The sequence below is a fragment of the Dama dama genome, chromosome 3 (assembly GCF_033118175.1).
Source record: "Dama dama isolate Ldn47 chromosome 3, ASM3311817v1, whole genome shotgun sequence".
NCBI classification, from domain to species: domain Eukaryota; kingdom Metazoa; phylum Chordata; class Mammalia; order Artiodactyla; family Cervidae; genus Dama; species Dama dama.
This window is the reverse complement of record NC_083683.1, coordinates 49446527-49590705: the sequence shown is the minus strand read 5'-3', so window position 1 is coordinate 49590705 and position 144179 is coordinate 49446527. Positions and strand designations below refer to the sequence as shown.

General features: G+C 38.3%; 1 protein-coding gene across 1 annotated transcript; it reads right to left on the bottom strand.

The window, feature by feature from the left end:
• Positions 1-40949: 40949 nt before the first annotated feature.
• Positions 40950-117794, bottom strand: SLC38A4 (solute carrier family 38 member 4). Its single transcript, XM_061122889.1, has 16 exons — positions 117692-117794; positions 74482-74711; positions 68215-68305; positions 67594-67709; positions 64684-64757; positions 63936-64028; positions 57358-57439; positions 57189-57271; positions 57034-57092; positions 55883-56158; positions 55672-55751; positions 54496-54596; positions 52171-52295; positions 46117-46261; positions 44899-44996; positions 40950-43183 (listed from the first exon to the last, which is right to left on the bottom strand). The coding sequence occupies exons 2-16, from the start codon at positions 74598-74600 to the stop codon at positions 43082-43084; spliced, it is 1644 nt and encodes a 547-aa protein (XP_060978872.1). The 5' UTR covers positions 74601-74711; positions 117692-117794; the 3' UTR covers positions 40950-43081.
• Between the last annotated feature and the right edge of the window lie 26385 nt (positions 117795-144179).

Genomic DNA, 144179 nt, shown 5'->3' with positions numbered 1-144179 from the left:
TTCTGACAGCAGAAGTTCTGTCTGTGTTCCTTTTCCTCTCTGAGATGCCCAGCCTAGTTCTTTGAACCCAAATCAATTAACAAATACTTGTGTAATTGAGTGAAACTAAATCAAGGATCAGGGAGGCAGCCTTGGTGGGGAAGACAGGCTCATGCTTGCCAACCCCATCACTTCTTCCAAGTTCTGAAATAATGAGCTGTCAGTTTCCTTGAGTTGCTAAACCTTTTGGGAAGGAAGAAGTGAACTGAAACAAGCAAGTACGTGCCTCAGTCCATCAGAAGAGGAAGCTCCTGCTTTCAGACATGACAAGTTCCCAAAATATGTGGTGTTAACTCCAACAGCATGCATTTAGCACAACTTGTGACCGCACAAACATGTGGAAACCAGCTCAGGAACAAAGAGACATCCTTACCCAAAGGTGCCAGAATACATTAAAACACCACAAAAGCAATTTCACTTGAATAGTACATGGCTCCTGCAAAGGAAAATAATTTGTTTGGAAACTTTCTTTTATCATATTCCATGTTTTCACTTAAATATGTCTAATGAACCTGTGTATGTTGGGTGCCAGCTATGTAAGTAATTAGGTAAGGAGCCCAAGGCACTTGGCTGTTCCACCATTGCTAGATCCTAAGTTCCAGAAAACAGAGAAGCAGAACAGTGAAAAAATACCTTCCTCTTCAATTCCTGCTGCCTTTTCCTATCTCATTCTGAAGCAGAGGGCTGAGAGCCATAAAGATAATCCAGCCAATCAGGGGATGCAAAAAAGTTTCAAGTTTTCAAGCTTCTTTACCTTGTCCTGATACCAAAGAGCTGAAAAACACAAGTGGCTTTAAAATACATAAACCTAGGGGCTTCCCTGGTAGCTCAAACGGTGAAGCGTCTGTCTACAATGCAGGAGACCCGGGTTCGAGCCCTGGGTCAGGAAGATTCCCTGGAGAAGGAAATAAAATATGTAAACCTGAAGAAACCATCACCCACAAAGCACTAGAGGATAACAAAAAGGGAGCTTAGCTTACTTTTTACCCTACACATCAGAACACAGGTAACTCAAGGAAGCAAGGAGTGATGCAAACTGGATTTGAAATTGATCAAAACAGCTGTATATGTGAGTGATACATTTTGAAGGGGGGAAAAATGCAAGGAAACCAAAAGAAAATGATGGCAATTACTTTCTAAAAGATTATAAGAACCTCCTAGGTCAGTGTTAGAAGGCATGATGAGGCAATAATAAGTCTGGAAAGGATTTGGGAGGTAGTGGGAAAGGACTAGTGTTTGACTGAGAATTGGAGAGGGATAAAAGATGACTCCCTTTCTGAAGGCTTGAGTGACTGGGTGGGTAGTGCAGTCACCCCCTGAAATATGGAATATGGGATCAGCAGAAAGGGCAAGGATAAGATGAAGTGGAAGCTGAAGCAGCTTAGCTGCTTGCTCCAGCAGGAAGCAATGCCATGTGATAATAATTGAGAAGAGGAGTGTGTTAGGGCCTTGAGGATGGTCAAGGTTGACAGTGGTAACTGAATACGGAGAAGATGCTAACCAAAGGGAGCACAAAGCATGAAAGAGAGAATTGAGGACTCAGCAAAACCCCGAGGACACAGATTGGCAAAGTAGTATGATTTTCTCTAGCTGTGTCAACCTCGGAGGGAGAGCAGAGGGTGGGGCCAATAAACTTCAAAAAGGAGAAATCCTGGAAGGCACAATGATGACTCGGTTTTGTGTATTCAGATTACCGAAGTCTTGACTGAGATATTTAGGAAGTCTCTAACCAGGCCAGATACTTAACCCACATCATATGTGTTTTAAATTAATCACTGTATAAATGAAAGTGAAAGTCGCTCAATCATGTCCGACTCTTTATGACCCCTTGGAATATACAGTCCATGGAATTCTCCAGGCCAGAAAACTGGAGTGGGTAACCTTTCTCTTCTCCAGGGATCTTCCCAATCCAGTGATCAAACCGAGGTCTCCCTCATTGCAGGCACGTTCTTTAAACCAATGCACTTTGAGAAAGATTTGAGGGAGCCAGGCCTAGATGAAGAGAGACTAGGCTGGAAGTCAGTCTGTGTGAAAGATAAAGTTCTGGACCAAGACAGAGTTAGTTGAGTTATAATTCAGGACCTTATGAAGTCAAGAGAAAAGTAGATTTTTTTTGTTGTCGTTCTTTTTTTTCCCCCCATTTATCTGATTATCTGTCTGCATTAATATATGACTGAATCCTTAAAAGAGAAACAGACCTAGATGTATTATTTTTAAGAGACAGTATGATTTGGCAGGTAAGAACACATGCTAAGGTAAATCAACTCCCTGAGTTCAAATCCCAACTCTACCATGTAAGAGTTGTGTGATCTCCAACAAGTTAGCTCACTCCCATCTATAAAGTGGGAAGAATGATTTTACTTAGTTGTATGGTTGTTGTAAGACTGAAACATGCTAATACATTTAAAGAGCTTAGACAAGCTGGTACGTATGAAGATCTCAATAAATGCCGGTACTATTCTCTTATATATTTAATACAAATGTCATCATCTCAAACAGTCGTTTTGTTCTTGATGTTAGAATTAGAACGGCTAAAGGGTTTTCTACAGTGCCCTCCTCCAAATCTGTGCTTTCCTGAAGGTTGAAGGAGCACTTTCTCATGAAACCGCTGCTTACTTCTCATGTCCTGCAGTTGTTCTTTGTTCTACTGAGAGATATTGTCTTTTGTCCTAGAGTCCCCGAAGTATCTCCATCACAAGGCCAATTAGAAAATTTTTATGCAAGGCTTTAAGAGGGTAACAGTGGAGTTGATATCACATCTCTGCAGTTTACCGTGAACTCTTAGACACCCCTGATTTGGAAAGTCCATTGGACAGTCCCATTGCCAGGAAGATGTCCCTGGCCACTGTTTTGTTCACAGGATAAGTTTCTAAGCCTCTTCTCTCTTTCAGCCTCAACTTCTCACCTCTCTTCCTTTTTAGTCCAGTCTCCTCAGGTCCTATTTCCTGGGCAACTGGAGGAACTCCATTTTTTTTCTTTTATTAGTCATATCAGTTAGCAATCTTTTTGTTTCACATTCCCATCTTCCAGAACCATAGCCTATGAGTGTTTTTGTCAGATTAAAAATGAAGTTATGTTTTTAAAAATAATATATTATTTTTATATTATTATTTATATATTATATTTTATATTATTTATATTATATTATATTCATATTATAATATATTTATATTATATTATAATAATTATATATTATAATTATATAATATTTTATATTATATTTTCATTCATCAAAATGGTCCTGGTTAATCATTTCTAGATGATGACTGATAGCCAGATGCTATTATTAACTGAAATGGTTAAAATTAGAATTATTTAAGTATTTTTCACCACTGAGGACAGCACCATCAGCCTTTGTTCACATCACTGCAAAACTGAGTTAAAATTTATAACTATAAGGGCAAATATAACTACATTGAAAGAATATGAACTGTTTAAGAATTATTAGCCTCGATTTCAAAGCTTTACACAAATAGTGCTTTTCTTTACAATTTAATATCACTATGACACTTTCTCCATATACATAATGACAATAAATACTGCTCTCTCTTTTCAGTGTTGTAATGTCCAAATACTTTTAGTAAAAGATCTTCATTTTGATATTATATAAGAAAAAGGAAATATATATCCATTTAAGAACAATATTTTTAAAAACCATACACTAATAAAATATTTTAATATTGCATATCCTACACCAATTAAAGATAAAGAGCCATTTTTTTTCTTCTTAAACAAAATGGGAAAAAAATAATGAAAGGATGGATAAATCAAGAAAAGAGAGATTCTCTCCCTGGGAAAATGCTGCCATTGACTTTTAAAATAAATGTTTCACCATTAAATGTAGTTATGTAAACAATGAGTAGGTGCTACATAGTGCTGTTCTAATGTAAATGTCTAATTCTTCAGTATATACTCTAGTGAAAGTTTCCTTTTATTCAACTTTTGGAGCATTTTTGCATCTTTATTTCTAAGAGAGATTGATTTGCCATTTTCCTTTATTGCAATGTTCTTCACAGTTGTTGGTGTTGAGGCTAAACTGGCCTTAGAAATTGAGCTGGGAATACTTATACTTTTTCCTTCCCTGGGAGAATGTGTATAAAAACATTATTATTTCTCCTATAATGTTTGGAAGTGTTCACAGGTAGGAACACTGGATCTGGATTGCGTGTGTATGTGTGAAGTTCTATTGATGGAACTCAAATTGTTTTTATTTTAATTTTTCTTATCCAAGTAGAAAAAGAAAAACTAGCTATAAACTCCATATGGCCCATCATTCCTATACAAATGCAAAAACAAAATCAATTTATATGCTAAAAAATCACAAATCTGTAAAACCTGTAATATTTAAAATAAATATTTAAAATTAATTGAGGAGAACAAGATGGCAGGTGGAGGGATAGGAGGACGTGGAGTACATCTCCATACATACATCAGGAATACACCTTCAGACACAGAAGCACTAGCAGAACAGCCACTGAGAGAGGCAGGAGCATCTGAGCACTGGAAAAGAATATATAGAGCCATGCAAAACTTGGTAGGACAAAGGAAGTAGGGGGGAAAAGATGAGAGTTAGTAGGACTCATCCTGCCCTTGGTGGGTGGGGGATCTGAAGCAGGGGTCCGATCCCCACTTTGGGGCAATTTTTGGGGACAGAGAAACATTTGAGGCTGAGAGTGAAGTAGCTGATCTGAGACAGTCTAAATGGAATGAGAATCACATAGACAATCCTTGCCACAGCCACACGTACCCCAGGGAGGGACGTGGGTCCCGTAGAAGGCACAGCAGCTGGGCACTGGAGCAGAGGGATTGTGGCGCAATCCCAGGGTGAAGGCTGCTGTTGACTTCTGACCTTCTGACCTTCTATAGCCCAAGGTCATGTGAAGGAGGAGATTGTGGTGGGAAATGCCTGGGGAGGAAAACCAGGCAGCCCTGGAGGCAAGGCAGTACTGCTGTGTAAGGGTGGAGCCATCACTGTAGTCGCTCTATCCCCAAAAGCCAGCACTGACAACTGAACAACAGAGAGCCTGGCTCTTTAAGTGCCTGACACGTGGAAGGACCCAACAGAGTAGGACCCAAGCCACGGGGCCCTTTAAGGGCCTGAATGGGGGGGAGCAACAGAGAAGGACCAGCCAAAGAGGCCTTCTGATCACCAGCTACCAGAGGCTAGAAAAGACTCTGATAGGACCATAGTTCCTGTGGCTGAGACCATCCGTGTCACCGCACACTTAGCACTTGGAGGGTCCCTGTGACCCAAGCAGTCCACCACCTTCATGCTCAGTCCTCACTGGAGCAGAGCTGCCACAGGCTAGAAAAAGCCTTAATAGCACCATTTCTTTTGTGACAATAGATGCCGGTGCTCCTGCGTAGCCAGCATTGATAGGGTCCCCATGATCCAAGCAACTGCACCACCTCCATGCATGATCCCCACTGGGACAGAGTTGTCAGAGGGTATAAAAAGTCCTGCATCCATGCATGAGAGGTCACTTCAGTCGTGTCCAGCTCTTTGTGACCCTGTGGACTGTGGCCTGCCAGGCTTCTCTGTATGTGGGATTCTCCAGGCAAGAATACTAGAGTGGGTTGCTATGCCCTTCTAGAACTCCATATTTTCTGCTGCCCTAACTGTTGGCTTCCATGAGTACTTGGTGCTGCTGGGGCCCCTGCAACCCAAGAAGCTGCATCACCTCCACATCTGGCCTTCACAGGGGCAAACCCAAGTCCTTCAGGGCAGCCTCAGGAGCAAACCCCTGTGGACAACTCACATGCAGAGGTGGAGATAAAGCCACAAATGAAACCCAGGGGCAGTGTGGCTAAGGAAGAGGACCCAAAACCTTCCCACCAGCTGTACAAGCTGCAGATTAAATCCACATGATTAATTCGGCAGACTCTGTGTCTGTGGAATATATAAAAGGAAAAGGAGAATTCCCACAAAAGAAAACAAACTAGTTCTGACAGCTGTAGACACTAGAGGCAAGAACACACAGGAGTAGGACCAAATTAGAGTCTGAGCTGCCCTCGAAGCAGAGACCAGCGCAGTGTTGGAGGGCATCCTAGAGAAGCAAGGAGGACTAGTACTCCCAGCGAGGGAAAGGACTCTGACAGCAGAGACTCAAGAAAAGCATATATTAGTCTTACATTTTGACTTGTTCTGTAGTTGCTTCTGGAGTTTTTTTCTTTTCTTCTCCTCTGTTGTAGTTGTTGATTTTATTTGTACTATTAAGTCTATTTAAGCCTTTGAGATTTTTTTAAAATCACACTTTCTTATTCTTTTATATACTTCTGCCTCTGCTTTGGGCCTCTTATGGTTCTGTGTTTTCCTTTTTTTCTCTTTTTTTTTTAATTTTAATTTTAAAAATTTATCATTTTTTTTACATGTATTCTTTTGTATGCTTTCCCTGCTATTCTTTTCCTGTTGTAGTTACTCTTTAATAATAAATCTTCTTTATCTACCTCTAACTTTGCATTTCTATCCTTTCTTTATTTTCTTCCTTTTGTTTGTTTTTCTCCCATGTTTGTTAGTTTGTTTTGTTTTTGTTGCTGTATTTTTGAGTTTTGTTTTCCAGTTTGTGCTTTAGTCAGTTTTGTTTTTTACTGGTGGATATCATTTTTGGTTACCTTTGCTTGCCGGGTCAGTCTATTGTACTTTATTTATATATTTTTTGACTGTTTTGGTTTTGTTCATGGGTGTATATTCCATTATTTTAGTTGTTCAGTTCAGTTCAGTTCAGTTCAGTGGCTCAGTCGTGTCTGACTCTTTGCAACCCCATGAATTGCAGCACGCCAGACCTCCCTGTCCATCACCAACTCCCAGAGTCTACTCAAACCCATGTCCATCGAGTTGGTGATGCCATCCAACCATCTCATCCTCTGTCGTCCCCTTCTCCTCCTGCCCCCAATCCCTCCCAGCATCAGGGTCTTTTCCAATGAGTCAACTCTTCGCATGAGGTGGCCAAAGTGTTGGAGTTTCAGCTTCAGCATCAGTCCTTCCAATGAACACCCAGGACTGATCTCCTTTAGGATGAACTGGTTGGATCTCCTTGCAGTGCAGGGGACTCTCAAGAGTCTTCTCCAACACCACAGTTCAAAAGCATCAATTCTTCGGCACTCAGCTTTCTTCACAGTCCAACTCTCACATCTATACATGACCACTGGAAAAACCATAGCCTAGGGAGTATTAATTAATGAGAACTTCCACAAAGCCATTCACCTGTATACAAGACCCAGCGTCACCCAGCTGCCTGCAGCACCCTGTGCAGGACACCTCATCCAAACATCAAAGAAGACAAAAGTGAAAATCCAGTCCTCAGCAGACAGGATTACCACCTCACACAGTCTTGTCCATAAGAAGAAAAAAGGAAAAACAAACAACAACAAAAAAAACTCACCTCGTCCCACCAACACAAGCACGAATCACATCCTACATGAAGCTTATACAAATCACTGGACCAGCCTTACAAGGGCAGAAACCAAAAGGAAGAAAGAATTCAATCTCAAAGTCTGGGAAAAGGAGACTCAAACATAATACGTTTAAAAACAATGAAAAGGCAGAGAAATATGGTGCAAATGAAGGAACAACCTAGAAACTCTCAAGTCCAAAAAATAAAAAGGAAATAGGCCAACTACCTGAAAAATAATTCAGAATAATGATAGTAAAGATGGTTCAAAACCTCAAAAATAGAATGGAGAAACTGCAAGAATCAATTAACAAAAACCTAGGAGAAATAAAGAATAAACAAACAGACTAACAACAATTACTAAAATTGAAAATACTCTAGAAGGAATCAATAGCAGAGTATCTGAGGCAGATGAACGGATAAGTAAGCCAGAAGATAAAATGATGGAAATAACTGCTGAAGAGCAGGATAAAGTAAAAAGAATGGAAAAAAAAAAAAAACTGAAGATAGTCTGAGACCCCTGGGGCAATATTAAATGCACCAACATTCAAATTATAGGGGTCCTAGAAGAAGAGTTAAAGAAAGGGTATGAGAAAATTTTTGAAGATTGTAGTTGAAAATTTCCCCAACTTGGAAAAGGAAATAATCAAGTCCAAGAAGTGCAAAGAGGCCCATACAGGATAAACCGAAGGAGAAACATGCCAAGACATATATTAATCAAACTAACAAAGATTAAACATAAAAAAGGAATGTTAAAGACAGCAAGGGAGAAGCAACAAGTAACATATAAGGGAAAGTCCATACGCTTAACAGCTGATCTTTCAGCAGAAACTCTCCAGGGAAGAAGGGAATGGGAGGATGTATTTAAAGTACTGAAAGGGAATAATCTACAACCAAGGTTACTCTACCCAGCAAGGATCTCATTCAAAATTGATGGAGAAATCAAAAGCTTTACAGACAAGCAAAAGTTAAGAAAATTTAGTACCCCTAAACCAGCTTTGCAACAAATGTTAAAGGGACTTATATAGTCAGGAAATACAAGAGAAAAAAGACCTACAAAAACAAACTCCCTACAATTAAGAAAATGGCAATTGGAACATAAATATCAATAATTACTTTAAATGTAAATAGATTAAATCTTCCAACAGAAAGACACAGACTGGCTGAATGGATACAAAAACAAGACCCATATATATTATATATATATATATATATATATATGCTGTCTATAAGAAACCCACTTCAGACCTAAAGACACATATAAATTGAAAGTGAGAGGATGGAAAAATATATTCCATTCAAATGGAAATCAAAAGAAGGCTGGAATAGCAATCCTCATATCAGATAAAATGGACCTTAAAATAATGTTACAAGAGATAAGGAAGGACACTACATAATGATCAAGGGATCAATCCAAAAGGAAGACATAACAAATGTAAATATTTATTCACCCAACATAGGAGCACCTCAGTACATAAAAGAAACACTAACAGATACACAAGGAGAAAATGACAGTAATACAATAATAGTAGGGGATTTTATCACCCCACTTACACCAATGGAAGATCATCAAAACAGAAAATTAATAAGGAAACACAAGCCTTGAATGGCACATTAGACCAGATAGATCTCATTGATATCTTTGGGACATTTCATCCAAATGCAGAAGAATACACTTCTTCTCAAGTGCACATGGAACATTCTCCAAGAAAGACCACATCTTGGGTCACAAATCAAACCTCAGTAAATTTAATAAAACTGAAATCATACAAAACATCTTTTCTGACCACAATGCTGTGAGACTAGATATCCATTACAAGAAAAAAAAAAAAAACCTGTGAAAACACAACCACATGGAGATTAAACAATATGTTACTAAATAATGAACATGTTACTGAATAAATCAAAAGGGAAATCAAAAAATTCCTAGAAACAAATGAAAATGAAAACCAAACAACTCAAAACCTATGGGATGCAGCAAAAGCAGTGCTAAGAGGGAAGTTTATAGCTCAAAAAAACAAGAAAAACATCTAATAGGAAACCTAAATTTACACCTAAAACAACTGGAAAAAGAAGAACAAAAAATCCCCAAAGTTAGCTGAAGGAAAGAAATCATAAAGTTCAGAGAAGAAATAAATGAAATAAACAATAGTAAAAGTTAATAAAATTAAAGTTGGTTCATTGAGAAGATAAACAAAATTGACAAACCTTTAACTAGACTCATCCAGGAAAAAAGAGAGAAGAATCAAGTCAATGAAACTAGAAATGAGAAAGGAGGGTTTACAACAGACAATGCAGAAATACAAAGGATTATAAGAGACTATTATGAGCAACTATATGGCAGTAATATGAACAACCTGGAAATAATGGACAGATTCTTTAAAAAATTCAATCTTTCAAGACTGAACTGGGAAGAAATAGAAGCTATGAACAATCCAATTACAAGCATTGAAATTGAAACTTTGATCAAAAATCTCCCCCAAAACTAAAGTCCAGGGCCAGATGCCTTAACAGGTGAATTCTATCAAACATTTAGAGAAGAGCTAATGCCTATCCTTTCTAAAACTCTTTCCAAAAATTGCAGAGGAAGGAACACTTCCAAACTCATTCTGTGAGATCACTGTCACCCTGATAACAAAACCAGGCCAGGACAACAACAAAAAAAGGGAAGTTACAGGTCAGTGTCACTGATAAACACAGATGCAGAAATCCTCCTCAAAATTCTAGCAAACAAAATTCAACAACACATCAAAAAGCTCATACACCATGATCAAGTAGGGTTTATTCCAGGAATGCAAGAATTCTTCAATATATGCAAATTAATCAATGTGATATACCATATTAACAATATTAACAAAATTGAAAGATAAAGACCATATGAAAATCTCAATAGAAAAAGAAAAAGCCTTTGAGAAAATTCAGCACCCATTTATGATAAAAAAAAAAAAAAACTCTTCAAAAGATGGGTCTTTACATAGTAAAGACCATAGGCAGTGCTAAGGCACAGTGCTAAGGCATATGATAAAACCACAGCAAACATTATTCTCAATGGTGAAAAACTGAAAGCATTCCTTCTAAGATCAGAAATAAGAGACAGGTGCCTACTCTCACCACTCTTATTCAACATAGTTTTGGAAATCCTAGCAATGGCAATCAGAGAAGAAAAAGAAATAAAATGAATCCAGATTGGAAATGAAGAAGTAAAACTCTCAGTGTTTACAGATGACATGATATTATACATAGAAAACCCTAAAGATACTATTAGAAAATTGCTAGAGCTAATCAGTGAATTTATCAAAGTCACAGGATACAAAATCAATACAGAAAAATCACTTGCATTCCTGTATACTAACAATGAAAAATCAGAAAGAGAAATTAAAGAATCAATCCCATTCACCATTGCAACAAAAAGAATAAAATATCTAGGAATAAAGCTATGTAAGGAGACAAAAGAACTGTATACAGAAGATTGTAAGACACTGATGAAAGTAATCAAAGACAACATAAACAGATGGAGAGATACTCTATGTTCCTGGGTTGGATGAATATTTCATTATTTTTGAAATAATGAAATTGTGAAAATAACTGTACTACCAAATGCAATCTACAGATTCAGTGTGATCTGTATCAAGTTACCAATGGCATTTTTCACAGAACTAGAACAAAAAGTTTCACAATTCATATAGAAACACAAAAGACCTTGAATAACCAAAGCAATCTTGAGAAAGAAGAATGGAGATGGAAGAATCAACCTTCTTGGCTTCAGATTATACTACAAAGCTACAGTCATCAAGACAGTATGGTACTGGCACAAAAACAAATATAGACCAATGGAACAAGATAGAGAGCCCAGAAATAGACCCACACACCTATGGGTACTTTATTTTTGACAAAAGAGGCAAGAAGATACAATGGGATAAAGATAGCCTCTTCAATAAGTGGTGCTGTGAGAACTGGACAGCCTCATGCAAAAGAATGAAATTAGAACACTTCCTAACATCATACATAAAAATAACCTCAAAATGGATCAAATACCTAAATGTAAGACCAGAAGCTATAACACTCTTAGAGGGAAACATAGGCAGAACACTCAATTACATAAATCAAAGCAAGATCCTCTATAATCCACCTCCTAGAGTAATGGAAATAAAAAAAAAAAAATAAACAAGTGGGACCTAGTTAGACTTAAAAGTTTTTGCACAGCAAAGGAAACTGTAAGCAAGGTGAAAAGGCAACTCTCAGAATGGGAGAAAATAATAGCAAATGACATAACTGACAAAGGATTAATTTCCAAAATATACAAGCAACTCATACAACTCAATACCAGAAAAAAAAAAATCCAGTCAAAAAGTGGGAAAAAGACCTAAACAGACATTTCTCCAAAGAAGACATACAGATGGTTAACAAACTCATGAAAAGATGTGCAACATAGCTCATTATTAGAGGAAATGCAAATCAAAACTACAGTGAGATATCAACTTACACCAGTCAGAATGGCCATCATCAAAAAGTCTATAAGCAATAAATGCTGGAGAGGGTGTTGAGGAAAGAGAACCCTCTTGCACTCTTGGTGGGAATGCAAATTGATACAGTCACTATGGAAGATGGTATGAAGATTCCTTAAAAAACCAGGAATGAAACTACCATATGACCCAGCAATCCCATTACTAGGCACATACCCTGAGGAAATCAAAATTGAAAAAGATACATGTACCCCCAAAGTTCATTTCAGCACTATTTACAATCACTAGAACATGGAAGCAATCTAGATGTCCATTGACAGATCAATGGATAAGGAAGCTGTGGTACATATATATGATGGAATATTACTCAGCCATAAGAAGGAACACATCTGAGTCAGTTCTAACGAGGTGAATAAACCTAGAGCCTATTATATAGAGTGAAGTTAGTCAGAAAGAGAAAGATAAATATCATATACTAATGCATATATATGGAATCCAGAAAGAGGGTACCAAGGAAATTATTTGCAAGGTAGCAATAGAGACACAGACATAGAGAATAGACTTTTGGACACAGTGGTGGGGGGGCAGGGAGGGAAGGAAAGAGAGGATGAGATGTGTGGAAAGTGTAACATGGAAATTTATATAACCATATGTAAAATAGATAATGGGAATTTGCTCTATGACTCAGGGAACACAGTGTCTCTCTAACAAACTGGAGCGGTGGGATGAGGAGGGAGATGGGAGGGAGGTTCTAGAGGGAGGAGAGACATGTATACCTATGGCTGATTCATGGTTTCCTGTTGATGTTTGGCGGAAACCAACAAAATTCTGTAAAGCAGTTATCCTCCAATTAAAAAATGAATAAATAAAAATTAATTCAGTATGGTGGGTAATTGTGTTTCTTGGCTATGTTGTGATTTGAAATATACACGCGTGTTGTTTGGGCTTCCAAGTTTGCCATCCAGAAGCTGTCTTGTGCCAAGGGATGACTCAAGTCTCCCATCCCTTTTCTTCATTTAAATGTGAGAAACTTCTCTCATAAGGTACACAGTGACATCACCTGGTCTTCATTTAGCTGAAATGCCTCACCTCTACATTAAATCCTCAACTGTTCTTTATTTTCACACTAGCCTGTAATCATGAGATTAGTTCATTATGTTCCTTGCTGGCAGGGGTTTGTTTCATATTGTCAAATCAATCTAATTTATTAGCTAATATAAGAAACAAATTGCATGCTATGGAAAAATTTTTAATTGAAAACAATCATTCCAAAGAAAACTGGCATGTTCCTAAGTGGCAAAATAATTCAATTTGAGTGTAACTGACAATAAGAGACAAGCATTTCTGTTTTGTTATTAGAACACTTAAGGTCTGGCTACTGACTTTAATTTATTTTATTTTCTATATTTCTGGCTGTGCGAGGTCTTTGAAGTTGCTCGAGCTTTTCTCTAGTTGTGGTGAGCAGAGGTTGCTCTCCAGTTGTGGTGCATGGACTTCTCATTGCAATGGCTTCTCTTGTTGTGCAGCACAGGCTCTAGGGCATGTCGGCTTCAGTAGGTGTGGTTCCCGAGCTCTCCAGCACAGGCTCAGCATTTGTGGCCACTGGGCTTATTTGCTCCGCTGCATCTGGGATCTTCCCAGATCAGTAATTGAACTTGTGTCTCCTGCACAGGCAGGTGGATTCTTTACCACAGACCACCGGGTGAGCCCCTGGCTGCTGATCTAACATCAGGCAAACATGCTTCCAATGCATTAAAACTTAAATGTAGTCCCTTAAAATGACTCCTTATGGCTACTGTAAAGACAAATGGAGAAGTAGGAATTAAAACCACATGATGCTGTTTGAGGATAGAGTGGTTGGCTAGATGATTACTAATATGTTTATAGTAATTTTTAAGATCATCATCTAAAAGAAAATATAGACAAAGAATTTGTAGGGAACGCGTGAAATTGAAAATGCACTAAAATATAAACAGGAGATCACAGTAACAAATGCTAATATGTAAAACTCAGTTCTATTTTTCTATAACAGCCAATATCGGGAGTTTTGTTTCTCTAACCAGAAACTGTGGGAGAAAGCATATGTACTGTACAAAAGCTGTATTTTTGACAATAAATTTTGACAATAAATGAAGAAAGAGAACTTAAAGACCCCCGTTAGTCTAAGCTCCCTAGTCGAGAAACATTATTTCATATGAAAGAATCAGAGTTCACAAATTCTGATACTGTCTGGTGACTTGTTCATTCATCATCCAATTCCACTGTCCTTTCCTCTGGGTCCTCTGCTGTCTTGTCCCAGGACCAAAGTGTACTTTTAACAGGATCCTTGCTATTGATCACAGAGATTTTAGGCTTTGCAGCTACACATACAAAGTCTACTCCAAGTGTTGAGCTAAGAAGATTTGGCTGTACTGTAACAAGTGCTATAAAGGAATGGATACCAGCTATAGGGCAGGAATACATTCATCCACGTTGTTTTCTGTTAATTATGTTAGTTGTTTACCCTGTGACCTTCTCCTCTTGGAGCTAGAGGATTTTTTTGTGTGTGTGTGTGTGTGCTCAGTCGTGTCTGACTCTTTGTGACCCCATGGACTGTAGCACACCAGGCTCCTCTGTCCATGGCATTTTCCAGGTAAGAGCACTGGCGTGGATTGCCATTTCCTCCTCCAGGGGATCTTCCCAACCCAGGGATGAGGGACAAGCATCTCTTGAGGCTCCAACATTGGTAGGTGGATTCTGTACCACCTGGGAAGCAATAAGAGATTTTATTCTCCCCCAAATAAAAAACACAAAAGAACCAAAGAAGTACATTAAGTCCTCGCCTTTTAAATGTCGTAAAAGCCTCAACTGAAACACTGAGCAAGTTCATCAGCCCTTTTGCTCCCTGCAAGGGAGGGTCTTGGACACAGTTGGAGTAAAGTTAGAGGACAAGCAGAGAGCAAGATGCTGGTGAGGTGCTCTGAACAGGTTTGCTGTGCCCTACTCCCCTGCCTTGTGGTTAGCTCCAACACTGGGGAGTGGATAGCTAATAGAACAATTCTCCCAACTGTGAGAAGCCCAGAGCAGAGGGGCCAGGGCCTCTGTTTTCTCTCCAGAACCCTGGGAAGTGCTCATTCAGCAGCAGCATCCCATGACAATCTGAGTTGGCCAACAGAGCTGTGATTGCCAAGGGGCTGGGGTGTGGGGAAGGACGGATTGGGAGTTGGGGTTAGCAAATGCAAACTCTTATGTAGAATAGATAAACAACGAGTTCCTACTGTATAATGCAGGAACTACAGTCAACGTCCTGTGATAAGATATAATGGAAAAAAATATGAAGAAGACCGTATATATGTATGTATGTATCAGTTCAATCAGTTCAGTCATTTAGTCATGTCCTACTCTTTGCGATCCCATAGACTGCAGCACGCCAGGCTTCACTGTCCATCACCAACTCCCAGAGCTTACTCAAACTCATATCCATCGAGTTGGTTACGCCATCCAACCATCTCATCCTCTGTCATTTCCTTCTGTACCCACCTTCAATCTTTCCCAGCATCAGAGTCTTCTCCAATGAGTCAGTTCTTTGCATCAGGTGGCCAAAGTATTAGAGCTTCAGCTTCAGCATCAGTGCTTCCAATGAATATTTGGGACTGATTTTCTTTAGGATTAACTGGTTGGATCTCCTTGCAGTCCAAGGGACTCTCAAGTGCCTTCTCCAACACCACACTTCAAAAGTATCAATTCTTCAATGCTCAGCTTTCTTTATAGTCCAACTGTCACATCCATATATGACTACTGGAAAAATCATAGCTTTGACTAGATGGACCTTTGTTGACAAAGCAATGTCTCTGCTTATTAATATGCTGTCTAGGTTGGTCATAACCTTTCCATTTTCCTTTTCCATAACACTTTCCAAGGAGCAAGTGTCTTTTAATTTCATGGCTATAGTCACCATCTGCAGTGATTTTGGAGCCCCAAAAATAAAGTCTGTCACTGTTTCCACTGATTCCCATCAATTTGCCATGAAGTTATGGGACAGATGCCATGATCTTAGTTTTCTGAATGTTGAGCATTTAGCCAGCTTTTTCACTCTCCTCTTTCACTTTCATCAAGAGGCTCTTTATTTCTTCTACACTTTCTGCCATAAAGGTGGTGTCATCTGCATATCTGAGGTTATTGGTATTTCTCCTGGCAATCTTGATTCTAGCTTGTGATTCGTCCAGCCTGGCATTTCACATGATGTACTCTGTGTATCAGTTAAATAAGCAGTGTGACAATATACAGCCTTGACATACTCATTTTCCTATTTGGAACAGTCTGTTGCTCCATGTCCAGTTCTGACTGTTGCTTCTTGACCTGCCTACAGATTTCTCAGGAGGCAGGTCAGGTGGTCTGGTATTCTCGTCTCTAGAAGAATTTTCCTCAGTTTGTTGTGATCCACACAGTCAAAGTGCTTTGACGTAGTCAATAAACCAGAAGTAGATGTTTTCTGGAAGATCCAACGGATGTTCCAAACAGGAAAAGGAGTATGTCAAGGCTGTATAATATCACCCTGCTTATTTAACTTATATGCAGAGTACATCATGAGAAACTCTGAGCTGGAAGAAGCACAAGCTAGAATCAAGATTGCTGAGAGAAATATCAATAACCTCAGATATGCAGATGACACCACCCTTATGGCAGAAAGTGAAGAGGAACTAAAAAGCCTCTTGATGAAAGTGAAAGAGGAGAGTGAAAAAGTTGACTTAAGGCTCAACATTCAGAAAACTAAGATCATGGCATCAGGTCCCATCACTTCATGGGAAATAGATGGGGAGACAGTGGAAACAGTGTCAGACTTTATTTTTTTGGGCTCCAAAATCACTGCAGATGGTGACTGCAGCCATGAAATTAAAAGACACTCCTTGGAAGGAAAGTTATGACCAACCTAGATAGCATATTGAAAAGCAGAGACATTACTTTGCCAACAAAGTTCTGTCTAGTCAAGGTTATAGTTTTTCCAGTGGTCATGTATGGATGTGAGAGTTGGACTGTGAAGAAAGCTGAGCACTGAAGAATTGATGCTTTTGAACTGTGGTGTTGGAGAAGACGCTTGAGAGTCCCTTGGACTGCAAGGAGATCCAGCCAGTCCATCCTAAAGGAGATCAGTCCTGGGTGTTCATTGGAAGGACTGATGCTGAAGCTGAAACTCCAATACTTTGGCCACCTCATGCGAAGAGTTGACTCATTGGAAAAGACCCTGATGCTGGGAGGGATTAGGGGCAGGAGGAGAAGGGGGTGATAGAGGATGAGATGGCTGGATGGCATCACCGACTCGATGGGCATGAGTTTGAATAAACTCCGGGAGTTGGTGATGGACAGGGAGGCCCGGCATGATGCGAGTCATTGGGTCGCAAAGAGTCAGACATGACAGAGAGACTGAACTGAACTGAATGGATGTTGACAATTTGATCTCCGGTTCCTCCGCCTTTTCTAAATCCGGTTTGAACATCTGGAAGTTTACCGTTCACATACTGTTGAAGCCTGGCTTGGAGAATTTTGAGCATTACTTTGCTAGTGTGTGAGATGAATGCAATTGTGCAGTAATTTGAACATTCTTTGGCATTGCCTTTCTTTGGGACTGGAATGAAAACTGACCTTTTTTAGTCCTGTGGCCACTGCTCAGTTTTCCAAATTTCCTGGCATGTTGAGTGCAGCACTTTGACAGCATTATCTTTTATGATTCAATTCCAGTTGAAATAGCTCACCTGGAATTCCATCACCCCCACTAACTTTGTTTGTAGTGATGCTTCATAAGGCCCACTTGACTTTGCATTCCAGGATGTCAGGCTCTAAGTGAGTTATCACACCATCGGGGCTATCTGGGTCATTAAGATCTTTTTATATAGTTCTTCTGTGTATTCTTGCCACCTCTTCTTAATATCTTCTGCTTCTGTCCTTGATTGTGCCCATCTTTGCATGTAATGTTCCCTTGGTATCTCTAATTTTCTTGAAGAGATCTCTAGTCTTTCCCATTCTATTGTTTTCCTCTATTTCTTTGCATTGATCACTGAGGAAGGCTTTCTTATCTCACCTTGCTGTTCTTTGGAACTCTACATTCAAATGGGTATATCTTTCCTTTTCTCCTTTTCCTTTTGCTTCTCTTCTTTTCTCAGCTGTTTGTAAGGCCTCCCCAGACAACCATTTTGCATTTTTGCATTTCTTTTTGGGGGGGATGGTCTTGATCAGTGCCTCCTGTACAATGTCACGAACCTCTGTCCATAGTTCTTCAGGCACTCTGTCTATCAGATCAAATCCCTTGAATCTATTTGTGTATGTGCATATAGGATATATATATATATATATATATATATATATATAAAACTGAATCACTTTGCTGCACTGTAGAAATTAGCACAGCATTGTAAGTCAACTATACTTCAAGAAAATAAATTAAAAATAAATTGAGATGGCTGCATGGGGAGCAGGGCTGGAGAGTCTCTGGTAGTCACAGCAGTTTTCCCCCAACCCATTTAGGAATGTGAAGGATTCAGAAGAAGTTGAGAGGAAAGCAGAATTTTTCCATACCCCAAGAAAAGCACAAAAACCAGCTAAATGCAAACTGGCAAACCAGAAGTTGTTGTCAGTTCCAAGGGGATGTCATCAAAAGATCTCAGAGGATAGTAGGTCTAAAAATCATGGAGAATGTGACCTCTTAGAAGATGATGGCATAAAGTGTTGATGCCATAACCAGGTGAGACAATGGCTATGGTAATAAATGTCACTGTGGACAGGTGTCTAACAAGTAGACGCCTCCCCTGATGCTGTGATGGTACCTGAGCCCCAACATAGATGCCACCTCAGGAAAAGGAGGGCAGAGGACAATCCCCAGTGACTGACACTAGGATGACTACATGTATCTAGAACTGAGTAATCATATTTTTATTATTTTTCATCATCTAAATATGGCAGAAATTCAAAAGAATCAAATTATAAATTGAATTAATGAGTTCTCTTCTATAAAAATATTTATCAAAGAAATGTATCCTAAATGAAGGCAAAAAGGTACTATCTCTCTCTGGGCAAGATGGTGGGGTGAGGGGGGTCAGGGAGGTAAGGCTGGTGTGAATTTGGGGCAGCCGCACGTTAATTAACATAGGTACAGTTGATCATGTAGTTCATGAGAAATCTATGGTTGTAAAATGAACTGGAAAGAAATATTACAATAAAACTTGACTGTGCTAATGCTAAGATTTACAAACTTGATGACCTCTATTGTCTTCTGCAATGTTTCCTTTGTTAGGGCTTCCCAGGTGGCACAGAGGTAAAGAATCCGTCTACCAATGCAGGAGAGTAGGAGATGAGAGTTTGATCCCTGGGTCGGGAAGATTCCCTGGAGTAGGAAATGGCAACCCACTCCAGTATTCTTGCCTGGGAAATCCCATGGACCTGGGATTTCCTGGTGGGCTACAGTCTATGAGGTTGCAAAGTGTCTGACATGACTGAGGATGCACCCATGCCTGTTGCCTTTTTGACCGCCCTGGAATATTACCATATTGTGATGGCTCTATGCTGAACAATGCCACAGTGATGGATGCCGCTTCTCTGTTGATACCTGGTAATGAGTCTTGCCTTTTCATACTGTTCATGGGGTTCTCAAAGCAAGAATCCTGAAGTGGTTTGCCATTCCCTTCTCCAGTGGACCACATTTTGACAGAACTCTCCACCGTGACCTGTCTGTCTTGGGTGGCCCTACATGGCATGACTCACAGTTTCATTGAGTTAGACAAGGTTCTGACCCATGTCATCAGTTCACTCCACCACTTTGGCCACCTGATGTGAAGAATTGATTCATTGGAAAAGACCCTGATGCTGGGAAAGATTGAAGGCAGGAGAAGGTGATGACAGAAGATGAGATGAATGGATAGCATCACCAACTCGACGAACATGAGTTTGAGCAAGCTCTGGGAGTTGGTAATGGACAGGGCATGCTGCAGTCCATGGGGTCACAAAGAGTTGGACACAACTGAGTGACTGAACTGAACTGAATAAGTCTTGTCCTCAGCCTCAGACTTCTGAACACTTGACTGCTATGGAAATTATGAAACTGAAGCATATTTTGATTCTAAAAAGAAAAACTGATTTGATTTTTTTTAAAAAAAGCCAGAGTAAAGAATGGTATGAACAGATCCTTGCATTTGTACAAGGTACAATAGCATAGAAGGAGCTTCTATTATTCAATTTCTGCTCAGCTAAAATACAATATTGAAGTTGTCTGTGAATACATAGTAAAGAAATCTCCAGTGCCCCCAAGAGACTTTACTTCAGAACCCTGACTTACTGTTATCAGATACTTTGATGTCAACAAGGCTGGATGTGAAGTTGATGACCTTAAGGAGAATGTAGCTGGTGGTAGTGTTCAAAAAGGAGTACTAAATGTGGGTCAGGAGATAGAAGTCAAACCCCATGTTGTTTCCAAAGATAGTGAAGGAAAATTCATGTTTTTATCGCTTTTTGCAGAGCATAACGATCTTCAGTATGCTGCTCTGCATGGGGGCTAAGTCACTTCAGTTGTGCCCAACTCTCTGCAACCCTATGACTGTAGCCCACCAGGCTCCTCTCTCCATGGGATTTTCCAAGAAAGAATACTGGAGTGGGTTGCCATGCCCTCTGCCAGGGGATCTTCTCGACCCAGGGATCGAACCCATATCTCTTATGTTTCCTGTATTGGCAGTGGGTTCTTTACCATTTACAGGAGGAAGAATTAGTGCATTCAAGGCTGATTTGGGCAAAATTGTTTTGACTAATTCTGTGTGCATGGAAGTAGAAGAAAAAAAATCGCCCTTAATCAAAGAGTTGAGAAACACTGGCATTTAGTTGGTTGGGCTCAAATAAGAAGAGGAGTGACAATCAAGCCAACAATAGATAATGACTGAAGAATTAAATAACAGATATGGATGAAGTCAGAATTTCTCTTAACAACCTAGGGGTATATTTTCAAAGCAATAGTGGGGAATTAATTTCACAGTTCATTACCTTAGTAGTAGCTGTAAGGTTATTCTCAGTTTTGAGTGATGAAAATTTAACCTCTAATACTGAGACAGGGTCTACAATAAATGTAAAAGTTGGCATAATGTTGGGTTGAATTTACATTTTACCAGAAATTAATCATCTCTAAATAAAGTCTAATTTATACAGTGCAGGTTTGAAAGTAAACTGCTTGCTACAACCAGACTTTGCTGTAGCACACATTCCACCGAACCTATTCAAAATAAAATCTTTCTTCTTAAAAAAAAAAAAAAGATGCTATCTGAGAAAATATCTGGGCTTCTAAATTTTGCACATTTCAATATAAAACTATTGAATTAAGATTTGAACTAAGAATGGTTTCAATTTAGCGTTTGCTCTGAGCTTCCTGTATACATTAGTGCCTGTAGAAAGATTTTCTCAGGTAGATAAAGTTTACAGAACAGGATTATTTGAAAGTATTAATGGTTTCAAGCCTATTAACCACAAAATGCAAATCTGAGAAATATTTTAGGCATAACATTTCATAAACACCCTATTCAAAAAGATAAATTTGTCAAATGATAACAAGGCGTGATAACTAAAGATAATAATGCTAAGAAAGGAATAAAAGCTCATGAATAAGTCAAAAACGAATAATTTTTACATGTCTTTGGAAGGAACAGATTTAATTTCAAATTTTACTTTGAGTAACATAAATATAGACACGCGCAAAATTGTAAGTGTAGAGTTACATTTAGAGTTACATAAGCTGAAACCATCAGTCAGCTGGAAAAACAGGTACTTCGGAGGACCCCAGAAGCCTCCCTGAAGTTCCCATCTACCCCTCTCAGAGTACCCATTCTCCTAGCTTCTATCCCCATAGATTAGTTTTACCTGTTCTATTCTTTTGTTTTCTGTCTTCTTATGCTTAATATTGTATTTGTGAGATTAATCAGTGATTTTGTGTGTAGTTATATTTTGTGTATTCTTGTTGCTTTGTTCCTCTATTATAAAAATACACTATGATTTTTTTATCCACTCTACTGTTGATGGAAGTTGTGATGTTTTCAGTAGGGGGACATTTATACTGCTGCTGCTGCTAAGTCGCTTCAGTCGTGTCCGACCCTATGCAGCCCCATAGATGGCAGCCCACCAGGCTCCCCCATCCCTGGGATTCTCCAGGCAACAACACTGGAGTGGGTGGACTTTTATGAGGAGTGCTGTAAATGGGTACATTCTTGAGTGTCTTTTGATAAATATATGTACACTTCTATGTTGGGTCTATTCCTATGAGTGGAATTACTGGATCATGTAGTATACACATGGGCTTCCCAGGTGGCACTGTGATAAAGAATCTGCCTGCCAGTGCAGGACACCTAAGAGATGTGGGTCCAATCCCTGGATTGGAAAGATCCCCTGGAGGAGGGCACGGCAACCCACTCCAATACTCTTGCCTGGAGAATCCCACGGACAGAGGAGCCTGACAGGCTGCAGTCCATCGGGTCACACAGAGTTCAAAGGACTGAAGCAACTTAGCATGCACGCACAGTATGCATATATTCAGCTGTAGAAGATGCTGTCAAACGCTTTGCAAAGCGTTGGTACTTCTATGTCCAGGTGCTGCATCAATAGAGCCCCAGATGCTGAGTGTATCCTTATTAACTTTTGCCTTTCTTCTCTTACTTCTTCCTTTTCTCTGTCAGAAGAAGACAGTCTTCTCTGTCTTCTCCCCCTCCTTCTCCTACTTCTATCCTCTTCTCTTCCTTTCCCCCTTCCCCTCTCTTCTCTTTCTCTTCCTCCTTCTCCTTCTGTTTCTCTTCTCCCTCTCCTATTATCCATCCTAGCACTCCTCATCTTCTTCCTTCTTTTTTACCCTTTCTGGTGGATGTCTACTGGTAACATATCGTGGATTTAATTTGCATTTCTTGGTATCTGAACTTGAGCGTGTTTCACATTTGGAGATTCCCTTTTGTGAAACACCATTTAGAAAAATTGTGTTGCCTACCTTTTTCTTATAGATATGTAGTTCTTTGTAGATTTTGGATATGAGCCCTGTGTTATATACATGTATTTCAAATATACTCTCCCACTTGAAAATTCTTACTATTCTATACTATTCTTACAGATTTCTGTGATATACATTTTAATTTTTAATACTCTATGAGAAAAAAATTTTTCTTTTTCAGTCCTAATGTGCTAAAAGTTTATCATAAAAGAGCATTGCATTTTATTAAGTGCCTTGCGTCTTTCAAGTTGAACATATACTTTTTGTACTTTATTCTGTTAATATGGGTGAGATATTATATACTGATTGCATTTGAAATGGTAAACCAATTTCAAGCTCTGGAAACAAACTCAACTTGTCCTTTTCTTTACACTTCAGAATTTCATTTGCTAATATTTTCCTTAAAGTTTTTGCATCTACTGAGAAAGACTGGTCCATAATTTTCTTTTCTTTCATGTCTTTGCCCAGGATTAATGTCCTCATACAACATGCCAGTAAATATTCTCTTCTTTTCTCTTGTCTGGAAAAAAATTGTAAGATTAATTATTTTTGTTTCCTAAAATGTTTGGAAGAATTCATGCATGAATCCAGCTGGATCCAGAATTCTCTTTGTGGGATGTTATTAAATTGCAGATTTAATATCTTCAATAAATATAAATATTTTTTACTTTCAGTGTCATTTGGGGGAAACTGTATATTGACATAAATTATATATAATGTCTTTTTATGATTTTAATTATCAGTATTATTATTTTAGTTACCATAAAGTGGTCTCTTTTCCATTCCTGATATTGTCATTTGTGTTTTTTTCTCCTTTTTCTTGGCCAGTCTTCTTAGGACTTTACTCTTTTCATTAGCCTTCAAAGAACCTCCTTTGGATTTATTGAATATTTCTATAGTATACCAGTTGTAGAGCATTGTTACTTTATTAATTTTTTTCTCTTTATTCTTTCTTTTTTCTATTTCTTATAATTTGCTATATTTTTAACTTCTCTTTATGGATACTATTCATTTAAACCTTTTGCCTATTTGAATATGTGCATTTAATACAATGAATTTCCTTAAAGAACAGCGGTAGCAGCAGCCTATGTGTCTTGGTATGCAATATCTTCACTAAACCCTAACCTTTAGTTTAAAATGTTTTCCAGTTTCTACTATGATACATTCTTGATCCATATTTAATTTCTAAGCATTTGGAGATTTTTAACTTATCTTTTGTGGTTAATTTTGAGCTTAATTCCACTGTGTTATGAACATACTTTGTATGATTTTTATATTGGAAAAGTTTTTGAGGCCTATTTATGAATCCCTGATGGCTCAGCTGGTAAAGAATCTACCTGCAATGCGGGAGACCTGGATTCAATCCCTGGGTCAGGAAGATCCCCTGGAGAAGGGAATGGCAACCCACTCCAGTATTCTTGCCTGGAGAATCCCATGGACAGGAGCCTGGTGGTTCCTCTGTCCATGGGGTTACAAAGAGTTGAACACGACTTATCAACTAACACACACACATGTGTAATTTGAGTAGCCATCCCGTAAACAATTATAAAGAAAATATTCTGCAGTTGTTGGTTTTGAGCTCTGCATATATATATATATACACATGTATGTATATATACATAAGGAAAAGTTTGTTACTCTGTTTATTCAAATTCTCTATGTCCTTTCTGATTTTTAATCAATTACATAGAGATTCCAGCTAATATTTTCCATTATGTTTATAGATTTATCTATTTATCCTTTAATTAAAAGGAATTATTTTAAGTTTTATTTCTACCACCACATGAACAAACCCAGGGTATCCTACTGGAGAATGAGCATTTCGCTGTCATCCCAGTCATTCCAGCTAAAGTCTGAGACATGTAAGTGAACCCAGGCATAAATAGATGATTCTGGTCCATACTAGAATGACCACCCAGTTGTTCTCAGTCTAAATTGATAACTACAGACTCATGAGCTAGGTAAATATTTTGTTGCTTTAAGCCACTAAGTTTTTGGTTGCTATGTTATGAAACAATGAAAGTGAAAGTCTCTCAGTCGTGTCGGACTCTTTGTGACCCCGTGGACTATACAGTTCATGGAATTCTCCGGGCCAGAATACTGGAGTGGGTAACCTTTCCCTTCTCCAGGGTATGAAGCAATAGGTAAAATTAATTAGCAAAGTTTTGTAATTTGGGGGCCATGTCAGCATTTCCTTCCTGGGTTTGTCTTTCTAATTGGTCTCCTGGGGCATGTTGGAATGTAGTTAAACATCTGAAAGCAATGAGAGGTGGTATAGATGGAATATGAGGAGACTCTGAGCAAGAACTATTTCAGACAGAGAATGAGAAGATGATTTTACTGTCAAAGAATGATCAGTAGAGTTGGGGGGACTCAGATCATCTCATTCACCATTCTAATGTTCATGGTTCCACTCTTTCTCAGTCTGTGCTTTGCTTTCACATGAAGTTGTAGACAGTTTTCCAAATAACACAATGACACTGTGCATTTGAGTTTTGGTAAATTTTTCTTGAGACAAAGAAATTCTCTTATGATAATATGAGAAACTTCCTGGTTCTCTGATTACGCCTTGATGTAAAAATTTACAACATTGAGCATTGAATTTCCTTTCTTTAAGCTTCAAAGTACATTAAAGGCATCCAACCCTCAGTACTTCTCTGTATTTCTTGTGCCTTTCACACTGTGCTATGGAAGTAGCCCCTATCTGCCAAAAGTGCTAACAGACACTTACTGCATACACTTTAAAGATGGTTTAAGTAGCTTTTTGACATTGTATGTTGTGAATGATAAATATTCTATTCCTTAATGGCAGTTGAATCTTCACTACCTTCCATCCACCAAATCAGAGAACCAATCCCTATCAATTGAGGTACCCCCAGTGAAAATTCAGTAGAGTCAACTGAATCCATTCAAGCCAATTTAAGCAGGAAGACATTCAGTGTAGGAAATCAGATGCTTTTTAAAACTTTAAAGGCTTAGGCTGAGCTTCTAGGAATGACTCCTTAAATGGTCTTGAAGAACTGATCTCTAAGTGAGCTTCTGCATTGACTACAAGCAGGAAGCTCAGAAAAGAGAAAGCTGCCATCACAACTACTGGTTCTAGAATGACTCCCACCCCTGCCCTCTGCCATGACACGGGCAGATAAATCGATCCCCTTGCTCTCAGTACTCATAAAGCTAGAGATGGTCTTAAAAGACCAGCATCTTCTCTATCCAACACAGAAATACTTCCATGATACTGTTTTCCAGAAGAACTAACAGAGCAGAGCTTTTCCCTTTCTAGATACCCTAGAATTTGAATCTTCCAAATCTCATGCAAATATATTTGTTGGCCTAAGCTCTATGACTAGTTGAACTCCAAGGAATCAGGGACATTCAGCCCCTATTTTCTGACTGCACAAAGTGTATCTGTAGCCCGATGGCATCAGCAACATCTGTGAGAGAACAGAGATAATCAAGCCCATTGCAGAACCTGACTCAGGCCCAGGATGCTTAGTCTCAATGTCAGGGATATGGATGATGCTCAATTCATGCTAACTGTTCCTGTTATTGGCCTGGCATTGCTCGTCATGGGGATAAACAGGCTACAGGGTAAGGAAGCCTGATGCTTCTTCAGGCCAGAGTAGCAACAAACCTTTATTTTGTTTCTCTATTTGTAAATTTTTAAATTTAGTTCTTATTCCCTTTTAATTTTATTTTTACTTTTTGGCTTTGCTGCATGACTTGTGAGATTTTAGTTCTCTGACCAGGGATTGAGCCTACAGCCTTTGTATTGAAAGTACAGAATTTTAATCCCCGTACCCCAGGGTATTCTTTTTGTTATGAGTGTCATGCTCTGATAAAAGGCATTCCCGAAATAGTAATGCTGAAAGGGGGCAGTTTTTTTTCCCCCCCATTTATTTTTATTAGTTGGAGGCTAGTTACTTTACAATATTAGTGGTTTTTGCCATACATTGACATGAATCAGCCATGGATTTGCATGTGTTCCCCATCCTGAACCCCGATCCCATCCCTCTGGGTCATCCCAGTGCACAAGTTTTTGAAGAGTAAATTTTCATACTGTTTCTCTCTCATCATGAACTTTCTTCATAAATTAACTTTCCTACTGAAAAAAAATTTCACTTTTTGTCTCTCCTTTCCTTGTTTTCCCATTTCTGTTTCTTGGTTTCCAGCTCTCCCTCCAACTCTTTCTTGCCCTTTCCCTCCCTCTTTCTCTCTCTTTCATGACTTAAAAATAAAATTTTTATGTTATTAGAAACATTTTATTGTTTTTCTTCAGTAAAGCCTTTTGAAATTCACTAAAATGAATTAATATTTATAAAGCATTTAAAATAGTTCCAGACACATAGCAAGCATTGTCTGAATGTTCACTTTTATTTATTTACTGGCTTAAAAGAAGACCTACTTCAGGCATACTCTGGGGTCCATCTTTCACTGTAGGGTTTTTTCCTTTTAAACCTTCAGAAATTAGACCACTTTGGATAGGATCACACTTTTTTACAGCTGTAAATAATAACTGTAGATATAATCAAACCTAGCATTGTATTAGTTTGTGTACAACATAATGATTTGATATATATATGCATTACAAAATGATTACCTTAATTAATTTATCCATCACCTCACATAGTTACAATTTCTTTTCTTATGATGAGAACATTTAAGATTCATTCTCTTTGCAACTTCCTGATACATAATGCAGTATTTTTAACTGTAGTCACCATGCTGTGCATCGTATCTCCAGGACTTATCTTATAGCTGGAAGTTTGTACCCTTTGACCACCTTTACTCATTTTCCCCGTCTCCCACCCCCAGGATCAGCAATTGCCAGTCTCTTCTCCATATCTTCGAGTTCAGCTTTTTCAGATCCCACATGTAAGTGACATTATACTATATTTGTCTTTCTCTAACTAACTTATTTCGTTTAGTGTAATGTCCTCAAGCTCCACCTATGCCGTTGCAATTATTTTATACTAAATCTTGCTCTCAAGTGAAAAACATAAGACGGTGACTTCAGGGTTGCCAGGACAAAGTTTCTAACCCCTAGTTAATACATTGTAGGGAGAATACAATGATGCTGAACATTTAGTCTAATTTAATGTGATTAAGCCACATTTTATGAATAAAGATAACTCAGTTGCTTTAGGTGCTCAATTCTGCATTTCTTTAACACCTTGTTTCACACTCACTTGCGTGACTGCTTAACAAGATTGGATACTGACTTTCCTGAAAAACCCAAGATAAAATGAAAGGAAACTACATATCTACTCATCACAGACATATTCATATATTGGACAATTTTAATTATAACCTAATGTTTTTTTTTTTAAAGGACTCTGAAAACTGCAAAGACATAGAAGCACAGTGACAGTGCATAAACACTTTCGAGCCTGAGAGGATGCAGCAGAAACTGAAGGGCCCACATCCTGGGAGGCTCATATCAGGGCAAACTTTGCCTGTAAAGATGTCCTTCAGATTTGCAGGAGACAGAGAGAGCGATTGTGAGTGGGAAACCCTGAGTCTGGCTTAGGCAGTCTTTGAGCTGTAAACCTTGATCCCTTACAGCAATTAGCTGATTTGTTTTCCTGCATTTCAGGCACAGTTGAGGTTAATGTAGTTGTTGAATGGTCTTTTCATCTGCAAATCCTTCCTTATGTTTTCCTCAGCTGTGACCAGCCCAAATGGACACGGGGTGCCCAGCTTTCAGCCTCTGAGATAGCACTTTTATCTTTTAAGTCACTTCAAAGGAGCATTTTACAACCCCTGCCTCAGTTTCTTTAAGGTGGGGAAATGATCATTTTAAACAGGGTTGCAATAGACCTCATGTTTGGCACCTTCTTTGTTAGATTTAACCACTTTGGGAATAAAAAGAATGGCAGAGGAGGGGGTTCTCAACAAGAACCGTCATTAGCAGAGCCCAATTCAAGAACTAACAGATCTTGATGTTTGCAAATCACCTCTTACACGAAATTACATAAATTCATCAGAATGTAAGTTCTTCAGCAATGATGATGAAAATCCATCGATGACTTGTGGCCAAGTAAGGATCCAGCTGTTTTCTCCAACGTGACAGGGCTCTCTCCAGCATGGTCAGTGTGACTGACAGATGGCTACCTTATGATCATTAGGTATGATCATTTAGCCCCATTTTCCAGGAGAATCCTGGTTTAGGCATATTGTCCCTGCATTCATCCAGTTAATAGCCCCATTCACTCTCTTGTATGTATAGATTTGGATGATAAACTGTATGGACTTCTTTAACAAACAAGCAAGTGGTCAGGAACAAGTCATGCATGGGTGTGCGTTATCTGATCTTGTCCTACAGGGTTCCTGGAATTCTGATAAATTGTGGTTTCCACTAACTGAATCGGGAACTTAATGGAATCGTCAGTGACAGGTGTGGGGAAAGTGCTCCCCACTCACCGGTACTCTCCCTCCAGGCTTCCATTAAAACTGTACAAGACCACTGGCATCATTTTGCTCATTTCCCATCTCCCCTCTCCTGTCCTTTATTCCCGTTCTGCTGCTATTCCTTTTCTCCTTCTCTCCCTCCCCGGCCCCTCCTCTTACCTCCCCTCCACTCCCTCTCACCTTCCTCCTCATCTTTCTCCTTCTTTTTCTTCTTCTCCTCCTCCTTCTTCTTTTTCTTCTGTTGTTCCAGATTATTTTAAAATTGCATTTTCTATTTTATGAATATTTGCTCAGCTATTGTAATACATATTACAGCTGCAATATAAGAAATTATTTGTCTTGATTACATGCTCTCCTGGTTACTTTTTCTATTTCTCCTATTCTTGCATTTCTTGTATATCTGTCATTCTTCTTCTTGGATTACATGTTTATTTTGGGTAATATTTTTCAGAGGGGTCTGTGGGTGACAGAATTTCTAAGTTGCCTGCGTGTTCAAAAGTATCTTCCTTTTGCTTTCATACTTGAATGGCAATTCAGCTGGGAAAAATTTGCAAATCCTTTTCCCTCAGAATATTTTGGTTATTTCTCCATGATTTTCTGACTTCTTCACTTGCCAATCAGAAGTCTGTTGCCAGATTCATTGCAGCTCCTTTGTGATACTCCTTCCCTTCTACTTTTTCTTTTTTAAAGGTTCCTCCCACCTTCTTTTTTAAAAGTTTGTAGAATTTTCTTTTTATCCTTGGAATTCATGAAAATCATCAGAATGTGTGTTTTCTTAACATTTGTGTAAAACATGCTAAATAAAACCTTTTGATCTGAACATATGTCTTTCTTTAGCATATGGAAATTTCTTCCACTGTATCTTTGGTTTTATTTTTCCCTCAATGCTCTCGGTTCTCTCATTTTATTGGGTAAATATTTGAATGTATATTTATCTGGATGCAGCTCCAAGTTTATTAATTTCTCATAGTTTTCATTTTTATTTTTTTGAATTCTTAAAAAAGTCCTTAGCCTAAGCTTCCAGGTTGCTAAGTGTACCTGTAGTCCTCTCTTTCTGTATTCAGTTTTTCTACTGAGTTTTTAGCAACCAGATTTTTAACTCCCAAGAATTACTTTGTGTTTTCTTGCATTAATTTTGCTTCCCATGATGATCTTTTTTACTTCTCCCATTTATTGCCTTTCTTTCTGTTTCCTCAAATGGTGTCTGATTCTATAGTAAGTGGGTTGATGTGATGAGTGGGCTTTTTCTGAAGTCCAGAGAGGCTTATCTTTAAGTGTGAGGCTCTATGTCCTCGGAGAAGCCAGAAATGACTTGAGACATTACACCACTTCTCTCTCTAGCCCCATGGCTCACGGTGGGCACTTCCTACAAGTAAATCTATTGTCTAAAGAGGTATTTTCAGGACTTTAGACTGGGGTGAATGCTACAGGCAGTGACCTCAAAAGCAGATTCCCATACCCTGTTAGGTTTTGCAAACATTCAAGTCTACTCCATCTGCTTTGTACCATACAGAAATTAATTAATATTCTGGTCTGCTAACATCAGCTTTTTGGTTTACTAGTGCCTCTAAGGATTTGGTTTTTATCCCTTCTATGGTATAGAGGGGAGAGCAAGTAAGTAAGTAGTCCACCCATTTTGAGCTTTAAGGCACACCAATTCTCCAACTATTCTCATCCCAAAGATTTGCCCAATCTAAGCCATATGGATTGCATGGTTGATAAAGTTGAGCATAAAACAACTCTTATTTTGTGCTTTTATTTACTGCTTTCTAATTATGTTTCCAATTTTGCATTTGTTCCAATTTCTAACTCATTCATGTTGAAAAAAATCCTACTATATGCTTCAATTATATTATAAGGACATTATTGCTAAGTTGAACCAGTCACAAAAAGACAAACACCGCATGATTCCACTTATATAAGATGTCTAAAGTAGACAAACTTAGAGAGTAGTTGCCAGGGACTGTGAGGAAGGAGAAAAAGTTGTGCAATAGATAGTGAGTTTTAATTTTGCAAGATGAAAAATTGCTAAGATGGTAAATTTTACATGTTTGTTAACCACACACAAAAAATCAGAGCTTTAAATCTCAGTTTGAGAGAAGGTTTAAATGTAAATAATCCAGTGAGAGGGAAACAATTGGCTTAAATTTAACCATAGGTGGAAGAGACCAGTGTCAGGCCCTGTTCTAATAGCAGGTTTGCCTCTTCATGGCAGAAAGAGAGAGAGAGACATCACGCACTCAGGTCTCTTCTTCTTTGTACAAGGGCACCAGTCCCATCATGAGAGTCTCACCCTCAGGACCTCATCTAAACTCAATTGCCTCCCAACAGTTTTACCTTCAAATAAGCATCAGATTTGAAGCTAGAGCATCAATGGATGACTTTGGCAGGGGTAAAAACATTCATTCCATCACTGTGTGTGTGTGTGTTACTGATGAGAGAGAGCTACATGGGGCTGGGATGTGAAGAGTTGTATATACCAGGAAGCTGTGTCCTGGTCCTCTACTTTAATGTGAGATTCTGCTGAAACTTTTGGGCAATCTGTCTTTCAGGGAGATTTTGAAAGTTTCACGGGAATTCAGCAATTTTGAGACTTTTACTTGGTAAGTTTTCCTCTAGCTGAAGTCTCCTTCATAGACTCAGTGGGTCTCTGGTTCAGATCATTTGGTTTAATCAGTCCACCAGATGAAGGTCTTTGTTGCAGGGGGTCTTCCCCAGGATCCCCTGGCAAGGGCTGGTAGCTACCACTCAAACCCCTGAAGCCTCCCTTCTCAATTTTTCTGCTCTCCCATCAGCAGAGTTGGAGTTGGAAATAATACAATATAATTTAGTTAACTCTTATTCTAAACAAGTAGTGAAAATAATTGCATAAAGCTCTACTAAATAATACTTCATTTCATAACATTATTAAATAGAAAATGATCTATGTGATGAGAATCTTTCATGAGTAAATAATTATTTGATGAAATAGTCTATCTTCTTTTCATTTTCTTGCACAGCAAGATGTAGACTACTGTCATTTAAACAGCAGCTATATCCATTTAGCGATCCATCCTGGCCAAGATTTATACCTTTAGGAAAAGAGATAGATTCAAAATGGCAACTATTTTTAATCCTTTTAAAATTGCTGAGTTAGTATAGGCTGAAAGAAATTCTGATTATTCGTCTGAGGACAGAGGTTTGGTCTGTAGACCAGGTTTAGACAATCTTTTACTCACCAAGTGAAACTTGGTGATTTTCCAAAATTTTAGGTAAAAAACTGGCAGTGATGGAAAAAATATGCCCATCACTTTATGGAGAGCAATCAAGTTTTCCTTTGAGATGACAGTGCCAGGAACCTGATCATAGAAGAATCAGTCTCATGTAGCTTGTTCACAAATAACCCTGATTAAATTCTCCACAATTCTGTGCCAGGGAAGCTGAGCTATGAACAGCAAAGAGTTGGGGTTCTGGCTTTCTCCCTGCACCCCCAGGGCTGGTGGAAATAACTCCAGCTTAGTGACAGTTTCACTTAATATCAAACTAAGAGTAAAGATTGTTGTCTAGGAGTCTTGTTGTTGGAGCTATATACTGTGTGAGCCAGGATTGAGAATTTCAAAGACCAGGAAGGCCAAGTGCAGTGTGAAGATCTTTTCACTATTACCCCTTCATTCCTGGGCCCTCAATTTCCCTTTTATAATATTTTCTTCTTATGGGTCTACTAACTAACAAGTTAGATCAAAATAAGTCTGATCTGGAAAAAATTCATATTGCAGTGAGTTCACGTTTCATTTGGTTACCTTCTGTAACCTTTCTTTGGCTGGTCTGGCCCCCTCCATCCTACTTCCAAGGCACACACAGACACACACACACAAACATCACCACCACCACCACCATCATAGAATTAGAGTGGTACACGGTGGCAGTAATCACTCCATTTTGTACTACCATGCATAGGAACTCTAAAAAAAATGGAGCCCATGTCCTTTTTATCAAAAAATGTTAACAATGTATTTTACAAAAGGTATATTTTATTAAAATTAAGATGTTTTAAAATTTTAAGATACACCATTATTTTATGAACCACTAGAAAAGAAAATTTTCTGTCAAATTAAATCACAATGCTTTATAAATTTTCTCTTTTTATTTTGTCAGTCTTGGTAGAGGTTTATCAATTTTCAATTTTCCAAAGAATCAGCTTTTGTTTTATCGGCTTTCTCTGTTGTTTTCTTATTTTCTGTTTCAATGATACATGCTCTTACCTTTGTTATTTTTCTTCCTTCTGATTTCTTTTGGTTTATTTTGTTCTTTTTTTCTCATGTTTCTTAACTTGGAACTTTAACTTACTGACTTGAGACCTTTCTTCATTTCTAATGTAAACAATTTAGTGCTGCAAATTTTCCTCTCAGCACTGCATTAGATGCACCCCATGTTTTTTGATATGTTGTTTTTAAAAATTTTAGCCAGTTCTATGCATTTAAATTTTTCTTTGATTCTTTTTCTTTGATCCAAGGAGTATATAGAAGTGTGTTGTTTAATTTCCATATTGTTCTGTTACTGACTTTTAATTGATTCCATTATGGTCAGAAAATACACTTTGTATGACTTTAATTCTCTTAAATTTGTTGAGGTTTGTTTTATGGTCCATGATATGGTTTATCTTGGTTAGGGTTCTGTGAGTGCTTGAATAAATTCTATGTATTCTGCTGCTGGTGATGGAGTGTTTCATAGGTACAAATTAGAACCTTTTGGTTGACTATGTTGTTCAGGTCTCTATCTTAACTGATTCTCTGTCTGGTAGTTCTATCAGTCTCTGAGAGATGAATGTGGTGGTCTGCTACTGTAATTGTGGATTCATATTTCTCCTTCAGCTCCATCAGTTTCTACTTCATGTATTTTGAGGCTCTACGGTGTTGGAGAAGACTCTTGAGAGTCCCTTGGACTGCAAGGAGATCAAGCCAGTCAATCCTAAAGGAAATCAGTCCTGAATATTCATTGGAAGGACTGATGCTGAAGCTGAAAGTCCAATACTTGGCCACCTGATGTCAACTGACTCATTGGAAAAGACCTTGATGCTGGGAAAGATTGAAGGCAGAAGAAGGGGTCCACAGAGGATGAGATGGTTGGAAGGCATCACTGACTCAATGGACATGAGTTTGAGTAAGCTCCAGGAGTTGGTGATGGATAGGGAAGCCTGGTGTGCTACAATCTATGGGGTCGCAAAGAGTTGGACGCGACTGACTGACTGAACTGAATTGAATTGATTTTGAGGCTCTGCTGTTTGTTTTGTGCACACTTAGAATTGTTGTATTTTCAGCTGCATTGATTCTTTCATTGTTATTTACATGATAGGGACAAAGGGACATTGCTTTGTCTCTATTATTTTTCCTTCCTCTGAAATCTATCAGATATTAATATAGTCACATTTCTATTATTATTAATTTTTTGCATGTTTATATTGTTTCATCCTTTTGCTTTCAACCTACCTATGTCACTGAATGTGAAGCAAGTTTCTTGTAATCAGCATGTAATTGAGTCATAATTTTTATTCAGTCTTCTAATCTTTTTTTCATTGGTGTACTTAGATCATTTACATTTAAAGTAATTACTGGTATGTTATTGCTTCAGTCTGCCACTTTATTATTTCTTTTCTTGCTGTTCTTTCTGGTTCTCATTCTTCTATTTCTCTTTTATTGACTTCCAGTGGGCTAAACATTTTTGAGGAATCCATCTTGGTTTAGTTATAGTGTTTTTTAATGTGTTTGTTTGGATAGTTTTTGTAGTGGTTACTCTGGATATTGTAGCATATGTATATGATTTATTACATTCAACTGATACCAACATTTAATCACCTTGAGCAAATTGTGAAGACCCCACTTCTATTTAGGTCTCTGTTACTGTCACCTTTAAAAAAAAAGTATTACCTTGAGTATCAGATGGTATTGTAATTTTTGTTTCAATAACAAAATGTATTGACAAAACTCATGAAGAAAAGAATAGTCTATTGTATGTATACATATTTCTAGTCTTTCATTTGTTTCTTCTTTACTGATGCTCTAACATTTGTTCTTTTATCATTTGCTTTCTGTTTGAAGGATGTTCTTTAATCAATTTTTTTTTTTAATTTTTTTTTTTTTAATCAATTTTTAAGACTAGGTCTGGAACAATTCGTTCAGTTTTCCTCTTTAGGGAGAGTGTTGTTATCTCCCTTCATTTCTGAAAAATATAGAATTTGCAGTTGACAGTTCTTTTTCTCTCAACACTTGAAAATTGTTGTGCTGCTTCTTTCTGATCTCCATAGGCTTGGTAGGAAATCCTGTAATATTTGAACTGGTATTCCTCTGTAGATAACATTTTGTTCCTCTTGAGATGTTTTCAAGACTTTTTCCTCATCTTAACTTTTTAGAAATTTGACTATTATTTCTTGTGGGTTTTTTTTTTTTTTTTTTTTTTTTGAGTTATCCTTTAGAGTGTAGCTTTGTATCTTTCACCAAATTTGGGAAATATTTAGCCATTATTTCTCTAAGTTGACTTTTAAATTCCAATTTCTTTTCGTTTTCTTCTAGGATTCTGATAATACAAATGTTGACTTCTTGTTTTTTGTCACATATGTTCACAGCCCAGTTCTCTTATTTCCTTCTCTCTTTCTTTCTCACTCCTGTCTCTTCCCTTCCCTCCTCTCTTTCTTTCTTTCTTTCTCTAGTGCCTCTTTGCTTCCTTTCTTTTGTTCAGATTAGGTGAAAGTGAAATGAAAGTGAAAGTGTTAATCACTCAGTTCTGTCTGACTATTTGCAGCCCCATGGACTGTAACCCTCCAGACTCCTCTGTCCATGGAATTCTCCAGGCAAGAACACTGGAGTGGGTAGCCATTCCTTTCTTCAGGGGATCTTCCAAACCCAGAGATCGAATCTGGGTCTCCTGCATTTGCAAGCAGATTCTTTATTGCGTGAGCCACCAGGAAAACCCTCAGATTAGGTGAATTCCATTGCTATTTGCTCAAGTTCACTGATTATATCCTTCATCATCTCCACTCTGTTACTGAGAATGTCAGTGAATTTTTCTTTAAATTTCTGTTATTGTATTTTTTCAGTTTATAATTTGCAGTTGATTCTTCTTTGAACTTCAGTTTCTTTGTTAAGATGTTCCATTGTTTTCTTCTGGTTTCAAGAGAGTTTATAATTGACCATTGAAGCATTTTTATGATGGATGCTTTCAAATCCTTGTCAGATAGTTCCGACATCTGATTCATCTCAGTGTCAGCATCAGTTAATTATCTTTTTCGATCAAATTGTACTTTTCTTGGTTCTTGATATGACTAATGATCTTCAGCTGTGTGTCAGACATTCTGTCTATTGAAATCTTTTACTGTAGCGGGCCGTCACTCTCTTTCGATTTGACACATCAGTCCTGGTCTACTTTGTGGTTGTAGTACTAGGCACAGTTTAATTTTAAGAATCTTTGTTGTTTTATTTGCTCTGCTTGATTTGTATGATTCTGCTGGGGCTTCTACTGATTCCTGCTGTTGCTGTGGTAAGATAATAAAAGATATTTTTAAAGTCACTAAGTGTGTGGCAATTTGTTATAGCAGTAAAAGGAATCTAATACATGGTTTGTGGAAGGCATGTGCATACATGTTTATGTGGGGAATGGGGAGGTCAGTTCTTGTGCATAACACTTGCTCTTCTACTCAATCGCTTTACCTGATAACTCCAATTTGTTCTTCAGGATTCAACTTATGTGGTATCTGTTGCCAGAAATCCATGACTACTCCTGTTTCCCAAGGCTGACTTGAGCACTCCCTTTTAGTGGTTCCAGGGAATCCTGGGTATATACTAAAGCATTTTCCATTTTGTATTGTAACTATTTGTATACATGTTTTCCCTCCTCTAGAGTCCTTAAAAGTCCTTGAAGATGAGGACTATTCTGTATTCTTGTACCTAGTGTGGAATCTAGCATGTTCTTCACTGAGTAAATGTTTATCCATTAAATTACTCAACCTGAGCAGCAAGGCAGAGTTTTCCTCAGAAGCATTTGACCTATCTGCTCACTTCCAGGACAAACTGGTGAAATCATTGTTGCAATGTATGCTTTGTAACTTTCCCATTGGAGAGAGTTCTTCCAGCCCTCATTTGTGACTACTGCCAAAACTTTGCATTAAAGATATGATTATGTTATAAGACAGAATCTTCTGACATTTCCAGTGATTACAAGCTAAATGATCTTGGGAATTACATTATACAGAAATTATTCCAACAAATATGAGGAAACTAAAGCTCAATAAAATTAAATGACTTGCCCAGAACATGGATATAGGACTCAAAACTTGGTCTCCTTGCTATGCGACACTGTTTTCTTCAAGTCATCCTTATCTCATCCCAGTCCCACCTCTGATCAGGGTCTGTCCCATCCTTTGAGAGTCTGCTTCAGTCATTAATGACTATTCCCTAATTGTGAATTGCACATTCATTTAATTATGTCTTTAGACTCAGCTGAAAATATAAAAATGTATAGAAATTGGCAGCATGGTTTAATTCTTTTCCAGAATAGAACTTGGCAGAAAGCCTTTCTATTTCTGAAAAGTTTTTTCCTAATGATAAAAGGAATATATAATCTTCATAGAAAATTTAGAAAATAACAAATATATGAAGATAAAAACCAATGTTGCTAATCATTTTTCTACTTACAAATATCTACTTTAAACATTAGGTTGCTTTCATTTTTTTTTTCTATTTCATGCTTTTTTAATATATAAAATGGGGATAAGAAAACTTTTATTCTTTTTTCACTTAATATTATACCATAGCTTTTCATTTTATTAATGAAAATATTTTTGATTAAAAAACTTTTGATGACTGCATCATAGTCCAGCCTATGAAGATACTAGAATTTATTAAATGATTCCACAATTTTGTGCATTTGGAATATTTCAGAACTGTAAGATATTATATGTTGAAATAAGACAGAGTATGTAAAAGTCAATTCATTTTTCTGATTATTTCCTGAGAACAGAAATTAATCAACAGACATGAATATTGTATTTCATAGTTTCATATTACTGTCATAGCCAACTATCATAAATTTAGCAGCTTAAAAAGGCACTCATTTATTATCTCGCAGATCTTTCGGTCACAAGTCTGGCTGGCTCAACAGAGTATTCTGCTTGTGCTCTCTAGGCTCAAATGAAGGTATTGGTGCCCTAGGCTCCTACTTGGAAGGTAAGGAGAAGAATCATCTTACTGTCTTATTTGAGTTGTTAGAAGAATTCATTTCTTTCACACATTTTCCACGTGGTCTCCTCCATTTTCAACTCAGCAATGGCAAGTTGAGCCCTTCTTCTGCTTTAACTACTTTTGACTTTAGCTGAAGAAAGTTCTCTGATTTTAAGGGCTTATGTGACTAGATTATTCAGCATAATCTTCCTATTTTAAGATCTGTACTTCAATTCTATCTGCTAAATTCAATTTCCTGACATATTTTCGTGTGCCAGGGATTAGAGTGTGAACATCTCTGGGGAGACTACTACAAGCATTTATGAGGATCTGTATAAGCATGGCCAGAATGAACTCCACATAAGGCTAGCAAAAGAAAGATTTCTGTCACCAGAATGAGTGATTAACGCCTTATAGTCATTAAAACAGAACATTGTCTTTATTTCAGTACTCTGACAAAGCAATTTTTTTCGTTATGTTTTAACTTGCCTGTAGTTGATTCATAGTGAGATCTAATTATTTGTAAATACGCATTCACCATTCATTTCTGTATGTGATTTCATGTTTGTTGTCTATTCTTCTATTAGATTCTTGATAGATCTGTATTATCTCTTCAAACATTGAGGACATATTGGTCTGCATTTTGTAGCAGCTATTATCTTTAATTGTTTATTCTTTAATGGACAGAATTATATTTTCCTGCCACACAGTTATGTCTAATCATCATTGACTCCCTTTGTGCTTTTTGCCAGTGTGTTTTACTTTCCCTGAGGGCTCAGATGGTAAAGAATCCACCTGCAGTGCAGGAGACCAGGGTTCGATCCCTGGGTCTGAAAGATCTAGAGAAGGGCATGGCTATTCACTCTATTATTCTTACCCGCCTTGCCTAAAGAATTCCAAGGACAGAGGAGCCTGGTGGGCTACAGTCCACAGTTGTGTCACAAAGAGTTGGACATAACTGAGTGACTAATACTTACTTTCATATGCAGCTATCAAACAGTTTTCCCTTAAATGTCCCCTCATCATGTTTTGACTTTCATAATGATTTTTTTTCATTTTGGTGTTTGGTGTGAAGAAAAGCTCTAAACTGATTTTATTAAACTAATAATTTGTGCAAAATTTTTTATTGAGAAAAGACAGTCATGAAGATACATGCTAGAGAAGCAAAAACTATGCAAACTGCTTCTGTACATGAAGGAAAATACAGAGTCAAGAGAAAATGGCAGGACTTCCAAGCTAGTAAATGAGAATCAAATAAACTAATTTCTCTTGTTTTCTCCATGTGTGCCTATAGCAAGGGCTGAGGGATCTAATAAAGCTGACTACAAGTAGCTGAAAAGGATTTTTGATGTCCTGGGCCTATATAGGCAGTACTAGGTCTCCACACTAAGATTTAAAGTGACTTAGAAAAAGTTATTTTTAATCAAAGATCTGTATAAAACAAGAACTAGATTAGCATACATTAAATGAAGCTAACTACAAAACAAAAAGACACAATAACAAAAAAGAGAAAGAATTCTCATTCTCTCCACATTTGAAAATCTAAACAATTATGACAATTAATTGACCATTCCAATTAATCTCATCCTCATTAAGACAGGAATTGCAAAACACATTTAGGAAAATGAGTAAGCATGCCATAGACTGGGAAAATACATTTGCAATCTGACAAAGCACATGTATCCAGAATATATAAAGAATTCTGACAAAAAAACAATAAAAAGACAACCTAATTTTAAAAATGAGCAAGGGATTTGAACAGACACTTTACAAAAGAAAACATGAATGGTCATTATATGCATGAAAAGTTTCCCACACTAGTCATCAGGGAAATGGATATGAAAATCATGGTGAGATAACTTTCCACAGCTACCTGAAGGGCAACAAAGTACAAAAAACAATGTCAACTGTTGACAGGGATGTGGAGCAACTAGAACTTGTGTATATTACTGGTGAAAATGAAAATGGTAGAACCACTTTGGAGAATGACTTGGAAGTTGCTTAGAAAGTCAAGCATACATATAATATATGACCTGTCAGTCCCACTACAAGTTCATTTCTACCCAGTCCTCAGCACTCCCATGTTGCTTTCCCTTCTCCCAAATATTTCATATCTTTCTTTAACTATTTTCATCTTTCTTCTATTCCCTCTTTTTCCATCCCAGATGAATTCTTCATTAATTCACCATTAAGAGAGTCATTTCATCCATTCATTCTAGGATGATACAAAACAAGCATGATTTCAAATTAGCTGTGTATTTTGCCAGAATAAGATGGCAACTATTTTCTGAAAGCTATAAATACCAGTATTATGCCAGAGCAACAATAAAAATGGAACATATACCAATATAAAAGAGACAATATTAAGATTTAAAATATGTTTTCATTTATAAATAATATTTTTCATGCCTTTGACAACAGAAAGAAAATTACATCATAGTCATTTGAAAAGTTTATTTATTATATACCAATATACACTTTCTATAATAAAAAAAAGCCTCCCTGTATATTGAACCACCTTATAAATGAAATAAGAAAATAAAATTTTCATCTGTTTATAGATGGGGCTAAATTAACCAGTACAATATACCATATGTATGCCTGTCCTGCAGTCTATGTGAATTCTAATCCTGAAAATGATCATGAGAAAAAACGATGCTTTATTATTTGGCACTGTAGTATTGCTCTTGAATATTTATATAATTTTGCATGTTGATACTTTCAAGTGAGTCATTTCAAATGTAAAGCATTCAAAATATATACAGATTTTACAGCTTTTCAGTTTTTTGGATCAATCCATTGTATTTACATTTAAATACATTCAGATCAAACATTTTTAACACTCAGAAGGCACCTTTTTTCCATTTTCTATTTTGATACTCTCTTTAGATGAATTGAAAATAGAAATATATCTTAAAAATGCTATTTGGTAAATAATAGTCAGAAGTCATGATAGTTTCTAGTAATGCTCAATTTCCCTAACAAAGTGCACCATTTTACAATATTATGCCTCTAGAGAATAATACATAAAACAAATATATATTTACGTAAGGCACATTCCAGCAAAAACTATTGAAATAAGATTTAATATTATCATACTTACATAACATCTGTATTTCATACTCGGCTATACTAAAATATACAACAAATGTGCTTGCTACTGATTGAGGAAAAAAGGAGCAAACTCTAGAAATTCTAGGCAGTGAGTACTAATTTTTAAATCCATTTCATGTAACTATGTTGTAAAAGTGAGCAAGAATAATAATTTGCATCTCTTTGTAGTGTTAGCACTTTTATTTTCATAGAGAATAGCTCAACACTGTATTAAATGGCAAATCTATGTTAGCAAACACCTGTTCAAGCTAAAATGAACTAAATCCTATTTTAGACCTTCTAAATTAAAAGAACTACCTTAGTATTGATAATTATTTGCAAATAGGGAAATTATTTTCTTGTAGATGATTATGGTAATATTGTAAACACTGAAGAAGAGCATTACCAAACTATTCAATATATCACTCAGGTTTCAAATTTAAAATATGCCCAATAGACAGATACATACATGTGGATTTTTGAGCCTATCAACTCAATTCCCTACCCCCACCCCCAATAACATAAATGTTTGACTGTGAAGAGAGAAAACTACACATGTAAAAAATAAAAATCAAATGTACCATACATTAAAATTCTGATAACTACAGAATAAGATTATATACATAAACATAAAGCAATCACAGTTTCCTGCACTGAATGTTTATCAAATAAAAATGTATTAAACAATACTGGGTAGAGTAGGTCCACATGAATAGTGGTATTCTAAAAATTCTGAACGAAAATGGAAGACGAGAGGGAGGGCATTGTTCAGTGACAAAAGCATGACAAGAGGACTGAGAATAACATTAATAAACAAATGCTTCCAGAACATTCAGTATAGCCATAAGCATTGTTTTGCTGGTGCTCTATAATTTCAATAAAGCCCCTCTCTGTGTTTCATTAGATGTTTTAATATTTACAGAAGAACGGTTGAATGAAGAAGTCACTAATTCAATGTCACAAGTAGGACGGGCAAAATTTTCCTTTAGTATTGAGCATAAGATGCTCCAGCCTGGTGTCTGATCACTCATGTAACTTGCAGAGACAGTTCATAATACATGTCTTTTGCCTCTGTCATTAAATAGACCCGGAGTATTTGGTGTAAGATTGAGGGAAGGCATTAAGTGGCATTAGCTTTGCCATCAGGGCATTTTTGCTTGATATTCTGAGAATACAGAAATTTGGTACTTTTGGGGGGAGAGGGAAAAGGGTATTATTTGATGATCGTTACATGCAGCTACCCTTATTCTGCACACGCAGAAGCAAAAATACATCATCGCACACTGCTCTAGTAATACCTGGGTGGAAGTGTGCACAACAGATTTTAAACATATAAACAGCCATTTGTGACAAAAATGATGATCTTCTCTTCTGTAGGTGCTTGGTAATATTGCTGGTAAACATCGTTGGAATCTCCCTGTTATTTCCTATGACTAACATTCCAAACAAGATAACTAAAATGTCTTTGGGAGCATAATTGGTAACCATCTCTAACAGGAAAAGATAGTATTTTTCCTTGGGTTAATGATGCTTGGAATTTGGGGGATTGTAAATCCAGTCAATTATAATGAGTGCCATGCTTCCCATCATGAAGATGATGCCAACCACGAGGAAAACTAAAGCCTGTAAGTCAGAAAGAACTTGTTAGGGAACACAGAAATTATATTTCTTTAGTACAGTTTGCTTTTATAAGTCATTTACTTAAGACAGCCATTCAATTTGCATATTGAATTGTATTATTCTTACAGCTGCCCATGCCTAGCAGTTAATCGATTTAGAACCCTACCTGGGGAAAGAGGGAAGGAATATGATAGTAGACAGATTTAACCCAAATGTTCAATATAGAAAAATGGTTAACTGATTTGGTACATAAAATAATGGAATACCCTATAATCCTTACAAACCAAGGAATAGAAAAAGATTAAATGACTTACAGAGTACTCACAATCTTTCAGGTGAAAGGGGGCAGGTTATAAAAGAGTAGCATGTACGATGTGATTAAATTTTTTTTTAAGCAAACAAAAACAAAACCTAGTGGCACCAGTGGTAAAGAACCCCTGCCAATGCGGGAGACATAATATGAAATGCAGGTCTGATCTCTGGGTCAAGATCCCCTGGAGGAGGGCATGGCAATCCACTGCAGTGTTCTTGCCTGGAGAATCCCCAGAGGACAGAGGAGCGTGGCAGGCTACAGTCCATGGGGTCACAAAGAGTTGGACATGACTGAAGAGGCTAAGCACGCACACAATATAATGTATATTACATATTTCTTGAAAAAAAAAACCTCAAAGTATATGCGTGTGTATTAACATGTAATTACATATACATATATGCCTATACTTGTAATATACCTATAATTACATAAACATATAAATATTTCACAATTTTAACACTAAAAGGGGCCTTACAGACTACCACATAGATTGACTTCCTAATTCTACATAAGAAGAAACAGCGACTGAAGTCTTTTTTTCACTAAGAAGAATCTAGGATATAATTTTACTCACTTTTACATCCAGTCAAACAGAAAAAGTGATTTACCAAGGTCACAGTGCTATAAAAGTTGAAGCAGAATGGACTACATAGAGTGGGAATCTGGGGGCAAGATGATGGGAGGAGCTTTTGATACCAAACTTTCCTAAAGTCCCCAAACCATCCAGAGAGGAGAATGACTCACAGGCAAAATTCAGGTTCAGTCAGTCAGAGGCACTTTTCAAGCCTTAATACAAGACTTTATTAAGCAGTCATAGATAATATTTAATATTGAAGAACAACTATTTCTAGTATACATTTTTGTAGTACTATTATGGAAAAGAAATATTTACTCCCCAGGTTAATAGGACTATAAATTATATGGAAAGAGACTAACTGAACAACAGATGGTTCTGTTCTTAGTCCACAGGGGATAACAAGGTACTGAGGAGGGGAAAACAAAAGCAACACTTTTTGGCCTCACAAACCTAATGACTGTGACCAAAATGTAAATATTTTTTCATAACGCTGCTAAGGAGCCTAATTCCTTCCTGCATTGTTTCCTGTGGATAGTGCAACAATAGCTTGGTGGTAGAAACTGTTATAAACGGATGCCTGTGGGCAAACTCCATTAGCATTTGACAGGTAGGAAGGACTTAGCACAAGCTATTTAATATGTGAAGAAAAGAAATCCCAGAATCATCTCGGTGCTAGAAATTTACACCTCCTTTTTTCCCACCAGAGCTCTAGCCATCTTTGATTTTCGGTTCTTGTGCATCAATTCAGTTTTTGGAATGTGTGCATGCATTTCCTGGTTTACTTTAAGTAGTGGAAACTTAAAGGGAGAGATGGTAAACCTTACTTACCCCAACCTTTTGGGGTGACCTAAGAGGTTCTTTCTTGACAAGTTTAAGATAGAAAACTGCTGGAAGGATGAAGATCAGCATAGTGGCAGAAGAAGCCCCTGAGAAGAGACACGGGACAAGTCAGTCTTACTCAGCAGGCAGAGACACAAGGGCATACACTCGGAAGAAACCAAGTCTAAAACTACCCTTAGCAAAGCACAAAAAGCCCTATAAGTTCATGGTTTGTTGCTCAGTCACTTAGCCGTGTCCAGCTCTTTGTGACCCCAGGGACTGCAGCATGCCAGGCTTCCCTGTCCCTCACTATCTCCCAGAGTTTACTCAAACTCCTGTCCATTGAATTAATGATGCCATCCAACCATCTCATCCTCTGTCACCCTCTTCTCCTGCCCTCAATATTTCCCAGCTTGAAGGTCTTTTCCAATGAGTTGGCTCTTCGCATCAAGTGGCTGAAGTATTAGCCCGTGGATGTTTATTCAAAACAAAATATATTTATAAATAAAATTAAAATGCACCTAACATCATAGCTGCCTAGTAAATATACATCACACATGATAAACAACAAAAAGGCTGAGTGTTATAGATTTATAGAAAATTAGTAATATAAACACATACTGAGGAAGCGGAACTCCTCACACACCCTTCCAATCCACTTCTAACTTTTCAAGTTGTTTTCACCTATGTTTTTAAAGTTTTATATTGTACTTAAAATGTGAGCAAACCCTCAAATCAGCAGAATGGAAAATTAAATATATTAATGGGTCACCCAGTTAAGAGAAATAATATGTTTTACAAAGTCAATCTCTTCTTTCTCCAAAGACATCCCTTAATGCTCAGCTGATACTCACAGACCATTTAAGTAGAATCTACCTTCTTTCCTCTTTTTTTTCTTGATGCAGAGTTAAGACCTCAGTCCAAAATCCCGGGTTCACTCTAACATATGGTTTGACTTCTACAGGGCTAAATTGCATTGTTTGTCAGAAAAGGCAGCTAGATTAGATGCCTATAAATTAGGTTTTAGCACCAACATTTTCTGGTCCTGTCCATAAAGTCCAGTGTCACCTGGAAGGAAGGGATGGTGACCAACTGGAGCCCAGTTGGACTACTAGGAATTCTGGGAGCCTGAGACGGACTGGGATCCTTGACCTCCCATCACTGGCTCCCTGCTCTCCATTTATGGACAGCTCGAGTTGACTAAATAAAAGCCTTTTGGAAACTTACCTATGAATCCAAAGATGTATTTTATAGTTGGCACAAGGATGACCAAAACATTATTAAGAGCAATAATTATGGCTGCAATCAGGAAATGCCTTATCCAGCTGAATGGTCTTTTGGGAAATAACAGTGTGGTCACTGACGTGCGAATCTGCAACAGGAGAGTTCAAAGGCAAGGTCAGTTCTTTGTGTTGTTTTTTTACTGAAAGTTCATTTACAGTGTTATGTTAGTTTCAAGTACCCAGCAAATTGATTAAATTATACAGATATATTTTAAGTATTTATGCATGTACATGTATATTACATATATTTATACATATACATATCAATTATACATATAATTATACATATTTATGTATGACTATATATATTCTCTTTCAGATTCTTTTCCATTATAGATTTATTACAAGATATTGACTGTAGCTTCCTCTACCACACAGTAGGTCCTTGTTAGTGATCTATTTTACATACAGCAGTGTGTATATGTTAATCCCAAACACCTAATGCATTTCCCCTCCCACTCCCACTATCCCCTTTGGGTCACTGCTTTGTTTTCATCTACTTTTCAAATATTCTCATCCCTCTAAAGCATTTTCTTTGTTTTTCTTTTCCCCCAGAAAAGATCTTGATGCTGATTATTTTTCCAAAAACGTAAAAAATTGTGGTAAAGTACAAATAACCTAAAATATATCATCTTAACCATTTTTAAGTCTCCAGTTCAGTGGTATTGGGTGCATTCATATTGTGTAAGTTTGATGCTGATTTTTGATGTTTGGGAGGGAGTCACTTTTCCTTGGCGATCTATCTTGTGCTCACTTTCTCAGTTTTCAGAACTTTTTTTTTGAAAACAATCTCAGTCAGAAAGAGATAAAAGAACAGATAAGATATATAATTCAGAGACACAAAAAAACCCCTGTTGATTTCTAATTATGTCTCATCAGCCCGGATTAAGTATAAAGGGCAAGCACTGAATTTATTTGCATATGATTGTGAGCAAAACTTTTACCAACCTGGCATCTCCTAAATTCACACTTTATTTAACATTTTTACCACCTGGTATTTTAAGAAACATGATACTTTTTGTGTTTACTTCTTTCTTTTCACCCCATCACCTCCCCCACTCCCAGTAGAGATTATTAAATGCACAAAGGACAAAGAACAAGACCTAACAATCTTAACACTCCTGAGTTTCTATCTTAGTGTCTCACATGCAGAAGGCACCAGTAAATGTTGATGAATTGAACAGAACAAATCTTTCCCCTCCCTTCAGGATTCTTATGAGATCTCAGTCCTATTGCCGCATGCTGAAATAAGTAGGTGAAGGGTCAGGGAGGCTCCAAATGTAGCAGGGGCTCCAGTTACCCTGATGTAACCGGATGAAAAGATCCTTGTGGGTAGAGGGAGGGACAGCCTTTTATGTTTGTACAGCTTAACAAAGTTGAAAATATTCTTATCTTTGGAATCTTTTAGAAGACACTTTGGGACTTAGTGGAATTAGTTTATTCGCTTTTCAATAAATGAGCACTTCAGTTAAGCTAGGACTTCTTATTTTTAGAAATGTGAAATTGATTTTCACTTTAAACTTTGGCTTCTGAAGTCTCTTAATAGCGTGAAGATTGGAATTCACTGAAAACAGAGAAAAGTAAAATATATTTTGAAACACACATACAAATAAAAACTTTCAGTTGAACTGCCTCAGTGTCAAATGTAACATTCTTTTCATGCCAGTCCACCAAAAATTAAAGCCATCTGTTTAGGTTTAAAAGGCAGTTTCATTTCCAGAATGGCAAATCTGTATAGTCTCTGCAAACAGTTTAAGAGTGAGTTTGTAATGGATTTTAAAAATTGGATGAGTGAAAATTACACAACTCTGAAAAGTAAACTGAGGAAAACAAAAGGTTTGACTTTGTTTTTCCCAATAGTTTATTAATTCTACATTATGTCTGACAATTAGTGCTTATTCGATGCTGTCCAAACATAACATGCTTAAAATAAGCTTTCTGTGGTTTTAAGGATTTATTTGTCTGAAAGTGATAAAGTTATAGCATAAACAAGTAGAATACAGGTTATTTTCAGGCAGGGGGTCACATGTTTGTGCTTTTTAGTCCTTTGTTATAATAACGCCCTTAATTTTTTAAGCTGAGTTAGAGGTAAGCCTATATGTACTGGGTGTCTGAATGTAAATAAATAGAGTTTCCTAAGATTTCATGGCTCTCAGAAACATTACAATTTGGCTTAATGATGTAAGAGTACAGAAATTTTATAGGAATAATGGTTGAAGTAAATGGTGAAAGCTTGTGTTTCAGAATGAACAAGGAATAACAAAATCCCAAAAAGAACTGAAGGTGTAGAGAGTTGCCCATGGATTCCTAAAATGGGCAACAGGGCAAAGAGAAAGATGGGAGATTGCTGGTGGTGGTAGATGGTGGAAAAAAATAGAATGAAACTTGCTAGTCATTCCACATAAAAACACTGCCTCAAGAGCCTAGGATCTTGAGGTCCCCAGCAGCTCTATTTACCTATGTCAGGACAGAGGTGACTGGCTTATTACTGACTTATCTCAGTGCTCTTTTCTCTACTGACACAACTAATAAGAACCTGGAAATGTGGACCTGATACTGTGGGGATGAAAGTCCCCCAGAGTGATTCCAGACAATTTCCATGCAGCTCTAGAGAAAACATGTTATTTCCAGATTTAATGTTCCAAACAGGAGCCTATTAGGAGGTACTGTGTTCTAATATGGGGGCCCAATGGGAAAGTCAGAAATGTGGAGGCCAACTGGAAGGTGGGAGCCTTCGTTCTCAACTCTAAAAAAAAAAAGAAAATCCATTCGATTGCTTACAAGTGAACCACACTTCATTTGCAGGATTGTGTAGGACAAAGAGTGTAGGAAATACCAATGGTCAATGTGCTATTCCACACATAGAAACATCTGCCATATTTCTATGCCTACACCCATATTCACTTCAAAACAGGAAATCTGAAGGCAACGTAAGTGAAAAGAATGGTTTTACTAAAATAAAATGAAATAGAAGTAGCTAGCCAGTGTTCATGCCTGGAGAATCCCAGGGATGGGGGAGCCTGGTGGGCTGCCGTCTATGGGGTCACACAGAGTTGGACACGACTGAAGCGACTTAGCAGCAGCAGCAAAGGATCCGAGACATAATCTCTTTTTTCTTAAAGAGAAAAAGGTGCAGTGAGTAGAATTTGAGTCTTTGTGTTTTTTCTGTTTTCCATGAAAATCTGTGCATTTTCTGCATAAAGAAAAGCACAAGCTGAAAATGTTAGTTCCATAATAGACACCCCAGCCCCATATCACCTTCTCCAGCTAAGAAAAAAAATGTTGAGCAGCTTGTAGAAAAACTAGCCTTAATTTTCTTTATTTGTTCAATAAATACTTTGTGCCTTTTCTAAGAAGGAAATGCTGTCTGGAAAAAAGAAAGATAATAAATGGAGAGATAAAAGGAAAACCCAACCACCACTGACAACAAAACCCTTTTTATCTCTCCTTGGGCTCCTAAGAAAAGTGACCAACATATTTGTTGAAAAATGGAGAATACCAAAAATACCTAAAACTGACAGATTTTAATCCAGATTAAACCTAATCCATTTTAGGTTTTGCTTGTTTTATTATTTATGTGTGGGGATATCAAAACAAAGTAAATAAACTTATTGGCCAAGAGTTTCTTAATTCAAAGAAACTCATCAGGAGAAGCATGCTATTTGACTCAGCATGCGACACATGGAAAATTTTGGTTTGAAACTGGAAGAAACAAAGAAATGCAGCATAACCAATTTCTATCATTTTGGGAGAGAAGTGACTAAAATGCAGCCTGCATGTATTTGACTGGGGCAAGGAGGCCAAACCCACTTTTATGTCATCCATCAAAACATGGAGGCTTGGTTCAGGTAGCCAAGATCCTCATTCAAACTGAAGTTCATGGCAGATGTTGGCAAGGGGAAGAGTCTATGTCTTTTTTGCTAGAAAAAGCAATTCATACAACTTAAGAAAAGGCAAGCTTCATCTGGAGATCGTCTTCCTTAGCAAACATGGTTGAGATCATCATATGCAGATCACTGTGCACACCCCTAACCTCTAGGGGAAAATGTGGACAATTATATAGACCATCTCAATGTAATACTGTAAGGGTGAGGCAGATTTACAAACAAAATGTTTTGCAACTGCTAATGGTGAATGAAAATACATATTGAAGGACAGCAGTTAGTTATGCTTTCTGAAATTTGGTTCTAATGGTCAATTTTGGTTTTAATGGGCATTGGATGGGAAATGCTTCCAGACCACAATGGGAGATATATCTAATGGGAAATGTGTTGCCACTCTTGATGGTCAGATTTATGCCAATGCCTTATCTGTTACACAGGCGAAGAATTTCTATGGTCTATCTGGATTGTGAATGTCAAGGTGAAATGATCATCACCAAGTGAAAGGCTAACTTCTACTTCCCATGATTATGACTGCAGCCATCAGTGTCATCTGTGAGCCATGCATTAGCTCAACTGTTACCAGCTAGCTGGGTAACCCAACAAAGTCCATTAATCTCCCGAGACCTCGGCTTGAAAGCACCACATTTAGGGCTTATGAATAAAAAGTAAAAAACAATGCAGAAGCACATAACAGATTTTTTATGAAATGCTTTGATTCAACAATGATATGAGCACCCACTGTGTGCCAAAATTTAATCAGTAATATCTTTACACACAAAAAGAAGGGTTCCAGATATTCTTTTCTTGGCGATGCTGTTTGCTTGGAAATTTTACCCTATGGTACAGTTTCTGTCTACAGCTGTCTTCTGCCTTATAACTACAATGGAGCTGATTTTAGGCTAAAGCTGTGTGCATGACATTTGAAATACTTTCAGATAAATGAGAGACAAGACATTATTTAAAAGTAAACTCTTAGCTGCCATTGTAATAAAGATCTGATTTCATGCACTCATGAAAAAGGAATGTGCCAACAAATATTTCAGCACACAAACTGCATTTAAAGTGACCACAGTGTCATTATATGACTAGTCCTCATCTGTTTGGCCCTGTATGGAACATTCTGTATGGGACAGTACTGACTACTGTGCTGCTAATTTCCCCCCTAAAATGAATGGTAAATTCAGTGTTTATGAAAGGAAGGAGAGTTGGCAGGAAAGTGCAGACTTGTGTTTCTCCATAGGTAGTGGTTTTAACTTGTAACTCAAGTCTCCACAACCTGCCCTGCTCTATGATCCCATAATAACTGACCCCAACGGTAAATGCCATGAAGGGACTGTCCCAATACCAGTCCGGCAAGAGGGTATGCGTCAGTCTTAGAAGCAGCAGAAGGGATATATGATGGATGATACAACTATTTTTTTTTAAGGAAATTTGGTTGTAGTGTGTCATTTACTTAACATGAATCTCCTTCTCATTCACCTTCAAGAATCAGATTAAATAGGGTGACTTTTGAATGTTAAGGTAGCATAATAGCACTAGGAGGAAAAAAATGAAATATCTTCAGAACTGTGGTGAAAATACAATATAATCTGAAAGTGAATGTGTTTATGAATTACTACTCATTTCTACTAATCTATAAGAGAGAAGCTCAAGGTCTCTTTTTTTAAATTTTAGTTTAAAAATAAATTTCAATCTCAATAAAACGACAAAGCAAATAAATACATAGAAATAAATTTGGTGATTTTTTTCCCCTACATTTGAAAAGTACTTAGCATTTAAAAATACTTGCTGTATGGAATTCCCTGGCAGTCCAATGATTAGGTCTCTGTGCTTTCACTGCCGGAGATATGGGCTTGATTCCCAGTCAATGAACTAAAATCTGGCAAGCTGGGTGGCTTGGCCTAACTTTTTTTTTAAACTTTTAATAAGTAAATAAATAATAAAAAATAAAAATACTTGCTGTATCTACATATTACATAGTCAGTAGGTTCAAAGTGCTATATAAAATATAGTATTCTCAAGAATTGCATTTTAATTAAACCAACATCAAGTCAGAGCATATGTACTAATCTGTGTGGTCAAGCAGGATTCTTTGAGCAAAGCCAAGTACTTACAGGGAATAGCACTATGGGCACGGTTAGTGTCACTGCCACAAGGACAGCCAGGCGTACCATGAGGAGAGGGGTGTCAAACGTGTACACTTTGCTGTAAGCATGAAGCAGTTCATCTTCAACTTCTCCTGCAAAGAGGAAGAGGAGAATGAGTCCACTGGTGGAGTCACATCGGCACTGCTCACCTGTGACAACGTTTTATAGGAAGAACACAGTATAGTAGGAAGAACCCAGATCTGAGAATCCAGACACCTCTGCTTTTATCCTGTCTCAACATATTGGTTGTGTATGTGTGCTAAGTCACTTCAGTCGTGTCCAACTCTGTGATCCTATGGACTGTAGCCCACCAGGCTCCTCTGTCCTTGGGATTCTCCAGGCAAGAACACTGGAGTGGGTTGCCATGCCCTTCTGCAGGGGATCTTCCCAACCCAGGGATCGAACTGCCTCTGCTGCGTCTCCAACACAGCAGGTGGATTCTTTACTGCTGAGCTACCTCGTGTGATCTTTGTTCAAATGAACAAAGGGTCCTGAAGCTTGTAAAGTTGCAGGATTTAATATAAAATTGTTAAGGCTCTTCTCTGGGTCACTGACATTGTGATAAATCTCTCTGCTTTACAGAAGCATCACAGAACAGGACAGGCTGAGGTCTTCTGGTTGAAAGGGATGAAAGGACTAAGCCTTATCAGACTGTCCCTCACATCTTGCCATCTCCTTCCACTCCCACCTACCTAGAAAGCCCTGATGCAGCTTCTCCAAACCCAGTAGGAAACCCTAGGACAAATGATCTCTAACACTTTTTCAAGCTCAACAGTTATGACCCCATCATGATTTCGATAGACATATCCTTGGACTTTGTCAAGTTTTTGTTTGTCTCACTGAGTTGAGACTCATTAGACTAAGTAACTGCAAGGAAATCAAACCAGTCCATCCTACAGGGATTCAGTCCTGAATAGTCATTGGAAGGACTGATGCTGAAGTTGAAACTCCAATACTTTGGCCACCTGATGTGAAGAACTGACTCATTGAAAAAGACCCTGATGCTGGGAATGATTGAAGGCAGGAGGAGAAGGGGATGACAGAGGATGAGATGGCTGGATAGCATCACTGGCTTGATGGACATGAGTTTGAGCAAGCTCTGGTAGTTGGTGATAGGGAAGCCTGGTGTGCTGCAGTCCACGGGGTGACAAAGAGTTGGACACCACTGAGCAACTGAACTGAACTGAGACTGTGTAACAATGCAAAGGTGAAGTAGTATGATTGCTATAGAATCTTTCAACGAATACTGCTCTAAGATTAAGATGCTGCCCTCCTGGAAAACACATTTTGTTCAGAATTCCAGGCACACATGATAAGGAAATACTCATAGAATCGGATGTACTCTGATTTTCCCGCTCCTTCCCTCAAAATCAAAGGAGGATAAAAATACTATCAATGACATTGTCCTGACTTTCATTAATATACAACCAGCAGAGTTAATGCCCAATCTAAACCAGAGCTTGATTAAAAACCAAATATTAGTCAAAAAGAAAAAACCCAAGCAAATGGTGCCCTCTCCAGCCTCTTCCTCCCCAACTTGTCTTGCAATCAATTTAATTTACTGAGTCAGTGAGAAAAAAACACAAAATGTTAGAGAGTTTTATTTTTAAAATATATGCAATTTGATAACATTGATTAATATTAATGTTTGATTCCCTGAAATTCATCTCTAGGGCCATGCTTCAGGGAAGAGAAGAACAATCCTGCTCCTTTTGTGTCCACAGAGGAAATATTTTCAGCATAATCTAATGTGACCAGAGTCACTTTGTTTTTTGATAGTGTGTCCCCAGATTGAAAGGAATTCTGTCATGTCCTCTTCACTTAGAAACCAGTCACTATAATAGAATAGAATGAAATTAGCCAGAAAATTTGTCTAATGCTCCAGGCCTCCAGATTTGACTTGACTGGTACACAAGAAGCAGGTTCCAACTCAAGGAATTTGTACTTTTTCTGCCATTTGTTTGTTAATTAGTTATTCTCCCAAAAGAGCTTTACAACATAGAGCTGAAATATCCTTTATCCCTTAAGAAAAGGAATTACTATTGAGAGGTTTTTTAAATAAAATATGAGGGAATTCACAAATTACTGTAAACTGTTAGGCAGCCTAATTCAATTTTTCTTAAGTCATTTTCTTAGGTCAAATGAGGAGGCTAAAATAGCATGCTAATTGAGTATGTGTATCTATAGATCATGCTGTTTATTGAGAGTAATTAAAAGAATTATACCTACCAGGTTAATGATCTGTCCAACTAGGATTTGCACAAAGAGAATGAGTTTGACAGAGTGACCTACCATAAAAGGTTAGGTAACCAAAGAGGGCAGCAAGCAGATACATGACGAGCATCCCCGTGATGGAGACATTCGACACTGTTTGCATCTTCTTCCGGGACCGACTAAAAAAGATAAAGGACATTGAGCTTTGATTTTCTGAACTGATGAAAATACTACCTTTTGCAATTTAAAAGCTAAGAAAATAATATATGTCTGTGTTGCTCATTATAAAACCACATTTTGCGTGCAGAAACATCACTTATTTAAAATTTGCCTTTGAGAATTATGGAGCATTTGCTTCCATTTTTCTTAAATGCTACTTCTTCAGTCTTAGAAATAACTTATTTTCCTAGAAAAGGATCAGTTTATTTTATGTTGATAAGTATGCTTGTCTATTGCATGTATGAACATGTAATTGACACAAAGGTTAAACTGGCTTCTAATGCAGAAAGCCTTCATACTTCAGATAGATTTGAAGACAAGAATTCACTAGAATCAACAAAACACTCCTTCTTGGAGCTCAGACTACCTGAAAGCTTGGTATTTTTACCTGGACAGCTTCTGGAAACCATTCTGGAGGCACCTGGCTGCTTAGACCATCATCAGGCCTCTAGGGTAATTGCTATCACTTCCCCATCTTTCAGCTAAGATCAAGTGTAGATGAACTGCTACATAGGACTTTTCAAGTAAATCAAATGGAAGTGCTCTAAAAGTTTTTCAAGAAGTAAATCTGAATATATGGGGCAAGTTATTGTTGTTTAGTGAGAACTGAGGATTGAAGTCTGGGTAAAAAAAGATGAGAATTATTATATGACACCCTCCTCTCAGGATTAGCCAGGCCCTCCTAACCATAATTTTTGGTCTGCATGGGTGTGGATCATTTCGAGCTCAGGTGACATCTTCTTCCCACCAATTTCAAATTCAAATTCCCCATGCCTGCCAAAATCCTTGCAGACATGGGCTCCTCCTCCCCCTGGACCCCTCACCTGGATCATTAGGATGAAGAAGTAGGAGAAAAGAAAGTAGTGAAGGGGCTGTTTCACACCTTTGTGGTTAAAGCACATTACTGATGAGTGGGTTACAGCATAAACTCTCTGTAAAGACAAAGCTATAAACTATGCTTCTATATAAAGCACCTTTGAACATATGAGCACATTTTCAAAGCAGGTTTAAATGTTAAAATAATGGCTGCCTTACTCTTTAAGTTCACTGTAGATAGGAAGGACCTCAGGGTGGCATACAAAAGCAAATGCTAGGATGGGAATTGCATAGGCCGTCTGAAAAACAAAGATAACACCTCATATTTAGCATTCCAACAGAGAGGGCTACCTCAGGCCATCTCAGCTTCTGAAATAAAAACTCCGAGACTCCATCGCTAGGCTCTTAGAGGCCTCTGGCTCTCACATACCCTGGAGTTGAAGACAAAGTATTTGGGCTGACACTTGTCATCACTGTGTGCTTCAAACTCTACTCCACTACCATGGAGAGAGCCCTTGGCCTGGTTCTCGTCAAGTCCTGCAGCATTCTGGTGGGTGTAATCCATCATGAAGTTCACACCACTACTCTCAGAGTTGTTGAGTAACATCACCATGTGCATTGGAACTGTATTGTTGAATGTCAGATTCCCAACACTGTGATCCAGAATAGGCAGAGGACAGGGTATTTGGAATTTCTTGTAAATCACCTAGACCAGATCATTAACAACAACAACAACGAACAGTCAGCCCTTTGAGGCAAACAATGAAACAAAAATCCATATGGTTGGTTTATGGGGTAAACATGAGGGAACTCTGCTGAAGATTCCTCTTAGACTAATGGATGATGGAGACTCCCTATAGCCTCTGTTCAAAGGAAGGAGCTGGAGCTATGGCTGGAGTTGGAGCTATGGTTGGCAACAAGACAGTATTTTGTGTGAATCCACCCTAAGCTTCATGCATACTCTATGAGAAAGATGATCATTTTCTTGCTGCATTTCATCTCTTTCATTTCATCAAACTAATGAAAATAGTCATCAGAAACTCTTCCTTCCTCCTTTGCCTCTTTGGAGAAATGCTATATAAATGTTGGCATTCATGATATTAGCCGAAATTCCTCCTTTTAGAGGGGAGTGGAATAGGGTGGGAAAGGATTTCTTTAATTCCCCTGTGGTCACCTTCTCTTCATGGGTAGAATGAGTAAGAGAAAATGGCTGATTCATGCAAATACAGATAATTCTAGAGTCTATTCATTTATTTTCTGGGTCTCTTCACTTCTTCTTCCTCCACCTTTTTAAAACCTGAGTTATTGTCACGTTCCTGCTGAAGTGTTCCTTTTGTCCAACTATAACATCTAGTGTGCCTAGAACAAACTGTTCGCAATGGCCTTGACATTCTAACTCAACTATATTTGAACTCATGACTATTCTTCTCTCATTCCAAGTGAGAATACAAGAAAATTGCTTGTGATGCAAGAACTATTTCATGCTAATGATGTGCTTGAACAAAAATTAGGACACCATTTCAGGCACTGAAAGCATCACATGCCTACCAAGTTACAAGGATCATGTCAAAAATCACTTACCACACTGACAAAAAACACCATGCAAGTAAGAGAAAATCCGCTGGTATAACCAAGGTAACCTAGGAGTTAGGAAATTCCAGAAGGTGAATATGGCATCCACAATCAGCTTACCTCTTAGAATATGGAATGAAAATCAAAATGGAAAATGACTTTACCTAAATTTTTAAGGAGAGAAAGTGGAAGAATTATTCCAACAGACACAAATATGACGAGGTAGTTGCCGTTGAGATACCATTCTCTAGAAAAGAAAGACCAGAATATTAGGATCAGAAAAGACCAAGTAGAATGAGTCTATTGATGTTACAGAGAAAACAGAAGACATACCCAGTATTTTCTTCAAGTCCCATGAATGCTCTGATTACTTCAGGTAGCTCATATTTAATGATAAAGAGGTAGCTTGACATAGCTAAAATGGAAAACGCGACAGCTTAGTGGTGTTCATGGCACCAATGTCACAGGCAAGTTGTGAGAAGTCCAGGCATTGGGGACATCCCAACTTCTTGGTAATTCCCAAACCGAAAGAAAAGCCACCCACTGCGTATTCTGTATGCCTTCCAAGTTCTTCTCATAAATGGATATTGGGCCCTTTGGCTCTTCCCGATGGATGTTTGCCGACAGTATCAATGCTGATTCTGTGTTAAATCCAGCTCTGAGGTTTTCAGTGAAGCTGCAGTTTTGAAGCTTTCCTGTTAGTAGTCATCATGGCCTTACTTGTGTGCCTGTTTGTATTTAAAACTCAGGCAGACGTTCGACAACGAAAGGTGTGAACCACAACAGAGGGGGTAGAATTGCAAGATGGAGTTGGGTAGAGTACACATCACTCTGCCCTCAGTAGGTGGACACCAGTTTAGTCCTTTGTGATCTCCATGAGGGGCACACAAAATCTCAGACTGCTGATTCTCCAAATTGGAGTCATACTGGATTGATAAAGAAGAAAAGTACAAGAAAGGATAGCTTCTCTAACCTTTATCAATGAAGTGTTTTTCTATATCCTTTATCCAAATAAGAAATCATAACAAAGTGGCAAAATTTCTTGAGCATCTCTATAAGTGATGCACGTGTGATCATGTACTCTTTTGAAAATTTGACCTATAAAAATGTGCAAACCCTTTCTCTGGAAAAACGTTTCTATAGACACGCACAATAACATACAATTTGGGGGATTTATGCAACATCCCTTTCCAAAGTCCATCCACTCAGTGAAGAATAAAACTAATTTGCTATTTCACACAGGGTCAAAAGGCTCAACTGAAAATAACACTGACAATTTTCACAGTGCAAGGTTTAAGTGTGTACTACATCCTTCTAGTGAATTTTTGCTAACAGACATTTCAAGCAGCGATCCAAGTTGCAAATTGAACTATTAATAGTTTAAAATATTTCATTAACCTCAAATAAAATTAATAATAGTGATAACAGTTCCCCACATGGTTTAGCTTTGCACGTGGTCAGCTGAAAGAGCAAGATGCATCTTACCATCTTCATTCCACAGCTGAGGATATAATGATTATGAGAGCTTAAATGACATGTCCAATATCACACAGCTTGAAAAATGACATACCACATCCAAAATATAAGCTCCCAAATTTCAGGCCAGTTTTTTTCTCTATTGTGAAATGAAATGATTTTTACAATATCTGATGTGTATTCTGTAAACATGACTTGGTTAATCTTTACAAAGACCTTGGCTAAAGCTAAATCTTACAGAGGGTAAACAGAGGAGATATTTCTGATTAACTAGTTCAGTGAGGTACCATTCAATTTTAGAGCTGTTAATTGCTGACTTTCAGTGATGTCACCACTGTTAATGTGTTTGGTCTTCAAAAATTCAGAATGATCCAGACCTGTCTGGATAAAGTCAACATTATTCTGCTAATGTTGAAATATCCATGGTCAGTGTTAACTTTTCAGGGTATTGAAAGAATTAAACGTTCCAAATGTGGAATTGCAAAATACAGAAATACAAGTGATTTCTTTTAGGCCACAACAACCACTAATCACATAGAGTAACCAAAGTGAGAGATTTTCAGGAATGGTGTATGAAATTTCACCTTACTCCTTTAAAGCCACACTGTGTGTGTGTGTGGTGGGGCTTGATTGAGAGACCATGTTATAGTTTATTCCATTGCTTAAAAGCATAATAGTAGCTACACTTGGAACAATGGACAATGCTGTTGCCACTCAGCCTATTGGGATCAGGGCTAAGTATGTATATGTCCAGTTAGTTCTATGGGCCAAATAAGTATATTAGATCACCTGCAAAGGACTCCTATGAAATCCTTAAATTTAAATCTCCTACTATGAAATGCTTGATATTTAAATCTTTGTTGTACCTGTTCAGTCGCTAAGCCATGTCCAACTCTTTGCGACCCAATGGACTGCAGCACACCAAGCTTCCCTGTCCTTCACTATTTACCAGAGTTTGCTCACACTCATGTCCACTGAGTCAGTAATGCCATCCAATCGTCTCATCCTCTGTTGCCCCCTTTTTCTCTTGCCTTCAATCTTTCCTAGCATCAGGATGTTTACCAATGAGTCACATCAGGTGGCCAAAGTATTGGAGCTTCAGCTTTAGCATCAGTCCTTCCAATGAATATTCAGGGTTGATTTCCTTTAGGATTGACTTATTAAATGTTAATAAGGCTGAAAATTTGAGCCCAATGTAAAGCAATTTATTTGGTGGAGGCCAGGGGACTTATATGCTTGGGGCTCAATGCCAGTAAAAAAAAATGAAACAATTACTGCCAAATTCTACCTGGTATTATACTCTTACTATATAAAAATATGACAGACATAAATACAAATCATTATGAAATGACTGGATTTTATTTATCTTCTTACTAACTATCCATTAGTAGGAGCAGTTATAGTTAGATAAAGGTTTTTAAAGAAATTGCTGCATTTTAGAAATCCCCGATAATTCCAGTGATTTTATTAATCAGAAAGAATGGCCTCCTTGCAAGATCTCTATACAAGCTCATCTATTGCAGCATTTTTTGCAATAGTAAAAAACTGGAAACATTCCAAAACTGTTCATGAAGTGATTCAGTAAATCAATTACTGTGCATTTGTACACTGGAAAATTCAAAAACCATTATGAAGAGTAATATGCAAAAACACTCAAGGCACATTATTAAATAAAAAGCAAGCTGTAAATCAGTATTATAAGATGATCCTCTTTTAACAGTAACACTATATTTGTTAAATTTGACAGAGAGGAAAACCTGAAGTGTTTTTTTCTAAGGATGATTTACATAAACATTTCTTTGTAATCTGTATATTCATGTAATGTTTTAGTTTTTCACAATTAGCATGCATTTGTCTTAGAATTATAAAAATCCCATTTAAGAACAACCAGAAAACTGGGGAGGAATTATGCACTGAACCCGTATTATTATGACCTTGTGAGAATGAACTACCACTCTCATTTACATAGATGGAAAAAATGGATGCAGATGTGTAAAGTGACTTTCCCAAGGTCATAGACAGTGACAGAAACAAACTCAAATTCAGGGGCATCAGGCTCCAAAAGTCTATTCTCTACTCTGGAGATGGTTAGATAGCATCATCGACTCAATGGACATGAGTTTTAGCAAACTCTGGGAGATAATGAAGGACAGGGAAGCCTGGCATGCTGCAGTCTATGGGATCAAGAAGAGCTGGACACAACTGAGTGACTGAACAGCAAATATATACCAGTTCTATACAAACAAGGTTAAAGGAACCCCGAGGTGCTAGTACCTAATAGCTTAGAGAACGATGGAGCATGGGAACAACCAAAGGGGAGAACCAGAGAAAGTGTGTGTGGTAGGACTGGAGGATGGAAAAATTAGGGGAGCTGAATGTAGTTAGTTATGACACAGAACACATAAGGAACAGATGATAGATGGGTAGGGAAGGGACAGAGACAGATCGATAGGGGGTTTTTCAGGAGAGGTAGGCAAAGGAAAGATGGTTAAGACCTTTATATGCCAGACTAAAGAGTTTATATCTTATCTTGAAAATAATGAGGGCATGCTGAAGAATTTTATGCATGTGAGAAGCTGGGGTGGATCTGGATTTGAGAAAGTTAATTTGGAGGATGAATTACAAATGGAAGAGGGGAAGCTCAAGACTGAAAGATCAGTTAGATGGCTATTGCAACAGTCTGAAGTGTGGTGATGAGACTAGAAGGAGAAAGATTCAAAAGATAAACAAGAGAAAGAATGGTTCAGTTCAGTTCAGTTCAGTTGCTCAGTCGTGTCCGACTCTTTGTGACCCCATGGAGAGCAGCATGCCAGGCTTCCCTGTCCATCACTAACTCCCAGAGCTTACTCAAATTCATGTCCATCGAGTTGGTGATGCCATCCAACCATCTCATCCTCTGTCATCACCTTCTCCTCCTGCCTTCGATCTTTCCCAACATAAGGGTCTTTTCAAATGAGTCAGCCTCTTCGCATCAGGTGGCCAAATTACTGAAGTTTCAGCTTCAGCATCAGTCCTTCCAGTGAATATTCAGGACTGATTTCCTTCAGGACCGACTGGTTTGATTCCCTTGCAGTACAAGGGACTCTCAAGAGTCTTCAACACCACACTTCAAAAGCATCAATCTTCGGTGCTCAGATTTCTTTATAGTCCAACACTCACATTCATACATATCATGGCTTTGACTAGATGGACCTTTGTTGGCAAAGTAATGTCTCTGCTTTTTAATATGCTGTCTAGGTTGGTCATAGCTTTTCTTCCAAGAAGCAAGCATCTATTAATTTCATGGCTGCAGTCACCATCTGTAATGATTTTGGAGCCCCCCAAAAAATGCTTCTCACTGTTCCTATCGTTTTCCCATCTATTTGCCATGAAGTGATGGGACCAGATGCCATGATCTTAGTTTTCTGAATGTTGAGTTTTAAGCCAACTTTTTCATTCTCCTCTTTCTTTCATCAAGAGGCTCTTTAGTTCTTCTTCACTTTATGCCATAAGAGTGGTGTTATCTGCATATCTGAGGTTATTAATATTCCTCCCAGCAATCTTGATTCCAGCTTGTGCTTCATCCAGCCCAGCATTTCACATGATGTACTCTGCGTATAAGCTAAATAATCAGGGTGACAATATACAGTCTTGATGTACTCCTTTCTTGATTTGGAACCAGTCTGATGTTCCATGTCCAGTTCTAACTGTTGCTTCTTGACCTGTGTACAGATTTCTCAGGAGGCAGGTCAGGTGGTCTGGTATTCCCATCTCTTTCAGAATTCTCCACAGTTTATTATGATCAACACAGTCAAAGGCTTTGGCATAGTCAATACAGTAGAAGTAGATGTTTTTCTGGAACTCCCCTGCTTTTTTAATGATCCAATGGATGTTGGCAATTTGATCTTTGGTTCCTCTGCCTTTTCTAAATCCAATTTGAACATCTGGAAGTTCACGATTCACATACTTTTGAAGCCTGGCTTGGAGAATTTTGAGCATTACTTTGCTAGCATGTGAGATGAGTGCAATTGTGTGGTAGTTTGAACATTCTTTGGCATTGCCTTTCTTTGGCATTGGAATGAAAACTGACCTTCTCTAGTCTTGTGGCCACTGCCGAGTTTTCCAAATTCGCTGGCATATTGAGCGCAGCACTTTTACAGCATCTTCTTTTAGGGTCTGAAATAGCTCAACTGGAATTCCATCACCTCCACTAACTTTGTTTGTAGTGATGCTTCCTAAGTTCCACTTGACTTTGCATTCCAGAATGTTTGGCTCTAGGTGAATGATCACACCATCGTGATTATCTGGGTCGTGAAGATCTTTTTTGTACAGTTCTTCTGTGTATTCTGGACACCTCTTCTTAATATCTTCTGCTTCTGTTAGGTCCATACCATTTGTGACCTTTATTGAGCCCATCTTTGCATGAAATGCTCCCTTGATATTGCTAATTTTCTTGAAGAGAACCCTAGTCTTTCCCATTTTATTGTTTTCCTCTATTTCTTTGCACTGATCACTGAGAAAGGCTTTCTTATCTCTCCTTGCTATTCTTTGGAACTCTGCATTCAAATGGGTATATCTTTCCTTTTCTTCTTTGCCTTTCCCTTCTCTTCTTTTCTTAAGAGCTAGTATTTAATTGAATGGTCAGGGTTAGGGAGAGAGGGAAATGTTTAGGCTGATCCCCAGATTTCTGTTTTAAGAAACTGGATGCTACTGGTATTGTTTGTTCACTAAGAAGAAAGAACAGAAGGATGGAATAACTGGTTTGGGACTGGGTAGGAGGTGGGGAAGTAAGTGCCACTATGTGATGATATAGTCTGGATTATGCAAGAGGACATAGCCACAGGACATCAGAAATATGGATTAAAATGTCTTTAGAAGGTCAAAGACGTGAGAGGACCAGTGAAGTTGGTGGGCAAATATAACCTGGAACATGATTAAAAATATATGCTTCTAAGCTCTCTCTGGGAATGATCATTCAGTAGGAATTATAAGAATCTGTTTTACAATGCTTTCGATGCCTCACCAGATTTTTACCTTGGCACAACTTCTATGAACACTGCCCACTGGGCTGACTGCACAAGATGTGTCTCAATGACCCCAAAATTTACCACGTGCCTCAGATACTGAATTTTTCCTTTTTGAAAGGTGCTCAACTTTATATATATATATATATATATATATATATATATATATATATAAACAAAAAGGTTTTATTCTTTATTTTTGTTATAGAATTTATTTCATAGAGTTTATATAGTATTTCATTTCAATATAGATATTGCTGTTTTGGGTTAGAGAGAGAGAGCAAATCTGTTTGGAAAACTTTACTCATTAAATTTAAAAATGATAAAGCAGGTATTTCTATTTAAATTCTTGTTCATTGCCATTAAATTTTCTTATCTCTTGAACCTCATTTAGAAAGCTTAAATCATTTGTTGAAAGCTAGAACCTCTTACCTCCAATGTTTTGCATTGTAATGGAAATAAAAGCTCCGATTTTCCCAGGCCATCCAAATGCCTTTTCACCTAGATTTTCATAAATTAAAGACCCTATAATCAGAAATGAAAAGAACCTTGTTAAGAAACTGCTTTAGTGATGAAGATATTTCTATAATATAATTCTGCACTGGTGTCACAAACATGTAAATAAGCAGCATATAGAAATCACAGATCTCAGGTTCAGTCCCTGGGTTAGGAAGATCCCTGGAGAAGGAAATAGTGACCTGCTCCAGTATTTTTGCCTGGAAAATTCCATGGACAGAGAAGCCTAGGGGGCTATAATATAGTTCATGGGGTCACAAAGAGTCAGACATGACTGACTGTGCATACCTAAATGACCTAAGTGACCACCTATAGCAATCATAAACCCCAAATATGCAATCTCAAAAGCCATTAAAAAATATGGTAAATGTTCTCCAAACAAGGAGTGATGGCTTCATTCATCTTGGCTCCATGCAGCAAGTCAGAAATGTTATTTCTATCATCCACCAAAAGTCTTTTTCTCTATTTGGCTTGAACCTGAGCAGGCTAACTTTCACTTTCACTTGATTTTTCACTTGCCTAGATAACTAAAAACATGGAGAGGCCATGTGATTGGGATTAGAAGAAAATTAAATGTAAAATTGATTACAGGTATGGAGCTAGAGACTAAAATGCCTTTAATCAGAATCAAAATGGCATATCTGGTGTCTAAGGAGTAGCATACCTCCTTCTTTGGCAGTCTTTAATAAAAGATGAACTGAATAAAGAGATAGGACTGCCACGGCAAGCAGCATGATTCTGTGAAGGGAATAGAAAGGAAACAATAAGATTTCTGTAAAAAATAAGACATAATAATACATGGTGTTAGAATACATTATTACACTGGTCTTTTCAATCATTAACTTTCCAAGAGCATGTGGATTTGGGGATGCTGAAAAATTCTTTTCCAGAATGTCACAAATACTCTTTAATGCTTCAGAACTGGAATTGGCTTTGTTTTATGGGCCAAAACGTACTACTGGAAGTCCCTAACACACCTTTTTCAGTGTGTTACTACTAACAGTAGTAGAATCTAGCTTAAAATTTAGATGCTAAAGGTACAGCAAAATTAACAAATACTATATCTACTTACTCCGTATAAAGGGCATATGTATATGTATATCATATTTGCCTGATATTCTCATAAATATTTATAATTGAAGGGCTATTCAATGACCTGACTAAACATCCATCTAAAATCTAGAAACACAGAAGTCAAAGCAAACTCTGAGCTCTGTCTGCGCATTATATGAGAGTGATCAGAGGTGTGAACCAGAGGGTCTGGCAAATGCCTGTATAATAGAAAAAAAAACAGAAAAAGGTAAGTCTAGGCTGCAGGATAACCTTTGTTGTACTCAGAAAAGAATCATTTCTGGTTCAGGGCCCTCCGCATGTTCACAGGCATATATGGTTTCTTTATGTATTCAGTGACCAGTGCTTTCCAAAAACAAGAACCGAACATCAAAAATAGAGTGTAGATAGAAGCAATTATATAACAAATTAAGGACCAATAGTAACCTTTACCTGAAACTGAAAAAAAAAAAAATCTTATCCTTTGCCTGTTTCCTATGATGAGAGCACACTAGACATTCTCCCCACAACTGATCTAATTCTTTGGTAATTCCTGGGGAAGTTAAGTTTGCAAACATAGATTTAGACAATGAGGTACAAATGTTCTAACAATTCTAGCTCTACTGTGCTCTTATTTATCACTAAATATGTTCACCAGAACTGTCTAATCAATGTCATATTCATCTGTTGTTCCATACAGCTTATGAATTGACCTGTTTTTAAGAATTATGCAATTCAGATTATATAATTTTATTCCCTGGAAAAATAATGAGAATACTCTATATTCTAAACATATACTTGCTTTGGCAGAAAATACTAAAAGTAACACCAATGAAATCCTGTGTCACTTGTTGGGAATTAAGGGAGATTGCTGAATCCATTTTGGGCTACTTGGATACACAAAACACATCTCATGATCTCTAATGATTTAATTGCTTCGGCAAATTAATCTGATAAATGTTTATAGGCCTAAAATGAGGCTCTCAGTTTTAAAAGTGGAATATTCTCTTCCCATGAAGATGATCTGTGGCTCTAGAATTGGAGAAAGTATCTCTTACTTCTTTTCATCAGTGATGCATGAAAATTTCCTAATTAATTTTAATAGTATGTGTAATTAGTATAGAGAAGGCAGTCTGTTTGTTTCAAAGACAGAGTATATTACAAAAGTATACAACTACATATATGACTATACATCTAGCCATTAAGAATCTGAGAAGTTTTAAAAACTACTTTATTTCAAACATGGCTTAGAAAGGTAAAGTTGACATGAAAACCCATTCGGCTAAAAACTATAATCTAACAGTTCAATCAAAGCACTGACACAATATCAATATTTATAGTCCAGCCTGATCCTTCGCCCTCAAATAGCTATGTGGTTACCTAATCATATGTGATGTTTGGAACATAAATAGCATATATTTATAATATAAATGTTACATTCTTAGACAGTTATTTAAGACTCCAGCATTGCATTAGGGATTGTGGTCTACATTCACACTGATGCCTGCCTAACTTTATTCTTGCGAAGTATTTCACCGCTGCCAACTGTGCCTTTGAAAATGTCAGGCTGTACATAATGCACAAATGTCTGTGGCTGTCTGTCACAACACGGCCTTCATCCTCCAGGTCGGCTCTGTGATGCTGCTGCCACTAGCCAGCATGTGACCAAGCTTGGAAAATGTGCATTGGTTTAGGAATAAACTTTGGCCACTCTGCAAAAATTCCTCATGCCAAGCATTGTTACTAGGTCTTGGGGATACAGACAGGAGGTGAATAAAAACAGGGTTGAGCCATCTCCAGAGGCTTGATGCTTTGGAGATGATAGTCTAGCCAGGGAGAGAGCCATTAAACAAATGAATCCAATAACTGCGCTAAAATACTAACACTGTGATGGGACCATAAAGTGGTTTGTCCCAGTCATGGAGACTGGGGGAAGGCATAACCGAGGTGAGGCTGAACTGAGTTATGGGGAGTTAACTAGATGTAGAGGAAAGGGAAGAAGGTTCCAGATCATGTGCAAAGGCCCTGTGGTAAGAGGGAGTGGCACCTTCAAGGGATGGAGAGCAGGCCACTGTGCCCATTGTATCTGGCATAGAGAGCAACAGATGATGGGACCTGAGATGGGATCGAGGCACACAGGACTCTGCAGGTCCTGTTTGGGAGGGGATACTTTTCCTAAGAGTGTGATAAAGTCAGATTTGCTACTGGGAAAGATCTTTTGAACTATGAAACACAAAATTATTTTACAGTGAATAACTTTGGACTGGTAGGGCTGTTCTAGCACTTTGGGGGAGCGGGGCTCAAACACATAAACTTTCTGCCATTTGAATAGAGATGGCTGGTTGAACAAGTACCGGGATTAGACTGCTCTGATTATTTCTCATTGCTGTTTTGTTTAAAAAAGAGAGAATATGCTAATACTTTTTCTGATGATTCTTATTCACAAAGATCAAATTTTGTTAATGGAAAGAGCACCAGGTATGCACAGGCTTTTAACTGAGTGTAGATATGTCCAGGCACTTACATGAAAAGTATGATCCCTGTGTTGGCCATGGCATAGGACAGGCCCAGGATTCCACTGCCCATGATGGCGTTACTCAGGTTGAATGAAGACATTCCAAAGGAGGTGGTCCCAGGATGCTTGAAGAAAAAAGGATGCATGATAAGAAAATACCCACCAAAGGATGAACCTTTTTTGGATTATTCTTATCCTACATTATCTTTTCTGAAAGAGACTACCACCAAAAATTGAAGATTAAAGTAAAATCACAGCAAATAAAACCATGACTCAACTTCAGTAAAAGCATGTAATTTTCAGGGGAATGTGGTACTTGATTTCAGCAGAGGTCTCAGTAAAAATAAAAAATACAGGTTGACTAATAGAAAGAAGGGAAAGCATGTACGACTGCAGATCACATCTGAGTTAGAATGATTTCTCCAAAAAACAAATAAATTTCATAAATGATTTATGCAGCCATATGGCGAACAGGAAAAACAAGCCCTTATTCCAGTAAGGGCCTGAACAAACAGAGAATATGCTGATCAAGGCTTGGAAAATTTCAGTCACATTGCTTTCCTGCAGAGACCCAGGTAGATCAGACATCCTCAAGTCGTGTTGACTGCCAGAAAGCAGAGAATCACTTACATGTTCATCGTCATAATCTGCCAACTTCTTTTTCCCCAGAAATCCATTTGTCAGGAATTTCTGACTTTCAGCATCTTCATTAGTAAACTGACTGAACATACACACAAAGGAAAAGAAGACAGTAAAAAACATCTAGTAAATGCTCTGATTTATGTTTATGTTTCAGGTGATCTAAGTCACTGAATCAGGGGAAGAAAAACAAGACACTTAAAGGTTTTTTTTTTTTTTCTCTTCTCCTCCTCATACTAGTGTTCCTTCCAGACAAAAGGACTGAGCCCTTTTTATGAGTATACTTTGGGAGGGAAGGAGAAAGCTCTGAAGGAAGAAAATATTTTTTAGTTGCAATCCCTTTAAAGCCACATTTTTCCTCCCACATTGACTAAGCAAAAAATAGAATAATTAGAGCTGAGTTTTGCCATTTCAAGCTCTCCCAAAGACAGGGAAAAGAGCAGTGACTGCGTTTTCTCAACTGTTAATACATCATGACCACAGGATCTTATTAATTCAATAAGTATTTATTAAGTGCTTTGGCACTCTGATCTCATCTCTCTTGGTGCTCAAATGTCCTCATAAGGGAAACTTCCATGTCTGATATGAAGCAACTATGGCTCAGAAGAGTAAGATAGCATGTCCAGCCTCACCAGATCCCAAGTCTATGGTCTCCTACCACAACATGCAGCCCTAGACAGAGCCCTTAGCTGGCATTTTCCTCTTTTTTGATGCCACATTTTGTATGCATATCTCTTGCTGGAAAGGAGTTCAATGGTAGCTCTGTGCTATGTTTGGTTGTGTGCAAGAATGTATATTTTATTTTATTTTTTTTTTTAAGAATGTATATTTTAATTACTCTGAAAATGTACTTGGTTGTGTTAGACAACTAATGAATGAAACAAAGAAAACCTTTTAAAGAAACGCAGTGAATTAGTGGAAGAGTTGAGAGGGCTGTAAGATGCATGATTAAAGAGCAGGGTTTTACGGTCTGAGCCACCAACTAATAAAAATAAATGAAAAAAAAAAAAAAAAGAGCAGGACTTTAAGACATCACAGAGCAGGGCTTCCCTGGTGGCTCAGTCAGTAAAGAATCTGCCTGCGGAAACTTAAAAGCTTTTGCACTACAAAGGAAACTATAAGTAAGGTGAAAAGACAGCCCTCACATTGGGAGAAAATAATAACAAATGAAGCAACAGACAAAGAATTAATCTCAAAAATATACAAGCAACTCCTGAAGCTCAATTCCAGAAAAATAAATGACCCAATCAAAAAATGGGCCAAGGAACTAAACAGACATTTCTCCAAAGAAGACATACAGATGGCTAACAAACACATGAGAAGATGCTCAACATCACTCATTACTAGAGAAATGCAAATCAAAACCACAATGAGGTACCATTACACGCCAGTCAGGATGGCTGCTATCCAAAAGTCTACAAGCAATAAATGCTGGAGAGGGTGTGGAGAAAAGGGAACCCTCTTACACTGTTGGTGGGAATGCAAACTAGTACAGCCGCTATGGAAAACAGTGTGGAGATTTCTTAAAAAACTGGAAATAGAACTGCCATATGACCCAGCAATCCCACTTCTGGGCATACACACTGAGGAAACCAGATCTGAAAGAGACACGTGCACCCCAATGTTCATCGCAGCACTGTTTATAATAGCCAGGACATGGAAGCAACCTAGATGCCCATCAGCAGATGAATGGATAAGGAAGCTGTGGTATATATACACCATGGAATATTACTCAGCCATTAAAAAGAATTCATTTGAATCAGTCCTAATGAGATGGATGAAACTGGAGCCCCTTATACAGAGTGAAGTAAGCCAGAAAGATAAAGAACATTACAGCATACTGACACATATATATGGAATTTAGAAAGATGGTAACGATAACCCTATATGCAAAACAGAAAAAGAGACACAGAAATACAGAACAGACTTTTGAACTCTGTGGGAGAAGGTGAGGGTGGGATGTTTTGAAAGAACAGCATGTATACTATCTATGGTGAAACAGATCACCAGCCCAGGTGGGATGCATGAGACAAGTGCTCCGGCCTGGTGCACTGGGAAGACCCAGAGGAATCGGGTGGAGAGGGAGGTGGGAGGGGGGATCGGGATGGGGAATACGTGTAAATCTATGGCTGATTCATATCAATGTATGACAAAACCCACTGAAATGTTGTGAAGTAATTAGCCTCCAACTAATAAAAAAAAAAAAAAAAGAATCTGCCTGCAATGCAGGAGACGTGGGTTCAATCCCTGGGTTGGGAAGATCCCCTGGAAAAGGGCATGGCAACTTCAGTATTCTTGTCGGGAGAATCCCAAGGACTGAGGAGCCTGGCAGGCTACAGTCCATAGCGTTGCAAAGAGTCAGACACGACTGAAGAAGACTGAGCAAGCACAAATCCACAAAACACTGCGACAATGGTCTACTTGGTACAGGCTGGAAGCTGCACATCCCATGACACCACTGGTTGGCAGCTGAAGCTGTGTGCCAGAGACTTTGAGGATATGAAGCTAGTGCCAGTCATGTTTCTGAATGTTTGACTAATGAGTTCAGCTGCCACCACTGCATTTTGATACTGGAAAATGTCACATAGGCTTTCGATTATAGGAAATACTCAAATATGCATGCTTTTTAAAAGTGCTTCATTATTAGATAAATTGCAACTTTTAAGGCATTTATTGCATGAGAGAGTAAGATAAAATGATTGGAGTTTTTTTTTTTAAGTAACCCTTAGAAATAAAAAAGGTAAAATAATTATTATAAATCTGTGCAAACTATCTCTTAGAAGTTAAGCCTGAAAATATCTTATGAGAAAGACAATAAGGCTACTTTTTGAGAACAGAGAATGATATAAAGTGCAAATAGAACTAGATAGATCACGAAGACAAAATCACAAAGTTTCATGCGCTTTTCTGAAACCTAGGAAGTGGCTTTTCTTGAACCATGTGGTGTACAAGTTAGGAATATTTCCTGTCATTTTTCTCCTATCTCTTGAAGGAAGAATAATGCACTCAGAGGCTACCTTCCTCCATCTCTGCACTCCTTCCTCCCTTTTGTGATTTATTTTAATAGTCTGTAGTTAATATACTTGCTACGTGGAGATTGGCACATAATGTTCCTAGCTGGAAACGGAAAAGATAAGATGAAACAGAGCCCCAAATGGGCCTAATGATAATAAAAACAAAGGTGTCATCTAGATTTAAACTCTGGAATATCCAACATTCTATTTTTAACCTTAATCAATAAGCTAGAATCCTTTAGCCCATGAGTAATTTTTAAGTTTTTCTCTTTTGAGGCATTTGCATGTTCTTATTTTGGCATGAGATGAATTGTAGTCATAAAACATGCCAAGATTGTATAAAATACATGAGAAATGTCCCCACCGTCTTCAGTGATTTAATATCAAACCCAGCATATATTGAAAACATAAGTATAATGATTTCAAATAAATGTATTATGTTGAACTACCCCCAAATTTACATTTAAGAGATCAAACCAAACATAAACAAACCCATCTTTTAAAAATGATCATAAAATTGCAAAATAATGACCCAGTAGAGTCAGGACTTACAAGCTAAGTCCTTGTAAGTGTTCCAGAAAACACTGTCTGAAGCTGATAAAAGCATTCTTGCTCTTTTCGTGCTGGCTTTCAGAGGACCAAATCTAATGACTCTGTAAGACTCTTCTTAGGACCCTGTCCCCTTCAGCTCTGCCACTTCCACAGAGCTCATATCTGTATGCACCCTTCTCAGAAACAAAAGAGCCCTTGGGTTTGATCAACTTCCTGAGAGATGAAGTGGAGGGGAAAAAAACAAAAGTCCACTGAGAATCATCTATCTCAAAGGCACTCGTTTAATCCTCAGCAAAGTAGGTGTTGGCTTGCCATTTTGCATTTTCCACTGAAACTCATAAATATCTTCTCCAAAGTCAGATGACTCCTCTGCTGATTCCAAAGCCCATGGTTCTACCATGTTGTGCCTCCTCAAGAGTAAGTCAGAAAGAGAAAGACAAATATTGTATAAGAACATACATATACATATATATGGGATCTGGGCTTCCCATGTGATACTAGTGATAAAGAACCCGCCTGCCAATGCAGGAGACACAGGAGACCTGGGTTTGATCTTTGGGTAGTGAAGATCCCCTGGAGGAGGGCACAGCAACCCACTCCAGTATTCTTGCCTGGAGAATCCCATAAACAGAGGAACCTGGTGGGCTATAGTCCATAGGGTCACAAAGAGCCAGACACGACTGAAGTGACTTAGTATGCACACACATACGGAATTTAGAAAGAGAAAACTGATGAGCCTATTTATAAGACAACAAGGGAGACAAAGACATAAAGAACAGAGTTTTGGACACAGTGTGGGAAGGAGAGTGTGAGATGAATGGAGCGAGTATCACTGAAACCTACATATTACCATATATAAAATAGATGGCCAGTGGGAATTTGCTGTGTGATAACCCAGAGGGACGGGATGGGGAGGGAGGTGGGAAGGGTTTCAAGAGGGAGGGGACATATGTATACCCAGGGCTGATTCATACTGATGTATGGCAGAAACAACCATGATATTGTAAAGTACCCTCTAATTAAAAAATTTTAAATATATTATGCTGAAAGAAAAAAAGAGTCACCCAACGTACAAAGAGTCATGTTGACATCTCCATGGCCTCTCTTATCCAACAACACTAATGTTTACGGGGCTGGCTTCCTGGAGGAAGAAGAGTGCTTCCTCCTGACACCCTTCCTGGGTGTTGTGAATGCAATAAGACATCCTGATTTGGGGATAATATTCTCTACTTCAGACCTAGATTTAATCAAAAATTCACTTCTGAATATCTTAAATCAAGAATAATTTGTGTTATATAATATTTTGTAAGAAGTCAATAAACTTATCAAATAACAGTTGTGCAGCTACTCTGTTCCAGGCAGTGCCATTAACCTGTTGTAGGGGCATCATGAGCATCTGGGTAGGGAGAAGGTGCACAATGCAAGTGATCACTTCTAACTGGGGGATGGCTTCATAGGAGACCCAATATGGAGCTGAGTCTTGAAGGAAGAGTGCGGCCAGTAGAGAAAAAGGGGTAAGGTGAGTGGGTAATACTTAAATCAGGGCATTCCAAGCAGACAGAGCAGAGTGAATGAAGGAACAGGAGTTTTGAGTGGCTCAACAAGGCTAGAAAACAGCACAAAAACAGGGAACGGGGCAAGGGATGGACAGGAGAGCTAGGGGAGGGCTAGATCATGAAAGGCCTCATACGCCAAGCAACGTGTAGTATAATCTTTCTCTCATAGCTACTGAGGAAGCACTGAAAGGATTTACCTTAGGATAGGACATGAGTCAATTTGAAATTGCAAAAGATTACTTTTGCAGGAAATCTGAAGGGCTAGATAGAAGAGAGTAAATTGTAAGATGGGGATTAATCAGGGCTGTTCTAGTGGATGAGTGACAGATGATGAGGGACTAAAGCAAGATGGCAATAGAACGGATATAGACATGTGGGTGGATTTGAAACATTAATGAGGTAGAAGCAACTGGATATAGTCAAACATGGCACATGCAGTTTGGGAGAAGGGATGAGTCAAAGTTGACACCAAAGGCCCTTTGATTGAGTTGCTGAATGATGCTGATGACTTTCACCAAGATGAAATTGCTAGAAGAGGGGAAAATTTTGAAGAGGATGACAAGAGTTCAATATTAGACATCACAAGTGTAACTTAATCAAGGAGGCAAACCAGACACATGAGTCATCCAGTAGAGATGTATAGTAAACAGTTGGATATGATGATCTGAAATTCAGTTGAGAAATTTAACAGGCTGAAGATATGGCATATGTTCAGTGGGTGAAGTCATGATGGTTGTGAATAAGCTTGCTCAAAGGACAATTTTAGCCAGAGAAGAATCTCAGCAGAACTCTGGAGATGTAGAAATACTTAACAGAGCAGTCAGAAGAAGAGAAACCTGAGAAAATAACCCAAAAGGTAAGAGAAATGGTATGTTAATTATAATTTAAATTACTCTATAGTATTAATAGGAACAAGAACACTGTAACTATAATTTTAAAGTAATCATACAAAGGACTGACATACAATAATGATATAACAATGTGTACTTCAGGATCAGAGAGTTGATGTGTTAACATCAACATCATTGCTATCTCTCAAATAGGTAATAAATCCAGTTCTTCCCAACAAAAATTTTGTTTTCCATGTCCATACACCTCTCATTTTTCCATGGAGCCTGGTCATTTTAACCCCATACCTGCTCATTGCTGCCTTTTCTAAATTTCCCATCCCGGTGTAGCTATCTTGAATACTTTCTCCGCTGATGCTCTCATCATCAGGCTCGATGTTGACATTGCTCAGTTCCATGGGATCCATTTGAGCTGTCAGCGCTTTCTTGTCCACACACAAGCTCCTTCAGTGTAAACAAGATACTGTACCTTCAGCTTGAGGCTCTTCTACTTGGTGTTATGTTCAGAACACTCTGTTCTGCAAACAGAACACAAAATAAATCATTATAAATTTCTTTAAATTAGATAAATAAATCCAAATCACCTACTTGTGTATGTTCTCTGTAAAAACATGAAAAGTAAGAAAATTCCTGGAAAATTCACAAAGTATGTCTCCAAAGTTTCCCTTATCCAATACCAAAAAGAAAGAAAGAAAATGAAAAAGAAAATGGAAAATTTGTAATAAATTGCCAAATTAGCTGGCATTTATAGAATGTTTTTTCAATGGCAGGGGCTTTGATAGTCACTGTAGGAAGAAAAAAATAAATCTTAAGACATGGTAGCAGTCTTCAAAAAACTTTAGGTATTTGTTAGAAAATTGTATTACTTATATGGGTGACAATGGTAAGCTGTTGAGAAAGAAAGATCTGCCAAGGTAGAATCTACCAGTGGCTCCACCAGCAGTAACACAGAAAATTACTGTGTTAATTTTGCTTTAGTTTGTTAATGAAAGAATTAACACCATCAAAATACTTGATAACATGCAACAAAAGATAGAGTCAGGCTCAGGGAGCCACTTTTCAGGCACTTGGATCTTGAAACCAAAGTTAAGAACACTAACAAAAGTAAGTACAAGTTTATCTTTGAATCAGCCTCAGTCACCGCCTATGCAAAGTTGAAATGCATTTTTTTTTTTTTTTGAAATGCATTTTAACAAGAAAGGGATTGAGCTTTTAGGCTTTGCTCTGCCTTTAACTCACTGGATCTCAGCACATTTAACTTTTCTGACCTCATTTTCCTCAATTAAGTGAAAAGGGGTGGACTAGTACTGTGCAAAAAAATTGCTATGAATCCATTAATGTTAATTTCTGAAATTTTTACTATTAGGGTCATTCAATTCTTATTGAATCAATACATTAGGGAAAATACTATCACTCTTGGAAGGTGTGGTTCTGAAACACACACTACATTTGGTAAGGAAATTCTGAGCAGAGAAACTAACATAAAAATTGCTCCAGTATGCATGGAATCCATAAATTCCCTGGCAAATAAGAAACAGGTACATGAGAATGACTCCATAAATCCAGTACCGCAGCAGCCCATCTGTGGAGGACAACCCTTGATCAAGATGATTTCACACTCCACATCACAAAAGTTGCAACTCACAGATGGAAACTGAAACTCACAAGGAGAGTCAGTAGGCACAAGAAGTAACAATTCACACCTGAGTGACTACAGACTGCAAAGTAATTTAAAATGGACTTTATGATAAAAGAAAAAATAAGATGGATTATAAATTTAATATAATAAAAAGTAATAAAAGATTTGAAATAAGAAATAACATCTACAGATTATGAAAACAATAGAAGAAGATCAGACTGGTTTGAGAAAAAGACAAAAAGAGGGATGTGGGAGTGGGGATCAGGATGGGGAACACATGTAAATCCATGGCTGATTCATGTCAATGTATGGCAAAAACCACTACAATATTGTAAAGTAATTAGCCTCCAACTAATAAAAATAAATTTAAAAAAAAGAATTCTAAAAATAAAATATATAATCATATTTTAAAAACTCAGCTGGAGGGAGAGTAATGAAACTGGAAGATAGATTGGTGGAAATCACTCAAATTATATCACAAAGAAAGAAAGAAAAATATGAAGTTAAAAAACATGGGGAAGAAAAACAGAAGTAAAAAGTTGAACATGTCTGAATAGTTATTCTAATATGAAAGAATTGGGAGATGAGAGACAAAAAGGACAAAGAATTGTTGAGAACTAAAGGAAGAGAGTAGTTCTCAGGATTCATAAAACCCACACAGTACTTCCAACAGGAAGAAGAAAAATGAACATTTTCATTAATAAAAGGCAGTGTAAGTGTATAACATCAAAGATAAAGAAAGAAATCTTAGAAGCACCAGAGAGAAGCATACAATTAAAAGAAAAAATAGAAACTTGTACTGAGTACAAACTTGTCTCAACATCCCACAGTATCAGTTTCACTTGCCACTAGCAATCACTAATGACAGTTACTGTTTTTACTTCTTCATTTAAAGTTAGTCATTCTAAATCTAAACTATTCACTAAAACCTCTCTGACTTGGTTTATCAACTCTAAACTGACACTTAGGAAAGATAACGAAATTAACATACTTCTTTCTATGCTCCTAATTGCTTCTTCCACACTCCTAATTGTTTCAGCTCATGAAATATTTCTACAATGTTGAGATTCATGATAATGTCATCTATTGTGTAAAACAAATCTCTCATAATTTACCTAAATAATCAACAACACTGCTGTGCTGTGATTTACATTACAATTGTGTAAATAGTATGCCCAAAGAACCAAGTGGTATATTTGACTACATAATAAAGGCAATATAATCCTATACTACTAAAATTTTTGCTTCCCAGGTGGTGCTAGTGGTGAAGAAGCTGCCTGCCAGTGCAGGAGACATAAGAGACATAGGTTCAGTCCCTAGATTGGGAAGATGCCCTGGAGGAGGGCATGGCAACCCACTTCAGTATTCTTGCCTGGAGAATCCCAAGGACAGAGGAGCCTGGTGGCCTGTCGCAAAGAGTCACGACTGAAATGATTTAGCAGGCTTGCACTAAAATGTTGGAAGCAAATTATCCACACTCTTTTACTTTCTGAAGGGCTTCCTCCTCCCTTTTCTGGGTCTTATTCAGCTGCTCATGTGTCTTGAATGCTATCCCCTTTCTTCAATTCATTTTGCATCGTGCTGAAATACTCCCTTGAATAAATTTTTCACACAATAGGTCCAGAAATAGAATTTCTGAGTTGTTTCACGTTGGAAAGTGTCTTTACTTTATTCTCAAACTTTTTTGATTGCTTGAATTCTAGATTCAAAGTCATTTTCCTTTATAAGGTTGAAAACCTTTGTCTCTTGACTTCCAGCTTCCTCTGATGAATCATTCTCATCTCTTTGATTTTTTTTTTCTTCTGGAAGGTTTTAGAATTTTCCTCCTTAACAAAATCTGAAATTTCTCCAGGATGTAACTAGATAGGAGTAGTTTTAAAAATTTATCTTAATCCACATGTGGAGAGCCCATTCATTCAAGAGATTTGTATCCTTCTTCTGATAAAAAATATTCTACCATTTTAAAATGTTTCCCTTCCTTTGAAACTTGTATTAGTCATGTACTGGCCCTTTTTATCTCTATTGCCAAGATTTTCTCTTTATTTCCCGTGTCTTTGTTACTCAGTGTTCAGGGATAGTTCCTTAATTTCCAGAATAACAAATTTGATTTGCAGCTGTGTAACATTGTGATATAATAATACATATACGTTTGGTCTTCCATCCCGTTTCTGGCACAAAGCTACAAATGTAATTACATAACTAATATTTGGGTTTTGTACCCAATTCCTGAAATAGTTCTGAAATGACAAAGATGTTTTTGTTATTTTGCTGTTGTTGTTTTTCTTTTTTCTTTTTTTTTTTTCATTTATTTTTATTAGTTGGAGGCTAATTACTTCACAACATTGCAGTGGGAGCTGTTGTTGTTTTTCATAGCAAGACCCTTGTAACTACACCTGAGTTTATGATAATGAAGTGGCTTTTGTATGGCCCTTGGGATGGAGGCTGGTTGCTAGGGAGACCAACCAATTGATTAGAGAGCTGGAACTTCCAACCCTACTTCCAATCAACTGAGAGAGGGTGTGGGCTGAGTCAATAACATACAGCCAATTATTTAGTCATGTCTAGGTATTAAGCTTCATAAAACACCCTAACTGAAGGGGTTTGAAGAGCTCCTGGAGTGGTTATCACATAGAGGTGCTGAGAGAGTGGTCCATAAGAAGAGGGTGTGAAAGTTCTGAGTCCCTTTCCTCATACCTTGTCCTCTGCAGCTCTGCCATCTGGCAGTCCCTGAATTATATCCTTTTATAACAAACCAGTAATCTAGTAAGCAAACTGTCTTCCTGAGTTCTGTGAGTGATTCTAGGAAATGATTAAATCTGACTTATAGCTGACTGGTCAGAAGTACAGGAGGTCTGAACTTGCCATTGCATCTGAAGTGGAGGCAGTCTTGTGGGACTGAGCCCTTAATATGTGGGATCTGATGCTAACTCCAGGAAACAGTGCCAGAATTGATTAAATTGTAGGACTCCCTGCTGGTGTGGGAGAATTGGCTGGTATGGGAAAAACTCACACTTTTGATAGAAAGTATTGGGGGTAAAGTAGAAAACCATTGTTTACTTTTAAGCTGTACCCATTTTCTTGTTCAACCTGCCAGCGAATTATTTTTCACAATCACATTTTTAATTTCTGATCATTTGTTTATTCTCTTTTTTCATACCATCTCTTTTGTTTATTTTACAGATGCAGTATTTACACAAACCTTTCTAAGGCTATTGATTTCAAGTTTCCAAAAGCTCTTGTTGCTCCCTAAATTATCTATTTTTTCCTGGAGTTATTCTGTTTGTTCATCTTGGCTCTTCTCTTCCATTTGCCTGGCTTTCCTGAAATTCTTAATGATCCTAGGTTGTCTGTTCATATTTATGAATGAAGAGTACATTGGTTAACTTAGAAAGCTAGTACTTGGGGTTTCTCTGAAATCTTACAGGCTCATTCCACTGATGGATTGCTCCCTTGTAGGTCCCCTGTTGCGGCTTCCCTGCTGGCTCAGTGTTAAAGAATCTGCCTGCAAATGCAGGAGTTGCAGGTTTGATCTCTGGGTGGAGAAGATCCCCTGGAGAAGGGAATGCCTGGGAAATCTCATGGACAGAGGAGCCTGGCAGGCTGCAGTCCACAGGGTTGCAAGAGTTGGACACAACTTAGTGACTAAACAGCAAACAACAGGTCCGGGGTAAGTGGCGTCTATGCAGCCAGTCTGTCTACAGAGTAACTGCAGGACTCCATTCCCAGACAGAGCTGGCACTGTAGGTAGCACACACTGTAGGTAGCTGGCACAATGATGTGTTTTCCTCTTGATGGAGCTTCCATTTTTGCTTGTTATCTCTCTGTGCCTGCTGTGGAGGTCTTAATATCTATTATAGAGTCCATCCTTAGGCTCTCTTTACAGACTAGGTTGCAGCCTTATTTTTTGACCAAAAGGGGCAGCCCAAACAGATGAAGAGTTCAAACCAAAGTGCCTTGGTGAACACCTGGTCATTGGTTGTTCATGAACCGTGCCTCCTCTTTGTGTATATTGACTTAACTTGGAACTCCTACTGGACTGCCTCTGGAAAAAGCCCAATTATCTGGTTTACCTTGGTTCCTTTTCTCTTTCACAGGTTTTCCACCCCTATCAACTTCCTGGCTTGTAGGAATTCTTAAAACTTCCATTTGTTGCTGATCAGTTCAGTTCAGTTGAGTCCCTCAGTCATGTCCAGCTCTTTGCAATCCCATGGACTGCATCATGCCAGGCTTCCCTGTCCATCACCAACTGCCAGGGCTTGCTCAAACTCATGTCCATCGAGCTGGTGATGCCATCCAACCATCTCATCCTCTGTCATCCCCTTCTCCTCCTGCCTTCAATCTTTCCCAGCATTAGGGTCTTTTCAAATGAGTCAGTTCTTCATATCAGGTGGCCAAAGTGTTGAAGTTTCAGCTTCAGCATCAGTCCTTCCAATGAATATTCAGGACTGATTTCCTTTAGGATTAACTGGCTTGATCTCCTTGCAGTCCAAGAGACTCTCAAGAATCTTCTCCAACACCACAGTTTAAAAACATCTATTCTTTGGTGCTCAGCTTTCTTTATAGTCCAACTCTCACATCCATACATGACCACTGGAAAAACCATAGCTTTGACTAGACAAACCTTTGTTGGCAAAGTAATGTCTCTGCTTTTTAATATGCTGTCTAGGTTGGTCATAGCTTTTCTTCCAAGGAGCAAACTTCTTTTAATTTCATGGCTGCAGTCACCATCTACAGTGATTTTGGAGCCCCCCAAAATAAAGTTTCTCACTGTTTCCATTAATTCCCCATCTACTTGCCATTAAGTGTTGGGACCAGATGCAATGATCTTAGATTTTGAGTGCTGATTTTATTATTTCACAGATCTTTTATGATTTTGTTTCTTTAAGAAGGATCATTTCATTTGAAGTTTCTTTCCTTGAATTCCTCAAGGATAGGTCCTAAACTCCCCTTGTTCCAATCTACTCCCAAGGCTTCATAAACCATGGACTCTCTAAGTCACAGTTCTGGCCCAGGCCTTCATTCTGACCTCCAGTTACATGTGTCCAGTAGCCTGATATATATATATTTGTGTATCTCAAAGGCAGTTTAAATTCAATGTGCCTAAAATCTAACTTGTGACAGTTCTTCCCTCTTCCAATATTTCCAATCCAAAGAATGTTGTCACCATTTATCCAGATCCTCACATCAGAAATATCAGTCTTCTAATTTTTTATCTTTAACATTTATCCCTTTCTAAAGTCTAGTTGATTTTGCAACAATTAAAGTATTTCTCAAATTAGTCCACTTCCTTCTATTGCTTCCACCATCAGTTTTGTCCAAACTTTCTTACATTGTCAATTGCAACGATCATAATTGATACCTTCATCCTTTCTTGCCTACCCTCCCCCTCCTCATTCATTTTCTACAAACAGGCATATTGATCTTTTAAAAACAAAACTTAGATCATGTCAATCCTCTATTGTCTTTCCTTTACTCTTAGGATGAAGTATAAAATTCTCCACATGCCCACAAAGTTCTTCATGGTCCCTCTGCTCCTGACTTCACTCATTCCACACACTTCCCACCTCACTGCTCTAGGTACTCTGGCCTCCTTTCAGTTCCTGGGTCTCCCTGAGTTCTCTACCACCTTGGACCATTTGTCTGATAAGATAGATGGCATGAAGTATGGCCCCTAATCCTAATTTTGGTCCTGGTCAAGGGACATCTTCTCATCAAAGTTGGAGCACAGTTTCACAGCTCATATCTTTAGCTCTGAAGATTCTATTACTGATCTATTTTAAGGGAACACCAGCTAAAAGCATAATTTTAAAAGAATTAGAAAATTATGAGAAACTAGATACTCTGAATCATTTGCCCGCTGCACAAAGCAGGTCCTTTAAAGCATTTAGACTACAGCATAATTGCTAAACCTTAACAACATGATTAATCAACATGGAAATGTAGAAAGATGGTATTTATTTATTTATTCAACAAATACTGAGAATGAACTATAAGCCAGAAACTATGAAAGATAAAGCATGAATAAGACACAATCCCTATACCTGATGAATTCTGTTTAGTAGAGAAAACAGATTTTTTAACAAGCTCTTATATTATAATCTTTACTTTTTTCTCTGAATAAATACTTATGGAACTAATCAATGAATCACTCCCTGGAGAACTAGAAAAGAATGATGCTATGATTGAAAAATATAGTAACATATTATGTGTGTGTGTGCTCAGTCGCTCAGTCATGTCTGACTCTTCGCCACCTCATGGACTGCAGCCCACCAGGCTCCTCTGTCCATGGGAAACGCCAGGCAAGAATATTGGAGTGAGTTGCTATTCCCTTCTCCAGGGGATCTTCCTGACCTAGGGATCAAACCTGGGTCTCCTGCACTGCAGGAAGCTTCTTTACTGTCTGAACGACCAGGGAAGCCCTTTTCATAACATAGTATATAATATATTAGTTTTCATAGCCATAGATTCTCCTGCTGCTCCCCATCTCAGTAGATGGCACTTCATAAGAGGTGCTCACAGTGGAACAGAGCAGGACCCGATAGTCCTTGCCCTCCTCCCCTTGTCCTCTGCCTGCCTTTTGCCTGTGGAAAACCTTAGTTAAAGAATAAGTTTAATCAGAGAAGTCAAAAATGCAGAAACAAAGGAAACCAAATAATAATAATAATAATGTAGTCATTAGCATAGTCAAGGACCTTCAGTTCTTTCTCAAAGGCTATAGATAATATTCTGAGCCATATCCTGTGAGCTGTCTTACAGATACTCAGACATCAGGTGGAAGAATTAACTAAATGATGACTAGACTGTACCCATGACATGAGCTACCACAATTCTAAGAACTGGCCACAAAGAAAAGGGAACACACAGACCTTGGGACTGAAGATTAACTGTACCTAAAACAACCAAGATGAGACTGACCAGACCACCAATGATCAATTTGAAGATGACTGTCAGAGCTGACTGTGCTGTTTTTGTATATAGCTCCCTCTCTCTGTCTATAAAAACTCTAATCCCCTGCTTTTCAGGGATGGTGCGGGAGGGGGCAGGGAGTTGGCCTTTGGACAGATGTCCACCCTCCCCCACCCCATCCCAGTTGCCAGCATCTGAAATAAAGCAAACTTTCCTTTCCACCAACCTGCCTGTTTATTGGCTTTTGGGGGTCAAGCAGCCGGATCCCATACACCTTTCGGTAACAATAGGAGGAATCTGGCTGAACTTCCCAGGTGGTCCAGTGGCTAAGACTCTGTGCTCCCAATGCCAGGGGGCCTGGGTTCAATCCCTGGTCAGGGAACTGAATCCCACATGCTGCAATCCTGTGTGTCGCAACTAAGACCCAGTGCAGCCAAATAAATAAAATTAATACTAAAAGAAAAAGAGGGATTTGGTTATCATTACAGGTACTTCCCCTTCTCTATACTGTATCCCCTCTCCCATGTTCAATCTATCACCATATCAATCTTTCTTGCAACATTTATTTAAAATTAATTTACTTTTATCTCCATGACCATTATGTTAATCCAAATGACTACACGTTTAAGGACCCAAAATTATTTTTCTCATTACTTTTCAGAATAAAGTCAAATTTCCTAACATGCTATAAGGCTCTACATAGCTTAATCCAGACAGAGATCTTGAGTCCTGCATTGAATCATGATGCCCCCTACTCACTAGATTCACTGGACTTCTTTCATTTCTTCATTGCCATCTCAAGACCTTTTTAACCTGCTGTTCCCTCTGCCTGGAATTCCCTTCCCCCCATTCTTAACAAAGTGCCTCCCACAGTTAACTAAAAGAACCTGAAAATCTTTAACTGCCACATGGTCAGAGAGGCCCCATGTCTAAATTAGATTCCCCCATGGAGCAGGTCTCCTCTTCCTTCTCACACTTTGAACTTACATTTTTAGTTGTATGTTCATTTGATAAATATTAATAACTTTCTCCTCTGCTAGGCAAAAAAAATTTCTTGAAGGTGGGACAAGGTCAGGTTTGTAGACTACACATATTTGCATTATCTAGCACAGTACCTGATGACATATTCTTCTAAGACCAAGGCAATTTTATATGATCTCCTTTATAGATGCAAGTACAATCCTTATTATAGCTTTATAGGCTAACATTTCAAAGTGAAATAGAAATGTTCCCTTTTGGTTCCCAAGAAGAAGAGCAGCTTTGTTGTGCAAAGAATGTTCACAATTCTTCTAAAAGAAAAACCAAATTTGATTTGACAGAACTTTCTATAGTCTAGCCTTTCTCACTAATGAAGAAGTTAGGTTTCTCTGCAAGAGAGGTTTTGCTGAAACAGACTGGATATTTGAGTGCAGTGATCTTCTGCACTTTTATTTTACTTTATTCGTTCATGAAGGTGCAAAATCAAAATTTGAAATTAAAGTATTTGGAACACTATCACCATTTAGAAGTCTTTGTTTCATCATACTTACTACATTATCTGAATGTCCTAAATAGCTGATTCCTTATATTCAATTTTCAGTTATTAAACATTATATATAAAATTTCTTTGTAGTACTACTTATAAACATTTATTTTACCTGATAAACCACAAAAGGAGCTAAATTTCCCACCATTGCTATTTGTTTTTCATGCCAGTCCAGTTCTGATGAATCTACTCTGAAATCTAGGTTCAGGTAGCAGATTTTACCCTTCGGTTGGATGAGCAGGAAGTTGCTGATCCTATAGCAACTCACTCCAGTATTTTTGCCTGGGAACTCCCATGGACAGAGGAGCCTGGCAGGTTTCAATTCATGCAGTCACAAGAGTTGGACATGACTTAGTGACTAAACCACCACCAACCACAACTTCTAAAAGCCAAATTATCTTGCATCAAAGGAGCTGATTTAAATCCACATCCAAAATATATCTTGGATAAATGAATATCGATTTGACAATGAAATGAATCTAATATTACCTTTATGTAAAATTCTCTTAAACAATTTCCCCAACAATGTCATTCTAATCACATGTTGATACTCAGATGACTCATTAGTCACAGAAATCAGCTTTCATAAAAGCGTTCACTGTCAGTCTGAAGTACATCTTACAAAAGAAACTGCCAATAATAGCAAAACTGTATCCACTTGACTTGGGCTTCACTGGTGGCTCAGATGGTAAAGAATCTCCCTGCAAACAGGAGACCCAGGTTTGATCCCTGCTGGGTCAGGAAGATCCGCTGGAGAAGAGAATGGCTATCCACTCCAGTGCGCTTACTTGGAGAATGCCATGGACAGAGGAGCCTGCTGGGCTACAGTCATTGGCGTCTCAAAGAGTCAGACATGATTGAGTGACTAAGCATGCACACCTTCAATTGACAACTTTGTATTGCTGATACTAATATTTTAGCATTTTCATTCCCTTCCTCTACTTAGACATAGCTTAGAAATAATATCAAGGGAGAACTGGAAAGTTAAAAGAATTTACCATATGTTGAGGTCTTGTCCCTTTGCTAAGAATATTACACGCTTGCTAATATAAGAATTAAAGCAGCCTTTTGATGAAGTGTAAAGGACTATTCATAAAATCCATATACATTATTTCACTTATAAATTTTCTAGCTCTGCTCTTAGAAAAAGACACAGATTCTCTAGTCATCTTAAATGTTAAGAAATACCTTAAATTCCTGCATAAATTTTAGTTATTTTCCCAAACAGTAGTTTGTTTCCAGAAGTGCACCTCGATATGTAGCATATTTAATATTACACAGTGAACTCCTTATGCTATCCATGTTAATGCATAGTATTTAATAATTTGTCATAAATTATGGATATACTAAGTTCTAAATGCCTATATTCTATATAATAGATACTGGACCACCCACAGAGGTACTTTTTTTCTTCTGAAATAAACGATTTAACTTTTTAAAAATTAACTCATATATTAAAAATAATAGCTTCAATAACCCCTAAAGTACACTGTATAATATAGTTTAAGAAAAGTCAAGAGTTGAGCTCTCAAAACTACATTTCTCAGTACTTAAATGGTACTGATATACTTCTTAGAAGTAGAAAGACTTTCCAGAAAATCCCAAAACACTATCTAAATATAAATCTGAAAAAATGGAAGATCTTGTCTTGTAAAACAAATGGCTATCTTTTTTAGGAAACATACCTAAATTTTTTTTAGTTTGTCAAGAATAAAACTTAGTCAATGAATTGTCCATGAATATGAGGTATATCATCATTTAAAATATTTTTTCACTGAGTTATAAAACAGTTTTGTTATCACCTAGACATTTAATTAAAATAATCACCATATGCTCTATAAGAAGCTCAAAATACATTGAGAATTCTCCCACTGTCTAATAAATAAGTTTGAGGAGTACAGATCTAATTTTTAGATATCTGATTCCAGACTTTCTATATCTAATGCTTTGCTTATATTCTACTAATCTGTCAGTTTCTTCCAGTAAACTTGCTGTAAAAATACTCCTTCACTAAAATGGTTACATAAAAACACAAGCTAAGACACAACATTTTTTTCTTCTTTTCAAAATGACACCACCCAAACACTTAGCCTTTCACATCTGCTGTAGTCGTATGATGTTCCTTCTTTGAGTAAACTAAGTTTTGGTGTGTGTTTTTGTTTTTAAGATAAAGAAAGTCTTCAATAACACTAAGAATGTACATTTCAAATGTTATACTTTTTCCTAAGACAAACTGTGTCAATTCTTCACTCCAGAGCCTCCTCCCAGGATCTGGGTAAATAATTTCAATATTTGACATTATATTGAATCGATTTTTTATGAGAAAAGTAATAAATAATCAATACCATAAAAAGAAGAAATGAAGCATTATTTCAACACTGCAAGTTTTCTTGTAAAAACAGATTTACCTTAATTATTTATCCAGTCCTGTGCAGTCTTTCCAGAATTGTTTGGCATAGCAGACCCCTGTTGCAGAGTTGACTTATGTGAACTTTTGGGGATCTAGACAATGATTTAAAGACCAGTGGGAGTGAGCTAGACAAGCCAATCACCACCAACCCCTCAACCCAACACCTCCCTCCGTCCAACTTGCGTCAGCTCTTAAAAAAATAGAGAAGCTAAATCAGTTTACTGTTATACACTCGGATTAAACACCAGTTACACCAATTTCTGTTTGCTTTTAGAATTCTGGCTTTTATACAACAAAATAGTCACTTACTGAAAGCTTTACCTTGATCGGTATCTTTCTGTATCAAGATTCTACAGCTTGGCTGACTGATAAATCTGAAATGTTAATTTTTCTAGAGTTTTCTGAACTGAAGTCAAATTAAAGTAATACCATAGTAATGAAATCAGACTGCTTAATGAAATATTACAATCAGAAAGTGTAGAAAGTATAAAATAGCAGAAGAGTTGTTTTCTTTGGAATTGTCGATTTTATTCAGAGGAAATGTTATATTAGGATAACAGACACTCACAACAGCACCAAGTTACTCAAGGTGACGTGAGGCTGGAAATCCTAAGCCCTTTCAGCCTCTGCTACCATTTCAAAGGTAGTGTGCTGAGTAAGCAAAACATTATTTGGAGTTTTTAAAGAATTTCTAAACAAACATTTTCTCCCTTTCAAAAAAATCTGCTTGACTTTCCATACATCAGAAGAGTTAAAATGTGTTGGCAAATAATTCATTCTGTTATGAAAATGTATAAAGCAGACAACATTCTGAAAGTTAAGTGAGAAAACAGATTAAAAAATCAGTCCGGAATTAAGAGTTCTTTGCCTTTTTAATATTTATAATATCGATGAGCTCTCCAGTAACCAATCAAAAGAAACTCTAGATGCTAGATTGCAACAGTTGTGTCAATTTCCTATTTCTGGAAAAAAAAAAAAAAAAACTAACTAAACTTTGTTCTTTGAGAAAATCTTAAGTTGATACAAGAAATTAAACATTAAGCAAAGTGTCCAATTATCCATTTCTCTTTTCCCTTTCAAATAGGCCCATTTGGTCTATTAACTTTAACATAGTATGTTTACTTTCATTTGTCTTTTACTTGTTGCTTCTTTATTTTTCAGTTACCTTGTAGTTTTGTCCATGATAGGATGAAAATTATTATGGTCTAGGAGAAAAATAATAACAAATACACTAATTTGTTGTCAACTGAAGCTCCAAAACTTTGGCCACCTAATGCGAAGAGCTGACTCATTGGAAAAGACCCTGAGGCTGGGCAAGATATAAGGCAGGAGGAGAAAAGGACGACAGAGGATGAGATGGTTGGATGACATCACCGACTCAATGGACAGGAGTTCGAGCAAACTCTGGAAGATGGTGAAGGACGGGGAAGCCTGGCGAGCTACAGTCCATGGGGTTGCAAAGAGTCAGACATGACTGAGCAACTGACCAACAACAACAACACTAATTTAAATTTCAGATAAATTTAAAGAATATTTCTTTTTAAGTTATTTCCATCATTTAATTATTATCTTTCCAACTTAAGATTTTCTTCTGTTTGCAAAGTTATCAGATGAGTATAAAATTAAGAAAGCAAAAACTTGCACTAATTGTTAGAAAATGAAATATTTGTGTTCTAGCAAAATTTCATGTAATAGTGCAATTTCATTTCATAGTATATCTTCATGCAAAATAGGGTGGAGATAAATGAATAAATACCTACAGTTTTATCTCTCAAATTTTAAGTCTTGGCATCCATATAATTATTATGTTCTTCAAGTTCACTAAGTAATTACAGCAAATTAGCATGCTGGATTAAAATGAAAAGTACACATAAGAGACTTCTCTGAAGAGCTGTATATTTTTTTAGAACCTACTCTAATTGTAAAATTCTTATCAGAAAACTTTCGTGACATTGATTCAAAAGTCAAATATACATAGACAAATTAATTTGACAAAAGTTGGCTGAATTAAAATGACAGGAACTTTGTTATTGTGAAATTATTTTTCCCCTAGATACCTGACATGTTTGGACATGCAAAGATTAATGAAGAAATGTATGGTTTGGTCTTGAAAAAACTCATAGTAACTTTCCTTTCACAAGGAAAATGCAGAATTAAGCATTATAGTTTTATGTTCTGAATATTTCTTAAATCATATCATAATGTAATTTCATATACATTTGGCAGTAGGTTTTGATTTCTTTTGATTTTTAAAACATGAAAATGCCACATAATCTGATAGGATCTAATTTGGTACAAGCATCAGTGTACAAAGAGATAATGAACCAGAATATGTACAGACTTTTAAAAAAAATGAATACAATGAAAACTATGTGGATAGTGAATAATGAAGCAAGTCTGAACAACGAAATGACAAGCACTATGATCCTTTTCATAAGGAATTCACAGAAGTGCCACCAAGAACAGGCATGAGACTTGGTTGAGGTGGGGAGTTGGTTTGCGAGATGTAGTATATGTCCACTTAAAGAGATACCCAGCTTCCAGATTACAATATGATTAATATCAGCAGAATTATATCACATACTCCAGGACTCTAGAAGATGAAAAGTCCCCAGGGGCTAAGATCATCCAAGATGACTTGAGGGAGCCTACTTATCTTGAAAAAGGCCTTAAAGTCTGGGTGAGATTCCAATGGATAGAGAGGAATGGGAGAGGCATTTTGGATGCAAAATGTAGACAGGCTAGAAGCATATTCTGGCAACAGTGAAAGCTAGTCTGGCTGCAGCAGAGACTTTTCAGAGAAAAAGAGATTGGAATGGAATAGTTCAGGCTATAAAAGGCATTAAATCTAGAGAACTCAGATTTCTGTGATCAAGATCTCTTGAAAGCTTTAGAAGAAAATCACACAATCAGCAGGGAGGGATACAGGTGGGATGATAGGGTAGAGATGGAGAAAAGGACAAGGAGGATGCTGAGGAGGCTGACTGATGGCTTGGCTTTGGTGATATTTACCCGTCTGAAAATAATGGCAGAAGAGAAGGCAAATGGAAAGGCTTTGAAGTGGGGTCAACAGTAGTTTGACTCTTTCTTGTACTCCTGTTTCTATTTATCACTTTCACTAGCTCACAACGCATGGTGTGAATTTTATGTGATACTTCTATCAGAAATAAGAAACTTGTAATGAAACCTCTATATTTCTTTACATAGAGAAAGAGAATATATGGTGGTAACTCATCCACTTCACCACTCCATCAATCTGTGGTTCTCATTTTCAAATAGTACAGAGAAGATCCTAGAATGTATATCCCAATATGTTATCTAGTAAAAGTACAAACTTTCTGACTCAAACTGATTCAGATCATACCCGTGCATTAAATCAGATTTTTTCTTGCCCATATTTAAAAGCACTATTCATCTTGTTTCAAATTTCTACATTCATCGATGTCTTTGAAGGGAAAGTTCCAGCTGGATAAAGTTAAAAATTGATCAAGAATTTAAAAAAAAAATATATATATATATATATCCTTTAGCCAGACTGTCATGGCATTTTGCAATGACACAGGGAAAGATAACCTCTTGTTCTCATGATTGTACCCAAATTTCTAATTGTAGTCATGGGACAAAATAATACTTGGAAATACAATGTGGTTATAGCCAAATTGGAAGACTATGGGTAGAAACAGTAATGACGAAGAAACAAAATCACCTAATGTTTAATAATTTTGTATTGCCTTTGTATCTGTATTCAAGTGCTTTTCTTTGCTCCTACCTTAATTTCCCTTTAGGTCACCTACCTTTTTCCTTGCTTCTGTTTCTTTTTAACTTTTCTGTGCTACAGTGTGCTTTTTTAAATCTATTTTTAATTGGAGGATAATTGCTTTACAGTGTTGTGTTGGTTTCTCTCTTGTGACAATGTGAATCAGCCATAAGCATGCATATATCCCCTCCGTCTTGAACCTCCCTTCCACCCCCTCTATTCCACTCCTCTAGGTTGTCACAGAGCACTGGGTTGAGCTCTCTGGATTGAGCAACTTCCCACCAACTATTTATTTTACATATGGTAACACATATGTTTCAAAGTTATTCTCTCAATTGCTATACTGTCTTTATAAGGCCTTATTCTTCAATAAGTTATCTTTTACAATTTCTAGGTTTTAGAGTTGTGAACCCAAAATTGAATACAGTTGATCAGTTGCCAAGATTACAGGTCTGTCCTCATCCTACAATATTAGTGCTTCCAAATACAGACAATATGTGAATTAATCCAATTGTATTTTACAGTATTGTAGCAATCATCTACAATGACCAAGCCATTCCTAGAAATGGAAGACACAAACCTAATTGCAATTAGAAACAATACTTTGGTTACTTCTTTTTAACTTAGGGTTTATTCTCTGGCTTTTGGGTTTCCGGCTTCCAGGGAAAAAGAGCATTTGTGATCTTTACTGACATCACTCTTTGGCCCTCCAAATTCTTCATCTTATCTGTCTTAGTATGAATACATTTTTTAAAAAAGAAGAAAAACCATATAGAAATGTTGCATAAATCTTCCTAAATCATTCAAATCACAGAATTCGTATTATCCTGGAGGTGATCTGAGCACGTAGGTCCTTTGAATCATCTGCAGAGTGAGGGAAGCATAGATGTGCTATAGGTCTCTCTCTTCATAGTTATGAAATTATTAATCTCAACTTACAGAAAAAAATAAGGACTACAAGAAGAAAAATGTAAATATGACCCTCAAAAGCCACATACCAAATTAACTGTAAATATAGAAATACAAATGAATAATTTTCTAATTCTTCTTTGGCAGAGGATTCAAAAATACTTTTTAAATTTTTTTAAAAATCCAAAAGCGGATTTCTGAACTGTCATACATTTTTTCAATGTTCCTATTTCAAGAAATAACACCTCAACACACATATAATACAAGTGACTTTATGAAGAGCCTTATTTGATGATACCTTCTAAAAGTCTAAATTTGGGACCCTCTCAAATATGAGTTCTCAAAAGGCTGCCCAGCCTGGCCCCAGGGAGAGGCTCTGCTTTTCTGTTCAGAAAAAAAAAAATTTCCTGACCAAGAGAAGAGCAATGACCCACATGTGCTGAGGAAATTGCTTGAAGGATGGCGTCCCCCTCTCCTGAATCCAGCCTAAACCACCTTTACAGTTATACAATGGAGCATTCTGGAAATGTTTGAATAGTCACCGTGTTGCAAAATTAGCAAACAAAGTTGGGGCAGGTTGACAAATTTACTGACTTGGTCATAGACCTAAATAGAAAATTCCTTTAGCCTCAGCTGATAAAAAAAAAAAACAACTAGTTAGAAGACAGCTCATGTTCATGTTTTGCTTTCTGCGTTTTGCCTTTCAAGCAACTAAGATCCTTCTGGTCCATTTCATTTCTTGATCCCACCTTGAAACAATGCAGAGAAAAAAGTATCTCAAGTTCATTCTAGGCTTCTGCCTGAGCAGCTACACCAAGGTGAAGAAAGATAACAAGATCTGTGGGGCTTGTGGATAATTATAACTTAAATAATGTACTGAAATTCTAAATGTTAATTGGTGGTGTTGTTTAGTTACAAACTTGTGTCCAACTCTTTGTGAACATGAATTGCAGCATGCCAGGTTTCCCTGTCCATCACCATTTTTTCCTGGAGTTTGTCCAAGTTCATGTCCATTGAGTCAGTGATGCCTCCAACCATCTCATCCTCTGCTGCCCCTTCTCCTCTTGCCCTCAATCTTTCCTTGCATCAGGGTCTTTTCCAATGAGTTGGCTCTTCACATCAGGTGGCCAAAGTATTGTAGCTTCAGCTTCAGCACCAGTCCTTCCTTGCTTTATATGATTCCTATCATGTAAAATGCCTGCTTGAAAAAACAGCACTACTAGGAGATAATGATTAAATTATAACAGCACTTCCTTTCAAAGCAAATTCCCTTTCAAAACAATTTCTGTGCATTTGGATTTTGTAATTTCATCAGTGATTGGACTTTGTAATCCTGGTGTCATCTTGCCTGGATTGGACAACCAACAGTTTCTTAAGCTGGGACCCAATAGGCTGCCAGGCTAGACTGGGAGGAGATATAGACAGCAAAGGAGACAAAAAAATCACCCAGCAGGATTTTTAAAGGGAAGGGACTCTCCAAAAGGGGGATGACACCAATCAATGCTGTATGAGAATCAGTGTCCCTAAGAACAAAATATTTGCTCAAGCTGGCCTCTCCAGAATTTTGAAACCAGGAAAGCAAGTCTACACTAAGGTGTTCCTCAAAGGAATGTGAGCTGAGTGAGACTTATAATAGTGATGTTGACATTTCTTAATGGACTTTTCAGGGAATGCAGATGATTTCCTGAGTCAGATCTCAGTAAGCGAGGGGGCGGTCCTCTCTCTCTCTCTACTGAGCTGTAAGCAACCCCCAGGGCCAGGTCATGATGTGGTCAGAGCTCTTTGCAGCCTATTGACAGACGTACTGTCCTCTGCTACAAGGGTTAGCAGGAGCCAGCATGACAAGATTCACTGAACTAGTTGTACTTTATGGGTTTTATGAGCTAGGAATTCTACTTCCTGGAGGGCTGGGTAACACCAGTCTTTCTTTAAATATAGGAAAGCTGACTCAGAAAAAGTAAATGTCTTGACCTCATTCAGCAGGACAGCAGTCGAGAGGGACATTTGGGCAGATGGTATACTTAGGAGGTTTAGGGATAAGTTCAAGTATGTCTAGACAGCCAAATTAGATTAGTTGTAAATAATTTATTTTGTTTGTTTACCTTAATATTAGGCTATGCCTGTTCATAGTAGGTATTGCATAAATGTTGAATGAGTGAAAGTCTTTATTAAAGGTGCTGTCTCAATGTGTGCATCCAAAACAATTCTTTAGAACTTATTTAAGGGTTGCAACAAGAAACATTATAATTATTCTAAATGAGGACCATGCCACATATTAAAATGGAGTAGTTCCTTCTCGTGCTCAGAGACAGTTGTGAGATGGTATGGTGAATGTCCATACTACATGCAAGGAGCCATTAGTCCTTTTATAGAGAGCTGGATTCCTGGAATATTCAGCAGTAATCACTAGTCATGTGTTCAAAGAATATTCAAATAATAATAAGGGCATGAAAAATTGTAATTATAATAACTTTCGAAAAGCAAGATACAAAATCTAACAATAATATGTTCCCAGTGTTGTTTTTACAATTATACATATAATACATAAAAATATACTATATATAATATATATATTTTAAAGGGAAAGGGGAAAATGCCTTAGAGAACACATATCAGAATATAAAGATTTCCAGATTGTGAAAATGTCAATAATCTTTCTTTTCTCATCTGTATTTTCCCATAAACTTTAAAGAGTATGGATTACTTTTACTATGAGAAAAGCAATAAATACTATTAAAATACTAGGTTTTGTAAAACTTGTTAATCAATCCCAGACATTAGCCACAAACTAAATCTCTATTTTTAGTGAGAATATTTTGGATGCTTGATCAGAAACAATCAACTCTCTTTAAAAGAAAACTTTAGTTCTGAATGGGCATTTGAGTTATTTAAGGTATAGATAAAATTATCCATGTCCAGTTTATTCTGAAGGGATGGAATTTTTTTCTTCCCAATCAGCAAGAGGTACTGTAATAATTCTCAAAATATTATTGAGAAAAATAGAGATATTTAAATATATTTGGAGCCTCAATGTTTTCTCGTAATGCTGTGAGATAGTTTCTGTTACAGCCTAGTAAGCAGTCATCTTCATTTATTCATTAAATAAGTATTATTGAACACCTATGTGCCAGGCTTTAAGGTAGGGTCTAAGGCAAGACAGACAAAAGTATAAGACCCAGTCTCTGTTCTCAAGAAGCCCTGGTCTCTCCAGGGATTCTGCTTAAGTAGGTCAGGATGCTATAATGTGGTATGTGAAATGCCCATGGGAATGGAAAAGGGGATCAGAGAAGTGCAGCACCCAACTCAGCTTGAAAAGGACAGAGAAGACTTATCAGAGAGGCAACAGCTGGGCTTAGACTGAAAGAATAAACAGGAGCTGGCCAGGATCAGTGGCACGGGAAGCAGACAGCAGGTAGAGAGACCGCACAAGAAAAAGCCAGAAGACAAGAAGCAGCTCCCAGCTGCCTGGTGTTCCTGAAATGTTAAAAAAAAATTCGACTGGCAAAGTCGCTGGTGGGATCACATGGGGTTAGGGCTCCATGTTTTTTCTCTATTCTGTTCAGTTCAGGTGAGTTCATTTTAAAAGACTGATCCAGCAATGCCACATAGAGCTCACAATTTCAGATATGTGAAGAAAATGTGCTTTGTCAGGAATGGTGATAGTTAAGGTTACTGCAAACAGTAATAACCATCAGGGTCTCATGAGGTGATTCTTTCCTGCATTGTGTTTAGGTGAGCTGGGATCACCGCTTTGTGTTTGCAGGATTGTTGTATTATAATTTTTTCCCTAAGAACAGAAAAATTCACGTTCATGAGGTATTTTGCTTAAAGTGATGTAAATATATGATTTGTTGTTGAGTCACCAAGTTGTATCCAATTCTTAGCAACCCCACGGACTGCAGCACGAAAGTCTTCCCTGTCCCTCATCATCTCCTGGAGTTTGTCCAAGTTCATGTCCATTGAATCGGTGATGCTATCCAACCATCTCATCCTCTGTTGTCCCCTTCTCCTCCTGACTTCAATCTTTCCCAGCTTCAGGGTCTTTTCAAATGAGTCATTTCTTCTCATCAGGTGGCCAAATAACTGGAGACTCTGCTTCATCGTCAGTCCTTCCAACGAATATTCAGGGTTGATTTCCTTTAAGATTGATTGGTTTGATCTCCTTGCAGTTCAAGAGACTCTCAAGAGTCTTCTCCAACACCACAGTACAAAAGCATCAATTCTTCAGTGCTCTGCCTTCTTTATGGTCCACCTCTCACATAACTACCGTAATTATAAGACTTACAGGAATTGAATTTTTAACTATAGAAATCTTGACCCTTTCTTTAGTTATTCCTAGATATTTAAAAATTATATTTTAAGTTGCAATCTAAGGTTCAATCTATTTAAACTTCTTTTTTCCTTTTTCAAAGTTTTTGTTAATTTGATTGCAAAAAATGTATGTCAGTCATGGTAAAGATGGTATATTTTCTAAGGCTATCAAAGCAGAGAGAATTTTGTATCAAAGATCGCCAGAAAGCAGACATAAACTTTCTAATATGGATAAAATTAGGGCAAATTGTATTGGTCAAAAGGAATTCCTACCATCTTTTAAATATTAAAACAGCAAGAAAGTATTATTAATGTGTTTTTGTACTGTCCTGGTAAACTTTCCTTAATTATTTTAAAAATACATCTAAGTGAAGATTGATAACCAAGTAAATTATATATGAGTGATATACTTAGTAATATTAATGTCCTAATTTTCAAGTGTCTACAGTCTCTAATTCTTTTTTTTATAGTATCTAGTATAGTGTAATAGGAGAAGGCAATGGCACCCCACTCCAGTACTCTTGCCTGGAGAATCCCATGGACCGAGGAGCCTGGTAGGCTGCAGTCCATGGGGTTTCGGAGAGTCGGACACAACTGAGGGACTTCACTTTCACTTTTCACTTTCATGCATTGGAGAAGGGAATGGCAACCCACTCCAGTGTTCTTGCCTGGAGAACCACAGGGATGGGGGAGCCTGGTGGGCTTCCGTCTACGGGGTCGCGCAGAGTCAGACACGACTGAAGTGACTTAGCAGCAGTAGCCCCAGCAGTATAGTGTAATAATTGGAAGCGTAACAATTGGAAGACTGATACTTGTTTTTCAATGATGGGTGATCTGATTTTTACATGCACATAAGACAATCATGGTGATGCAAATAATTTTGCTTGTGGCCTTTTTTCAATTTTAAAAGATTGATGACATTTCCTTTGAAACTTATGACTTTTAACAGCTTTTTCAGAGGAAGCCTGAGAGGAGCTCACATTTTCTGTCTTGAAACTGTCTCTATTCATCCCTGCTAATCTCTGACACCCAAAGGATTTGAATGGCTAAACTCGGTCTCTCTTTTCTGTTATGCTAACACTTACCATTGCGCTTGATTCTAAAGATTTGGGTTCCTAGTCTAACTCCATCATTTACTAGCTGTGGAACTATCAATTCAGTAAACTCTGTGGGCCTTCATTTTCTCATTTACAAAGAGTATATAATTCCTGAGGTGACAACAAGACCACCGGAAGAAGTAAATGCAATTCACCCATTCATCTATTGAAGATCTACTGTGTGATGAAAAAACACTTAAAAACATGACTATAGGTCCTACTGGCAAAAGTTATTTCTTTCTTCCCATAGAGTCCCTTTTGCCACCATTTGAACCACAAAACTTAGAAATGTAAATAGATGGTAACTATATTTATATACCTGTCAAAGAAATAGCAAAGTGGTTTTCCCCTAGAGACTCTTTGGGCATAAAATTCTGATTGTTGACATAAAATTCCTATTCTAAATATTTAGATTTAAATAATTCTCATCAAAATTTTAGCAAGCTAAGAGGTGAATAACAGAATGAATTGTCTTTAATCTTTTCTTTTTTTCCTTTCCTTTTCCTGTTTTCTATCAATCAATTAGCAATCACTCAATTAGGGTGGAAACACTGAACACCTATTATGTATGTTCCTATAACCATGCCCATCAGAGTTTCCCATCTTTAGTCTCTCCTTCTACTTCTGAACATCTGGCTGTTTTTTCTGACAAACCCCAAGTCACAAGAATGACTGGAGAGCTTTACAGTTGGGTTGAGATATACAAGAGTTCTGTGGCTATCTATATATATCTTTTAAATTATATATTCTACGTTACACATACGAAAGATCTGTATCTATGTTTACATTTGTATCTATTAGGATTCACAGTGCTTTTTTCTCCTTTTTAAACAAACTTAGCTTTTATCCTTTGGTTCATATGCTAGGGTACTAAAAGTGCATTGTTGTTTTCTCACTGTAATTCCGAATTCTTCTACCAAACATGGAGTCGCCCTATGAAATGGAGAGCACACAGACTCTGGAGTCCAAATTCAAGGATTCAGATCTGAGCCCTCTTCTGCTGCCTACTAGTTGAAGGGCTTTACAAAGCAGAGTTAATCCCTCCCTCCCCTGTGCTATCTCTGCTTTCTAAAAGTTTTGCTACCATTCCAACCTGCTCTCTTAGCATATTGGTCTACAGGAGCTTCTAGACTTTGAAGTCCTTAGGAGCAGACACTATGTCTCATTTAGTGTAGCTGAATCTAGTATAGGTTCTGGACTTTGACTGCCTAGACTTAACTCTGATTCCTGTCACTTCATAATCATCTGACTTTGAGCAAGTTGCTTTTTATTTCCATGTCTCCGTTTCCTCTTTTGTAAAAAGGAGATAATAGTGCCTCCCTCACTCTGCTGTTGTGGAGATTAACTAAGCCCCTATTTGTAGAACATTTAGAAGAGTTTCTGACACATAATAACTATCATGTATTTGTTATATGTGTATGCTTAAGGAATTGTCTCTAACTTCGAAAACTAATATGGTTCTTATTTTCTTTGTTGAAAAACAGATAAAGGAATGTAAATATTTTAGAACTCAGTCTTCTCTTTAAAATTGTGCCTTATAAGAACCATTATGGCCATGAGGATGAAATGAGATAATGGATATTTAAGCATTATAGAAATAAAAAGTATTTTTGTGGCTGTTTGATTATAAGGGCAATGTGACATTAACTAAATCATAGAATTAAGTTGGTTTCAACACCTTTTGGTTTGGAAGTGTATTGTCACTGTTTATTAGAGTATTATTTCATCTGTTGAACTATTGATTAGTGCTGTTGAAAAGCTAGAAAACGGCAGGTTTTGACCCTGACCCGTGGAATCTCAGAAAGCAACCTCATAATAAGATACCGTTTGCAATACATGCTTTTGTTTAACATTAACCAACCTCTGAAGCTGAACAGTACCACGGTACATATTTACTTCTGAAGGTGTCCTCAAGAGACAGTGTTTAAACATGCAAATATGCTGGTAGCTCTAGGGAGGTTTGATTTGGCTTGCTTTGGATTTTTTTTTTTCTATAAGATTGACAAAACACGAAGACCCCAAAATGTTCCAAGACACATGCTTCAGATGCCACAATAAATGACTGACCTTTTGCTTACACTATGGGATTTGAGATTGCTGGCCTTCTTGTACTAATTCTCAAATTGTCCACCCACGTAGGTTTGTCTAATCAGAACCAGTTGATTCAAACGTAAGACCTCTTTAATCATTATGAGTCAGTGTCTGTATAAGCTGGCAACATGAATGGATGACTGGCTCTCTTTGAGGCCCTTCTTGATCAAAGAAGGACCCACAACTTCTATTTCCTTATCTCTTAAATGCAGGGAAGTCTTATAAGCATGCACATATGCTACTTCTCACTAGTTTCCAGCTAACTTGTATAAGACTGCTTAGAATATGAGTTGAAGTTTAAATAACTAGTGCATCAAATTTTTTATTTTTTATTACCTTCAGATCAATTTATTCTTGGAAATTTAGAGATAAGGAAACATATATGCAGGTGTTTTCAAACAGAAAGCTTTATAGAAACAAAAAACAACATTAAAAATCTTCAGTATTCTTATCAAACATTCTTATGCTTTTTGGGAAACAGGCCATTTTTTCCTAGGTGGTATGGGTAGAAATGGGAATAAACACAATGCTGGTAAAAGTTGGTGTTATCCACCCTGATATTTTACTTTCTTTCCATCTTTTCCTCTTTCAAACAGTTGGTCTTCCAGTTGCTGACATAATGAACTGTTCTCACATGAATGTATCTGTACTGACATCAAGCCCTGTCTTTCTCCTAAACAGAATAACGTTGAAGTATATTTATTATATCAATAATATCTTGAGACTTAATACTTATCTAGACTACTAAGACTCACGGTCTCAACAATGCTGTTTAATTTTCAGAAGATAAATTTAGTTGTTTTTTAAATCTGCCCATTTGGTGGTATGATAACAATAACTAGCCTCTTGTATTGCTTATTGTCCAATGTGTCACCATGTAGACTGGTTTTCCTGGGGCAATTGTTAAGTAAACAAGATTTTTATCACTCCCATGCCCAATTATGAAAAGCATCAACAGGAGCAAGAACTACAATATGAAACAGAAAAAAAATGAGACTGCAGTGAGTTGTTGAAAATATCCCCTAAAGATTTTTCTTAACGTTTTTGGTCATGTTTTCGGTCATGTTTTCGTCACAGGAAATACAGCTTAAATATTTCTCTTATATCCAGTATAGATAGTATTTACAACACTAACATAAGGATTTAGAAGTACGTGGCAAAGAGATGAAACACATGTTAAGATGTCTTCTCACTCCAGCTAGAATGAAAAATGTGAGACTCTGTTTATTTTTTTTTTCTAGGATTTTAACAAATAAAAGTGTTCAGTTTCCATATGCATTGTCACCAAGTTTAGATCTACCGGAATGTGTAGGTGTATGTACAGGTCATTTTCAAAATGTAGAAACAGATGCGGTCATATGGCCTCCTGAGTTTCCACCACAAATGCTTAAGAAACAATTTTCTTTCAAAGCTTTGCATTATCTCATCTAATCATACTTATTCTCTGTTGTGACCACTAAAATTATTTGAGAATAACTGTACATCAGATAGTATGCCTACCTTGAGCAGATTTGGAGAGGGTGGAGAATAACTTTTCAGAGATTCTATTAATAAAAAGTTAAAAAGCACCTATCTCGATCTCTGTGTATAGCTCTATGGATCAAATGGAAATGGTCTTTGCTTTGTATCTTGAATAGACTGGTAAATGAAGACATTTTATTTTCTATTATATTGCTTTTTCCTTCTTTTTTGTTCTTATTTTCGCATGGAACACAGTAACTTGTTAAAGAAGGCATATGCATTTGTTATTTACTTTTCCACAAGTGGGATCATACATGCACAGAACTTAGAACAGAGCTTGGGATGTAGTAACATAGATACAGATATGTGCTGCACTGTGCTAAGTCGCTTCAGGCATGTCTGACTTTTTGCCTCCCTATGGACCATAGACTGCTAGGCTCCTCTGCCCATCGGATTTTCCAGGCAAGAATATTGGAGTGGGTTGCCATGCCCTCCTCCAGGAGATCTTCCCAACCCAGAGACTGAACCCTCAGTCTCTTATATCTCCTGCATTTGGAGGCAGATTCTTTACCACTAATGCCACCTGTATAGAAGCAAACAAATATTAGTTGTTGCTGTTGGTTGTATATTTTTAAATACATGAACCATATGAAGCAGCCTAGGAATTTAAAGTTTTTATGAGAACCCTCTTACACAGTAGATTGTTTTCGACTCAGAAGAGCAATTATCACGTACTAACTAAGTGAAGTCACTCAGTAGTGTCTGACTCTTTGCGACCCCACAGATTGTAGCCCACCAGGCTCCTCCATAAACATTTCATTCTATATTCTTGGCTGAAAACCAGGTGGCAAATTTAGTTCCTCGGCCTACTAGCAAACATTCCAGGAATAGCCTCCAAACTTTTGTTATTTGCAATATTCACAGATCCCCAGGAGAAATAACTTCTTTTCATGGGCTCCTTTGAGAGAATAGTGTTAAAACATGTATATTACCATATGTGAAATAGATTGCCAGTCCAGGTTCAAAGCATGAGACAGGGCACTCAGGGCCGGTGCACTGGGATGGCCCTGAGGGATGGGATGGGGAGGGAAATGGGAGGAGGCTTCAGGATGGGGGACGCATGTACACCCATGGCTGATTCATGTCAATGTATGGCAAAAACCACCACAATATTTAAAGCAATTAGCCTCCAATTAAAGTTAATTAATTAATTAAAAATAAAAGTCAGCCTCTTAAGCATTAGCATTCATTGCCTTGTGTTAACTTGCCTTGGAGTTAACATTTCAAAGATAGGAAACCCTGAAAACATATATTCACAACAGAAATACTGACATGCTCTCGATGCTTCCAGCTACCTCTGCCTGCTGCGATGTCTGTTTACTCTGGTCTGGTATTTATTAAAATATACAAATTTGCCATAGCAACCATTGCAACACAAAGCCTATATGTGATTCTAAGATAAGAAGAGCCTTTTTTTTTTTTTTTTAAGAAACATACAAAAATATGCTAGTTGTCCAAGTGCAGATTAGATATTCTGCAAAATGGAAATGTGTATAGTAATAACATTTTTATATGAAACCATAAGAATATTTTTAAATACTTAGACTGTTTCTAAGTACCTATTATTGCTACCACTATTATTTTTTAAAAAAGAAATCTGAAAGGTGTGGTGTATTTGGATATATAACAGTGAATCTGGCAAAGAAGACAGACACAGCAGTGTAAGAATTTGAGTTAATGGCTATCATTTTACCAAAAACACATGATTTGTAAATATAATGCCTTATTTTTATTTTCCATGACATTTGACATTTTGTTTTCAAGTTTATTTGTTAAAAGTGAACATTGTAGAACCTGAAAAAAACCCACTCTATATCTTTTTAAAGAACAAGTAAAAAACATTCTTTCTCTTTTTATGCTGAAAAAGTGATTTGTGTTTTATTGTCAGGTGAGCAGGTGACTGGGCCTTCCTTTGGCCTCAATATTTGGTATATTTGTTGGCTTAAATCCCATGAAATTTGAAGCCCAACACACTTGACTATTTCCATGCTTGCCCTATTCAAAAATGGGTTGCCTCCATCTATTTTTCTCACTTAATTTTGATAGAGAATAAAGGAATTTTTAAAATGTATTCACATAGGTTATTGAATCATTTTTCTAATTTTTTAAATAAAACTTAATAAATCTAGAAACTGAGGACATATACCTATTTTAGTTTTACTGAAAGAATTACAAAGAGACACAAGTTAGCTTTTTATTTCAATTCTGATCAAAATTCTTAAAAAGTAAGTACGTAGAAAGCAATAGCTCAGAGGGATTGAGGAATCTGGGTATAGAATAACCTCTCACCAGTTGAGAGCATTAAACTTCTGAAAAATCCATGAGAGGAGAATTCCAGGTTGGGTAATTCAATATCTTAAGGGAAGATATGTTTTACAGGGTTAGGGCCAAGCCTGAGTGAATCCGCAAAATACTTTTACGCTCATAAAAGTAAAAATATCACCGATGATGTTATTACATATTTTAAATTGATGATGATAAATACAGTTAAATTCCAACTTCTCACCTTTTGCCCATGAAAATGGGCCCTAGAATCTTTTTTTTCTCTAGAATCTTAAATTTTGCTGTTGCATAGCAGATTATGACAAAAAAATTACTTAATATTATATACCCTGGTGGCTCAGTGGTAAAGAATCTGCCTGCCAATTCAGGAGATGCAGTTTTGATCCCTGGGTCTGGAAAATCCCTTGGAGTAGGAAATGGCAATCACTCCAGTATTCTTGCCTGGGAAATCCAATGGACAGAGGAGCCTAGAGGGTTATAGCCCATGGGGTCGAAAAGAGTCAGACACAACTTAGCGACTAAACAACAAAATCAATTACTTAATGAGATAATAGAAACTTATTATGAATAGAAGCTAAATGCCCTTTGAAAAGTATTTTCTAGTATATATGGTTATTGTAAGCATAAGGTGTTAATTCTTTTACGTTTTCAACAAATAGAACAAAGGGAAATCAAACTAAAGTTAAACATTGATAGGTTTTGGGAAAGTTTTGCTTTTGACCTTCACCTTGGAAAATAAAACCTGAATTCTCATCTGGTATAATAGCAAGGAAAGCTTATAAGTGTGACTGTCATAATCCATCTGAGCATCTTCTCTTATGGGATAATCAAAGGGTTTGGGTCATTCCTCTTCGGGGAGTCTTTTGTCAACTATTGGTAGACTATAGCGGCATGTTGATGGGTTCCACCACACTAGAGTGTTAAAGAAGGCAGCTTAGTCAAGTCACAAAACCAATGAATCACCTCTGCATGAGTCACATTTTCAATTGCTCCAACCCCATTTCTCCATTTTATTTAAATATTATTTAATATTGATTTTTTCACCTGAGAACTAACTTGTTTTTAGACAAACCAAAGTGCATTGTTCCTTAGACATGATGTTTTAATTGGAGGATAACTGCTTTACAATGCATGCTGCTTTATTCTGTGCAACAGTGTGAATCAGCTATAAATAAATTTAGATCTCCCCCCTTTGGAACCTATGCCCCCATCCCACCCCTGTAGGTCTAGACGATTTTTTAAGTGTCCTTGGTAATAAAATTTCCCAAAATGGAGTGTTTCATTACATAACTTAGCTTATATACTGTATTTCATTTTTATTTCTTACTAGGGAATATTTCAAAGTTATAAATGTTGGTGGAATAATATACGGAAACCTTACATATGCACTATCAGCTTCAACAATTATCAGCCATGGTTAATCTCATTACCTGTAAACCAGCACTTCATTATTTTAAGGCAAATCCCAAATATGTTAACTTCCAAGTAAACATATCTTTCCATATCAGTAATAGAAAAGTACGCTTTTAAAAATGTAGTCACATAGCAGAGTTTTTAAAATCAAAACAACCCCTACTGTTTACTGGTGATGTCTTGCAATCTTAGAGAAAGTTGAGTAAGCACCTGGGTTAGTAGATCAGTACACATTTTGAAACCATACTGAAAGGGCACTCCAGGTTGGCCAGATTCTATCAGGAAGAAATGTTCAGTAAATTAGAGATACTATGAGGAAGGATATTTGTGCAAAACTGCACAAAATGTAGGCGGCAGGACAGGACCCTCAAGGAAATAGGCGAAGAAATGAAAGTGCAATTTTTCTTTAAAACAGAAGCAATCTACAAGAGTTAGATTGAAGAAGGCAGAAGATTAGAGTTTGAGGGTGACATTTTTAAGGTTGTATAAATTAACAAAATTCAGAATATTGAAAATTCTATCAGACATATGATTGGGATTTATCATCAAATAAACTACATGAGGTTAAAAAAAGAGAAAGTGTGGTTGAACCTCTGAGTTAAAACAGACTTAGGAGAAATATCAACCAATGAGTGTGTTCACCTGTTTCATTCTGATTCAAACACAGGGTAAAACAAAAAAGAGAATCAGGTATTTGAACACTGTCTGAATATTTGATAATATTAAGGAAACATTGGTTTACTTAAGGCGTGATGATATTTTAGCTATTTTTAAAGACTTCCTATGTTTTTGAGATACATCCTGAACCACGTATGGACCAAATGGTATGATGACTGGGATCTGCTTAGAAATAATCTGGTAATGATTATGGTAGGGGTAGCAGGGAGGAAAAGCTTGGGTATAGGTGAAGCGCAACAGAGAAGTATTAACAATTGTTGAAGTTACATGAAGACAGAGTTACAGAATATCATTCTCTATTTTGAAATACGCTAGAGATTTCCATATTAAACATGGTTAAGTTTCCTAGTTCAGAACTACTACATGTATTTTCCTTGATAGTTCTTCCAGAAGTTTAAAAGCAGAAGGAAGACATTATAAAGTTCTTCAACCAACCAGAAATTTCCATTAACTGGCACCTTTGAATTTGGCCATTACAGATGAAGTTCATGATGGTGAGCCCAGAGCACTCTGAAACATTGAAAGATTAAATTACATTTGATAAGACTGTGATTTTAAAATGAATCTTGCTATGTTCTAATTTTTTGAAAATCAGCAATCCATAGCAGGTACAATTTCCCCTTAATCAGAACACTCTATTCCTCAGTCATTTAACAGAGCTTTTCCACATCCTTAGAGACTTTTGAGCAAATGTTCTTCCTCTGTGACTGTGAAATTTGTACAGATCCATGTGCATATGTGCACTTCACATAATATTGAGAACTCCTTTAGAAGAGGTTGTTATTCTGAAACACTTGCACACATAGAGTTCCAACCACTTAATAAAAGAGTAATTATTTAAGGTGTGGCCCCAGAATAGGAAAAAGTCAGAATTTGTATGGGACCCTTTATTCCAGACCCAGTATATTTTGCTATTTATTTAAAGTATGGCTGTTCTGTTTATAATTGCATGCTATGGTCTAAACACATCCTTTTTAGGTCTGTAATTCAAAACACAAAAGGAGTTTGTTTAGACATAAGTGTAACCAGAAAAAGAGCTAATAGTTATGCCCTTGATTTGATTGAAGCCATGCTTCAGTAAAATATCAACCAATTTGTAGGGAAGCATTAGAACTCTAATAACTTGGTATTAGGTAGCTCAAACAACCAGTTAATTCATGGAAATTTTCACTTGTCTGAGACTACAGTTTGTGTTTGTGAATAGCTTCAAGGATAGATGATTCATCATGAGACTATTTTAATTACTCTTTGTAGCTAATATCTAGGATTGGTTCCCTTCTTTATAAAAATTCATCCATCACTTGATTATCTCTTACTAAAACTAAAATCTATGCCAAACCACACATATTTCCATAGATTTAAGAAGGGAAGAATCATTCTGTTTCCATCTATTTGTATCTGGTCTCAGTGGGTGGGCAGCTGGAGACTCTCTCTTCCTTGCTGACAGGCAGAGAGGGACTCTGTTCCTCCTTGCAATATCAATTAGGGTTGAAAGATGCAGAGAAGTCTAAACTATCAAGTTTTCTTCATCCTCCACTCACATCACTATCCTGTTAATTTTGTAAAGCCTGAAATCTCTTTTATTTAAGTTCTCACTGGTAATAATCATATTCACAACAGCCCAACATTATGCCAGGCACTTGTATCAAGTCAATAATATCTTAACCTTCATTCTTGTTCATTCATTAAGTCATATCAGACTCTTTGTGACCCTGTGGATTGCACCATGCCAGGCTCCCTGTCCTTCACTCTCTCCTGGAGTTTGCTCACATTTATGTTCACTGAGTTGATGATGCCATATTATCTCCCCATTTTTCAAGTAGGGCAACTGATGATCAAAAAGATGGAGTAACTTATCCAAAGACCAAAGCTTGTGAAGGACTGGCTAAGCAGGACACACATACTCCCACGTCTGACTGCAGAATCCAGTTCAATGTCTATGGAGTACCTACTCCATGTTGGACACTGTTTCTAATAGGGTCCCTGTCATCAAGTAATGGAACTAAACTGGAGGGCTCAGCAAGAGAGTTGGGGCAAATGTAGCAGGGGTCATGGAGGAAAACTGGTGTGGCTTCCGAGATGAGAGGGGTTCAAGGCAGGAGTAATGGTTTCAGAAGTATGGGCCCAGAAATAGCAAAATTATTACAGTCTACTTTATCTCAAATGGAATGTTCGCGCAGAGTCTGTCTGAGGTTGGCCTTGACCACCAGTTAAGGAGTTTGAACATTCTGTAATCCTGGTATAAAATATAATGTAAAGCACTGGATTTTCTTTCATTCTTCAAAGTGTGGATACTACTATAGTGTTGCAACATTGTTTGAAAGTAACTGTACAGCTAGAACTTGATTTCTATGTACATTAATATAATACATGCAGTATTTATATTTTATTTTTCTTTCAGAAAATCTCTACTTCTTTTCTTTAAAGAACAACATTTCAAAAACAAACAACCTCCCCATCACCCCTTAAAAAAAAAAATAACCACAGTGCTGGGAACCACAGTTTATGTATGTGCTTATATTTTGTGTCTGGCCCCCTACACCAATGACTGCCATCATTAGTCACATAAGTAAACAGCATTAATATAAGAAAGGTAAACTAAATTCAGTGGGCCTTTTGTTCGGTCTTCTCACTGACAGCCAAGTGTTGGCTGCTTCAAGATTGCAGGGTTGAGTTACCTGCCCTCCCACATGCTGTGTGACCATGTGGTCCAAACACAGGAGACGTGACCCAGAAGAACTGCCTGTAAATCAATATGGGATATCTACCATTTACACAAAATAAAATTAATCATAAAGACAGTACAAACAAGTCTGTTTTTGAAGGATTCAGAAAAGCAGATTTGCTTATCCAAGAAGTTATAAGTTATTTTAGCTATCACATTCCTGGTCCTTTCTATGTCTTAGGCTTTGGAACCAGCCTCCTGTATCTACCTTCCATCCTCAGGCAGAGGATGTGGGATAAGAAATATTTTTCTGGTAACAGAAAGCATTAAAATGGAGATTTAGTGGACAATGCCTTCAGTTAAACTTGGCTCTAGTCAGGGTTCCTGACTGATAGTTCCTGTTATTTTGTGAATTGTTGTGACTCAGAAAGCCCAAAATGTGAAATTCTAAAACCTTAAAGGAGTATTTACACTTTCAGATAGTAGTAGACATTTCATTCTTTCCTCTGCTTGGAGGCATGATAGTATTGGGGTGGGAAGTTCCCTAATTAGGTGCTGACTGATGGAGGGGCCAAGCCTACCTCTTCCAGTCCTGCAGAAGTGATGCACCCCCTTAGTCATTACAGCCACGAGTGTCCAGGTTTGTGGGCATTCAGGTGAGAGATAACATCCTCTTTTAACACTTAAGTGACCTCTAGGGGATGCTTCTCCCATTAGCCGGTGGGATGAAAAGCCAGAGTAAGGCAACACTGACTGTCTCTGGACCCTTGATAGTTGCTCTGGGGCCAGAGATGCTATTTTGACTCTCAGTGACCCTGTCAAACTAAAGTGCCATTTGGTGACATTTTTCTTATGTGTCTGTCCCTGAGTTATCAGCTATGTGACTGAGCATAAACTGGCAGGGGATTTCCTATTGCAGAGGCTTTGTTTGTGTTAGTTTCAAGAAATTGCAGTTGTCCAAACTAAACATAAAATCACAGAATAGATTATTAAATGGGTGTGGAAATTTGAACAGATTCTAGATTTTATAACTTATTGTCTGAAGACATACTTTCTCTTCCCTATTCCTTTTCTCCTTTCCATCCCTCCAATGACCTCTGTCTTAAGTGGAGATGTAGTTCATACACCTTTTGCCCTACCATACAAATGTCATTTTTAAGAGAAAAACATTCAAATTTTACCTTCACACTTCACGTCATCAAGTTCCTTCAGCACCTCTTTAATCCAACTTAAGTTCTAAATAAGTATAGCAAGTGAGAGGAAAAAATATAAAAATATACCAGTAAATACAGTCAAACAACTGGAATACTACTTGCCAATAGCAAGGACCCAACTATGAATACAACAACCCATTTCCCAGGTGGCGGTAGTGGTAAAGAACCCACCAGCCAATGCAGGAGACAAAAGAGGCAGTTTTGATCTCTGGGTCAGGAAGATCCCCTGAAGAAGAGCATGGCAACCCACTCCAGTATTCTTGCCTGGAGAATCCCATGAACAGAGGAGCCTGTTGGGATACAGTCTATAGGGTTTCAAAGAGTTGGACATGACTGAAGTGACTTAGCATACATGTATGCATGGATACAACAACATGAATGACTCTCAAGAGCATTATCCCAAATGGAAAAAAACTGATCCCACAAAAGATCCCATACACTATTATTTCATTTACGCAACATCCTCAAAATAATAAAAATAAATAAAGAGATGGAAAATAGCTGTTTGCCAAGGGTAGAGAGAAAGGAGGGTGTGTGACGACAAAGGTTCTTCATCTCTGTGGCATGGAAGTTCTGTCTCTTGGTTGTGATGATGGATGCACAAATCTGTGCATGTGAAAAAATGACACAGAAACTATATACACATATTGCACCAATGTCACTTTCCTGGCCTTGATATTGTAAGAAAACTATGTCCCAGGGAACCACTGGAGGAAACCAGTTTTGAAAGGTACATGGGGTCTCTCTGCATTACCTCTACAACTTCCTGTGAAACTATAATTGCTTTAAAATAATAAGTTTATACAAATCAACCAACAGTGCGGACTCCTCTGCACAGCAAGTATAAATACAGCATAGCTACCGATGCCAAAAAAGTATCAGCTCTTTTTTAAAGGTGTGCTGTCACTAAAGAGTTGCTTCAAAGGCAAGAAGGAATAAAATCGTGCTGAACTGCGTTCTCGGGGCTATCACAGCATCCTCCATTTCTGCAGTGCTCTGAACCATCTGACTGTTTTCCAGGGATGCATAAAGTGAGGGTGGAAGCACGAACCCCTTTAGTTGGATCCCATCAACAATCAAGGTCAGTTTGGTCGTTTCGTCTATAAGATCCTTCTGCATCCAGATACCATATTCCTCTCTCCCCTTTGGAAAAATTCCAGAAAATAAGACCATAGCATGCAGCCCCATGTAGCATGCAGGAAACGTTCCTTCCAACAGAAAGGATCTCCAGAGCCTCTCTCCTTAAAGAATGCCCCTCTCTTCCCACCTTTTTCAGTTCTTTGCTGTGTCTCCCTCCAAGTTCGCCTGACTCATTAGCCTGATCTTTCTAGTGAGGTTGTATTAATGACAAAGCAGGCAAACCTGTGAGCGATGTGGCAACCCCAGGCGGTGGCCTCCTGCGGTCCTCCCCGGGCACAGCGGCCCAGCTCATGCTCCCCACGAGCCGGCGGGATGTGCACGTTACCGCGAACCACCAGTTGCCCCTGGAGACGCTGCCGGGCAGCCCTCACCAAGTACCAACACGGCGAACACAGCAGCAGCCTGATCAGCTGTTGGCCAAAGTTGCCTCCTGGTGAATTACATCTTTTTTTCTTTTTCTCATTTAACATTTTTATAGTAGTACTGTGAGTGTACCCAGTGTTATAAAATTATGCCAAAACAAAGAGTAAAGTCCTTGTCCTGGGGAGTATGTGGTGTAAAAGGCGTGAATGACGCAAGGAAAAATAACAGCACAAACACACGGAGTGGGGAGGAAAGGTAAGGTAGAATCAATTAGACTTTCGATGGACCAAGAATGGGACGGCTGCTGGAAGGGCTCCAACTCCTCCCCACAAAACAGAAATATAATGGCAGTAGCAACAGTAACATTTGGGGGTGTTTATTGTTATTAATACGTATCGTGCAGTATCGTCGAGCTAATTCTGTAATGCAGGTACTTTTATTGTACCTACCTGGAAATAAAGGGTTTCTTTTAACTGTTCACAAACACCTCGAATGCTTACAAAGTGCCAAACATGCTGCTGAATAAATTAACTCATTTAATTCTCATAAAGTCCTTCTGAAATAGGAACTGTTTGACTCACTTTACAGATAAAGAGAGTGAAGCAGTCAGGTGAAATGACTTGCTCGATGTGGCTCAGGCAGAAAGTGAGGGAGCCAGAATTTGAACCTGAGAAGTCAGGAGGGTGGAGCCAAGACCCAAATCCAGGAAGCCCAACTCTGTGGTGGCTCCAGGACTCATATCCACATGCCCTGACTCTCAAACCTGTGTGTTTCATTATGTGAAAAGAAGCACAATGAAAAAATAACTTAATTTTAAAATATTTATATTGACTATTCACAGTGCAGATGTATTTTGTAAAGGCCTTTAATAGTGCAATGAGAAAGTGTTTATTTGAAGAATAAATATCGTTTTTTAAAAAAGGGGGAACATGTTTTCCTCCTTCCTTCCTTCATTCAATAAACATGCACGAGTGTCTGTTTACTCCGGACACTATGTGAGGTACCGGGATGACAGCAGCGACCAGAAGAGACAAAAATGAGAGAAAACAAGGGAACCGGACCTGATGTTCATTTTAATGATGAATACACACTAGATTCATCAGGAGCGCTAGGGGCAAATAGCCAACAGGAAATAAGGGAACATTTCAATCTTACTATCCAGGGAATGACATTATTCTGGGCTGGACTGTCCCACATGAGTATTATTTAGCCCTCTTTTCATTTCCTCCCTTCTGTTCCCTTCATTGTAGTTACAGCACTTCGAGGAGAACACGTTATCAAATAACACTCAGTATAGACATTATTAATGCTTCAAATAGTGCTTTGTGTGACAGAAGGTGTAACAGTAATGATAAGAGCTATCACATATTAAATGCTTCTGATGTATTAGGCATTAATCTAAGAATTTTACGTATGTTAACTCATTTAATAGATGATGAGATTGATTCTATATGATTAATGATACAATGATTAATGATATAACCGATTCTATTATGATCCAGATTTTATAGATGAACAGATTGAAACTCAGAAAGATTAACAAACTTACCCGAGGATCTAATGCTAAAATGTGGAGGTTTTAATCTGTTAACAGAAATTAGGTTTGGGATTACTTTATAGGGTTCAGTCACTCTTTGAATTCCCTTCCTCATGACAGTGTGTGTTTTACAAGTCTGGAAATTGTGAAGTGGTATGCAGACCTCCGAACCTGCAATGAAAATCTAGTATAAAAGATCCCTAAAGAAAAAAGAGATGCTGGGAGTTAAGTTTTCAAAGTCTACTATCAAAAGCTAGAGTTTTAATTGGCTTAAACATCTATTTGGGAGATAGGAGAGTGAAATTTATTACTGTCTTCTCATTTCATTTTTTTAAAATAAATTTTTACTTTCTGATTCTTCTTTAGCATGCTAAAATGAAAAATAAAATCAATAAAAACTAAAATAAGAAGAGAAATCCACAGCCCTCCAAGCTACCTTTTAAGAAAAGCATAATAAAGCATTAGCTTGGAAGTCTTTCTCATGATTATGTAGAGTGTACCTATACCAAAATAAAATATCCCCTTGAGAACAAGGAAAATAATTTGGTTTTCCCATACAGAGTCTGATCTTCCTATCTGAGCTTAGGTTTTAAAACACTAACATTATAAAGAGTTATAGTCCTCTATTATAGGGCTATAATAAAATGATAAAATAATAAAATGTACTACTAACTCACATTCAGTCATTTTGCTCCCTGTTAGCACAGTTCACTTCCTACATTCAAGAGAGAGGCAGAGCTATGGGACATTTGCAGAGAAATCATTCGAGGACCCAGACCATATACTCCCTCACCCCTCACCTCTCCACTCATTCCCACCGCCACCCTCACCTCCTCCCAACAATCTCCACTGAACTCTTTCTTAAATTCCCGAATGGTCTCTACCTTCTTTCTCTGCTTAGGCCAGTCTTTCTGCTGAGAATCCTCCCCTACTTCCTTCACTTCTTTGCCTGGCTGACTTTTATTTCTGCTTCAAAACCCAGCTGAGGTATCATCTGGTCTAGAAATGTTCTCTGACCCCTTTCCTAAGCCAGGTTTGGTGGCAGAGTGCTCAAATCTGATTTTTTTTCCCCCTGGCCCTTCACATGCTGTTAACACAACTGTTTGTTTATTTATTCTTTCCTCCACGGCTGCTGCTGCTGCTAAGTCGCTTCAGTCGTGTCCGACTCTGTGCGACCCCATAGACGGCTCCCACCAGGCTCCCCTGTTCCTGGGATCCTCCAGGCAAGAACACTGGAGTGGGTTGCCATTTCCTTCTCCAACGCATGAAAGTGAAAAGTGAAAGTGAAGTCACTCAGTCGTATCCAACTCTTTGCGACCCCATGGACTGCAGCCTACCAGGCTCCTCCATCCATGGGATTTTCCAGGCAAGAGTACTGGAGTGGGCTGCCATCGCCTTCTCCGTTCCTCCACTAGACTCATCCTTTTACTCAACAAACATTTCTTGAGCACCTAAGTATTTGCCTGGGACTCTGGTAGGTGTTAGGGAGACAAGGAGAAAAGAAACTCCCTAATATACTTCCTGGTGGAATAATGATATTTAATGACTGTGGAATGAATGAATGAAATTAGGTCATTATAAACAGTGGAAAAAAGATGAGCAGATTAGCAGGCATGTGAAAGTGATTAGTTTTTTCCATTCTCCCATTTCTCACAGCCCACTCTGTTGTATAACACCTCTCTAATCTTCTTGATTTAAGTTTTTGCTCTCCTCATAGTCTTCATCTTACTGCTGTCTTTATAGGAAGCAGGAACTTTGGCATAAGAGGGACCACAGTTCTGATGCCAGCCCTGTCGCTTACTATCTCTGTGATCGCTGGCTCTGTGCTTAATTTCTCTGAGCTGGAATCTCCTCCTCTGTAAAATGGAGATTACAAATACCTATACGGTGGAGTACTGTGTGAAGATTAAATGTGATTCACCCATGAAAAGGGCTTGACTCTTAGTCTGACTTTGAAGAGTCTTCCTTTCCTTTCTTTTGGCTCTTCCCTTCTTCTATCCCTCATCTTCCTACAAGAAGACATCATCAGGGTAGTAGTAGTATGCGAGATGGTTTCATGTGATACATGGAATTTTCTAGAATAGTAATATTACTTTTATATATATTATATATTTTTAGAATAGTAATATTACTTATACATATTAAAATATATGTCATTAAACATTCAACTTTTGTTTTCTATAGAAATTATTGCTTTGGATATGCAAAAACTAAAAAAATAAAAGAAAGATTTAGGATTTTTAAAAACATGAAAAGAATCTGAAAGAGAATGGAGATATATATACTCCAAAATAAAACAAAAATTAAAGATGAGAAGAAAAAAACAAAACAAAAAAAATAGTTAGAAATATTATTGTCAGTACAAAGGATGGGGAGGGGGAAATATGCCTAAAAACCTCTGCAGAAATTAACAAAAATGATAATATAAAAGAAAAAAACCTTTAGTTCAGAAGTTCACAAGCTGCTGTATTTATTATGCTTGCCCTGAGAGCTTGATAAACTGAGAGGTAAGCCTTTTAAAAGTGAAAGGGGAGAGTGAAAAAGTTGGCTTAAAGCTCAATATTAAAAAAACTAAGATGATGGCATCCAGTCCCATCACTTCATGGCAAATAGATGGGGAAATAATGAAAACAGTGACTTTATTTTCTTGGGCTCCAAAATCACTACAGATGGTGACTACAGCCATGCAGTTAAAAGATGCTCCTTGGAAGAAAAGTTATGACCAACCTAGACAGCATATTAAAAAGCAGAGACATTACTTTGCCAGCAAAGGTCTGTCTAGTCAAAGCTACGGTTTTTCCAGTAGTCATGTATGGATGTGAGAGTTGGACTATAAAGAAAGCTGAGCACCAAAGAATTAGTGCTTTTGAATTGTGGTTTTAGAGAAGAATCTTGAGAGTCCCTTGGACTGCAAGGAGATCCAACCAGTCTATCCTAAAGGAAATCAGTTCTGAATATTCATTGGAAGGACTGATGCTGAAGCTGAAACTCCAATACTTTGGCCACCTGATGTGAAGAACTGACTCATTGGAAAAGACGCTGATGCTGGGAAAGACTGAAGGCAGGAGGAGAAGGGGACAACAGAGGATGAGATGGTTGGATGGTATCACTGACACGATGGACATGAGTTTGAGCTAGCTCTGGGAATTGGTGATGGACAAGGAGGCCTGGCGTGCTATAGTCCATGGAGTCACAAAGAGTCGGACATGAATGAGCAACTGAACCGAACTGAACTGAACTGAACCATAGTTATTCATTTCTCAAATGTCACTTGTAAAAAAATCCAGTCCTTGGTCTGACAACGATTAATTCTTAAGCTGCATGGTCATGCTTTTGGCTTTCTTAGGATAGAATTAGTCTCTAATAGACTAAGAAGTCAGTCTTGGATCTCCAGAACCTGTCCATTTCTGACTATGATTAAATATAAAGTGAAAGAAGATCATTCTGTACACTTAAGAATAATTAATGTCCAAATAGAACTTCCCAAGATGTTCTATGTACCCCACACTGTATCTCCATTTCTTGATCTATAATATAGTTAGAATAATATAATCTAGCTCAATAGGCTAGGGTCAAATGAGGGTCAAATGTTAAAAGAAGTACTTAGTAACATATAGGGAATATAATAATTGATATGTATGCGTGAGCCATTATTATGATGAATCTAGCAGAGACTAGCTTCTTTGGGGCACCTAGCACTGCATACTCTGGCGGAAGAACTGACCTCCTATGCCCACAGCCTTGAAAGTCATTTATCCCTTTACCCCAGTCTTCCTGTTTTTTGAGGTTTTGTGGTAAAATCAGCCCATTAGAAGCTTTCTGTCTCTGAACACATATTTGTTGTTGTTTAGTGGCTAAGTCATGTCCGACCCTTTGCCACCCCATGGTATTCTGTAACTTGGGGAGATCAGATACTCTTTTCAATGTCTCTGTGCTTACAATCTTCTACCCAAAACACAGATTTTCTGTAGATTCATTTGCTAGAATTTGAGACTATATCACGCGCACACACACACACACAAACATTTCTTGTGTTCCAATATGAGAGAGTCCACCAATCTCACCCACTCCTTAGAGACTTATTTGCAGTGGGGACAAAAAAAAGAAAGAAAGAAAGAAAAGAAACCAACCCACGGGCGAATTTACACCTCCTTCCAGCAAAAGTTAAGGTCAATAAAAAGTTTTAACCAAAGCTGAAACAAACCCAGGCCCTGGGAATTGTTATCTGGGATAGGATGCTCTCTTTAAGACATAAGACAATTTAGTCATAGTGCTGTCCTAATGATTATGTCTGCACTGCCTAGGGAGAGAATAAAGATGAATACAGGAAAACAGTAATTTGGGAAACTGACCATTCATGGTGAGAGGCTGGCCACTCCCTCCTTTTCTTAAGGGTTCCAAAGTGCACCACTACCCAACCAATAACAAAGAAAGCAGGTCCAGCAGCCTTGGGGGATGGGGCACCTGACCAGGAGGCGTAGGAGGTAAGTGCAAGACCAGGTCTGCTTACACCTCCAGGGCAGAGGTTACCCTTCGCTTTTCCTCTCTTATAAGGGTCTAAGGTCCCTCTGAGACAGGTAGAAATACACCTTTTGCACTAAGAGATAAACATCAAGAGCCAAACGCGTCCTCCGGTGAAATCAGGACCAGGTATTTAAAGGCTCTGCGGAGGACTGCAGATGGGGATATCTGGATCATCCCTCGTTTAGTTTACCCAGTTCCTCTAACCAAGTCAGCAGCCTGGTGCCCACTTCCCGGGCTGGTTCCGATGCACGTGGAAGGGATACTCTCAACCTTTCCCTGCCGGATCACTGAGGTGAAGCTCGGGGACGCGCGGTTTCTCCACTTCCAGCCAGCGCCCACTAGGGCGCACGCCCACCGGTGAGAAGAGCCCCTCCCTGCACCTCGCGCGGCTCTGGAGCTGGTCCCCGAGCTGGTACCCGCGCTCACCCCTCTCCTCTCCCGGACTCCGAGGTGCTCCCGGCGTCCCCGCTCCCGTTTCCATCCTCTCTTCCTTCCATTCTTTCTTTCCCTTTTCTCCATTTTCCTGCCTACTCCTACCCCTCTCGGGGTCTGGACCCTTATCGCTCTCTCCTTCTCCCTCATCCCTGGACTTCAACCGTCTTCCCCGACGGCCCCTCTCCGTTCCCTGGGCGCCGCTTCTTTCCTGCTCGCTTTTCTGCGCCGCTCTTTCCCTGTTTTCTGCGCACCCCGGGCTTCTCAGTCCGACGGCAAGGAACGCGCTCACCGCCCCAGCCAAGGTCCCCAGATTCAGCGCTGAGCTCGCCTTCTTCCTCCCCTAAAGGAGCCTCCCCGGAGTTCCCCGGGCAAAGCCCGAGCTCCCGACCCAGGGAACCGCGCTAGCCTCCCGGGGGGCCCAGCTGTCAGGAAAGATGGGTCTATTTTAGGTACTGCATCGCGTGTCCCCAACCCTGAGGACACGGGCACGGGTCCCGCGACTCGGGTAACACCTCTCCAGCACGATCCTGAGCTGACGCGGAGCCAGTTCCTCCAGAGGGTCTCAGACCCCCTGGCCAGGCAGGCGGCGGCGCCACGGCTGTGGATGGCGGTATCAAAAAAAAAAGAATCTCGAAATTTGAGCACCCAGGGAATCCCGGGCTCGCGGGCGGGGCGTTCCAGCGCAAGCCACCCACTTGCCCGCCCCCCAAGAATAGGCCGCCTTGGCACAGTCACTTCTCCTGGCATAGAGACTCACAGGAGCTTTCCCAGCCTGTGCCCTTTACCTCGGTTTGCCCTGGTTTACTTAATTTCTAGTCAATCCGGTCATTAGCCTGCAGTAACCCGCACGCAGTGGGATTCTTTGGAAAATGATAAGGATTTAGGACCATCAACAAGCTACAGCGCCTGACCTAAGCCCCAGAAGGTTGAGAGACCACGCTGCAGACGTGTGCGTGTCCCCATGCGCACACGAGCGCGCACGCACACACACACACACACATATCCCAGTTGGGATCCAGCCACAGGTTTGCACATTGACAAGTCTTTAAGTCAACGGAAAATATAAACAGCTTCACTCACCCGCCTTTTTCTTCCCTCTCCCGATTGGGATCCAGGGGAAAAGGGTGGATTGAGAGACCCTTCTTTCTTTTCTTTTCGCCTTTCTAAAGAGTGGAAATTTCCATCATGTGATAGGGGGCAGCATCCCCAGTGTCGCGTTTCCCGTGGACCCTCCCTTCCAGCCCCAGCCACCAATCGTCAGGCGGCAACCTGAGATGTCAAGGAAAGCATCCTCCCAGGTGCGGCTGAGCTGTCCAGCTGTCCCCCAAGAGTGAAGCCTGGGACCTGCCAGCCCCTGCTCCAGCTTTCCTGGGTCCACACAAAGCATATCGTGGTGTGAGTTGAGCTTTTCTGTGGGTTGGTTTTTTTTTTAAAACCATTAAGTTTCTTCATTAGTCAAGGTTGCATTTATTGGATCCGTCCTATATGTGGAAATACGTGTCCCTGCTCATTTTGAAATCTGTAAAAGAGTCTTTCTTTCAGTAGGTGGTTCTAAACTTCCTGTAGGTTTGATGATGTCAAACCTGTATCTGACATAAAGGAAAAAAAATTTGAAGAAGGGTTGCAAATAAAAAACCTGTCGTTCACAGTAAAAATCACTTAATGCAAGAGCAGTGTAGAAGATAGCTTGCCAGCCCTTAACCATGGCTAGGGGTCTTTTGCGGTCACTTCCCACCCATTCCCCACTGCCCCCACTCTAAGCATAATCCTCAGTATATATGAAGACGGAATTAGGATTTAATAAATAACAGTATAATTTCAGTTCTGCTTGTTAAAGGCACCACTTACCATTTTAAGGAAAGCTGTTTACACTGAAGCTTTTCTGAGGTTAACCAAAATTCCTGTTTCCAGAAAGCCTATGCATGTAGCAAATATGTTCACAACCTCCTATTTATTTAATACTCATTTGTCATTCTTTGAGGGAAAAATGTTCTCCTGCAGAGACTGAGCCCCACAGTTTAACAAACTATGAGGCAACACAAATTACTTTCTAAATTCTCGCATACCCAGTTTAACTTTATTTAGAATGGTAAGGTTCACTGTTCAGACCGTGAATATCTAGAACTGTCTTATTTTACAGTTCCCATTAACTAATGCATCAGCAGCATCTCAGCACTTTAAAAAAAAAAAAAAGGACAACAACAAAAACAAAAATCCATCCAGACAATGCAGGTATATAATAATCAGGAGGATTAAAAAACTCTCCATTAACACACATACACACACATCAAATTGTATTAAAACCATCCAACAATGTAAATCAAGTATAAGGATAATGTGATAACTACCTTCACTGGAGTTACCATTTTGAAACCTAAAAACAAATACATTAATTATTTAAACAGAATATAGAGGGTATATTTTTTATGAAAGCTGATTATCCCCTGCCTAGCCAAATGCAACAAACATCTTTAGTTTGTCATAAAAAATTTCACCTTATGAGATAAGAATACATCAGAATAATTTTGATGTCTCTTTAAGCTTGTTGAAACTATATTATCTTCACATTATTACCCTTTTCCATTGATTCTTATTTAATAAATATAAGCATCTTTTATAAAAGTACTAAATCGTCAAAATTGGTAAAATTGGGAGAGGATTAATGAGAGCTCATTAATCATAGGTTTGTATTTCTTTCTACCTAAATTAGTAAAAGCAAAATCCAAGGTTCTAAAACAAAAATCCCTTTCAGAGAAAATATAAATAAAGATGGAATCAATGCAGTCCTAAGATTGATACTAGTTCACTATGCAGCTACTCAACTTTTTAATGAATTGCTTATTTAGTCAGTTCTTGGTGTCCATATCTTAGCTAGTACAGAAAAGTAGTGGTTCATTGCCTAATTTTCTAGAGAACTATAGATTGTTCATTTACATATGTGCTACTTACTTTAATCATACATGTAATAAAATAAAATGAGTTGCATTGTCTACAAAGCCACAATGTGATGAGCAAAATTCAAATTTGTCGTCTTTTGTAGCTATTTTACGTTCTTAGAGTTTTAGAAGAGCTCTGAGCAATGTCTAGGTGGTACGAGACAACTGGTATGCCATTGTCTTTCCGTAGTATAATCAAACTCTTGAGCCTTTGGTAACTATGCTGAATCTACTTAACAGTCCTCAAGGGCTTGTTTTCTTTTTTCTTTTTCTTTTTTTCATTTATTTTTATTAGTTGGAGGCTAATTACTTTACAATATTGTAGTGGTTTTTGCCATACATTGACATGAATCAGCCATGGATTTACATGTGTCCCCATCCTGAACCCCTTCCCACCTCCCTCCCCATCCCATCCCTCTGGGTCATCCCAGTGCACCAGCCCTGAGCACCCTGTCTCATGCATCAAACCTGGACTGGCGATTTGTTTGACAATTGATAATATACATGTTTCAATGCTATTCTCTCAGATCATCCTACCCTCACCTTCTCCCACAGAGTCCAAAAGTCTGTTCTGTACTTCTGTGTCTCTTTTTCTGTCTTGCATATAGGGTTATCATTACCATCTTTCTAAATTCCGTATATATGCTTTAGTATACTGTATTGGTGTTTATCTTTCTGGCTTACTTCACTCTGTATAATGGGCTCCAGTTTCATCCTTCTCATTAGAACTGATTCAAATGCATTCTTTTTAATGGCTGAGTAATATTCCATTGTGTGTATGTACCATAGCTTTCTTATCCATTCATCTGCTGATGGGCACCTAGGTTGCTTCCATGTCCTGGCTATTATAAACAGTGCTGCGATGAACATTATAGGCAAAACACTCTCCGACATAAATCACAGCAAGATCCTCTATGACCCACCTCCCAGATTAATGGAAATAAAAGCAAAAATAAACTAATGGGACCTAATTAAACTTAAAAGCTTTTGCACAACAAAGGAAACTATAAGCATGGTGAAAAGACAGACCTCAGAATGGGAGAAAATAATAGCAAACAAAGCAACGGACAAAGAATTAATCTCAAAAATATACAAGCAACTCCTGCAGCTCAATTCCAGAAAAGTAAATGACACAATCAAAAAATGGGCAAAGAACTAAACAGACATTCCTCCAAAGAAGACATACAGATGGCTAACAAACACATGAAAAGATGCTCAACATCACTCATTATCAGAGAAATGCAAATCAAAACCACAATGAGGTACCATTACACGCCAGTCAGGATGGCTGCTATCCAAAAGTCTACAAGCAATAAATGCTGGAGAGGGTGTGGAGAAAAAGGAACCCTCTTACCCTGTTGGTGGGAATGCAAACTAGTACAGCCGCTATGGAGAACAGTGTGGAGATTCCTTAAAAAACTGGAAATAGAACTGCCATATGACCCAGCAATCCCACTTCTGGGCATACACACCAAGGAAACCAGATCTGAAGGAGACACGTGTACCCCAAGGGCTTGTTTTAAACCAGCATTTGAAAGAGAAGGGAATGGCAATCCCTGGAGAAGAGAATGCTAATCCACTCCAGTATTCTTGCCTGGAGAATCCCACGGACAGAGGAGCCTAGTGGGCTACAGTCCATGGGATCACGAAGAGTCGGACAGGACTGAGTGACTAACACTACTACTGCTGCTTGTGAGGTTGGTGTTTTCATCTTTACTTTTCGGATGAGCAAGCAGAGTGAATGAGTTAAGGGACTTGCCAGAGGCAGAATCAGAGTGAGGATTCAGCTACATGTGATTCCAAAGGTCTCCCCTCTCTGCTCCATCGTTAGCCTTGTCCTCATTTGGGCTCCAGAAACACATCATAACACACTATACTCCTATAGTGGCGTAGAGGCCCCGCTAGACTTCATGCCCCTGAGCAACCATTCTCTGTTTATCCTCATCAGTGTTCCTGGCACTTGCCATAGGGTAGCTCTATAGTTATTTATTGGCTGAGTGGATGAACTAATGAAGAACACCCCTACAATTTGTATACTGTCACACACTATCTGTGCCTGAGCTGTTTGTTAAATAAAGTGATCTGTGATTTATCCCTACCGATATTTTGCATCTTCTCTCAATTCTTTCTCTGTAGTTAAGAAGAACCATAATTAGGTGGCCAGTTAGACTTTTGGTGCCCAGAGAGGCAATCGCTGATTGAGTCTGCCAGGCTACCAGTTACTCTGACGTGCTTTGCACAACTGGTGTTTGAACAGAGACTGACATTGATTTGCTATTGCCAGGTAACACAATAGCATGGCAGCTTTCAGAAAATACCGAATTACTCTCAAAGCAAATTTTCCCCTTTGTGACATTCCTCTGAGAGCTAGAAACATAGTCATGTCAAACTTAACTTACTATTTCCTTTATTAGGAAAAATAAAATGAAAGAACTTCTCACTAATCTCCAAAAACTAGAGATGTTTAATGAGAATGACCACATTTAAAATAAGTATGAATGTATGTTTTGCGAATGAATAAGATGTAGAACATGTAAAGTTAAACACTTGGTTTCTGATTAATGGAACCAGAATCCTTCCTGGATTTGATATTTACTAGCTGGTAACTAGTTATTAGTTACACAATAATTAGGTAAATTATTAACTTCTCTATGCCCCAGTTTCCTCATCTGTAATTTGGGGATAACATGGGCTTCCCAGGTGGTGCTAAAGAACCACCTACAAATGGGAAAGAACCCGCCTATCAATGCAGGAGACTTTAGAGACTCAGGTTCAATCCTTGGGTTGGGGTGATCCCCTGGAGGGTGGCATGGTAACCCACTCCAGTATTCTTGCCTGAGAAACCCCATGGACAGAGGAGCCTGGAGGGCTACAGTCCATAGTATTGCAAAGAGTTGGACACAACTGAAGTGACTGAGCATGTATTTTTACCTATTCTAAAGTTGTTTGAAAAAATCAAGTAAATCTCATAAGGCACTTAAATCATCCTTTTTCACATGGAAAATACTGATTACAGTTGTATCATCTGTTACTGAAAATTTCTTATAGTTACCCTAAAACTTCATTCTATTCTCCTGGGCCTGTTTCCTCATTTTTAGTACAAGAGAGCAGACTATTTGATCCTTGCGTCCTGTGTGATCTTAACATTCTACGATTGCACAGTTTATGGGTATTTACTTCTTTTATTCCCTTGTTACCACAATAAAACCCTAGTTCCCTAAAATTTGCCTTCTGAAGTAATGGAGAACAGGAAACTATCATTAACCTATTACTTACATTTCTTAAGATTGAAATTTAAAACAATACAAAATTTGAAGTTTAATTTTGAAACCATGAAAGCATTTAACTTCTAGTCTTCAAATATAAGAGACAGATATTGTGAAAGAGGTCAAAATTGTGTGCTTACTTTTCCGTGGCCCTGTTCCAATGCTGCAGTAGGTTTCATTCTTTCTCATTGTATAATAAATTGTTTACATGGTTCCTCTTGAGACTGTAAGTTCTGTAGATGTGATATCAAAACAAATTTGCTGAATAAATACATAAGTGAGTCAATCAATTGATGCTTCTCTATTTTATAAAAAGTTGAAAAGCTAAGTGATAATTTGCTTCAAGCTAAAGATGGAATTTAATCAAATGAAAACATTTCAAACTCAAATACCAGTATGAAGACACTTTTGGAACTCACTGGTTTAAAATTATAATCTGGCTTTGTGTGCTGTACTTAGTCAACTCAATCGTGTCTGACTCTTTGAGACCCCATGGACTTCAGCCTGCCAGTCTCCTCCATTTATAGGGATTCTCCAGGCAAGAATACTGGAGTGGGTTGCCATACCCTCCTCCAGGGGATCTTACCAACCCAGGGATCGAACCCAGGTCTCCTACATTGCAGACAGATTCTTTACTGTCTGAGCCACCAGGGAAACCCTGGAGGAGGGCATGGCAACCCACTCCAATATTCTTGTCTGGAGGATCCCCATGGATGGAGGAGCCTTACAGTCCATGGGGTCACAAAGAGTCGGACATGACAGAGTGACAGCACAGCACACAAAGCCAGGTTGTAATCTCAAACCAGTGAGTTCCAAAAGTGTCTTCATAGTGGTATTTGAATTTAAAATATTTTTGTTTGATTAAATTCCATCCTTATCTTGAAGAAAATTATCACTTACCTTTTCAACTTTTTGTAAAACAGAGAAGCATCAATTGCTTGACTCATTTATTTATTTATTCATCACATGGCTTTACTGGGGCTCTTATTTTACTTCAGCCTGGATGAAAGTTTCTTCCTAACCTGTGTAGGACATTGGAGAGACTGAGTCTTCTTGGGATTTTCTGTGCTGCTCCATGTAGCTGTCGCTGATCAAGGGGGATTCCTCCTTCCATGTCACCTAGGGGTTCAATGCTTTTCCAGATCCTTCTCTGATGAGGCTCTCAGCAAAGCAGAACATCCAGACCCTTCTCTTTCATGTCATCCTGCTTGGACAGCCTTCAATAGCTTACAAGTGCAGGACTATCTAAATATGCTAAGTTCTGAGGAGTGAGGTGCATCTCTGAAGGGTATTCCAAGGTGGATAATTCAGGGTTGAAATTCTGACTAATTTGACTGCACAAAGGAAGGCTCTGACACGAAACCTCATGTATATTGCTTTCTCTTGAGACATCTCTCCTCTCTGGGCTTTGCCTGCCCACAGGTAGCCCCCTGTTTAAAGCTCATGACCCCATGTCCTTCCTCAGAAAATCCAGTTCTTTCTGCATTTGCTCATCCTCTGATTTGAAAAACATTTATTGGGTACTTCCTACGTTCTAGCTATGAGTGACAAAATGGTGAGTCAAAATAGACACAATCTTTGTTCTCATGGAGTTTATAATTTGGTAGGAGAAAGCATTTTAATCAAAGTGTTAAGTGTTAGTCACTCAGTTGTGACGACTCTTTGGGACCTCATGGACTGTAGCCCTTCAGGTTCCTCTGTCCGTGGAATTCTCCAGGCCAAGAATACTGGAGTGGGTAGCCATTTCTTTCTCCAGGGGGTCTTCCCAACCCCGGGATCGAAGCCTGGTCTCCTGCATTGCAGATTCCTTACCATCTGAGCTACCAGGGAAGTCCGATAGTGAGTTGAAGCAGACACAATCTTCGTTCTCATGGGGTTTATGATCTGGTAGGATAAAACATCAAAGTGTGACACTAATTCACATAAAATGACAAAGACTGCAGTGAAAGATGGATACACTGATCTTAGGGACAGACTTCCCTGAGGAAATGAGTCTTGAAGATGAAAGTGAACAACTTTAACGTATTCCCATGCATATGGGAAGCCCGTGTCTGTAGGGGAGGCAAGCAGCCTGGTGCTCCTGAGATGGTGGGACATGTGGGTCCATCTCAGGTAGAGTGATCACCTTCAGTAGCAAGAGGGACACCTTCCCGCACTCGGTTTTCTTTACTCATTCTCTCCAGAGGTGGACAAACTCCTGTCCCCACAATGGGATAAATACAAGAATCTGATTCTAGTTCTGTCTCCCTGCCAGTGAGAGCTGTGGGCTGGCTGGTCTGTGTTCCTAGATCCTCCGCAAATCCACACATTTCCCAGACACACGATTTACTCATCTAGAGACAACCAGAGTTACTCCTCTTTTTGTCTGATCCTCTAGTAACCTGATAGCTCAGGTGGTAAAGAATCTACTTGCAATGCAGGAGACCCCAGTTTGATTTCTGGGTGGGGAAGATCAGCTGGAGAAGGAATAGGCTACCCACTCCAGTCTTCTTGGGCTTCCCTTGTGGCTGGTAAAGAATCCACCTGCAATGTGGGAGACCTGGGTTTGATCCCTGAATTGAGAAGATACCCTGGAAAAAGGAAAGGCTACCCAATCCAGTATTCTGGCCTAGAGAATTCCATGGACTGTATAGTCCATGGGGTTGCAAAGAGTCAGACATGACTGAGCAACTTTCATACATACTGATACTTAGGAATCCGAGAGAATCCCATCCTACCCCTAACACAATACTTTCGGCTCTTTTTATGTTCTTCCTTAAGCCAAGCACATCACACTAAACATCATGGTACACTAGTTATCAGTTATCCCTTTGCTTTCTGGAAGCAATGATCCAGCTTGATGGGATATTTTTGATAAGAGATCCTCTGTTGATGCTCTAGATAGGAGAGGATAGAATCTCTTAGTTCAATCTGCCATAGAGAGTTCAAGGTAAAAAAGGGTTCTGGCTTTTATAATAAAGCCAGACTGTAAACTGGTGAAAGCATCTGAGTGGGATGGTAAAGAATGAGGCTCAAACTCAGGAACACTGAACACCATCTTTTTGAGGAGGGTCTGGTGCATGAAACAGAGTTTCCTTTAAAACTTAAAAAAACAAACAAGTGAAAAGTCAATTTAAAACTGAGATTTACAGTCAGTGCGTAAATTTTTCTTAAACCCATGTTGACACATTGCAGCATGTAGTATGTTAGGAAAGACCTGTTGCAATATTTAATGTGTAAAGGACAAAGTCACACCTCAAGCCCAGCTTCTGGGCTCTGTGTTTTTTAACATAACCCATTTTTGTGTTAGCAATTCCACTTATAACTTAGAGGGAAAATGCCTCCAGACAAACTTGGCCATCCTTCTTCAAAAGTATGAGCTAGTACACAAGAATGTCAAGGTAATCATGACAATTGGTTTCCAAATGTAAATTTCAAGTATCCTCATCAAATTGAGTCTTCTGTTCATGAACCTAGTATTTTGTTACCTTTGCTCTCACTTTAAAATCAGCTTGCTACACAGGGTCCTCACTCTTTAGGCTGGCCTTAGGCAGAGGAGTAAATGCGAAGAATGTGACTGACATATTCTCTTACTTTCCCCTTTGAGTATCCTCTGGTCCCTGCCTGAACATGTCCTATTTCCTATCTTCTGCAGGACAAGAAAGAGCCTCTGTCTATTTAGGAAGGCAAACTCCTACTTTGCTCCCTGAGGTAGGGTCCTAATCTCTGGATACCCCATAAAAATGTAATGCTCTTTCTCTCATTTTATTCAGAAGCTTGTACTTCTTTAGGACAAGCAGACCTTTAGCCATCCAATACACCAAAATCTTCAGAATCACTCACTCTGTGAACAGGCCCTGAGAAGAACTACTTGGTGACAGCCTAAGAGATGTCCTAATATGAGGGAGGTATCACCTATTTGGGTTTTCCCAGTGGCTCGGTGGTAAAGAATCTGCCTGCAGTGCAGGAGACATAGGTTTGATCCCTGAGTTGAGAAAATCCCCTGGAAGAGAGCATGGCAACCCACTCTAGTATTCTTGCCTGGAGAATCCTGTGGACAGAGAAGCCTGACAGGTTACAGTCCATAGACTGTAGTCCATAGTTGACAGTTTGACATACGTCTAATGCATCTTCAGCTTTCTCTTGCCCCATGGGATGTGTTGCGGGGGGGCGTCCCCATGCCCTCACATTCTTATCCTTCTCCATATCAAAATCTGTTCAGTTGACAGACACAAGCTGTCAACTTCTGTGCTGAGGTCAGTCCTAAATAGATGACGTGTGTGTGTGTGTTCAGTTACAGCTATGTCCGACCCTTTGTGACCCTATGGACTGTAGCTTGCCAGGTTTCTCTGTCCATGAGATTCTCCAGGCAAGAATACTAGAGTGGGTGGCCATGCCCTCCTCCAGGGGATCTTCTCAACCCAGGGATTGAACCCGTGTCTCCTGTGTCTCCTGCATTGCAGGCAGAGTCTTTACCACTGAGCCACTGAGGAAACCCAAATAGGTGATACCTCCCCCATATTAGGACACCTCTTAGGCTGTCATCATCGGCATTAAGGTGTGAGGATTTGAGGTGCTATCTTCTGTCTATTTAGCAACATTTATTAACATGCTGGATAATCTCTAAGATGCAGACACTAGTTAGGCGTTTGCTGTTCTTAAGAGGCCTTCCCAGGTGGTGCTAGTGGTAAAGAGCACGCCTGCCAATGCAGGAGACACAAGAGAGGCAGGTTCTATCCCTGGGTTGAAAAGATCCCCTGGAGGCAGGCATGGCAACCCACTCTAGTATTCTTGCCTGGAGAATCCCATGGACAGAGGAGCCTGGCGGACTATGGTCCATAGGGTTGCAAAGAGTCAGACACAACTGAAGTCACCTAGCCCACCCACTCTGTTCTTAAGAATTAGCAGTCTAAGGGAGAGGGGTGTACAGGTAAAAATAATTATTCTAAGATAATTTGAAGGGTGAGTGGAGGACAGTGTTGAGAAGAACATGTGAAGGAATGTGGAACTAAGCATCCTCAAGGTTCCAGCTGGGTCATGGTTGGAAAACATCTCATTACCCTCACCCAAAGCAATGTGATAGTGCTTAATGTTAATTATTCCTATTCTCCAGCACTTAAAGGGACCCTCTTTCCTTGGAATGTTTGCTACTGATAGAATAACCAAAAAACCTTTAGGCCAAATGAATGAATCTCTAATTGTGGAATTTCGGGAACCAGAAAAAATGTGCTATATCCTTATTGTTTCTAATTGCTGACAGGTCCACACACAGATTTGTACCAGATCTGTCTGAAGCATGGGATATATGGAAACTCTCAAACTCCATTCTGAAGAAGCTGATTTGGTAACATCAATTTGTGTCCCTTGAATCTACCTTTTAATGATATACCTTGGATCATCCTAGTGTGTCGCCAGGTTTGAAAACTACAATGCTATCTCGTGAAAACCTGAAATTATACTGGGTCAGATCATTTCTACTTGTAAGGTCAACTCTCACCCTTCCCCAGGGTCCTAACTTAATGTCAGAGAATGGCTTAGGTCCCAAACAGATTGGAGTCTTACTGTTTCAGTGTCCATATCTGTTATATGGATCATACTGGCTTTGGAATCCAGGTCCATAAACTTTACCTGGTTAGGGCCCATTTTACTGGGCCTGGAACCAGATGAAAATTTTGTGCGAGGTAGGGTCCCTAGATAGCCGCCTGAATGGGAATTCCCCAGAATACTTGTGAAAAATTCCTTCATTTCACCCCTGACCTGCTGAACCAGAGTCTCTAGACTGTGAGGAAAACTGCATATTTAACACATTCCTCAAGTGGTTCTCACTCCCACTAAGACAGAGAATATCTAGACAAGATGCACCCACTAATGAGACAAATTTGAGGATGTGCTGGGAGGGTGGCAGGTCCAGCAGTCTAAATACAGTACTTACAGGGTCTGGTGACAACTCACCATACTATCTCTGATGCAGCTTCTTCCATGGAGAAGCAAGAGGGCCAGGCAAGTGGAGATACTGAGCAGGTAATTCTAGAGGGTGGGGTAGGGAGGGTGGAGAGAAGCCCTGAGTTAGGAGATTCAGGAAGCCCTAGGATCATGAGCAGAAGGACCTTGGTTATAACACTGAGAACTGGGGGCCGGTGGCACTTGAATTTGCATATGAATTTGCTCAGTAGGAATGACTAATCTCTGATCTACAGAGCATCAGCTGTAAGAAGTCACTTCCAAGACAGCTCATTCACATGGCTCACAAGTTGGTGATGACTGTCATCTAGTTTCAACTGGAGCTATGATCTGAGAGCTTCAGTTATTCTCCACCTGGGCCTTGCACTACTTGAGTGCTCTTATTGCCATGGTGACTGATTTTCAAGAGTGAATCTTCCAAAGGGTAGAAATTGGAAATGCTATCTGCTTAATTCAGGGCCTACAAAAGGGAATGTAGCACCTATACCATATACTATTGGTCAAGCAGTCACAGAGCCTGACCTCATCCTCATCCTCTTAATGAAAAAAATGTTAAAACTTTGAGACCTTGTTTAATCTATGACAATGAGAATGGATTGAGTCAACAGAACTAAGAAATATGATCAATTATAATATTATGTTAATTTCAGATCTACAGCATAGTGATTTAATTTTCTGCAGATTATATTTCACTAAAGGTTATTATAAGATATTGGGTGTAATTCTCTGGGATATATCAGTAAATCCTGTTGCTTATCTATTTCATACATAGTAGTTTGTATCTGTTAATTTCATGCTGCAAATTTACCCCTCTCCCGATCTCTCTTCTATTGGTAACCATAAGTTTGCATTCTAAGTCTATGAGTCTGTTTCTGCTTTGTATATAGGTTCTTTTGTATTATTTTTCCGATTCCACTTGTAAATGGCATTATATAGTATTTGTCTCTCATTTCACTAAGCATAATATTACCTTTGACTGTGTGGATCACAATAAACTGTGGAAAATTCTGAAAGAGATGGGAATACCAGACCACCTGACCTGCCTCTTGAGAAACCTATATGCAGGTCAGGAAGCAACAGTTAGAACTGGACATGGAACAACAGACTAGTTCCAAATAGGAAAAGAAGTCCATCAAGGCTATATATTGTCACCCTGCTTATTTAACTTACATGAAGAGTACATCATAAGAAACGCTGGGCTGGATGAAGCACAAGCTGGAATCAAGATTGCCAGGAGAAATATCAATAACCTCAGATATGCAGATAACACCACCCTTATGGCAGAAAGTGAAGAGGAACTAAAAAGTCTCTTGATGAAAGTGAAAGAGGAGAGTGAAAAAGTTGGCTTAAAGCTCAACATTCAAAAAACTAAGATCATGATATCTGGGCCCATCACTTCATGGCAAATAGATGGGGAAACAGTGGAAACAGTGGCTGACTTTATTTTTTGGGGCTCCAAAATCACTGCAGATGGTGACTGCAGCCATGAAATTAAAAAATGCTTACTCCTTGGAAGGAAAGTTATGACCAATCTAGACAGCATATTAAAAAGCAGAAACATTACTTTGCCAGCAAAGGTCCGTCTAGTCAAGGCTATGGTTTTTCCAGTGGTCATGTATGGATGTGAGAGTTGGACTGTGAAGAAAGCTGAGCACTGAAGAATTGATGCTTTTGAAACTGTGGTGTTGGAGAAGACTCTTGAGAGTCCCTTGGACTGCAAGGAGATCCAACCAGTCCATCCTGAAGGAGATCAGTCCTGGGCGTTCATTGGAAGGACTGATGCTGAAGCTGAAATTCCAATACTTTGGCCACCTGATGTGAAGAGTCGACTCATTGGAAAAGACCCTGATGCTGGGAGGGATTGGGGGCAGGAGGAGAAGGGGACGACAGAGGATGAGATGGCTGGATGGTGTCACTGACTCGATGGACATGAGTTTGAGTGGACTTCGGGAGTTGGTGATGGACAGGGAGGCCTGGCGTGTTGTGATTCATGGGGTCGCAAAGAGTAGGACATGACTGAGCAACTGAACTGAACTGAATATTACCTAGGTACATCCACATTACTGCAAATGACAGTATTTCATTCTTTATTTTATGGCTGATATTCCATTGTATGTATATACTACATCTTCTTTATTTATTCATCTGTTGATAGGCACTAAGCTTTTATGTCTTGGATACTGTAAATAGTGTTGCTATGAACATTGGGTGCATGTATCTTTTACAAATTAGTGTTTTTGTTTTTTCTAGATATATACCTAAGAATAGAATTGCTGAATCATATGGTAGTACTATTTTCAGTTTTTAAAGGAACTTTTACACTGTTTTCCATAGTGACTGAACCAGTTTACATTCCCACCAACAGCGTAAAGGGCTCCCTTTCCTCCATATTCTCTCTAACATTTTTGATGATAGCCATTCTGACAGGTGTGAAGTGATATCTCTTTGTTCTTTTGATTTGTATTTCCCTAATAATTATTTATGAACATCTTTTCATGTGCCTGTTATCCACCTGCATGTCTTCTCTGGAAAAATATCTATTCAAGTCTTCTACTCATTTTTGTTTGTTTTTTTATATTGAGTTGTATGAACTGTTTGTATATTTTGGAAATTTAACCGCTTGTCAGTTGCATCATTTGCAAATATTTTCCCCATTCTGTAGGTTGTCTTTCCATTTTGTCATTTTATTGATGGTTTCTTTTGCTATGCAAAAGGTTTTAAGTTTAATTAGATATCATTTGTTTATTTTTGCTTTTATTTCTTTTGCCTTGGGAGACTGACCTAAGAAAAAATTGCTATCATTCATGTCAAAGAATGTTTCAACACAACATTGTAGTCAACTATACATGAATAAAAATTTATAAAAGAATGTTTCACCTACATTCTCTTCTAAGAGTTTTATGGTGTTGTGTCTTCATTTAGGTCTCTAAACCATCTTGAGTTTATTTTTGTATAGATGTGAGGAAATGCTCTAACTTCATTCTTTTACATGTAACTGTCCAGTTTTCCCAACACCCTTTGTAGAAGAGACGGCCTTTTCTCAATTGTATATTCTTGACTCCTTTGTTAAAGATTCATTGACCATAGGTGAGTGGGTCAATTTATTTCTGGACTCTATTCTATGCCATTGATCTATGTGTCTGTTTTTATGTCAATTACACCCTGAAAGAAACAACAATTTAAAGTCTCTGGAAAATGTCCTAAAAAGCAAATAGCAAGTGAAGAAAATTTTACTTATTCAAGAAAATCTACTAAATCTCAGTAAGACTAGCAAGAGCCTATGGCTCTTGTACCATGATCCTCTCTCTCTCACTCCCCAACGCATTGTAATAGGAGCTCCACATTGGGGGATGTGCCTAAGAAACTGGAGCTTTCCTCAGATCTCAGTGAAGGGATACAATTTTTCACTGGTAGAGCAGGATGCCAGCATTTCTTATCACTCCTGGTTGCCAAGTCTAAATTCCTGGTGAGCACAATCAAGAGATTAGGGGTTCCTTCCTTCATCTAGCCTGCATTTCTGAGAGATAGTTACACCAAGAATACTGGGAATTGATTATACCAGCTACTCAGAGAGCAGACGTTCCACTCCAACAGAGGCAAGCTGACACCAGAGATTATCACCTTCTCCCAGAACTTGACTTATAAAGGAAGGGTGCCAATCAGAGAGGAGTAGACAGCTATCCCCATCTACAGCTCCTGAGCAGGGACTCAGAGGTTTTGCCTAGAGAGACAGGCAGTCAGTAAGAACAGCTCAAAGCTCTTCCTAGAGGAACTGATTTTATTTGAAACAGATTTTGGGGAAGTTCAAGCTCAAGCATTCTTAAAAATAATGGTGGTTTTGGTGGTAAGCAATTAAGTGGAGGCTAATAGCTTTATGAAGGTAACAAGTTAAATTGTAGGCCAGTCTGTTTACTGAGAGAACCAGGGAAAGAAAAACTGAGATCTCTTCTAGAGTCAAGAAAAACCTCAAAGACTGGCTTCAAAGACTACCCTTGCAAAGGAACTTGAATTTAATTGGATCATACTGTGGGACAATGGATGCCCTAGGGTATCATCAAAACAATAGCTCAACCATCCAGCGACTAGTGGAGCCTAACATCTCGATGTGATACCAGCAGAGGCAGACAACTTAACAGTGAAATCAGGGAAAGACAGTCAAAGAGAACTCTGTTAAAAGTACTACACTCCCAGGGTAAATGTGTACTTGCCCAAGATTGCATCCTTTGAGGAATAACATCAGAGATTTTATATTTATGGGAAATAGATTTTATTTAAAATATTCCAGTGAAGTCACTCAACAAATGAAAAAGCAAACAATAAGGAAAATAAACTCTAGGGGAAAGGGGAGAACAGTATCCAAAATTACTACAAATTTTACCCAAAGTGTCCAGTTTTTAACACACCAAAGATATGAGATATAAAACATGAAAGAAAGTATGACCCATACACAGGAAAAGAAAGCAGACAACAGAAGCTACCTGTGACTGGGTCTAGTTATTGGATTTAACAAAGACTCTACTGCAGCTATTATAAATGTATTCAAAAAAATAAAGGAAATTATGTTTAAAGAAAACAAAAGTATGACAACTATGTCTCATAGAGAATATTAATAAACCAATATAAATTATACAAAAGAACAAAATGGAAACTCTGGCAACAAAGGGTGAAGGAATTGAAATGAAGAATGCAATTACACAGGCTCATCAGTTTATTTCCACTGGCAGAAGGAATCAGAGAATTTGAAGACAGATCAATAGAGATTATGAAATATGAAGAACAAAGGAAAAAAAAGAATAAAGAAAATAAACAGTGTTGCAGAGAAACGTAGGCTCCTACTAAAGTGCACCAGCATGTATATGGTGGAAGCACCACAGGGAGCAGCGAGAGAGAAAGAAGCAGAAAAAAGAAAAAGCTTAAAGAAATAACGGCTGGACATTTACCAGTTTGATTTTTTAAAAAGAAAGAAAATCCATTAACCATGATCTACGCATCTAAGAGGCTCAACGAACTCCTAGTAAGATAAACACTAAGAGATCCACACCCAGACATATCATAGTAAAATTCCTGAAAGCCAAAGACACTGAGAAACTTTTGAAAGATCATGAAAAAAGCTCTTAATTATATATGAGAAAATTAGTAAGATTAACAGCCAACTTCATTGTTCAGAAAAGTTGGAACCCAGAAGGCAGTGGGATGACACAAAGTCCTCAAAGAATAAAAATGCTAAATAAGAATTTTATATTCAGCAAAACCATTTTTCAAAACTTAAGGTGAAACAAAGACTTTTCAAGAGAAAGAAAGACTTTTCCATTTTGGAAAACAGTCCAGCAACTCCTCAGAAAGCTAAACAAAGTATTACCGTATGACCTAGTGATTCCACTCCTACAAAAACATGCATCCACCTAAAACTTTTACACTGATGTTCATAGTATCATTATTCATAGCAGTGCAAAAGTGGAAACAACCCAAATGTTCATTGATTGACAAATGTATAAATAAAATGTGGTCTGTCCATGCAATGGAATATTACTTGTCAAAAAAAGAAAATATTGATATATACTACAACATGGATGAACACTGAAAGCATTATGTCAAATAAAAGAAGCTAGCCAAAAAATAAATAAAATAAGAAGCTAATCACACAGCCTGAGTGGGAGGGGAGTTTGGGAGAGAATAGATACATGTATGTGTATGTTTGAGTCCCTTCCGTGTTTGCCTGAAACTATCACAAGATAGTTAATTGGTGATACCCCAATACAAAATAAAAAGTTATTTTAAAAAAAGAAGCTTGCCATAAGAAACACATATACTGCATGACTCTATTTATATGAAATGTTCAAAACAGACAAATGTGTGGAGAGAAAATAGATTGGTGGTTGCCCAGGGCTGTGTGGGGATGGGTGCTTAGGTGTGAGGGGAAATGATGAGTAACTGTTTATGAGCATGGAATTTCTTTTGGGATGTGATGAAAGTGCTCTAAATTTGATTGAGCACAAATAAAAACCACAATGAGCTATCATCTCACACCTGTTAGTATAGCCATTACCAAAAAGAAAAGAGGCAACAAATCTTGGCATGGATTTGGACAAAATAAGAAATGTGCACCATCAGTGAAATTGTAAATTGGTACAGATACTATAGAAAACAGTGTGTAGGACACTCAGAAATTAAAAAATAGAACTAACATATAATTCAACAATTCCATTTCTGGGAATATATCCAAAATAAAAAACACTAAATCAAAAAGAATATATGTCCTCTATGTTTTAGTTCAGTTCAGTTCAGTTCAGTCACTCAGTCATGTCCAAACTTTTTGACCCCATGGACTGCAATATGCCAGGCTTCCCTGTCCATCACCAACTCCTGGAGCTTACTCAAACTCATATCCATCGAGTCAGTGATGCCATCCATCCATCTCATCCTGTTATCCCCTTCTCCTCCTGCCTTCAATCTTTCCCAGCATTAGGGTCTTTTTCAATGAGTCGGTTCTTTGCATCAGGTGGCCAAAGTATTGGAGTTTCAGTTTCAGCATCAGTTCTTCCAATGAATATTCAGAACCAGTTTTCTTTAGGGTTGACTGGTTTGATCTCCTTGTCCTAAGTTTATAGCAGCATTATTTGCAGTAGTCAGATATGAAAAACACATTAAGTGCCCATCAATGGATAAATGAATAAAGAAGTTGTGAGGTATGTGTGGGATATAGCCTGCCAGGTTCCTCTGTCTGTGGAATTCTCTAGGCAAGAATACAGGAGCAGGTTGCCATTTCCTTCTCCAGGGGATCTTCCCAACCCAGGAATTGAACCTGGGTCTCCTGCATTGCAGGCAGATTCTTTACCAACTGAGCTACAAGGGAAGCACAATATGTGGAATACTATTCGGACACTAAAAACAAATGAGAAAATTCTAGTTTGCTACAAATGAATAGAACTTAATAGAACTTAGCATTATGCTAAGTGAAATAAACCAGACAGAAAAAGATAAATACTGTGTGATCTCACCTATATATGGAATCTACAAGAAGGAAAAACCAAAACAAACTCATAGAAAAAGAGATCAGACTTGTGGTTGTGAAAGGCAAAAAATAGAGATGAGGAGAATTGGAGGAAGGTAGTCAAAGAAAAGGGCTTCCCAGTTTTCTCAGCAGTGAAGAATCCACCTGCCAATGCAGGAAACATGCATTCAATCCCTGGGTAGAGAAGATTCCCTGAAGAAGGAAATGGCAACCCCCTCCAGTATTTTTGCCCAGGGAAATCCCACAGACAGAGGAGCCTGGCAGGCTACAGTCCATGGCGTTACAAAGAGTCAATCATGACTTAGTGATAAATAATAATACCAAAGATAAACACTTCCAGTTGTAAGATGAATAAGCCCTATGGAAGTTCAGTTCCGTTCAGTTCAGTCATTCAGTCATGTCAGACTCTTTGCAACCCCATGAACCGCACCACACCAGGCCTCCCTGTCCATCACCAACTCCCAGAGTTTGCTCAAACTCATGTCCATTGAGTCAGTAATGCCATCCAACCACCTCATCCTCTGTCATCCCCTTCTCCTCCTGCCCCCAATCCCTCCCAGCATCAGGGTCTTTTCCAATGAGTCAGCTCTTTGCATGAGGTGGCCAAAGTATTGGAGTTTCAGCTTCAGCATCAGTCCTTCCAATGAGCACCCAGAACTGATCTCCTTTAGGATGGACTGGTTGGATCTCCTTGCAGTCCAAGGGACTCTCAAGAGTCTTCTCCAACACCACAGTTCAAAAGCATCAATTCTTCAGCACTGAGCTTTCTTTACAGTCCAACTTTCACATCCATACATGACTACTGGAAAAGCCATAGCCTTGACTAGACGGACTTTTGTTGACAAAATATAATGTCTCTGCTTTTTAATATGCTATCTAGGTTGGTTATAACTTTCCTTCCAAGGGGTAAGCGTCTTTTAATTTCATGGCTGCAATCACCATTTTCTTCAGCACTTAATGTTTCTTGTCTTTTTGATAACAGCCATTCTTCCAGGTATGAGATGATATCTCTTTGCAGTTTTGATTTATATTTCCATAATAATTAGTGGTGAACATCTTTTCCTGTGCCTGTTGGCCATTTATATGTCTTCTTTGGAAAAGTGTCTATTCAGATCTTCTGCCCACTTTTAAATCAACTTGTTCATTTTTTATTGTTGAGTTATATGAGTTCTTTACATATTTTGAATATTAAGCCCTTATTGAATATATGATATGCAAATATCATCTCCCAATCAATAGGTTGCCTTTTCAGTTTAATGATAGTTTCCTTTTCTATTCAGAAGTTTTATAGTTTGATGTAGTCCCATTTGTTTAATTTTGCTTTTGTTTCTCTTGCTTTTGGAATTAGAGCCATGAAAACATCACTAAGACTAATGTCCATGAGGTAATAGCCTGTTTTCTTCTAGGAATTTTATGGTTTCATGTCTTAACATTCACATCTTTAATCCATTTTGAATTAATTTTTGTGAAAATTGATTTTTTGCAAGATAATAGCCTTGTTTCATTCTTTTGCATGTGACTTTCCAGTTTCTCTGACCTATTTCATTGAAAAGACTGTCCATTTTTCACTGTATGTTCTCTCATTTGGCGTAGAATATGGGGTCCATTAATCTATGTGCCTATTTTTGTGCCACTACCCTACTGTGTGATTACTCTAGCTTTGTATATAGTTTGAAATCATGGAGTATGATACCACAGCCTTGTTCTCCTTTATCAAGATTGTTTCGGCAGATCAGTTACTGAGCCATATTCCTTAATATAGAGGCAGGTAATTTTTTAGAGAAAGCACCTTTTTAAAATCATCCCTTACCCTCTCTTGGGGGTAGTGGGTAGGAAGGGGTGTTAGTGGTTACACTAATTAGTGATACTGAGGAGTGAGTATGTGGCTTCATTGTTCCATTATACTACCAAAGCCACTTCTGATTAGAGACCACTTGTGGATCACTACTCTTCTTTCAGACATACTTTGTTTCCAAATTTTAAATAATATCCCTGCTTATATAGTCTCACAGGAATAGTATCCATTCATTAAGCCAGACTAATGACTTTTATGTGCAGCCAAAGCAAATAATATTGGCCAATTTCCTGTTTCCCATTATCCAGAAATATAAACAGAGCCAGGATCTTATTTGTTATAGTTTCTATAATGTTGGAGAAGGAAACCGCAGCCCACTCCAGTATTCTTGCCTAGAGATTCCTGTGGACAGCGGAGCCTGGTGGGTTGCTATCCACAGGGTTGCACAGAGTCGGACACGACTGAAGCGACTTAGCATGTATGCACGCATTGGAGAAGGAAATGTCACCCACTCCAGTGTTCTTGCCTGGAGAATCCCAGGGACAGAGGAGCCTGGTGGGCTGCTGTCTATGGGGTCGCACAGAGTCAGACACGACTGAAGCGACTTAGCAGTGTCAGCTATAATGTTGGAAATTCCTACAAAAACATCACCAGAATCTTTCATGGTATATCTTATTCAGTTAAGTTCAGTCACTCAGTCATGTCTGACTCTTTGCGACCCCATTGACTGCAGCACTCCAGGCTTCCCTATCCATCACCAACTCCCAGAGCTTGCTCAAACTCATATCCATTGAGTCAGTGATGCCATCCAACCATATTATCCTCTGTCGACCCCTTCTCCACTTGCCTTGAATCTTTCCCAGCATCCGGGTCTTTTCCAATGAGTCAGTTCTTCACATCAGGTGGCCAAAGTTTTGAAGTTTCAGCTTCAGCATCAGTCCTTCCAATGAATACTCAGAACTGATTTCCTTTAGGATTGACTGGTTTGATCTTGCAGTCCAATCTTATTAGTATGAGACTAAAATCTTTCCATCTGGGGCTAAGAAATTCTTTGACAATATCTATCACCCTTTATTTTTTCCCTTACCTGCTTTTGCTGTTTAATTTTCTGGCCTGAGTTTTTATTGTCCTAGGCTTTATTTCCTGGAATTTATCATTGTTACTTATTGTTGTTTTATTATTAAATATTCCATTTATTCAAAAAGTATAGAAACATATAACAAATACCATATATATACCTTTAGACTTAGACAAATGCCAATATCTACATGATTGGAAATTTTTTTAATAAGTAAAAATTATAGATTTATTTGGGGCCACAGAGGTGCAAGGTGTTTTCCAAATTCTTACCAATGCTAATATTTTAAAATATATTTAAGAGAAATTTATTTTAAGAAGTTCATACATTTCTTCAGAAAATGTTTTTCTTTTAAATGACTGGGAAGTGAGTCCTTTACATGAAAGTGTTGTGGATGATAAAAATAAATGGAAAAAAAAAAAAAAAAAGAAAGTGTTGTGGATGGTTCAATACTAGGCCTCTTTTCTCCTCACTCTGTATTTCTTCCCTACTTGATCTCATTCACGCCCATGGCTTGATAACTACTCCTCTGATGTCTCCTAAATTTATATCTTCAATCCAGGTGTCTCCTTTGAGTCCCAAATCTATACATTCAGCAACAATCTTATTGTGGCACAAACTCTCCAATCTTAACATAACCCATCAAATCCATGATTTCCTCCAAATCTGGACTTCTGCCTTTCTCTGTCTCAGCAAATGGAACCATCATTCATGCAATTGGGCATTTCAGATGCCTAGAACTTAACCTTGACACCTTATTCTCCACTTCTTACTTACTCTGTCACCAAGTCCTACCGATTCTACCTCTTCAAATATGTATCAAATTGACTATTTATTTCTTCCTTCATGACCACAACACTAGTCCAAAGCCATCATTTCATGCTCACATGATAGCAATAGCTTCCTAGCTATTCTCTGTGCATCCTCCCCAGACCAGACCCTTATAGCAAGATTCTCTACACTGTAGCCAGAGTGAACTTCTAGAACACAGATTTGAACACAGATTTGATGATAAGAGCCCATCATGTTAGACTATTATTCTTAAGATTAAAAAGAATGAAGCATTATCAGCATAATCTAACCAGGCTACCCCTCTTGGCCTCTTCACATTACTCTCACTATATATCCCAGCTTTCTAGGTTTTGAAAGCCTTATACCTCCTCCTCTCCCCAAGACTTTGCATATGCTTTACCTTCATCCTGGAGTGTACTACTTCACCCATTTATGGGCTTAACTTCTATTCATCACTCAAATCTCAACTCACATATCACTTCTTTAGAGAAGTTTTTCTGACCTACTAATATGGATCAATTTTCTTTGTTATTAGCTTATATTTAACTGTATTGTTTCCCTTCCAGGGACTTTTTTTCAGATACAGTAATATATTCTCATATTCATTTAATTGATTAAACTGTCTCCCCAACTCCCTATTTTCTGCTAGTATATTGTAAGCTCTATGAGAAAATGAATAAATAAGTGAACCTAGAGCTGCATAATTTATAGATAGCCTTGTCTGGATCATGTGGAAATACATGTGATGGTGCTGATAGCAAAGTTCTTGTATTCTATATTTTCATGGCTATGAATTTCTCCCTCCTATGTGTCAAAAATAACATCAAACCACAGGCTAGTGGTCCCACTGGTATAATAAGATAAAAGAGGGAAAAGCTCCTGGCATAAGATATGCAATGAAAGATAGAGGGTTTTTTAGATATTTTTGTGACATGAAAAGGGCTGTGAATTCAGATGTCTGGTTTGCCTATTAGAGCTTTGAGATGAACATTCCCAGCCTCAGATTCATCATCTGTAAAATTGCAACATGCTGTCTCCTAAGTTAGTTGTAGTAACTAGAAATTATGTATTCACAGTGCCTGCACTATAGTAAGAGTCAGTAAATATTTGCTGACCAAAGAAATAAATGAAAGAATAAATAAACAAAAGTAAGCACCCACTTGACCTGCCTCTTGAGAAACCTGTATGCAGGTCAGGAAGCAACAGTTAGAACTGGACATGGAACAACAGACTAGTTCCAAATAGGAAAAGGAGTACATCAAGGCTGTATATTGTCACCCTGCTTATTTAACTTATATGCAGAGGACATCATGAGAAATGCTGGGCTGGATGAAGCACAAGCTGGAATCAAGATTGCCAGGAGAAATATCAATAACCTCAGATATGCAGATGCCACCACCTTTATGGCAGAAAGTGAAGAGGAACTAAAAATCCTCTTGATGAAAGTGAAAGAGGAGAGTGAAAAAGTTGGCTTAAAGCTTAACATTCAGAAAACTAAGATCATGGCATCTGGTCCCATCACTTCATGGCAACTCGATGGGCAAAGAGTGGAAACAGTGGCTGACTTTATTTTTTCGGGCTCCAAGATCACTGCGGATGGTGATTGCAGCCATGAAATTAAAAGACACTTGCTCCTTGGAAGGAAAGTTATGACCAACCTGGATAGCATATTAAAAAGCAGAGATATTACTTTGCCAACAAAGGTCCGTCTAGTAAAGACTGTGGTTTTTCCAGTGGTCATGTATGGATGTGAGACTTGCACTGTGAAGAAAGCAGAGTGCCGAAAAATTGATGCTTTTGAAACTGTGGTGTTGGAGAAGCCTCTTGAGAGTCCCTTGGACTGCAAGGAGATCCAACCAGTCCATCCTAAAGGAGATCAGTCCTGGGTGTTCATTGGAAGGACTGATGCTGAAGCTGAAACTCCAATACTTTGGCTACCTTTTGTGAAGAGTTGACTCATTGGAAAAGACCCTGATGCTGGGAGGGATTGGGGGCAGGAGGAGAAGGGGACGACAGAGGATGAGATAGCTGGGTGGCATCACAGACTGGATGGACATGAGTTTGAGTAAACTCCAGGAGTTGGTGATGGACAGAGTGACCTGGCGTGCTGCGATTCATGGGGTCGCAAAGAGTTGGACACGACTGAGCGACTGAACTGAACTGAACTGAAGCACCCTCTGGAATTCCTGGCAAATCACAAATCCTCAGTGAATTGTCATCGAAAAAATATGATAAATGATGGACAAGAATGTTTTCCTGTGATAGAAAGGAAGAGTGAGCTGATGTAGGAAGAGAAGATTGAACACAAGTGGAGGGCAGTGCCAAACAATCACCCAGAGCAGGTTTTGTTTCAGTAGTGGTGCTCAAGCAGTCTAATTCTATTAGTTGCTCCGGAATGGGAAGACACAGACAACCGGATGCCTACCACACAATGTTACAACTCGAGACAGAAATGAGTGGAGAAATAGGGTCTCACAAAGGAAATTAAAAGCATGAGCCGGAGATGGAGCAGCAGAATCAGCAAAGGGTGTGTCAGAGAGGCCAAATGAGGAGACAGCAGTCATGGTGTCAGACCTGAAAGAATCGGTTCAGCTAGGACTGAAGGCATGTCATCTGTATCTAATGATAGCAATAAGGCCAGGGATGATTTGGCAAAGATAATTTTCAGTAAACTGGGGCAGAAGAAGGCAGACTCCACTTAGTAGGGCAGTGAGGGATGGTGATGAATATAGACAGTGACCTTATATTATTCTTTCAAGAAATTAGTCCAGAATTAGCAGAAGAGAGATTGGGAGGAGTACTTTGAAGGGGAGACAGGGTTAAGAAAAGTGTTTTTGTTTTGTTTTTAGGTGAAAGAAGCTTAGTATATTTATAATCTGAGAAAGAAAAATAGAGGCAAGGGAGATGTGCAATGTCCAGGAGAGAGAGAGATAATGAATAGAGTTGAAATTCTGAAGAGGTGTCAGAATGCCAGCCCAGCTTTTATTAACCTACTTGTTCACTGCCTGGTAAATTTCCCCAAATTAATTTAAAAATGCATTCTCAATGTCCCTTCTCCATTCATTCATGTGGTCCTGGACCTCTCACTTCATCTTGCTTTGCATTTACATTCTTGACTTCCTGCTGCATTCCCTTGACCTTTTACTTTGACTCATCTTCTGTCGCCTGCATTCACCCTTAAGATCTGATGACTGATTTAGCTTCTCTGGCGCCTGGCCACTGCTCTCCTTGGCCACACTATTGCGCTCACCCTCAGCTGTTGCAACTCTTGGCCGCTAGGAGTAAATGCCCTGCCAAGCCCTCCTCCCTGATTTGTCCACGTGGAGGAGAAGTGCTTCCTAGAGGAGATCACAACAAGAGGATGGAATCTGGGGCAGAGGGGGGAAGGTTAACTCCTGAGGCTGGAGAGGAGGTGAGGAAGGGAGCCAGTGGAATTTACCAGGGATTTTACCATTATTATGGTATTTTGGCATAATAATGTAATAATACATGACAAATAATGTAGTAATACATTATTTAATGTACTATTCTGTTTTTTTGAAAAACAACAATAACATGTTAAAAGCAAAACTTTTGTTTTTAAAATGAAAAGTTACATATGAGAGAAAGGAAGTGTGTTCATTCATTTGGGTAACAGTCCTACTGAGCCCCTACTAACTAGACCATGTGCTGGGAGCTGGGGACACTGATGAACAGGCTCCATCCTTGATCTAACGATTTTCTATCTAGTGGGACAGATACCAGTAATCAGATGCCTATTTGCATCTGTACAAAAGTTGGGACTGTGGGAGAGATTGACCCTGGAAACTTCTGAAAGGTAGGAGGCAAGGTTATTTGTTCACAAAGGAGATGGAATTGATCAGAGAGCTTGAAAGAAATGAGAAAAGTTAGGAAGAGGAGTTGTAGGGAAAGGGGAAACAAACAGACCAGGAATGTACAGAAAAGCAGAGCTATGCATAATTTTTGCTTGAATGTCTCCAAATTCAAGTCTCAGAACTTGATTTTCAACTGCCCATGTGTGCCACATATTGCTTTAAAAAAGCAAATCCCTTTTCTTTCAAAACCTGGTTGTCATTGCTCTCTTTAACAACATCATCAACAACAATCTCTTTTACAAAATGTCTTCAATTCACATTAATTGTACTGGTAATGGCTCATCTATGTCTTCAGGACTGTTAAGTGACAAGATAGATTTTAAAAATGTAGATTAAAAAAACACAACTGTGTCCTTATTCTGTCCTTAATTAGAGTTTAACACAATACCCGTAAGTGTTGCCTGTAATTCCTCACCTCTTTAGTCTTGGTGGGTGGGCCAGCTCTCTTCCACTGGGTTTTAGCAAGCTTAGAACACCACATTCCTAGGGCATAGGCATCATAGTCCTGATTAAGCTTCAAAGTGTATCCAGTTATCTAATGAGGCTATGGATGTGAAAGAGAAATCTTCTATTAGAAGAAAGATTATCTTAGATAGATATTGAAACTGAGAAAATTTGTAGAGTGTATTAAGGAATTTGAAAACATTTCTTCTGATATCTAAGTAAATAGTTTTTTAAGTGAAAGAACCAAAGCTTGAATTTTTAAAATAAAGACAAACAAGAAGCATTCAAAAAAAAGCTTCAAAGCGTGTCACTAATAAATTGACTCCAGTTGTATCTATCATATTGAAACAACATATTAAATTCTTGTAAATTATATTGACTCCAGTTGTATCTACCATATTGAAACAACAACATCTTAAATTCTTGTAAA

Coding starts and splice junctions, on each gene's coding strand:
- SLC38A4 (XM_061122889.1), bottom strand. CDS start 74,600: ATGGATCCCATGGAACTGAGCAATGTCAACATCGAGCCTGATGATGAG. Junction 57,440..63,935: donor TACAATGCAAAACATTGGAG/GTAAGAGGTTCT, acceptor TTTCCATTTTAG/CTATGTCAAGCTACCTCTTT. Junction 46,262..52,170: donor TGCCCATAGTGCTATTCCCT/GTAAGTACTTGG, acceptor CTCCTGTTGCAG/ATTCGCACGTCAGTGACCAC.